This window comes from Acinonyx jubatus, chromosome X, assembly GCF_027475565.1.
Source record: "Acinonyx jubatus isolate Ajub_Pintada_27869175 chromosome X, VMU_Ajub_asm_v1.0, whole genome shotgun sequence".
NCBI classification, from domain to species: Eukaryota; Metazoa; Chordata; class Mammalia; order Carnivora; family Felidae; genus Acinonyx; species Acinonyx jubatus.
In genome coordinates, this window is record NC_069389.1 from 66,769,248 (window position 1) to 66,913,426 (window position 144,179).

The 144,179-nt window shown below is 35.3% G+C and overlaps 1 protein-coding gene and 1 pseudogene across 1 annotated transcript; one reads left to right on the top strand and one right to left on the bottom strand.

Moving 5' to 3' along the window:
* Positions 1-8,669: 8,669 nt before the first annotated feature.
* On the top strand, positions 8,670-86,195 carry CYLC1 (cylicin 1). Its single transcript, XM_053201419.1, has 6 exons — positions 8,670-8,712; positions 33,704-33,757; positions 40,406-40,446; positions 42,435-42,553; positions 44,038-45,651; positions 86,038-86,195. The coding sequence occupies exons 1-6, from the start codon at positions 8,696-8,698 to the stop codon at positions 86,068-86,070; spliced, it is 1,878 nt and encodes a 625-aa protein (XP_053057394.1). The 5' UTR covers positions 8,670-8,695; the 3' UTR covers positions 86,071-86,195.
* Positions 71,880-82,269, bottom strand: LOC106985617 (proteasome subunit beta type-6-like; annotated as a pseudogene).
* Positions 86,196-144,179: the final 57,984 nt, after the last annotated feature.

Below are 144,179 nucleotides of genomic sequence, written 5' to 3' on the forward strand. Positions count from 1 at the left end.
GCCTTTAATTATTTGAATGTAACTGTCCAACTTCAGAGAGAAAAAAATGTGGAAGATTCATATTTATCTCTAATTGACTTGAAGGTCGAAATCTAAAAAATAATTTCTAATTTAATTTTTTTTATTTAAGTAATCTCTACACCCAACATGGGGCTCAAACTCATGAGCATGAGAACAAGAGTTGCATGCTCTACTTTATTTCTGTTAACTTTTATAAAAGAATTAAGAGATATATTTTAGTTTCTACCAGACAGCCTATTTTCTTCTATTTTTATTTTTTCCAGCTTTATGTATGTATAAAGTATATATAAATATTTTTGAGATATAATTTGCATATAACATTGTATAGGTTTAAGGTCCCTGACAACAACTTTGTTATTCTCTGTTTACATGAATTTGGCCTTTTAAAATTTCACATAGAAGTGAGGTCATGCAGTATTTTACTTGTTCTGTCTGACAGTTCACATAGAATAATGCCCCCAAGATACATTAGTGTTGCTGCAACTGACAGGATTATCTTTTTATGGCTGTATAATAGTATAATATTCCATTGTGTGTATGTATGTGTGTGTGTGTGTGTGTGTGTGTGTGTGTATCTTCTTTATATATACCACCTCTTATTTATACATTTAACCATGGATGAACACTTAGGTTGTTTTCACGTCTAGTTCATTGCGAATAATGCTGCAGTGAACATGGCTGTGCAAATATCCCTTTGAGATAGTGATTCCATTTTTTCTGTATAAATGCCAGAAGTGAGACTGCTGGATTATATGGTAGTTATATCTTTACTTTTTTAAAACTTTGCGTATTGCTTTCTATACTGACTATACAAATTTACATTCCCACAAACATTGTACAGGGTTCCCTTTTCTCCACACTCTCACCATCACTTGTTATCTCTTGCCTTTCTGATAATAGGCATTCTAACAGTTGTTAGATAATACCTCACCCTGGTTTCGATTTACATTTCCATGATGATTAGTGATGTTGAGACTCTTTTCTTATATCTGTTGGCCATTTGGATAAATGTCTATTCAGGTCCTCTGCCCATTTTATTTATTTACTTATTATTATTATTATTGTTAATTATTTTACTATTGAGTTATATGAATTCCCTACATATTTTGGATGTTAAGCCATTATCTGATCTATGATTTGCAAATATTTTCTCTCATTTCATAGATTGCCTCTTCATTCCACATAATCTTTTTAGAGTGATGTAATCTCACTTGTTTATTTCTCATTTTGTTGCTTGTGTTTTTGGTGACATATCTGAAAAAAAATGTTGCCAAGGCCAATGTCAAAGGGATTTTTCCTTATGTTTTTTTTCTATAGACAGCCTGCTTGTTAATCATTGTTTTGACCTACTCTGCTTTAGTAAGTTGAATATTTTGTCTTTCAAGTGTTCTCTTTTATCCAACAACATTCTCAAATACACGTGTAAGGTTTATGAATTTGGAAATATTCAGGTGGCTTTTAAATTATTGGCCAAAAAAAACAGTAAAGTAACTAGAAATATTGGACAGTATTCATTACTAAATAGATTAAGCCAAAGTATAGACAATGACCTTGACCTTTGAATTAGCAAGAGAAATGGAAATGCTGAACATAAAAAAACCTCACCTGTCACAACACAATGGGTATATTATGAATATGTCTTAGTGAATGTAACCTTATAAATTAATTCTATGGTGGCTTGGATGAGCAGTCCAATTTTGATGTAAAAATGTCACATTGGTATTACTAAGATGCTTGAAAATGACAAATTTTGCATAAAGCTAATGCCAGTTGCCAGAGGGCTAGAAGAGTTTAAAAGGCACAAAAAGAAAATGGGGATAGAAAATCCATAAACATAAAAACATGATATAAGTCTTTACACATATATACATCATTCACAAAATATTAAATGGAATACAACATCTGTAGAAAGCTAGTTTAGAGGTTAAAGTTCAATACAAATAAGTCAAGGTCCACAAATATTTTCCACATAATTAGTCATCTTTGATGTCATGATAAAAAACAGTATCCCTAATATTGGACAGCTATATTTCAGACAATCACAAAGGGACATAGATGATTTTATTGAAACAACCTTGCCATTGCTATGGCAAAAAGTATATGCCATGGAGGCAACCACTAAGTACTAAGATCTTTGATCTACAAATATTTAGTAAGAATGATTTTTGTGGTCTATTTATGTTCTCTTGAATGGGCAATCTAGTTATTCTGAGACCAAGAGTTTTTAATTAATAAAACCAAAGGCCTTTTTCTCCAATTTGTTAATCATTTACAACCTTGTTCTTGCATTGTCTGTAAGACTGTTATTTGAGATGTTTTTGCCTGCAAGTATTAGAAAACTCTAACTCAAATAAACTTATGCAGCTAAAGCATTTAAGTTACATAGTGTTTAGAACTAGAGAAAATTTCAGTGTTGGTTAATTCAGCATATCACAAATGTGATCAAAACCTAATTTCTATATCTAAATACCTTAGTTGTTTGGCTTTGCCTGTTTTGTGTCTCTTCATATTTACAAGATGGTTGTTGCATTGGTTTCAAGCATTGCAACCAGATATGAGTATTTCTAGGAGATGAAAATGGACTGTTTTTTTTTCTAGTGACAACTACATAAGAGTGAAAAAACTTTCCTAGAAGCCTTCTCTCAGATATAATTGGCTAGAACTGGATGATATCCCCTAAATCAATCACTAGCAAAAAAAAAATACTGAACAATGGCTTAGGGCAACAATAATATATACTTATAGCTCTAGATAAAGTTTGCCTCATTTAAGTTATATGAGGAAAGTATGAACAATAAATTAAAATTGTGGTTTTGCTTATAAGGAAAAAATAGGGAAATGGATGTTGATATATAATTAATTATATATGCAATGGACTGTAAGCTCCAGAGTCATTTTTTAAACAATTACATCATTAGCTTCTAGTAAAATGTCTGTCATAAAGTCGGTTCTCAATAATTACTTTTTGAATTAATGACCAACTCTGCCTAGGAAGCAATTAACTCTGAATGATAAAGTCTTCACAGAGCAAATAATATTTGATCTGGTGCTTGATGAAAATTGGTATGGAAACAGATAGGGAGAATACCATTTTAGATGAGGGGAAAGACACTGGAAAAAGACACAGTCATAAACTGGCACAGAAAGTTGGATCAGTTATTATCGCTTTCTGAAAAAATGTAAGAGAAAACTAAATTAATAGCAGCTTAAACCATAAAGACATTACTGTTTTCTTAACAAGATTTTTAAAGTTTATTTATGTTGAGAGAGCACACACAGTGAGAGAGAGAGGTGGAGAGAGAATCCCAAGCAGGCTCCACACTGAGGCTGACATGTGGCTCAATCTCATGACATGGAGCTCAATCATGAGATCATGACCTGAGCCAAAATCAATAATTGGAGGCTTAACCAACTGAGACACCCAGACTCACCCTAGCATAATTTCAGAAAGATTTTTTTATATATAATTAAGTTAGAGGCTTAAAAATGTTATTACAGTCTTTCTGCTGAGTTATCTTTGGTGTTGTCAATATGTCCTCTCATGTTCACAAAATGGCTGCTGCACTTTCAAGCATCATGCCATTATATAACAATATATGAAGCAGGAATAAAATAGGGTTTTTATCATGATAGAAAATCCCAGACACTCCCTAGAAGTATTTTTATTATTTATAATTGGCCCAATCTAGGTTGGGGGACCAGTACTAGCTACAAGGAAGTCTTGGAAACTATGCAAATGGACTCCCTAACTTTTATGGTGATGGCAGATAAGAAATACAGAGGAAGGTAAAAATGTTGGGTAAGCAATCAATAGGTTCTATCACAATATCTTTCAGTGGACATGGGTATCAGGAATATGAGGGAAATGATAGAAAGAGGTTGGAGAAATAGATTGGGTGCACATGTTCACCTACTGAAGCATAGGGGTTACATGTGTAGTATTTATCTTTATATTAAAAGAAGGCAGTGCAAGGGTGTTGTCTATCTCTCTAATTCATTTGCCTTTTAAAAATGTATTCATTTGATCAATCAAAATAAATATCTAATGAACTCAGCCACGGATATTCTCAAAATATATCGCTATTTAGTCATTATGGGTCTTACATATAAATAAAAAATTTAGTAAAGTTCTCTCAAAAACTTTAGACAATTTCCTATTTTGTAAGACAAGTTCTTCTAATTCTGTGATTCACAATCATGCATGTACATGTGTTTATGGCACACATTTGAAAATGAAAATTTCTGAGCACATTTCAAATAAAAGATTCTAACTAAAGCTGTACTAAGCCACAATAATTGCAACACAATTACTAATAATAAATGTCACTAATGATCTATAAAAACATCCACTTTTGTACGATTTAAATTGTTGCATGTCACTCCTTTATCTCTACCTGTGTACAACTTTTTCCTGATCATACCTTTCTTACATATTTATGCATTAAACAAATATTTGTTGAACGCCTAGTTTGAAGAAGCACTCTGCTAATCATGGAGATGAAATTATTAACTACAACAACAGCAAAAACAAAACAAAACAAAAACAGAAATAGCCTTACTTTCATGTGGGGCTTGCATTGCTTGTTCCAGGAAAGATAAGATTGTTGACTCAAGTTTTGATATCCCAATTTGCCCCCTTTGAATTTGATGCAAGGTTTAGTCCCCTCAATATCAGAAGATTCACTCACTTCAATGTTCCTTTTGACAAGACTTGAAGTGTGCATCCTCACTTGCAACAATCATTTATATTATCTCTTGATCAAAGTTTGAGAGCATCCTTATAAATGATTAGAGTTTAAGAGTTAAGAACCATTATTCTAACTAGATGGAGATATCAGGCTCTTTTTAGTCTACTGGAGTTTCCTGAGTAATGGTGGGAATAGAGCAAAGGGGTAATTTCAGATTTTAGCTTTTAACTTAAATCCTGAATTCCATAGAGTTTTCATATTCACAATTATCTTCATTATATATCATTGCCAATTAAAATGCCTGATAAGTATGAAATAGTGGTGTTACCTTACTGGATCAATATATTACATGCAAAAGCACTCAGATTGTTTTACATAAAATATATTAATACAGAATGAAACCTATGTGAAATGTGGAATTTGGCTCTAGACCACTTGGTTACTACCCTCTTAGATCCTTAACAGTCTGTGTTACTCTAGGTTAACTAGCTATCTACTCCATCCCTATTACAGATTGAGACACCAAGGAAAGTTTAGTTGGCTTATCCAAAGCCATATGATTAGTGACAAAGCTGAAATTTTAACAGTGGTTTCCTGAGTTCTAATTTAGTATGTTTTTACTCCCAAGCATATCCCTTCAAAACACTTCCACCCTTACCACCAGAACCAGCAGGGGATCAGTACAAAATGAAACTGCAACATAGTCATAAATTTTAGATCAAAATTAATGGCCAATTTAGTCCTATTACTAGTAGGTAGCAGTATATTGATCATTTAAATCTTAGTTTTTCAGTGGCTACAGACATTAATGATGCTTTCTTAGTGAAAGAAAACACCTGAGATAGCCAATATTTCCTTCCATAATAATAAATTATAGATTTTATTCATTCAATAAAAATGTTTTAGTGTCACCTATTTGCCAGGAACTGGAGATACACCAGTAAATAAAACAAAAAAAAATCCCTGCAGCCATGGTCTGTATATTCTAGTGGTGGGTGATAAACAATAAACAAGTAAGTTATGTAGAATGCAATAAGTGCTATGGAAAAAAATAAATGAGATAGAGTGGAAGGGAGGCCCAGTGCAGGGGAGAAAGTGGTATGGGGGCTTCAGATTCAATTGAAGATGTGATGTCCTGCCAGTCTGTGTGTGAATATTGTTAAAGACTGAAACTGGTGACTGAAAATAAAATGTTATGTTTTTCTTCTTCAAAGCTCGAGGTCATGCTTGGAGAAGTCCAGGGCCCAAGCCAAATCTCGTTGTAGATATGAATATGCTTTCACTGTTCCCTGCTTTGTATCTCATTTTAAAAATCTGAGAAAGTTTTGAAATGGGGAATGGGGGGGAGGAAACAGGTGTGACAAAAGAGGAAGAGAGGAGGAGACAACCAGTCACCATTAGCCTCAGTATTGCCTTGGTGATGGGGTTGTACAGGGCATGTACTCTGCTTGAGCCCTAGATCTCAAGAACAAGGGCTCTAGAACCCTAGAACAAGGCTGTTCTCTGGTTCATTTTCCCTCTAATTTTCTTCCTTAAGATTAAAACTTCAAATCAATAGTATGTACAAATTTTTAAAAATAAAAACTTTAAGAATACTCTTCACATGAGTTAAAATAAGCCATTTACAGCTTTATATGTTCATAGATATTACTTAGTTAATTTTCCTTGACTGAATCTTAGAAATTTTGACAGAAATTTTGTATTCATTGAAGCTGCATTTATATCAATTTGACTATTTGAATTAACAGGTAAGTTAAAAAAATAAAGTAGTATTAGTCATGATTATTTTGCAGGGTACCTGGATGGCTCAGTCGGTTGAGCCTCCAACTTCAGCTCAGGTCATGATCTCCAGGTTTGTGAATTTGAGCCCCCACATTGGACTCTGTGCTGACAGCTCAGAGCCTGGAGTCTGTTTCAGATTCTGTGTCTCCCCTGTCTCTGCCCCCCCCCCCACTCACACTCTGACTCTCTCAAAAATAAATATACATTAAAAAAATTAATAAAATGATTATTTTGTTAATTGGCTTTATCTACACAACAGTCTTTCAAAAGTAATACTAATTTTCTTATCAGGCCAGATAATCCAAGAATATAAATGTTCCAAATATTATTTCTATCTGTATTTGCAATGCTTTATATATATTTTAGTATTATATTTTTTGCTTATCAATATATACATACTTTGTAGGAATTTTTAAGTACAAAACATCATATGCAGAAAACAAAATTATCCATAACCACACTTATACCATTATGATATATTTAACTTTATTTCTTTTTACAATAAATACTTCCACTTTACATGGTAGCTATCAAACTCTGTGTACAGTTCTACATATCTTTTTTTTTCACACAAATGTTAGGCATTGACAACCAAACAGACATGATTCCTGCCCTCATGGAATTATAATCTAGGGATTTACTAAAACCATTCCCTAATCTTGGACATTTAGAGTGTATCTAAATTTTAATATTTTATGTAAAATTATAATTAACATATTTGTGCTGAAATAGTTACTTAGGATGCATTCCTAGGAGTAGAATTACTCTGCCTGAGAGTAGGAACATTTTTCAAGGCACTTTACACATAGTGTTCCTTTTATTACTTTACTGATTGTGGTCTATTTTTGACTTACAAATTGAATGGCTTTATATTACTTTACTTCAGAAGGTAATACTTTTTGATAGTCTTTTAAGCTCAGTTTGGCCAATGGAAGGGCTCTGAGACTGTGTAACACTGCCCAAGTGAAAACTAACTTGGTGCTTGGATCACATTTTGCTTTTATTTTCTAAAAATGAAATAAGGTCAAGAGCGCCTGGGTGGTTCAGTCAGTTAAGCATTGAACTCTTGATTTTGGTGCAGGTCATGATCTCGTGGTTGTGAAATTGTCTGTGCTGACAGTACAGAGCCTGCTTGGTATTCTGTCTCTCCCTCTCTCTCTCTCTCTCTCTCTCTCTCTCTCTCTTTCTGCCCCTCCCCCACTCACTCGTGCTTTCTGTTTTTCTCAAAATTAATAAACAAACTAAAAAAATGAGATGAGCTTAGTATTACATAAGAAATATACACTTTCAAAAATAAATAAAAATTCAATGACAAAAAAGTAGCCAAAAATGAGAATAACTAATCAACTGCTTCTCTTCCTGGGACCAAAAAGATACTCACTTTTTGTTTTCTAGATCACATAAAAGACATCATTTTTCTGTATGTATCCTTACCTACCACATGACTTTCCTTTATATAATGTAAAGTTCATATTTTTCAAATTTCCTGCCAAGTGGCATTTGATAACTTGTTCTAACATAACTTTGTACATAACAACAATTGTTTTTAGATTTGGGCAGAAAAAAAGTGTTTCAGACTTCTTGGTACTATTTTAATAGACATTTCACCTTTGTGTAACTTACATATATAACATGAAACTATATTCAAGTTATTTTGAAGAAATATCACTGTGAATATAGATAGATAGATAGATAGATAGATAGATAATAGATAAATAGATAGATAGATGATAGATAGATAGATAATAGATAGATACTTTTATGGGGGAAAGTCTGAATGTGAAGGAAATGTACAGGATTAAAGTAGCTCTTTATAGAGGAATGTTTATATTATTTTATATTCCTTTTAATACATATAGCTCCTTCATATGCACATACACACGTGTATATAGGTCTGTGTGTACACATGTATGTTCAAAACTGGTGTTAAAATAGTCTAATAACAATTAGATGTTTAGCAAACAACCAAATAGATTTAATCAATGAAAACCTGATTCTTCCTGTTCAAGCTGTGAAACATTATGTGTAAACACAGGTACAATTTTAGAATAGATTTCAGAGGCATCTATGCACCATAAAATATAATTAACTCTGTCTTTTCCCTTCAACTTCCTGTTATTCACAGTGTCTTTATGATGTCATCACTCAACATTACCAGTTTTAAATTACAATCCTAAAGTCCTGGCAACATATAGGCAGGGGAAATGTCTCTTACAAGATTGTAAGTACTTTGTCTAATACTTTTTAGTATTTTTAATGACTAATATGCTCAACTTAGCAACATATTTATATTTTTAAATGTGAATAATGTTTATCTCATTGTAATTTTATTTATAGATTAATACTTTAAAGAGAGGTATGAAATTTTCAACAATATCTTGGGTTTTTTGCTTTGAGATTTAGCTACTTCAGGCTTTGTCACAAAACAGTTGCATGGCCTTAACCATTTTGTGTGTGTGTGTGTGTGTGTGTGTGTGTGTGTACTTACAATCACATCTTATTTTGAGAAAGGAACTAATTAATGTGTGTGAAGGCACTTAAAATGTGAAGCATGATATAATGTAGTAAGACTTTATTATACAACTTTGGTATACTTAATTTTCTGTAAAAAGAAAGTTAGATCATCCTTTTGCTCTGCTAAAAAGGAAGACTTAGTATTATTTCCAAGAAAAGAAAGTTTAGTGAGTTGACTTTTAAAAGGATTCATTAAATGGATGATGAAATATTAACATGGATTTAACAGTATTTCTGCAGGTTTTAGTTGGCCACATCTTTCAATGTTAGTCTTTATTTTAAAAGTTTACATCTCCACAAGAATATTGCTGAAATAATACAAAAATTAGGATAATATAGACCATATTGACTTGGAACTACCAGCTAATAGCGATGTGTATTATGTTGAATTATATGAGATTGTCAATATTCAACCATTTTTACCTACAAAAATGGGAATTTCTTAAGATACAATCATATAAAAAGCTCATAAAGCTCAATAAGAAAGATACAATTAAGGTGGAATAAAAATAGTTGAAGGCTATGAACAGATATTTTATAGAAAAAGAAATGTGAATGACCAGTAAACATATGAAAAAATGCACAACCTCATTTATAAAAAGAACATTTAGAAAATCTTTGACTCAGAAATTCAAACTCTAAAAAACTTAAAGAGATTTTCCCTTTTTAAATGACACATTTTTATGATGTTTGGATGTTTTTCAATGAGTATGTATTACTTTTAAAATGAGAAATTTCAATACAGTGTGAAAGAAAGGAAAAGAATGGTTTGATCTAGAAATTAAAATTGAGCTCCTAGTGATTTTGGAGAGGTATCTCTAGTTTTATCCTGCCTACATATGATCTTTCCTATTACATCACAAATGCTTCAGGATTATGTCACCATTGGGCATTATCTCTGAAACACACTGTCATCAGCAAAATCCTCTGTACCCTCCTCTGCCTCCTATCTGAATGATATCTCCACTTTATTGCTCTCCGAAACTCGGCTGTTTCTCAAATACATTGTTTTTCCTGGGGCCCTCTTGAATGGATATTTTCCTTCCCATGTCCCCTCCTGCCACTGGAACCAGAGATGCTATAGATGTATACTTGGTTCCTCAATGGCATTTCCAACTCATTCTACTTCTCTACTCCCTAAAAATAGCCAGGTTTGAATCTCATATCATCAGATTTATATCACCTGCTATGTTTCCTTGTTGTATTCATCAACTAACTCCCAGGTCATTCCCTTTATTTTGCCATGATTCTCTGGTCCACTGCCATTCCCTCTTTCTTTAATCCCTGGTGATTTTGATATGTAGATAATCATTCCCATATCCTAATATTTCATTTTTAACTTCATTTTCTCAAAGTATCTTGCCTTCCATCTTATTTCAGTTGCTCATTTATATTCATATCCCTCCAAAATCTCAATTTCAAACATTCTCCAACCACTACTTCAGGTACCTTTAATACCCACACTCCAACAATTCTCCTACCCCTATAAGACCTACTATTGATTTTACCAACTTTGAACTACTGCTCATTAATCCTTTCCCAATGGCTTTACTTATGTTCTTACTCATTATAGATTCTTACCTATCTTAGGTTCCTATAGGCTCATAGTGAACCAAAACAAATAATTTCATGCATAAATATTCAATTCCCTTTATCCATTTTCATTTTGATGTCTCTTAGACAAAACCCTAGTTATAGATATATCCAACTCCCCCATCACTTCTCAGTGGTACCTTTTTGCAAGCTGAATGTGGTTGAGGAAAATCATGTAACCATGATAATTGGCTTCAACTTAATTTATAATATCAAACTGCAAGTGGGCCATTAATGTTACCTGGCAATGGTATTAAACTTCTCTCATCTGTTCAAGTCTCTCCTTTAAGATGACTATTTCTTAAATTTTTTCTGTTAAATTTATAATAGATTTTTCCACTCCACTCTCACATAATAGAGATAAATAGGATAGATTTTCACCATAGCCACAACTAAATATACTAATCTATATGTATTTTACAACCTTTTCCCCCCTGACTTTTCTCCTATTATAGTAGATACTCTCTTCTTGCTCATATCTAAATATAACTTAATGTATATTAGTTTCCTAGGGCTGCTGAAGCAAATCACCACAGATTAGCTGGCTTAAAACATTAGAAGTTTATTTTCTCAAATTTCTGTGAGCTAAAAGTCCAAAATAAAAATGTCAGCAATGTGGTCTCCTTGCCAAGGCTCTGAGGAAGAATCTGTCCGATGACTCTCTTCTAGCTTCTGGCAGTTTCTAGCAATCATTGACATTCCTTGGATTGTAGATCCATCACCCCAGTCATTGTTTCCATCATAGCTCACATGGCACACTCTCCCTGTGTGTGTCTGTGTCTACATCTCCTTCTTCTCATAAGAACACCAGTCATTGTGTTCTAATCCAGTATGACCTCATCTAAACTTGATTACATCTACAGAGACCCTGTTTCCAAATGAGGTCAAGTTAACAAGTACCCAGTGATTGGACATGAATGTGTCTTTATGTGGGACACAATTCAACTCATAACACTGAGCATTGGATTTCCTTCACTACGTAAGAATATGGCTCCTATATTTAACTTACTTTCTGTAGCCTCGTTATTTTTATTTTTTCTGTAGATTTATTGAAACAATTGAAATATAACTGTGTATGTTTGAGATGTACAATGTTATTATTTGATGCTCAGGTGCATTGCAAAATTATGACTATGGTACGGTTATTTAACACCTCCATCAAGTAATGTAATTACCTTTATTTTGTGGTGAGAACATTTGAGGTCTACTCTCTTACGAGATTTCAAGTATATAACACAGCAGTGTTAACTATAGTCACCATATTATGCATTAGATCCTCACAACATATTCATCTTATAAATGGAAGTTTGTACCCTTTGACAACATCTGTTTCTGTGGAAAGAACATGTCTTCTTTGAAAAATGCCTATTCACATCCTTTTTCCATTTTTTAATCAGTTTACCAAATTATTATTTAGTTGTGTAAGTTACCTAAATATTTTGTATATTAACCCCTTGTCAGATAATTGCTTTTCAATATTGATTGTTCATTTGTTGTGCAGAAGCTAAGTTTTATATAGATTCCACATACTTACTTTTGTTTTTGTTGCCTGAACATTTGGTGGCATATCCAAGAAAATCAATGTCAAGGGCATATCAAAGATCTTTCTCCCTATGTTTTTCTCTAAGAGTTGAAAACTTTCAGTTCTTATGTTCAAGTTTTTAAACCATTGCAAGATAATTTTTGTGACTTGTGTGTGATAGGGTTCCACTTTTATTCTTTTGCATGTAGATATCCACTTTCCCCAGAATCATTTAGTGAAGAGATGATCCCTTACCTATTGTGTGTTCTTGGTGCCCTCATGAAGGTTAGTTGATCATATATACATGGGTTTACTTCTCTGTTCTTGGTTAAATTCCCTTGGTCTATGTTTCTGTTTGTATTCCAGTACTATACTGTTTTAATTACTATACCTTTTTACTATAGTTTGCAATCATAAAGTGTAATATCTCCAGCATTATTCCTTTCTCAGAACTGTTTTGCCTACTTATAGTCATTTGTGTTTCCACATGAATTTTAGGATTGTTCTCTTTCTGTGGAAAAATTCTCTTGGAATTTTGACCAGGATTGCACTTAATCTATATATGGATTTGGTGTTATTGGCATCTTAACAATATTATTCTACTGATCCATGAACTTGGGATACCTCTCCATTTATTTGTGTCTTCATTTCCTTTCCTCAATATCTGAAAATTTTCAGTGTAAAAATATTTAAATTCCTTGGCTAAAGATATTTGTAATCATTTTATTTTTAAAACGATTACAAATTAGATGGTTTACTTTTCCTTTTCTTTTTGTTAAGTTTTTATTTAAGTTTCTGTTATTTAGCATACAGTGTAATATTAGTTTCAGATAAAAAATGTGCCGATTCAACACTTACATACAACACCTGATGCTCATCACAGAAAGTGCCCTCCTTAATCCCTATCACCAATTTAACCCATCCTCTTCCCCACCTCTGCTCTGGTAACCATCAGCTTGTCTATAATTAAGACTATGTTTCAGGGCACCTGGGTGACTCAGTTGAGTAAGCTTCCAGCTTTAGCACAGGTCATGATCTTGCAGCTTGTGAGTTCGAGCCCCATGTCAGACTCTGTTCTGATAGCATAGAGCCTGGAGTCTACTTCAGATTCTGTGTCTCCTTCTCTCTCTGCCCTTCCCCGGCTCATGCTCTGTCTTTCTTTCAAAAATAAAAGTGAAACATTAAAAAAAGAATGTGTTTCTTGGTTTGATTCTATTTTCCTTTGCTCATTTGTTTTATTTCTTCAATTCCAAATATCAGTGAAAACATACAATATTTCTCTTTTTCTTATTTATTTTGATTAGCATAGTACTGGCTAACTCCACCCACATCATTGCAGTGGCAAGACATCATTCTTTTTGATGACTGAATAAGATTCTATTGTGTGTGTGTGTGTGTGTGTGTGTGTGCAAGTTTTCTACTTCTTACTGTTTCAATTTTGTTAGCTTATATGTTTCTTGGAATTTATCAACTTCTTTCAGGTTGTCTAATTTGTTGACATATAGTTTTTCATAATATTCTCTTACAATTGTTTTATTTCTGTAGTGTTGTCATTTCTCCTCCCTCCTTTGTGATTTTATTTATTTCAGTATTTCTTTTTTTAATGTTTATTTATTTTGAGAGACAGAGAGAGAGAGAGTATGAGCAGAGGAGGGGCAAAGAGAAGGGGAGACACAGAATCTGAAACAGGCTCCAGGCTCAGATGTCACAACAGAGCCAGACACGGGGCTTGAGCTCACAAGCCGTGAGAACATGACCTTAGCCAAAGTGGGATGCTCAACCACCTGAACCACCCAGGTGCCAAAATCTCTCTTTTTTTAAGTCTGGCTAGAGGTATAACAATTTTATTAATTTTTTCAAAGAACCAGTTTCTTGTTTCATTGGTATTTTCTATTGTTGTTGCTATTGTTTTTGTTGTTGTTTTAATTTCTATATAATTTATTTCTCCTCTAATCTTTATTATTTCCTTGATTCTGTTGGCATTAGGCTTTGTTTGTTTTTCTTTTATAACACCTTTAGGTTTAAGGTTAGGTTGTCTATTTGATCAATTTATTGCTTCTTGTGGTAGGTTGGTATTACTATATTTCCCTCTTAGAACCACTTTTGTTGCATCCCTAAAGTTTTGGACTATCATGTTCTCATTTTCATTTGTTTCCACGTATTTTTTTTAATCTTTTCTTTCATTTCCTGGTTGACCCATTCCTTATTTAGTAGCATGTTGTTTAACCTCTATATATTTGTGGCTGGTTTAGTGATCACAAATTCCTTTAGTACTTTTTTGTCTGGGAAATTCTTTATCTCTCTTTCTATTCTTAATGATAGCCTTGCTGTATGAATATTCTTGGCTTTAGATTTTTCCCATTTAGCTTTCAATTTTTTTGAATGTTTATTCATTTTTGGGGGAGAGAGAGAGAGAGAGAGAGAGAGAAAGCATGAGCAGGGGATGGGCAGAGAGCGAGGTAGACACAGAATCTGAAGAAGGCTCCAGACAATGAGCTGTCAGCACAGAGCCTGATGCGGGCTTGTATCCACAGAACACAAGATCATGACCTGAGCTGAAGTCGGACGCTCAATTGACTGAGCCACTGAGGCACTGCCCCCATTTAGTATTTTAAATATAACATGCCATTCCCTTCTGACTTGCCATGTCTCTGTTGAGAAATCTCCAGCTAGATTAATGGGTATTACCTTGTATGATAAGGACTTTTTTTAATCTTGATGTTTTATAATTTTTACCACTATCTTTTGCAAATTTAATTTCAATATGTCTTGGTGTTGGACTCCTTTTGTTGATTTTAATGGAGTTTTCTGTGCCTCCTGGATCTAGATGACTGTTTCCTTATCAAGATTAGGGACATTTTCAACTATGATTTCTTCAAATAAATTTTCTGCACTCTTTTCTCTCTGTGCTTCCTCTGAAACTCCCATAATACAAATGTTATTACACTTGATTGAGTTCCCTAAGTCTATTCTTGTGTTGCATAGTTGTTCTTTGTTTACTTTTTTCAGCTTCCGTATTTTCCATTATTTTGCCTTCTAGGTCACTAATTCATTCCTCTGCTTCTTCCATTCTGGTATTCATTGCATCAAGCCTGTTTCTGATCTCATTTATTTCATTCTTCATCTATGATTGATTCTTTTTTAACTCTTTTATATCTGTGGTAAAAAGTTTCCCTGATGTACTTTATTCTTTTCTAAAGCACAGTATCTCTATGATTGTTGCTTTTGGTTCTCCTTCAGACATGTTACTTATATCTGTTTCACTTAGATCTCTAGGTTATAGTGTTATGGTGTTCCTTCATTTGGGATAAATTCCTCTGTCTTTGAATTTTATGTCACTTCCTTTTTCCTGTGTTATAAAATCCAGTTATGTTTCCTGCTTCTGAAATAATGGCTTTATGATGAAGAGGTCATATAGTGTCCAGGGCTTGGTGCTTCAAGTAGTGTCTCTGGTGAGTGTTGTGTGTGCTCTTGCTACTGTATTTTGTCTGCTCTCTACTTCAGGCCAGGTTTCTGCAGAAGATTTACTTGCCTGCTGTGGGCAGTGTTTGGTCCTTGGACTAAATGTGGTAAGTTTTAACAATACCAGTGTTCTGGTCTGCTTGTGAAATGAGACCTGGTACTACTTTCACCAGAATTGAAGCCCTGAAGAACTCTGGTTGGGAGACATGGTATGTGTGGGGTTTTGTCCTAATCTTCGGGGGGAGGGGTCCATTGCACTGTAACTGAGGCTAGCTTAACTGAGATGGGCATTTCCAACAGAGTACAGGGGGTGGGCTGGTGTAAGCGAGTATCTAGCAGGTGTTGGTGCTGAGCCTTTTCCCATAGGTAGCTCTGTGCTCATGCTGAGGGGCAGGGGAGGGAAAGGCACCAGCTAGCTCCTTTATTCCTGGGGAGGCTTCCCCTGAATGTTGCCTATCACAGAAGGGCTCTGAGAAGAATGAATAATGGCCCTCCTGTGTGTGCCATGTGTCTTTCAAATCCTTGTTTCCATGTTGTCTGCCTCCAGGCTTTTTGCCTGCCTTCTCTCCAGGAACACCACAGTGCTCTCCATGCTCGATCCCAGCAAAGATTGCTGAATTTTCAAACTCCTAAGTTTAGAGACATGTTGTGAGCAGTGGCTTGTGCTACTAATCTTATTTTAATATGATATTTATTTATTTTTCTTCTCTTTTCTTTTTTTAATTTTCTTTTTTTTAAAATTTACATCCAAATTAGTTAGCATATAGTGCAACAATGATTTCGGGAGTAGATTCCTTAATACCCCTTACCCATTTAGCCCATCCCTCCTCCCAAAACCCCTCCCGTAATGCTCAGTTTGTTCTCCATATTTATGACTCTCTTCTGTTTTGTCCCCCTCCCTCTTTTTATATGATTTTTGTTTCCCTTCCCTTATGTTCATCTGCTTTGTCTCTTAAAGTCCTCATATGAGTGAAGTCATATGATTTCTGTCTTTCTCTGACTAATTTCACTTAGCTTAATACTTCCAGCTCCATCCACATAGTTGCAAATGACAAGACTTCATTCTTTTTAACTGCCGAGTAATACTTCATGTCTATATATACCACACTTTTTGATCCATTCATCCATCGATGGACATTTGCGCTCTTTCCATACTTTGGCTATTGTTGATAGTGCGGCTATAAACATGGAGGTGCATGTGCCCCTTAAAAACAGCACAACTGTAACCACTGGATAAATGCCTATTAGTGCAATTGCTGGGTAATAGGATAGTTCTATTTTTAGTTTTTTGAGGAACCTCCATACTGTTTCCCAGAGTGGCTGCACCAGCTTGCATTCCCACCAACAATGCAAAAGAGATCCTCTTTCTCCGCATCCTTGCCAACATCTGTTGTTGCTTGAGTTGTTCATGTTAGCCATTCTGACAGGTGTAAGGTGGTCTCTCACTGTGGTTTTGATTTGTATTTCCCTGATGATGAGTGGTGTTGAGCATTTTTTCATGCGTCGGTTGGACATCTGATGTCTTCTTTGGAGAAGTGTCTATTCATGCCTTTTGCCCATTTCTTCACTGGATTATTTGGTTTTGGGGGGATGAGTTTGATAAGCACTTTATAGATTTTGGATACTAACCATTTATCTGATATGCCATGTGCAAATATCTTCTCCCATTCTGTCTGTTGCCTTTTAGTTTTGATGATTGTTTCCTTTGTTGTGCAGAAGCTTTTATTTTGATGAGGTCCCAGTAGTTCATTTTTTATTTTGTTTCCCTTGCATCCAGAGACATGTTGAATAAGAATTTGCTGTAAGCAAGATCAAAGAGGTTTTTGCCTGCTTTCTCCTAGAGGATTTTTATGGCTTCCTGTCTTACATTGAGGTCTTTCATCCATTTTGAGTTTATTTTTGTGTATGGTGTAACACAGTGGTCCAGGTTCATTCTTCTGCATGTCGCTGTCCAGTTTTCCCAGCACCACTTGCTGAAAAGCCTGCCTTTATTCCATTGGATATTCTTTCCTGCTTTGTCAAAGAATAGTTGGCCATACGTTTGTGGGCCCATTTCTGGGTTCTCTATTCCATTCCATTGATCTGAGTGTCTGTTTTTGCACCAGTACCATATTGTCTTGAAGATTACAGCATTGTAGTATACCTTGAAGTCTGGGATTGTGATGCCTCCTGTTTTGGTTTTCTTTTTAAAGATTGCTTTGGTTATTCTGGGTCTTTTCTGGTCCCATACAAATTTTAGGATTATTTGTTCTAGCTCTGTGAAGAATTCTTGTTTTATTTAGATAGGGATTGCATTAAATATGTAGATTGCTTTGGATAGTGTTGACATTTTAACAATATTTGTTCTTCCTATTATGGAGCATGGAATCTTTTCCTTTTTTGTGTGTCTTCTTCAATTTGTTTCATTGTCTTTCTATAGTTTTCTCTGCATAGACTTTTCACCTCTTTGGTTAGATTTATTCCTAGGTATTTTATGTTTTTTTTAATACAACTGTAAATGGGATCAATTGCTTGATTTCACTTTCTGTCGCTTCAGTGTTGGTGTATAGGAATGGAACCGATTTCTGTGTTACTTTAATATCCTGCAACTTGCTGAATTTATGAATCAATTCTAGCAGTTTTTTGTGGAATCTTTTGGGTTTTCCACATAGAGTATCATGTCATCTGCAAAGAGTGAGAGTTTGACCTCCTGCTTGCTGATTTGGATGCCTTTTATTTCCTTGTATCCTCTGACTGCAGAGGCTAAGGCTTCCAATACTTTGTTGAATAACAGTGGCGAGAGTGGACATCCCTGTCTTGTTCCTGATATTAGGGGCAAAGCTCTCAGTTTTTCCCCATGGAGGATGATATTAGTGTTGAGACTTTCATGTATGGCTTTTGTCATCTCGAGGTATGCTCCTTCTATCCCTACTTTGTTGAGGGTTTGTATCAAGAAAGGATGCTGTATTTTGTCAAATGCTTTCTCTGCATGTATTGAGAGGATCATATGGTTCTTGTCCTTTCTTTTATTGATGTGATGAATCACGTTAATTGTTTTGCAGATATGAAACAACCTTGCAACCCAGGTATAAATCCCACTTGGTCGTGGTGAATAATTTGTTTAATATATTGTTGGAGCCAGTTGGCTAATATCTTGTTGAGGATTTTTGCATCCATGTTCATCAGGGAAATCAGTCTATGGTTCTCCTTTTTAGTAGGGTCTCTGTCTGGATTTTGAACCAAGGTAATGCTGACTTCATAGAAAGAGTATGGAAGTTTTCCTTCCATTTCTATTTTTTGGAAAACCTTCAAGAGAAAAGCGTTAATCCTTCCTTCAATGTTTGGTAGAATTCCCCTGGAAAGCAACCTGGCCCTGGACTCTTGTATTTTGGGAGATTTTTGATTACTAATTCAATTTCCTTACTGGTTATGCATCTGTTCAAATTTTCTATTTCTTCCTGTTTCAGTTTTGATAGTGTATATGTTTCTAGGAATTTGTCTATTTCTTTCAGATTGACCATTCCATTGTCATATAACTCCTCATAATATTCTCTTATTATTGTTTGTATCTCTGCTGTGTTGGTTGTGATCTCGCCTCTTTCATTCTTGATTTGGTTTATTTGGGTCCTTTCCTTATTCTTTTTGATCAAAGTGGCGAGTGGTTTATCAATTTTGTTAATCCTTTGAAAGAACCAGCTTCTGGTTTCATTATTCTGTTCTACTGTTTTCTTTTAGTTTCAATAGCATTAATTTCTGCTCTAACCTTTATTATTTCCTGTCTTCTTCTGGTTTTTGGTTTTATTTGCTGTTCTTTTTCTAGCTCTTTAAGGCGTAAGGTTAGGTTGTATATCTGAGATCTTTCTTCCTTCTTTAGGAAGGCCTGGATTGCTATATTCATTCCTCTTATGATGGCCTTTGCTGCATCCCAGAGGTTTTGGGTTGTGGTGTTCATTTTCATTGACTTCCATATACTCTTTAATTTCCTCTTTAACTGCTTGGTTAGCCCATTCATTCTTTAGTAGGATGTTCTTCAGTCTCCAAGTATTTGTTACCTTTCCAAATTTTGTCTTGTGGTTGATTTCGAGTTTCATAGTGTTGTGGTTTGAAAATATGCACAGTATGATCTTGACCTTTTTGTACTTACTTAGGGTTGATATGTGCCCCAGTATATGGTCTATTCTGGAGAGCGTTCCATGTGCACTGGAGAAGAAACTGTATTCTGCTGCTTTAGAATGAAATTTTCTAAATATATCTGTCAAATCCATCTGGTCCAGTGTGTCATTCAAAGCCATTGTTTCCTTGTTGATTTTTTTGATTAGATGATCTGTCCATTGTTGTGAGTGGGGTGTTGAAGTCTCCTACTATTATGGTATTACTATTGATGAAGTTCTTTATGTTTGAGATTAATTAATTTATATATTTGGGTGATGCCATATTTTTCACATAAATGTTTACAATTGTTTGGTCTTCTTGGTCGATAAACCCCTTAATGATAATATAATGCACTTCTGCATCTCTTGATATAGTCTTTATTTTAAGTTCTAGATTGTCTGATATAAGTATGGCTACTCTGGCTTTCTTTTGTTGACCATTACATCATAGATGGTTCTCCATCCCCTTACTATCAATCTGAAGGTGTCTTTAAGTCCAAAGTGGGTCTCATGTAAATAGCATATAGATGGATCTTGTTTTCCTATCCATTCTGTTACCCTATGTCTTTTGATTGGAACACTGAGTCCATTGATGTTTAGAATGAGTACTGAAATATATGAATTTATTGCCATTATGATGCCTGTAGAGTTGGAGTTTCTGGCGGTGTTCTCTGGTCCTTTCTAATCTATAACAAAAATCAGAAAGGACCAGAGAATGAATATATATACATATATACATATATATATATATATATATATATATATATATATATATTTCATCTTCTTGCCCCTCAGAGAGTCCCCCTTAAAATTTATCACAGTGCTGTTTTAGTGGTCATTAATTCCTTTAATTTTTGTTTCTCTGGGAAACTTTTTATCTCTCCTTCTATTTTGAATGACAGCCTTACTGGATAAAGAATTCTTGGCTGCATATTTTTCCTTATTCAGCACATTGAATATATCCTGCCATTCCTTTCTGGCCTGCCAAGTTTCTGTGGATAGGTCTGCTGCAAACCTGATCTGTCTTCCCTTGTATGTTTGGGACTTTTTTCCCTTGATGCTTTCATGATTTTCTCCTTGCCTATTTTGTGAATTTGACTATCATATGCCTTGTTGATGGTCAGTTTTTGTGAAATCTAATGTGGGTCCTCTGTGCTTCCTGGATTTTGATGTCTGTGTCTTTCCCCAGGTTAGGAAAGTTTTCCGTTATGATTTGTTCACATAACCCTTATACACCTATTTCTCTCTCTTCCTCTTCTGGGACCCCTATGATGCTGATGTTGTTCCTTTTTAATGAGTCACTTATTTCTCTTATTCTTAAATCGTGCTCTTTTGCCTTAATCTCCCTTTTTTTCTGCTTCATTATTCTCTATAATTTTGTCCTCTATATCGCCGATGCTCTGTTCTGCCTCAGCCTACCATGCTGCCACGGCATCCATCCATGATTGCAGCTCAGTTATAGCATTTTGTATTTCATCCTGACTGGCTTCTACTACTTTTATCTCCACAGAAAGGGATTCTAATCTATTTTTGACTCCAGCTAGTATTCTTATTATCATGATTCTTAATTCTATTTCAGGCATCTTGCTTGTATCTTTGTTGGTTAAATCCCTGGATGCCGTTTTTTGTGCTTTTTCTTTGGGATGAATTACTACTTTTTGTCAGTTTGAAGGGATTAAAGGAATTAATGAGGTAAAAAATTAAAAACAATTAAAATGAATAAAATATTAAAATTAAAAAGTTAAAACACACCCACACAAAAATCAAATAAATGATGCTAGATCCTAGGTGTGTTTTGGTCTGGATGTTGAAAGTGGTTTTATAGAGTAGAGCAAAAAAGGGGGAAAAAGGAAATCATTTGAGAATTTGAAAAAACATGAATACACAGAAATAGACTAAAATAAAATGATGGAGTTAAAATAGAATTCGAAAAAAATTACATAAAAGTAAAAAAATATAGTAAATTAAAAAAATATTTTAACAGAAATTGTAAGTAAAAATGAAAGTTTTCTCTTTCTGTATTCAAGAAAAGAAAAAAAAAACGAAAAAGAGAAAAAAGAAAAAGAAAAGAAAGGAAATCGTTTGAAAATTTGAAAAAATGAATACCCAGAAATAGACTAAAATAAAATGATGGAAGTAAAATAGAATTTGAAAAAAAATTTACACAAAAGTAAAAAAAATATAGTACAAAATTAAAGAAAAAATATTTAAAATAATTGAAAATAAAAATGATTTTTTTCTCTTTCTGTATTCAAGAAAAAGAGAAAAAAAAGAAAGAAAGGAAATTGAGTAGATGGACCCGCTAACAGATTCAAATAGGACTTAAATTACTTCGTTTTCCCCTAGAAGTCAGACTATGAAGTGTTTTATAGTCCATAAACTAAGCATGTGGTGAGTCTTCTGTTCTTGAAGAGAGAGGTTGGCCCAATTGGGCAGGGCTTAGTGCAATGGCTCCATTCTCCACCAGATGGTGCTGCTAGACTACGGGGGTGGAGTGTTGTGGTGCTTGTTAGTGCCTATGCCCAAGCACAGGAGCAGTGAAAATGGTGTCACCCAGCTACCTAGTGTCTAGTATTGGAACTGTGTTCTCCCCAATCAGCAATCATGCACCCATCCTCTGTCTTCAGCTTTCTCCCACTCCCCACTTTTTCACTGTCCGTGACCAAGCCCCAGGCAGTACCTCTCTCTGGAGTTTTGTCTGAGATGAGGCTGTTTTCCCGTCCCCTTACTTCTGACAGGCTGTGGCTTTGACCCATTCTGCCCCTTTACAGGAGTGTCTCACTGAGCAATGGCCAAATGTTGGCTGCACCCAGGATAGCTTGCTGGACCCTGCTGCTGGCCAGGTTCCAGCCTGCCCCAGAGAAAGTTCTCAACATAATGTATCAGCAGCTTTTCAGGGATTATGGAAAATCACAACACACATCTGGCACCAGGCTTCACTCTTGACCTTGTTCCAGCACCAGCGAATGTGGCTGTTCCCTGGGGTCTGCTGGGACCAAGTGGTTTCAACAGTCTCTACCAAATGTCCTTCCAGCAGTGGAACCGCTTTTCCCCATGTAGCCCATGAATCTCCTGGACCCCACTCTGCTCCTGGGGATTCACCCTTCCCAACAGAGCACTGCCAGTTATCGAGCTGTGGAGTTACAGACTCTGTGCTCCCTTTGTTTACAGTCTTAAACCCTCTCCTTTCTCCTTTCTCCCTTTTTGGTTTAGTCCCTGTGACTATTTCCAATTTTCCACTTTCTCTCCAGCTGCTTTTGGGGAGGGGTGCTTTTCCTGCATTCCCCATCTCCCGTCTCCATCCTCTCTCTGCCCGCCATGGCTTCTCGCTCCCCAAGTTCACCTCTCTGTATTGCGTACCTGCTGAATTTTGTGTTCAGGTTGTGCAGACTGTTGTGTTAATCCTCCAATCAGTTTTCTAAGTGTGCAGGATTGTTTAGTGTTGGCCTGGCTGTATTTCATGGACATGAGACACAAAAAACTTCCATGATGTTTCGCCATCTTGGCTCCTCTCCTCTCTACACTTGTGCCAGTTTTCTGTGGTAGGTGCCTGTTGCACTGGGATTGAGGCAAACTTGACTGAAAGGGACAGTCTCCTCAGAGCTCATGGTAGTAGGGCTTAGTATAAGCTGATTAAGTAGCCAGTGTCCCTTCTGTGTTGTTTCCCTCAGGTGTCTCTGTGTTTATGCTGGGGAGTTGGGGAGGGAAATGGCACCAGGCAGCTTCTTTGTTCCAGGAGAGGTGTCTCTGTGAAAGTTACCTCTCAAGGGTATGCTCTAAAAAGAGTGAATAATCTCTCCCCTGTGTACCTCAGGCTTAAGATCACTGTTTCCCCACCTTCTGCCCCTGAGTTGTTTGCCTGCTTCTCTCAAGAAGCAGGGCAACACTCTCAGGACTCTATCCCAGCCAAGCTTGCTGATCTTTATAACTCCAGGCTTTTAGCCCCATTGTTTGCAAGGACTCACAAAATTGAACCGCTCTCATTTTTCAAGCCAAAGTCTTTGTGGAACTGTTCTCCTTGTGCACTGTCCTGTGTGTTCTACTCTCTCTCTCTCTGTCTCTCTCATCCTCTGTTACCACAGTTCCTTCCCCTCAATGGCACCCATGATCCCTTTCTTCTCTAAGCCAAATATCGACACTTTCTACTTTCTTAGATGTGGCTTCTTCTCTCCCTTAGTTGTGGAGTTTGTTCTGTCAGATTTCTTGTTGATTTCGAGGGTATCTAGCAAGATTTGATAGTTGTCTAATTGTGTTCCTGGGATGAGATGTGTCTTGGGTCCTCCTACTCTAGGGCCATCTTCCCCTCCTTCTCCTAGATTGTTTTCATTATTTTTCAGATATTTTGTTTTTAGTGTATAGAATGAAACCCACTTCTGTATCTTGATTTTGTATCCTGCAACTTTACTGAATATAGTGATTAGCCTCAACAGTTTTTTTGTGGGATCTCTAGGATTTTTCTCTAAATAAGATCATATATATGCAAACAAATAATTTTACTTCTGGATTTGGATGTCATTTATTTGTTTATTTGTTTGTTTGTTTGCCTAATTGTTCTCACTAGGACTGCCAGTACTATGTTGGATAGGAGTGGCCAGAGTGGGCACACTTATTTTGTTCCTAATCGTAGAGGAAGACCTTTCAACATTTCGTCCAGTAGAACTTAAGATGTGGGTTTGTCATATATGGTTTTTATTACATTGAGCTACATTTCCTTAATAGTCAATGTGTTGAGAGTTTTTACATGAAAGGATTTTGTATTTTGTCAAATGCTTATTTCTGCATCTATTGATACGATTATATGATTTTTCTTTTATTCTATTTATTTGTTATATTTACCAATTTGATTTTATTTAACTGTCCTTCTATATATCATTTGTGTATCTACTGTCTGATTTTGCTTTGTGTTACTATTGGTCTTAAAAAAAACATCTTAAATATAATAGTTCATTGTAAGCTGATAAGTACTTAACTTCAATTAAGTAGTGGTCAATTTACTACTGTATCATTGTATTAAAATATTCTGAATTTGACTATATATGACTTTTACTAATGTGTTAAATATATTAGTATATTTTGTATTAATTAATGTCCTTTAATTTCAGCTTGAATAACTTTTTCAGCATTTCTTTAAAAAATAGTGATTATTTATTTACTCCCTCAGTTTTTATCTGGAAAATTGTTTTTCTCCCTTATTTCTGAAGGATAACTTTCCAGATAGAGTGTTTTTTGTTGGCAAGGCTTTGTTTGTTGTTTTTTGTTTTTTTTCTCTTTCAGATTTTTGAATTTATCGTCATACTCTCTCCTTGTTTGCAAGATTTCTGAACTTTGATAACCCTTAGATTCTTTCTTTTTGTTGTATTCCATAAATTGTTTCAGCCTTCTTCACTTTTTTCATTATTTTTTTGTTTCTTTTTCTGACTCAATAATTTAAAAGGTCTGTATTCTAATGCATATATTCTTTTTTCCTATTTGATCCATTCTATTTGATGTTTCTCTATTGCATTTTGCATTTCATTTGCTGTGTTTTTCAGATCGAGAATTTGTTTTTCCTTTTTTATGTTTTCTATCCTCTTTGTTAAACTATTCAATTTGCTTGTGTATTGTTTTTTTTGTTGTTGTTGAATATTCTTTTTGTGTTTTTGTAGTTCATTAAGCTTCCTTAAAATAGCTATTTTGAATTATTTATTGGGTAAATCACAAATCTCCATTGGGTTGTGGTTTGTTACTGAAAAATTACTGTAATCCTTTTTTGGTGTCATGTTTCCTTGATGCTTTATGTTCCTTGAAATCTTGCATTTTTGTTTTCATATTTGAAGTAGGTCACCTTGTCCATTCCTTACTGACTGACTTCAAAAGAGAACCACCTTCCATCTTCTCTGCTGGGGATCCTGAGGTTCTCTCAGACATTCTATGGATATACATGCTCCATGCTTCTTAGGCCTTTTTGTGGTAGAATTCTTAAGTTTTAATTCTTCTCTGGATCTTGCCAAGCAATAGGCCAACTGCTGACAGCTTCCAATTTACTTCCCTAGAGGCAACACTAAAGCTCAACATTGTATTTCCTGGCCCACAGATTCATGCTAGGTTTATGTACATTCTCACTAGCCATTTGCCAAAGCTCACACTCTTCACCATCAGGAGCATTCACAGGCAGCCAAACACAATGTGTGAGTCTGTGTGGGTGAGGCAGTGTCATGGGTGCCCATGGGTCAGTTTAGGGATCCATGTGCAAAGCATTCCCAGAAGCTCATGGGTAGGCTTCTTGATGGAGTCAACACAGTAGGATCCATATCCATTTAATGTCCTCTGAGAATTATATCTACTGCTCTCCCTGCCTCTTCATGCCCCTAGTCATGCTGCTCATGACTCAATACTCTGGATGTGATGAGATAGAAATTGACTTTTTTTTGTCATTTTCCCACACAGCTAAGGAAACTGGACATTCACACTTTCACTCTCCTCCATGGGAGAAATCAGAAGCTACACTTTTACTCACTTTTGGCAGTGAGCTGTGCTGCTTTTGGGGATGGGTGATGCTTATAAAGTCAACTCCTCCAATTGTCTCTCTTACTCTCTCTAAGCAGCTTTCTTTCTTTCTTTCTTTCTTTCTTTCTTTCTTTCTTATTTATTTATTTTAATGGTGTGCTATAACTTCACTTGAAACCAGGGCTTCTGCAAAGGCTTATATGTGAGTGACTGTTTAAGACAGTGTTGTCCAGGATATTTTGGACCACAGTTGAGAGGGGCTAATGGTGGCTCATGGGCTACTGCAGTGTTCACAGGTGGTACCAAGGACTATCGCCACATACAAAGGTGGGCAAGACTCTTCCTGGATCCCTTAGTATATGGTACCAAATAAAAATTGGTGCAGCCATGGTGGAAAACATTATCGAGGTTCATCAAAAAAATAAAAATTGAATTACCATATGATTCAGTAATTCCATTCCTGGATATTTTCCCAAAGAATATGAAAAGACTAGTTTGAAAAAGCATATGCACCCCTATGTTTACTGCAGCACTATTTATAATTGTCCTAAGGACCTTAAGGACATTTGGGTTGTTTCCATATCTTGATGAAATACAAAAATAAATAAATAAATAACAAGTGTTGGGGAAGATGTGGAGAGAAAAGAACGCTCATTAACTGTTTTATTTCTTGTATTTTTTATTTTACCTATCCTGACAGGTGTGAAGTAAAATCTCATTGTGGTTTTAATTTTCATATCCCTCATGATTAATGATGTTAAGCTACTTTTCATACTGCTGTTGGTCATCTATATGTCTTTTTCAGAAAAAAAAAATGTCTATTCATGCCCTCTGCCCATTTTTAATTGTACTATTTTTTGGTATTGAGTTGTATAAGTTCTTTATATGTTTTGGATACTAACCCTTTATCAGATATATTATCTGCAAATATTTTCTCCCATGTAGTAGATTATCTTTTAGTATTATTAATTTCTTCCTTTGCTGTGCAAAAGCATTTATTTTGGTATAGTCCCAATAGATTAATTTTGGTTTTCTTTCCTTTGCTAGAAGAGACATATCTAGAAAAATTTCTTTACAACTGATGTCAGAGAAATTCTGTTTTCTTCTAAGTGTTTTATTGTTTCAGGTCTCGCATTTTGCTCCTTAATTCACTTTTTTATTTGTGTGTGTGGAGTAAAAAAGTAGCCCTGTTTCAGTCTTTTGCATGTAGCTGTCCAGTTTTTCCAACACCACTTATTAAAAAGATCTATGTTTCTATATTTGTGCCAGGACCTTACTGTTTTGATAACTGTACCTTTGTAGTATACCTTGAAATCTGGAATCACAATACCTGCAGCTTTGTTTGTTTGTTTTGCTTTTTTCCTCAAGGTTACTTTGGCTATTTGGGGTGTTTTGTAGTTCCACACAAATTTTAGTATTATCTGTTCTAGTACTGTGAAAAATGTTGTTGATATTTTGATAGGGATTTCATTAAATCTGTAGATTGCTTTGGTTATTATGGGCATTTTAACAATACTGGTTCTTCTAATCCATGAGCGTAAAATATCTTTCCATTTGTTTGTGTCATCTTCAGTATCATTCACCGATATTTTGTAGTTTACAGAGTAGTTTTTCACCACATTAGTTACATTTATTATTTTATCATTTTTGTGCAATTGTAAATGGGATTGCTTTCTTAACTTTCCTTGTTGTTACTTCATTATTAGTGTACATAAAGGCAACAGGTTTCTGCATATTATGTATCCTGTGACTTTACAAAATTTATTTATCAGTTCTGGTAGTTTTTGGTGGAGCCTTTAAGGTTTTCTGTATATAATATCATCTTCAAATAGGGAAAGTTTTACTTCTTCCTTACCAATTTGGATGTCTTTATTTGTTTTTCTTTTCTGTTTGCTTTGTCTAGGACTTCTAGTACTATATTCAATAAATGTAGTGTAAGTTGACATCCATGTTTTGTTCCTGACCTTAGAGGAAAAACACTCTAGTTTTTCACCACTGAGTATGATGTTAGCTGTGGGATTTTTATATATGGTCTTTCTTATGTTGAGGCATATTCCTCCTAAAACAGATTTTTTTGAGACTTATTATGAATAAATATTGCACTTTGTCAATTTTTTTCTGAATCTACTGAAGTGATCATATGGTTTTTACTCTTTTGTTAAGGTGACACATCACTTTGATTGATTTATGAATATTAAAATACCCTTGAAACCCGGGAATAAAGCACACTTGATACTGTATTGTTGGCTTTAGTTTGCTAATATTTCATTGAGGGTTTTTGCATCTATGGTCATCAGAGATATTGGCATGTAGTTTTCTTTTTTTGTGGTGTCTTTATCTGCTTTGTTTGTTTTTTGTATCAGGGTAATGCTGGCCTTATAGAATATTTTTTTCTTTCCCCTTCTATTTTTTCAAATAGTTTGAGGAGTATTGGTATTAATTCTTTTTTGAGTGTTTGGTAGAATTTACTGTGAATACATCAGTTCTGCACTTGTTTTACAGGAGTTTTCTTTTTTTTTTAATGATTCAATTTAATTGCTAGTAATCAGTCTATTTAAATTTTCTATTTCTTTCTGATGCACTTTTGGAAAGTTTTATGTTTCTAGGAATTTATCCATTTCCTTTAGGTTGTCCAATTTGATACCATATAATGTTCCATATTTTTCTTTTATAATCCTTCATATTTTTCTGGTGTTAGTTCTTATTTCTCCTACTTCATTTCTTATTATATTCATTTGAGTCCTCCCTCATTTTTTCTTGTTGAGTCTAGCTAAAGGTTTGTCAATTTTGTTGATACACTTTGTTTCAAAGAAATAGTTCTTGTTTAATTTATCTGTTCTATTTTTTTAGTCTCTATTGCATTTATTTCTGCTCTAATTATTATTTTTTCCTTTATTCTAATGGTTTTGGACTTTGCTCTTCTAGTTCTTCTAGGTTTAAGGTTAGGTTGTTTATTTTAGACTTTTCTTGCTACTTGAGGTAGGCCTGTATTGCCATAACCTCCCTCTTAGAACGGCTGTTGCTTCATCCCTCAATTTTTGTTTTTACTATTTTGTTTGCATCTTCATTTGTCTCCATGTATTTTTTTTATTTCCTCTTTGATCTCTTGGTTGACCCATTCATTGTTTAGTACCATGTTATTTAGCCTTCATGTATTTGTGTTCTTTCCAAATTTTTTCTTTGTGATTGATTTCTAGTTTCATAACAATGTGGTCAGAAAAGATGCATATGATTTCAGTCTTTTTTAACTTATTGAGAGTTGTTTTGTGGTATAACATCTGATTTATTTGGAAGAATGTTTCATGTGCCCTTGAAAAGAATGTGCATTCCACACGTTGGATAGAATGTTCTGAATCTGTTAGGTCTATCTAGTCCAATGTGCCATTCAAAGCTCCTGTTTCCTTGTTGATTTTCTGCCTGGATGATATATTTACTCCTGTAAAGGTGTGTTAGAGTCCCATACTATTATCGTATTATTGTCAGCTTCTTCCTTTATGTCTGCTAATAATTGCTTTATGTATATAGGTGCACCTATTTTTGCTGCATAAATATTTCAAATTGTTATATCTGTTTGTTGGATTTTTGGCTGTAACACTATGTTGTGTCCTTCTTTGTGTCTTGTTACAGTGTTTGTTTTAAAGTCTATTTTTTTCTATACAAGTATTGCTACCCAGTTTTCTTTTTATTTCCATTTGCATAGTAAGGGTTTTTCCATTCTTTCACTTTCAATATGTATGTGTCTTTAAGTATGAAGTAGGTCTCTTCTGGGTACCATATAGAGAACCAAAAGTGGTTCTTGCATTTTTATCCTTTCATTCAGCATGTGTCTCTTGTTTGGAGCATTTAGGCCATTTAGAATCAAAGGGATTACCAATAAATGTGTAATTATTTCAATTTTGTTGTTTCATATTTTTTTTTGTATTTTTCTCTGTTCCTTTCTTCTCTTTTATTTTCTCTTGTTTGGTGGTTTTCTTTAATAATATGTTTGGATTATTTTTTTTTCTTTTTTTTCATCTCTATACAGATTTTTCATTTGTGGTTACAATTAGCTCATATATAACTTCTCATGCATATAACTGTCTATATTAAATTGATGGTTACCTAAATGGAACCCATTCTGAAAGCACTAAATTTTTATTTCCCCCATGCACACATATGATATCATACTTTTCATCCTTCTATTTTGTGAATTTTGTGACTGGGTTGTATATATATGTAACCGTTTTACTGCTTTGGAGCTTTAACTTCCTTCCTGTTTTTTTTTTTTAAGTTTGTTTCTTTTGAGAAAGCATGAGCAGGAGATAGAAAAAGAGGCAGAGAGAGAATACCAAGCAGGGTCTGTGCTGTCAGCTCAGATAAGGTTCCATCTCATGAACCATGAGATAATGACCTGAGCTGAGATCAAGAGTCAGATGCTAAACTGAGTGAGCCATTCAGGCACCCTAAAGTTCATAGTTCAACCAAAATTCTATTTGTGACTACATAGGTATTCTCTAAGATGATGTTACATTTTCTCTGTTGTGCTCTCCACTTCCTTCTGAACCCTCATCAACACTTTTAATGTCCGTATTTTACCAATAGTTTGTTTATTACGTATTCTTTAAGATGATATAGGCTTTTTCTATCATGCTCCTAACTTCCTCCAGAGTCCATCAGAGGAGTCTTTAACACTCATATGTCTACTAACAGTTTTTCCAAGGCAATATAAATCCCTTTAGCCTTTGCCCATATCCCAAATCTAAATTTACTTCCACATTTTTAGGTATTTGTTACAGCAGCACCCACACCCACTACTGGTACCACGATTTGTATTAATTATTATTTCTGTGAGAGAATGCCACAAATTCAGTGGGATAAATAATACAAACACATTTGCTTACATTTCTGGAGGTTATAGGTCTGAAATCAGTTTTACTTAGGCTAAAATCAAGGTGTCAGCAAGGTTGCTTTCTTCTAAAGTCTTTGAAGAGGAAACCAATTTTCTTGCATAGTTTTAGCTTCTAGTGACCACCTGAGTTCTTTGGCTTGTGTCTCCTTTCCCCTTCTTCAAAGGGAATCATTCCAATCTCTGTTTTCATCATCAGATTGCCTTATCGCCCTCTGGTTTTCTTGTTTTCCTCTTATAAGAACTCTGTTGAATACATTAAGTGTCTTGCTGGATAATACAGAATAATTTCCTGATTTCAAGGTTCTTAATCACATATGTACAATCCCTTTAGTCATATAAGATGACATTCACAAGTTCCAGTGCTTCAGATATGGACATTTTGTGAAGTTATTTACCAGCCTTCCACAGTACTCAATATTTATTAGTTGAATGAATACACGAATGAAAATAACATCATAATTTCTTATTCAAATTTGAAGAATTGACTTATTCAATTATCAAGGAATAGAATTTCAAGAAAAATAATGAATTAAATAAAAGTAGAGAAAAACAGTTAGCAGTTATGTTTATAAAAAGAAGATTTGAAGAAAAGGACATATAAATGGAGAAGGAAAAATAATTTTGAGAGCAGGATTTCATTCCAGAACAAATAAAACAAATTAAAATAGCTTATTATATTAAAAGGTATACTATACTTGAAAGTGCATTTTAAGCACTCTAAAACACTATAAAAGCACAATAAACATACTAGTTATTATTGTTATTAATATTGTTATGACTACCATTTCTTTAAAAATATTTTATTATGATGTTCAAAGAAGAAATATGTCTTTTATCTACTTTTTTCTTTACATTTCCTTTTTTTTTTGGAAAAAGGAAGAGTGGTACAGTTAATCCTCATTGGATAACAGAAGGCTTACATGTCATTCTATTCCATTAGGATTATAGATTTTTGTGTCCTGTTTAAGAAACACTCCACTGCTATTAAAATATTCTCCTATGTTACCTCTGGAAACATTTTGTTTTACTTTTCAGCTTTATGTCTATAATACATCTAGTACTAATTTTGTTGTTTAAAGTGAGAGAAGGACCAATACTCACATCTTGTCCCTTTGACGATATCAAATTGACTGGTACCATTTGTTGAAAATACTCTTTCCCCAGTGCATAACAATTTTAGGATAATTCATGTGACCATATCTTTATAGACATCTTTTTATATTTCCTATTGTCTCAATGGTTATTTGTTTTTGTGCCAATACTACATTGTCTTAACTGTTGCCATTTTATCATAAATTGATATATTGATATTTGGCAATGTATAATTTTCCATTTTTTTTCAAATTTTCTTGAATATTCTTGGCTCTTTCATTTCCATGTAAAATTTAGAATCAACTATCAGTTATAAAAAATGTCAAAAAATTTTATTGAGATTATATTCAATCAATATATCAATGTGGGAGGGTGTGTTATACATACAATATGGAATCTTTCAATTCCTGAAGATGGTATATATGTCAATTTATTTATGTTTTATTTAATTTATCTTAATATTGGTTTACACCCTTCATTATAGACATTTGGAAGATATATTTTTAGATTTATTCCTAAGTGTTTGGTACTCATGATGTTATCATATAAATGGTATATTTTCTAATTATATTGTTGTGTATAGAAATATAACTTATTTTCACAGTTAATCTTAGTATATAGCAATGTCACTAAATTCATTTATTAATTCTGATTGTGTGTCTGAACATCTTACATTTTCCATGTAGACAGTTGTGCTGGCTGCAAATAACAATTTTATTTCTCCTTTTACTATTTTTAGGCTTTTAACTTATTTTTTCTTGCTTTATTGCATAGGCTAGGACCTCTATTACAATGTCAGATCGAAGTTTACTAGTGGACACCCTTTTTATTCATCAGTTTAAGAGGAGCACTTCTACTTCACCATTGAATATTACATTTATTCTGGTTTCCTATAGATTCTTTTTACCAGGCTAAAGAAATTTCTATTTCTTATTTGCCAAAAGATTTCCATAAATGAATTTTAGATATTCTTTTTTGTAAGTTTATTTATTTATTTATAATTTATTTTGAAAGAGAGTGACAGTGTGAGCAGGGGAGGGGCAGAGATGGAGAGAGAAAATTCCAAGCAGGCTCCACACCACCATTGCAGAGCCCAATGTGGGGTTCAAACTTATGAACCATGAGATCATGACCTAAGCCTAAATCAAGAGTCAGACGCTTAACCGACTAAGCCACCCAGGCTCCCCAAATGTTAGGTATTCTTAAAGACTTTTTCTGTATACTGAAATGATCACGTGACTTTCCCTCCTTTATTCTAATATGTTAATGTGGTGAATTTCAAATGTTGAACTGACTTAAAATAAGACTCATTTGGTTGTGATATAATATGCTTTCTATGTGTTGAATTTGATAAAATGTTTAAGCATTTTAGAATCTATATTTATAAAAGATATAAGACTAATTTTATTTTCTATTAATGACTTTTTCAGATGTTGTTATTAAGTCTATTCTCTTCTCATAGAACAAGTTGATAAATGTTCCCTTTTTCAGAAGAGTTTGTGAATAATTGTTATGTATTCTTCAGATTTTTGGGAGAATTTATCAATGAAGACATCCATACCTCAAATTCTTTATGTCGGTAAGTTTTTAATTATCAAGCTAACATCTTTAGTATACATACAATAATTTATATTTTTCTATTTCAGCTTTAATATGTGTTCTTTTTAAAGGAATTTTCCTATTTCACCTAAATTTTCAAATTCGCATGCGTAATTTTTTTTGTTTTCTTTTCACCTCTGTTATCTTTATTTTTTAATGTTTATTCATGTATTTTGTAAGAGAGAAAGAGGGAAAAGGGTGGAGAAAGAGGAGACAGAGAATCACAAGCAGACTCCACACTGTTAGAAAAATGCTCAACACAGAGCTCAATCTCATGAACCATAAGATCATGACCTGAGCTGAAACCAAGAGTCAAATGTTTAATTGACTAAGCCACCCAGGTGCCCATGTTATCTTTATTTTTTTTTCTTCCTACATATATTGGCTTCAATGAGCTGTTCTGTTTCTAGTTTCTTGAGATGGATATGTAAAACATTTGTTTTCAGCTTCTTTTATTTTCTGATATATGAATAAAGCTATAAAATTCTTAGTAATTCTTTGCATCCATTCATATTTAGCAATCACATTTTTCTTCATGATATACAAAATATATTTCAAAATATTTTCTAATTTTAATTGTTATTTACTCTTTAACACATATATATTATACTGTTAATTTCCAAATATTCAGATTTTTCAAAATTTTCCTTTTGTTATTGATTTCTAGCCTTATGCAACTGTGGTCAGCAAATATATACCATACAATTTCAGTACTTTGATATTTGTTGAAACAATTTATGGTACAGTCTATAGTCACTTTGGTTAAATATTCCATGTGAACTTGAAAAGGATGTGTACTTTGCAGTTGTTTGGTGTAGTGTCTTCATATGTCATTTTGTTAATAATGTTATTCAAATTGTCTATATCTCTACTTATATATTTTATATAATTGATCCTTTAGTTACTAAAATACACATACTAAATGTTCCAGCTGTAATTGTAAGTTTGCATATTGCTTTTAGTTGTATAACTTTTTGCTTGTGTATTTTAGTTATGCAAGTGAGTACATGCAAATTTAGACTTGTATTTTCCTATAGGATTGACCCAATTAGCATGGTAAAATGTTGCATTTATCTTTATTTATGTTAAAATTAACTTTGTTTGACATTAGTATTGCTTTATGAGCTTACTATCCTTTAGTGTGTACACAGTACACTATCTCCACTAAAACATTAATCTTTATGAGTTCTTTTATTTTGGTATATCTTCTATAATCCACTGAAAAAGTTTTGTCTCTTATTTTAATTTATCATTTTAAGATTTATAATCATGTAATTTTATTTATTTTAAATATTTATTTTTTATTTTAATTCCAGTATAGTTAATATACAATGTGATATTAGTATCAAGTGTACAATATAGTGATTCAATAATTCTATACATTAACAGTGCTCATCATGATAGGTATATTATGAATCCCCCTTAACCTATTTCATGCATTCCCCAAGCCACCTCCCCTTTGGTAACCATCAGTTTCTTCTCTGATGTCTTCTCCCAGCCTACTTCTTGAGTCACTGTTGGATTTGCATGTGTAGTTATCTTCCCCTCTCCACAGGCCAGGAATCACTTTGGAGTGGTGCTGGCTCCTAGTGAGGCTGTTTTTTGGCATTTCTTTCAATGGGCTGTAGACAAGGGTATATTGGAGGCGTAAGGTCCACAGGAGAACATGGGGTCTGGAAGCACAGTGCCAGAAAGTTCTGCACACTTCTGCTGCTAAAGGGGGCTGCAGCTACCTGGAAAAACTACTGCTGAAGCTTGGATGTCAGGGATGTTTCTGCAGGAGCACACAGGGTTGGGGAACACTACAAGCAAATGAAGTGGAAAGTATGCACTGTGCTAATTTCTGCTGTTGCCCTTGAATCTAGGTTAGGGTGTGGGGGAAGGAAATGGTACCTGCCAGCTCTTTTTTTCCTGGAGAAGTTCCCCAAAGATCCCTGCCCATCCAGGGCATTCTCTGAGATTAGTAAATAAATTTCCTTCCTGCACACTCCAAGTGTTTTCAAAACTGCTGCTTCTAAACGACATCTCAACAGGGCTGTTTGTTGTGCTGTATCTTTAGTGGAAGAGACTCTGCCCTCCTAGCTCTCCCAGAACTGAGCTCTCCCTGGCTTTTTGTTTGTTTGTTTCATGTTTTTATTAAAATTCTAGTTAGCCAATATGCACTGTAATATTAATTTCAGGAGCAGAATTTAGTGACTCATCATTTACATACAATAATACCCACTGTTCATCACTTTGAGTGCCTTCTATAATACCCATCACCCATTTAGTCCATCCCCCGCACACCTCCCCTCCAGCAACCCTTTTTATTCTCTATAGTTAAGAGAACCTCGGTCTTTTATTATTATTATTATTACTATTGGTCCCTGGATTTTTAAAGTTCCAGTATTCAGTCCCCCTGATTGTTAGGCTTCTCTGGTTTTCAAAGCCAAATATTATGGTAATTTGTTTTCCCTGTGTGGGTCCCTCCATGCTTGAGGTGCCTAGGGTGGATTCTGGTCTTCAGTTATCCTCCCAAGATGTTTTTGTGTGTAGAGACCTAGGTGACTTCACTTGTACCCACTTCAGTTTCAGCTGTTCTGCTATGGCACCCTCTGCATGGAGAGCTCAGGGACCTCCTGACTGCACATTACATCAGCTCCAGCCACCCTGCCAGGCACCTCCTGCACAGAGTGCTCCAGAACACCATGGTTTACACCCATTTCAGCTTTATCTTACTAGGGTGGCCTCAGTGTGTAGAATGCTGAGAAAACCCTGCTTGCATACACTTTACTTTTAGTTGTCCTGACAGGATGCCCACTACTTGGAAAGCCCCAAGACACTCAGTCCATGCCAACCATAGCTCTAGCCAGCCAGGAAAAGTCACCAACAACATAGTCTACATAGAGGATAACCATACACAAGACCATTCCTTCAGTTTAGAAAATGTCAGTGATCTTCCTAATCCATAGAAACAAACACAGAAAGTCAAGCAAAATGGAGACACAGAAGAATGTTCTCTGAAAGAAAGAAAGAAAGAAAGAGAAAAGAAAGAAATAAAAGAAAGAGGAAAAAAAAGAAAGAAAAAAAACTTCATAAAAACAACTAAATGAAATAGGTTTAAGCAATATGACTTATAAAGAAATTATTTTTTTACTTTTTGATTGTTTTTGTTTCTTTTTTTAATATGAAATTTATTGTCAAATTGGTTTCCCTACAACACCCAGTGATCATAACAACAGGCGCCCTTCTCAATACCCATCACCCACCCTCCCTTCCCTCCCACCCCCATCAACCCTCAGTTTGTTCTCGGTTTTTAAGAGCCTCTTATGCTTTGGCTCCCTCCCTCTCTAACCTCTTTTTTTCTTCTTTTTTTTTTCTTTTTTTCCCTTCACGCCTTATAAAGAATTTAAAGTAATATAAAGAATTTAAAGAATTATAAAGATACCAGGCTGTAGAAATGAGTGGAAGGACTCACTGAGATTCTCAATAAAGAAACACAACATATATAATATACCATAGGCAAAAGGCCATCTCTTCAATAAGTAGTGCTGGGAGAACTGGACAGCTACATGTAAAAGAATGAAACTGGATCACCTTTTAATAGCAAACCTAAAAATAACTCAAAAGGGATTAAAGACCTAAAATCATCACAATCCTAGAAGATAATACAGGCAAAAAATTACTCTTATAATACAGGCAATAATTACTCTCATAATAAAGGCAATAATTACTCATACATCAATCATAGCAATATTTTTTCTGGATATGTTTCCTAAGGCAAGAGGAGCAAAACCAAGAGTAAACTATTGGGGCTTCATCAAAAAAAAAAAAGATTTTCCACCACAAAGGAAACTATCAGCAAAACAAAAGGGCAGCCTAGTGAATGGAAGAAGACATTTGCAAATGATATACCTGATAAAGGGTTAATATTCAAAATATATTTAAAATGTATACAGCTCCACAGAAAAAAAATCAAGCAATCTGATTGAAAAATGTGCAGGGAATGAGAATAGCCATTTTTTTAATTTAAATTCAAGTTAGTTAACATACAGTATTGTCATGGCTTCCGGAGTAGTACCCAGTGATTCATCTCTTACATATGACATCCGGTGTTTATCCCAAAAAGTGCCCTCCATAATACCCATCACCCATTTAACCCATCCCTCCAACCACTTCCCCTCCAGTAACATTCAGTGTTTTCTTTGCATATGAGTCTCTTATGGTTTGCTTCCCTCTGTGTTTTTATCTTATTTCTCCTTCCCTTAGCGGATGCTCCAAAGAAGACATTCAGATGGCCAACAGACACATGAAAAGATGCTCAACATCAATAATAATCACTGAAATGCAAATCAAAACCACAATTAGATATCACTTTATAACTTTTAAAATGGTTAAAAGACATGAAGTAACAATTAGTTTTGACAAGAGAGAATGTGGAGAAAAAAGGAACCCTTTCTTGTACCTTCTTGGTAGGAATGTAAATTGGTATGGCCACTGTGGAAAACAGTATGGAGGTTCTTTGAAACAATTAAAAATTAAAATACCACATGATCAAATAATTTCACTGATGGGTATTTACACAAATAAAACAAAAATAATAATTCACAAAGATATATGCACCCTTATGTTATTTGAAGCCTTATTTACAAGAGCCAAGATATGGAAACCACTAACTTTCCCATGAATAGATCAATGGATAAGGAGGTTGTGTGTACACATGCAGTGGAATATTATGCAACCACAAGAAAAATGAGATTTTATTTTATTTTTTAAACAATTTTTAATGTTTATTTTTGAGAGAGAGAGAGAGAGAAAGTATGAGCAGGAGAGGAGCAGAGAGAAAGGGAGACACAGAATCTGAAGCAGGCTACAGAGTCTGAGCTGTCAGCACAGAGCCCAACATGAGGCTTGAACTCACAAATCATGAGATCATGGCCTGAGCTGAAGTTGGATGCTTCAGCGACTGAACCACCCAGGTGTCCCCAAAAGGAAGAGATTTTAGACAGCATGGATGGACTTTAAGGGTGTTATGCTAAGTGAAATAAATCAGGCTGAGAAAGTCAAATACCATATAATTTCACTCATAAGTGGAATATCAAAAAAATAAATTAATAAAAACAGAATCATACCTATAAATGCAGAAAACTGATAGTTGACATTTATGGGAATAAAAGGCATAGCATAAGAAATATAGTTAGTTATATTGTAACAACAATGTATTGGGATGGATAAGGCTACGCTTGTGAACATAACAATATATAAACTTGTTGAATCACTATTTTGTACAACTGAAACTAATGTAACATTGTGACAACTATATTCAAATGAAAAAAATCCTCAAAGTGTTACTATTTAAGGATTATTAATAATAGTATTTATAATAATCATTATCCATAGTATAAATTTAATTGAAGTATTTTAGTATATGTTTATTGATGTTAATAATGCAAACTGTGTTTGTTTATTACAATATTGAATAATACATAAGAAGTACATAGTATTTTAACATGTTTTAAAATTGATGTTACTTTAAAAAAATGTTTATTTCTTTAGAGAGAGAGAGTGCACACAATTGGGGAGGGGCAGAGATAGAGAGGGAAAGAGAGAATCTCAAGTAGGCTCCAAACTCAGTGAGGAGCCTGATGTGGGGCTTGATCTCACAAATGTTATATCATGACCTGAGCTGAAATTGAGATTTGGACTATCAACAGACTGAGCCATGCAGGCACCCCAAAATTTATGTTACATTTTATTGAAGTATAGTTGACATGCAATATTATATTAGTTTCATGTGTAGAACATAGTGATTCAACAATTCGGTACATTATAGAGTGCTCACCATAATAAGTGCAGTTACCATTTGCATTATACTACATTGTTAAAATATTATTGCTTATATTCTTTGTGCTATACATTTCATCCCTGTTATTTATTTTATAATGGAAAGTTTGTACCTCTTAATACTCTTCACCTATTTTGTTCATCCTATCATCCTCTTTCCCTTTGGCAACCAGCAGCTTGTTCTCTGTACTTATGTGTCTGTTTCTATTTTTGTTTATGTGTTCATTGTTTGTTTTCTTTTTTTGATTCCACATAATAAGCAAAACCATATAGTATTTTTTATTTCTGTATCTGATTTATTTCACTTCACATAATACCCTCTAGGTCCATTCATGTTGCTGCAAAAGGAAAGATGTAATTATTTTTTTAGTTGATATATACACACACTACATCTTTAGCCATTCATCTATGCATGGACAGTTAGATTGTTTCCATATCTTAGCTATTGAAAATAAAGCTGCGCTAAACATAGTGGTTCATATATCTTTTTGAATTAATGTTTTTGCTTTCCTCGAGTAAATACCCAAAAGTGGAATTACTGTATGATATGGTACTTCTATTTTTAGGTTTTAGAGGAAACTCTACACTGTTTTCCACAGTGGTTGCACCAGTTTATATTCCTACCAACAGTGTGCAAGTGTTTACTTTTCTCCCCATCCTCACAGACACTTATTATTTTTGTCTTTTTGATACCAGGCATTCTCACTGGTGTATTGTATTGTATTATATTATATTTATTGATGTATGACTACTATTAGTTATTATTAACTATAGCACAAATTTAATTGAAGCTTTTTTTTAACAGGCAAGAAGTAAACATCAGAATGTATGTTAATTCCATATCAAGTAAGAATTGAGTCTTTGAAATTCAATATTACTTAGATCATATTCAAAGTTATTTTGGGGACAAATAACTTTTGTTTTTTTGGAACAAATAACCATTCTAAGTAGTAAAGCATAAAGTGCCCTATATCTCTTAAAATTTAAAAGAACCTATATGCGTGTGTATGTGTATATGTGTGCATTGAAATATATGTGTGTTTAAAGTATTTCTGATCTTAATGTGGGTTTGTAGTAGCTATTTTAAAATAAAATATTGGGACGCTTGGATGGCTCAGTCAGTTAAGTATCTGACTCTTGATTTCAGCTTAGGTCATTGTCTCATCGTTCATGGGATCAAGCCCCATGCCGTTCTCTGTGCTGACATAACAGAGCCCGCTTGGGATTCTCTCTCTCTCTCTCTCTCTCTCTCTCTCTCTCTCTCAAAATACATACATAAGTGAGTAAATAAATAAATAAACTGAAAAATGAAATATTTAGTTTGTTCTTCCTCATTATAACAACAAATCTTAATTACATAAGTTTCCTTTTATTTAAAAATCACAATTACAGGGGCGCCTGGGTGGCGCAGTCGGTTAAGCGTCTGACTTCAGCCAGGTCACGATCTCGCGGTCCGTGAGTTCGAGCCCCGCGTCAGGCTCTGGGCTGATGGCTCCGAGCCTGGAGCCTGTTTCTGATTCTGTGTCTCCCTCTCTCTCTGCCCCTCCCCGTTCATGCTCTGTCTCTCTCTGTCCCAAAAATAAATTTAAAAAAACGTTGAAAAAAAATAAATAAAATAAAATAAAAATCACAATTACAAAGCCCAAAGTAGAGATAAATCACAATAACAAAACCCAAAGTAGAGAAGAAATACAGTCAAAATGACGAAAGTGGACATACAATTTTGTTGAAAAGCTACAACTTAAATAAATTTTTCCTTATATATTGAGCTGATATCTTCCTGCACTGATACAACTTTTACCCACTGGAACTAGTTCTCCCCTCAGGAAATACATAAAGTCTCTAACATTGTGACCAAGACCACGGACTCTGAGCCAAATTACCTGTTTGAATCTTAGCTCTTCCCCATTATGAGTTTCAGCAAGCAGTTTAACCTCTCTCAGTGCTTCATTTTTGTATATCTATAAAATTGAAGCAATTATAAATTTTATTATCTAACTCAGTGTTGTGTGAATTAAACTTGCTTAAAACAGTCTGACACATAGTAAACACTATATGTGTTAGTAGTTGTGGTTATACTGTTACTATTACTATTATACTTTCATATAACAGTTATTTAAATATTTGAATATAGGGATCACATCCTTCATTAATCTCCTTATATCCAGGAGAACTATACTGAATTACCTCACAATTTCTTCTTTTGATGTTAGAACACCCAGATGGTTTGATCACTTTATTCTGGATGTGCTCAAGGGTGTATATACCAATCTTTAAATAGGTTTCCCTGAAATAAATTCAGTATTTGGGTTTGTGGCCCTAATTTTTTGTGGCTTGGATGTCATTGAGGTCAGAGGTGTGCTAAAATATATGATCAGATTTAATCAATAGAGACTTTATGGACTACTTTATGCTCTGCATTGTGATATTATGGAGACTATAGAAGTCACATTGTCTGCAAGATAACCAAAATGACAAAATAAATCAAAATATGTAAGATGATGTTTGAAAAGAAACAGCAAATTTTTCTCCATTTTACATTCCTACTTATTGTATTATGTTAACTATTATGATTTAAGTAAAAATTGTGAAAACAAGTTTAATTTAAAAAAAAGTTACAAATGTAATTTTATATACAATTTAGTGCTAAATGAGGAAATTAGCTTTTATTTTCCCTAATTGAGATGCAAATATACTAAAGAATCCAGGGAAGGAAGCTATATTTTGAGTTATAACTTAGTTTAATTTAAGCAATATATTTCTTAAGAATATTTCAGTGCTGATGGAAGTCTGGCTATTAACTGCAACTTGTGCATTTTTTTCACTCATTATAGTCAGTGAATCAAACAGAAAATTATGGAATCAAGATTACTTTACTTTGACATTTCCCAAACCACTCCAGCCAGGTAGAGAAAAGAGATCAAGATCTTCAGAATTACAAATCTCAGTTCCTGTAAGTATTGAAAATGTCATTTTTAACTAAATCTAAGACTATACAATATATTAATTTAAATAAAAAATATATAATTTGAATTTTAATTCCTTTTGGAAGCAGATATTTTAAATTTATAATTACCTGTACAACAGACTACCTCCATCTGTTTCAGATATACTTGTATTTATACATAATTCTCATTTTCAAAGGCATTATATAGTAATAGGCTATTGAAGCTACAGAACCTAATGATGAAACTGGTGAGATCTCTCAGGAAATGTTTACCAGCTGCAAAAACATCTAAAATTTGAACCTTAGAACATGGGCCAATGTTGATGAGGTTTCATTTACCCTCTCCATTTTCTTTAATCTGGCATTCAGGATACTAGATACAGGGACATTCAAGATTTTACCTCTTTTATATAAAGTGTAAATATGTTATTAATTAGTAAAAGGAAAAACTAGCTTACAGAGGTCACCCATGGTGATATCAAAGTATGTTTTAAAAGCATAACCCAAGTCAGAGTAAGTCAATGCATTTATTTTAGTGCCATTTCCACATCTTTAGTGATCCAAGTTTCATGCTTCTCTTTATGGTCCTCCTTTAATTCTATATGACCATTTCATTGGTGAAGTCCCTACTGAATAGTTAAAAGAATATAAGAGCTAAATGCAAAATTAGTGTATGAGATCACTATGAAAACCAGATTTGACAGATTTGAGATTAAGAATTTTAAAAAATTACAGTACCTTTACACAAATTAATGGCATCATTTTTTTTTCATTTTATGTCCTTGTTCTGGGAAATAATTCACACCAGGGCTCTAAGTCTCTTGATTTGATCAGAGACCTTAAAAGCAGGAGTACAAAGTGAGGCTAAGGCTTGAAGCTTATAGTTATCATAAAAATTGTCATGACAATCTTCATGGGCATTCAGCTTATTTCTGAGCTAACTTGGGGATGAAAGGTGCACAAAATGTTTCAAATGATCTCTCCTATACAGGGGTTGAAAAGGAACCCACTATCAATTGTGAGGATGAGCCCTTAAATGTCATGGATCATTACGGGCCTGCTCTAATCCCTATAAAAGTCATTGAGAAAATACCAAGATTTCTTCTAAAGTCATTTTATTTCTAATATGGAGTTATCTCACAGACATAACCCACACAGAATGTTGATTTTTTTTCCCATTTGAACTAGATGGTTAATGAAAAGCTAGCCTATTTTCATGTTTCAATATTAAAAAGACATAACTCATTTGGGGCACCTGGGTTACTCAGTCAGTTAAAAGTCTGACTGATTGATTTTGGCTCAGGTCATGATCTCATCGTTGTGTGACTGAGCCCTGTATTGGGCTCTGTGCTTGGCATGGAGCCTGCTTGAGATTCTTTCTCTCCTTCTTCCTCTGCGCCAGCCCCACTTGGTCTCTTTCTCTCTCTAAAAATATATACATATTAATAAAACTTATTCAAAAATGATTAAAATTATTCTAATCTTTTCAGAGACATGACAAAAGAAAATTAAAGGAAGTTGAGAAGCCAGATCATATAAGGATAAAGCATTCTTTTAAAAAAAATTCCCAAAGGCCATCTGTTTACTTAACTGTCAGGAGACAGGCTCTATTCAGAAATCCTTATACTCCTAAAACCCATCCTGAAAATGGAGAATCTGAAAAGTCCAAATATGACAAAAAAGGAAGAACTTTACAAAGAAATCCCAAAAAAAACAAAGGCCAACATGAAACAACTCCAGAATCCAAAACATTAAATGATGAGGAACCTGAAGGAGGAAAGAAATCAGATAAAACTCAATCAAAATTATCACATAAAAGTGAACTATTCGAGAAGCCAAAGTTTAAATTGGAAACAAATCCAGAATCCAGAGATTTTAAGACAGTCTCAATGGATCCAAAAAAAGATAAGAGAGATTCAAAGAAGTCCAAGGACGCAGATAATGAGTTCCTATGTGCAAAGAAGGATTCTAAGGGCTCAAAGAACAATTCTGATGTCAAATCACAGACTTGCTCAAAAAATAGTTCAAATATGGATTTCATATTGTATATAGAGGAGTCTGGTGCTGAATCTATGAAATTGGATATATGGTTAAAGAATTATTCTCACAATAATTCAAAGAAGCCTTCAAAGAAAGACATAAAAAAGGATGCAAAGAGCTCTGATGCTGAATCTGTAGATTCAAAAGATGCAAAGAAAAATGCAAATAAAGATAAGAAAAGTACAAAGAAAGACAGCAAGAAGAAAGATGCAAAGAAAGATGCAGAGTCTACTGATGCAGAATCTGTAGACTCAAAGGATGCAAAGAAAGATTCAAAGAAGGCTAAGAAAGATTCAAAGAAAAATGACAAGAAAAAAGATACAAAGAAAGATGTAGTGTCTACTGATGCTGAATCTGAGTCTGAACTGGAGGCAAAAAATTGGAAGAAAGGTGAAAAGCAGATCAAGAAAGACTCAAAAAAAGATGACAAGAAAAAGTCCGCCAAGAAGGATGCAGTGTCTACTGATGCTGATTCTGAATCTGAATGGGATTCAAAAAAGGGTAAAAAAGATGAAAAAAATTATAAGAGGAATTCAAAGAAAGATGACAGAAGTAAGTCTGTAATGAAGTCTGAAGAGTCTACTGAAACTGAATCTGATTGGGAGTCAAAGAAGGATAAGTATGATTCAAAGAAGGCTAACAAAGATTCAAAAAAAGATGCCAAGAAACAGGATGCAAGGAAGAGTACAGAGTCTACTGATGCTGAATCTGATGAGTCTTCCAGGAAAGACTCAAAGAAGACTAAGACAGTTAAAATTTCAGATGCTGAATCTGAAGACTCCTTATATAAACTGGAGGCTAAAAAGAAAGGAGTTGACGAATCAGATGCCACATCTACAGCTTCAAAGAAGGAAGCACTGGAACTGAAGAAAGAATTCAAAATTTCATCCAAAAAGACTACATTCAAAGAAAAAGGGAAAAAAATAGGTACAGGCAGAGTCCCCCCATCAAGAGAAAGACCACCACTACCTCCTTGTGAGCCTATACTACCATCACCCAAGGTCAAACGTCTCTGTCAGTGCAAGATGCCTCCTCCACCTCTAAAGCCAAGATATACGCCTTTGGTATGTTTACTGTGCTTTATTTTTAGAAAAAAATGACTATAATGAAAAACATTTTAAAGGTTTGAATTTATATTTTCCTTAAGAATAGTTCAGTTTTATTGGAATATTGACAAGTTAGGGACTAACACATAAGAGAGTACTTCAAAAGAATTCAAAAGAGTTGAAAAACAAGTGTCAAAAAGTTAATAATATTTAGACTGGAACAGAGAACTGGCTTGTAACTTAAGGAAACATTTAAAAGTATTTGTAAAGAGAACACTACAAGAGTGGTTAAGTGTCCTATTCTTAAGAAGGAATAAAAAATTAAAATTGACTAAAACTTCTACAGTGGCAAATTTTAATGAGGTATGAAGACATTTCCTAGGAAGTTGCTAAATATCAACCAAAATCCAGAGATAGGAGGGTAAAAATGTAACATACAAGGATTCAAATATGCAATTAAATTATTTAATCTATATCTGAAATAAATTTATTTATAATTCATCATTCTTACTATTAATCAGAAAAAAAGTTAACTTGCTAGAAGTAACTAGATCCCTCTGGTTTATAACAGTCTCTTTCAGGTTAATTCCCTCTTTAGGGGAGTAAATGCCCTGTAAATTTAATTTCTTTTCTCTCCTCCAGGAGATCTCCTCTTCCATTCCCCTGCCTCCAAAATCTTGCTGTAAAGGGAAGCTTAATTAGACATCTCAGTTTGAATGTAGGGTCTCCTGTTCCCCATGTTGTCCACTATGCTGGCTCTCTCTAATCTTTGGTTGGGGTGTAATTTATTTGCATGGTTTCTGGGCATCAATCTGTGTGCTCTGCTTCCACATAATGTTTATTGTCAATTCTCTTCATGATAGGGCTTATGTTCTCTGTCCTGCTAAATTCAGAACACCTGTAGATATTGCTGAGTCTTAACCTTGAGCTTCTTGTGTTAATTAAATTCTTGCATTAATTAAAATTTCCCTTCCTCCTCTTCCTCCCTGTTTTCCTATTCTTATTTCGTCTCAAATATTCCTCCTCTAATCTTGTGGGGATTTCCCTTTACATTTCATTCCAAGTTTTTTCTATCCTTGGTTTCTAATAAAATTTTATGTATAGATCTCCATTTTTATCTTCCTATATTTTCCTATTTTTATTTAGAAATCTTAAAAAAAAAACTTCTGTCAAAAATCCTGGACTTTAAGTCCATTTTTTTTCCAAGCAGACTCAAAAAGTCAGCTTTGAGACTTGAAACTAATTCACGACTTCTTTGTTAAAGGATAAGTCTTGGAGGTTGAATCAATGGATGAGTGGCCACTAGCGCAACAAGATTTACAAGAAATAAGAATGTATTGGTGTATAAATTTTAATGTAAATGAAAAAAAAAAGACCTTCAAATAGCTGGATTATTTTCCATTAGATTTTTTTTAATGAAAAATAAGTAAAATACAAGAAATCTAGTTGGGGACATGGATTGATTTTAATTGTAGAAGAAAACCTTTCAGGGTGTGTTATGGGCGTGTATACATTCAGACTGTCGCTTTAATAAACTTCCATGTGCATAGCTACCATTTAATTAGTCTCTTCCATCTCTATCACTTTACTGAAACTGCTCTTTCCAAGATTGCCATATATATGCTTGTGGCCACATCCACTGGTTTCTCCTCTCTCATCTTACCAACAGCATTTAAAATAGCCTCTCTCTCTTCCTAAAAAAAAAAATGCATTTTACTTCTAGGACTCAACTGTCATGTTTTCTTTCTACTTGTAGTTTTTGCCACCCTTATTGTAACCCCCTCTTCATCATCTTTGATGTTGCAATGACCTAAGACTTGGTTCCTGACCTTTTATATCTACAACCTTTCTTTGGTAAACTCATCTAATCCAATGGCTTTGAATATCATCTATGTTTTAATTACTTCAAAATTAATACGTCTAGCTTGATCTTTCCATTGAGGAACCAATTCTTATATCTGAGCACCTACCTGAAATTTTTAGCATGAATTCTACTAGGAACCTCAAATTTAACATATCTTAACAACTCTCAACCCATTCCAAAACCTATACCTCCTCAGCCTTCTCCATCTTAGTAATGGTGCTGCCATCCACTCATTTGCTCTTTTAAAATCTGTATATCATCTATGATTCATCCATTTCCTCACTCACACATGTGATCAATCAATAAAATTTCTGAACTTTAGCTCCAAAATATATCCTGAATCAGTCCACTTCTCTGCATCTCAATTACTACTACTTCAATAGTTTCCATCATCATCTTTCTTGAAATTCTACAAAGGTTTCTAAGTAGTCTTGGTATCTCTATTCTCTACTGCTTCAAACATTTACCCTGGTTTTCAATGCCTACATTATCTAGACCCTACCTATTTTCCACCCTCATTTTGTATCATGTTTCCCCTTTTATTATATAATTTAGCCAAGCTAGCATGTGTTGTTTGATTCTTATACACACCAAGATTGTTTTCTTGCCAGGGATTTATGTATTTATGTATTTATTTAATGTTATTATAGAGAGATATGGGTTTAGAGTCATTGTGATGTCTGTAGGTTTCATGCTTGTAGTGATGTCTCTGGTACTTTATCTCACAGGATCCCCCTTAGGATCTCTTGTAGGGCTGGTTTAGTGGTGACGAATTCCTTCAGTTTTTGCTTGTTTGGGAAGACCTTTATCTCTCCTTTTATTCTAAATGACAGACTTGCTCGATAACGGATTCTCGGCTGCATATTTTTTTTGTTCATCGCATGGAAGATCTCCTGCCATTCCTTTCTGGCCTGCCAAGTTTCAGTAGAGAGATCAGTCACGAGTCTTATAGGTCTCCCTTTATATGTTAGAGCACGTTTATCTCTAGCTGCTTTCAGAATTTTCTCTTTATCCTTGTATTTTGCCAGTTTCACTGTGATATGTCATGCAGAAGATCGATTCAAGTTACGTCTGAAGGGAGTTCTCTGTGCCTCTTGGATTTCAATGCCTTTTTCCTTCCCCAGTTCAGGGAAGTTCTCAGCTATTATTTCTTCAAGTACCCCTTCAGCACCTTTCTCTTTCTCTTCCTCCTCTGGAATACCAATTATGCGTAGATTATTTGTCTTTAGTGCGTCACTTAGTTCTCTAATTTTCCCCTCATACTCCTGGATTTTTTTATCTCTCTTTTTCTCATCTTCTTCTTTTTCCATAATTTTATCTTCTAGTTCACTTATTCTATCCTCTCCCTCTTGAATCCGAGCCATAGCTGTCTCCATTTTATTTTGCAGCTCATTGATAGCATTTTTTATCTCCTCCTAGCTGTTCCTTAGTCCCTTGATCTCTGTATCAAGAGATTCTCTGCTGTCCTTTATACTGTTTCAAGCCCAGCGATTAATTTTATGACTATTATACTAAATTCACTTTCTGTTATATCATTTAAATCCTTTTTGATCAGTTCATTAGCTGTTGTTATTTCCTGGATGTTTTTCTGAGGGGAATTCTTCTGTTTCGTCATTTTGGATAGTCCCTGGAGTGGAACGGGACTGTGGGGCACTTCCCCTGTTCTGTCTTGAATAACTTGCGTTGGTGGGCGGGGCCGCAGTCAGACCTGATGTCTTCCCCCAGCCCACCGCTGGGGCCACAGTCAGACTAGTGTGTGACTTCTCTTCCCCTCTCCTAGGGGCAGGATTCACTGTGGGGTGGCATGGCCCATCTGGGCTACTTGCACACTGCCAGGCTTGTGGTGCTGGGGATCTGGTGTATTAGCTGGGGTGGATCAGCAAGATGCACAGGGGTGGGAGGGGCAGGCTCAGCTCGCTTTTCTTTTGGAGATCCGCTTCAGTAGGGGCCCTGCAGCACCGGGAGGGAGTCAGACCCGCCAGAGTGATGGATCCGTAGAAGCACAGCATTGGGTGTTTGCTCGGAGCAAGCAAGTTCCCCGGCAGGAACTGGTTCCCTTTGGGATTTTGGCTGGGGGAGGGGTGAGGGAGATAGCGCTGGTGAGCGCCTTTGTTCCCCGCCAAGCTGAGCTCTGTTGTCCGGGGCTCAACAACTCTCCCTCCCGTTGTCCTCCAGCCCTCCCACTCTCAGAGCAGAGCTGTTAGCTTATAACCTTCCAGATGTCAAGTCCCGCTTGCTGTCAGAACACACTCCATCCGGCCCCTCCGCTTTTGCCAGCCAGACTCTGGGGCTCTGCTTGGCTGGCGGGCCGCCCCTCCGCACCAGCTCCCTCCTGCCAGTCCCTGGAGCGCGCACTACCTCTCTGCTCTTCCTACCCTCTTCAGTGGGCCTCTCGTCTGCGCTTGGCTCTGGAGACTCCATTCTGATAGTCTTTTGGCCGTTTTCTGGGTTATTTAGGCAGGCGTAGATGGAATCTAAATGATCAGCAGGATGCGTGGTGAGGCCAGCGTCCTCCTACGCCACCATCTTCCCCAAGAACTGTATCCACCATTCCAAAAGCAGCATGTGAGATATATTTTGTTGGTTAAGAACATGGTTTCTCTAAAGAGCTGCAGACCATATGACGCTAATGGACTTTCTGACATCTGTTTTTCCAAGCATTTCTACTCACACAAAATGAACAAATAATAAGACATATTTTTTTAAAAGAGTGTGGGGAGTCACAAAAGGGAATTGTGCATTCTAAGTGGAAGTCACAAAAGGATACATATATATTTTTTTCTCATTTTTATCCAGGGAATTTATAAACAAACTGTTAATAAGCCTTAGGTCTGTTTTAGTATGGGCTCAATGAATTATACTACTGTTCATAATTATCATAATGGACATAATAAGGGCTAAAGCCATGTTTCAAGATCACCTCTGTTTATATTCCTGTATTAAAATAATTGACATTTGAAATTATGTTAGTAAAACATGTCATGATTCATAAACTGGAATAAAAAAAATAATTCAACTTAATATACAATGTTATATTAGTTTCAGGTATATAATATACTTTTTAAATCCTATATCTTTCTCAGTGCTCATCAAGATAAGTGTACTTTTAATCCCCTTTACTCATTTCACCGCCTCCCCTCTGAAAACTACAAGTTTATTCTCTCTATATATGGGTGTGTCTTGTTTGTCGCTTTTATTCTATGTATTTGTTTTGTATCTGAAATTCCACAGAGTGAAACACGGTATTTGTCTTTCTCTGATTGACTTATTTAATTTAGCGTTATACCTTCTAATCCATCCATGTTACAAATGGGAAGATTTCATTCCTTTTCATGGCTAAGTATTATTCCATTGTGTAGATGTACCAGTTCTTTTTTATTCTTTCATCTATCAAAGCACACTTAAGATGCTACTGTATCTTGAATATTGTAAATAATGCTGCAATAAACATTGTGGTGCATATATTATTTAAATTAGTTTTCTTGTTTTCTTTGGGTAAATACCAAGAAGTGGAATTACTGAAGATATGGTAATTATATTTTTAATTTTTAAAGGAATATCCTTATTGTTTTCTGCAGTGAATATAGCAATTTGCATACCCACACAGTGTGCACGAAGATTTCTTTTTCTCTACAACTTCACCAAAATTTGTTATTTATTTATTTATTTTAGCCATTCTGACAGGTGTGAGGCAACATCTTACTGTTGTTTTGATTTGCATTTCCCTGGTGGTTAGTGATGTTGAGCATCTTTATATATATATATATATATATTTTTTTTTTTCACCCTCTGTATGTCTTCTTTGGAAAATGTCTATACATGTCTTTGGCCCATTTTTAATTGGATTATTTTATGTTGAATTGTAAAAATTGTTTATATATTTTGGATATTAACCCTTTATCAGATGCAAATATATCTTTTGCAAATATCCTCCCTCATTCAGTTGGGTATAGTTTTGTTTTGTTGCTATTCCCCTTCACTATGCAGAAGTTACACATTTTGGTATAGTCCCAATAATTTAAATTCATTCTAGGTTCCATTGCCAAAGGAGACATATCTAGAAAAATTGTTTTGATGACTGATGTCAAAGAGATTATTGCTTATATTTTATTCTAGGAATTTTATACTTTCAGGTTTCACATGTATGTCTAATCTTTTTTAAGTTTTTTTTGTATGTATGGTGTAAGAAAGTGGTACAGTTTTATTTTATTTATTTATTTATTTATTTATTTATTTATTTATTTATTTGCATGTAGCTGTTTAATTTTCTCAACACCATTTTTTGAGGAGACTGTTTTTTCCTCATGGTATATTCTTGCTTCCTTTGTTGAAGATTAATAGACCATATAATCCTACGTTTATTTCTGGGCAATCTATTCTCTCCCATTGATTTATGTGTATCTTCTTCTGCCAGAATTATATTGTTCTGTTTACTACAGCTTTGTAGTATATCTTTAAATATGAGATAGTGATAACTCCAGCTTTGTTCCCTTTCTCACGATTGCTCTGGCCATTTAGAGTCTGTTGTGATTCCACACATTTTGGGATTCTTTGTTGTACTTTTGTGAAAAATGCTGTTGGTATTTTGATAGGGATTGCATTAAATATGTAGATTGCTTTTGGTAGTGTGGACATATAAACAATACGTGTTCTTCTGATTCATGAACATGGACTATCCTTCCATTTGTTTGTGTCATCTTCAATTTCTTTCATTAATGTTTAACATTTTTTTGGAGTACACGTCATTTACCACTTTGGTTAAGTGTATTCCTAGAAATTTAATTCCTTTTGGTGCAATATAAATGGGATTCTTTTTAAAAAATTTTTATTCATATTCTAGTTAATTAACATACAGTGCAGTATTGGTTTCAGAAGTGAAATTTAGTGAGTCATCACTTATATATAACACCCAGTGCTCATCACAAATGTGCCCTCCTTAATATCCATCACCCATCTAGTCCATCTCCCACCAACCTCCATCTGTCAACCATCAGTTTGCTATCTTTAAGAGTCTCTCGTGGTTGTTTTCCTCTCTCTTTTTTCACCCTTTCACTTTTTGTCATCTGTTTTGTTTCTTAAATTCCACATATGAGTGAAATCATATAGTATTTGTTCTATTCTGAACTGACTTATTTCATGTTGCATGATACACTGTAACTCCATGCATGTTATCATAGATAGCAAGATTTCATTCTTTGTGATGGCTGAATACACACACACACACACACACGCACGCACGCACGCACACGCACATCTTCTTTAACCATTCAACAGTCAATGGACATTTGGGCTATTTCCATAGTTTGGCTATTTTTGATAATGCTGCTATAAACATCGGGTGCATGTATCCCTTTGAATCTGTATTTTTGTATCCCTTGGGTAAATACCTAATAGTGCAATTGCTGGATAGTAGGGCAGTTCTATTTTTAGTTTTTCAAAGAGCCTCCAGACTGTTCTCCGGAATGGCTGCAGCAGTTTGCATTCCTACCAACAATGCAAGAGGGTTCACCTTTCTCCACATCCTAGCTAATACCTGTTGTTTCTTGTGCTGTTCCTTTAACAATTCTGACAGAGGTGACGTGGTATCTTACCATGGTGTTTATTTGTATTTCCCTGAAGATGAGTGATGTTGAGCGTCTTATCATGTGTTTGTTACCCTTCTGGATGTGTTCTTTGGAAAAGTGTCTATTCAACTTTTCTGCCCTTTTTTTTAACTGAATTATTTGGCTTTTTTTTTGAGGGGGGTGAGTTGTATAAGTTCGTTATATATTTTGGATACTTACCCTTTACTGATATGTAATTTGCAAACACCTTCTCCCATTCTGTGGGTTGCCTTTTAATTTTGTTGACTGTTTCCTTCTCTACAGAGAAGGTTTTGTCTTGGTGAAGTCCCAATAGTTCATTTTTGCTTTTGTTTCCCATGCCTCTAGTGTCTTGTTTAATAAGAAGTTGCTACATTCGAGGTCAAAGAACTTGCTGCCTGTGTTCTTCTCTAGGATTTGGATAGTTTCTTGTCTCACATTTAGGTCTTTTAACCATTTTTGAATTTATTTTTGTATACAGTGTAAGAAAGTGGTTCGGTTTCCTTTTTCTGTATGTTGTTGTCTGTATGTTGGTGAAGATACTGTCTTTTTCTCATTGTTGTCCAGTTTTCCCAACACAATTTGGTGAAGATACTGTCTTTTTTTCATTGGATATTCCTTCCTGCTTTATCAAAGATTAGTTGACCATATATTCATAATTGAATTTCTGGGTTTTCTCTTCTGCTCCATTGATCTGTATGTCTTTTTTGGTGACATACCATACTGTCTTTATGACTACAAGTTGTAATAAGCTTGCAACCAAGAATTGTGATGCCTCCAGTTTTGTTCTTCTTGTTCAGAATTGCTTTGGCTATTCAGGGTCTTTTGTGGTTCATACAAATTTTAGGATCATTTGTTCTATGTCTGAAAAATGCTGGTGGAATTTTGGTAAATATTGCATTAAATGTGTAGATTGATTTAGGTAATATAGATATTTTAGCAGTGTTTGTTCTTCCAATCCTTGAGCATGGAATGTGTTTCTGTTTCTTTGTGTCCTCTTCAATTTCTTTCATAAGTGCTCTATAGTTTTCAGAGTACAGATCTTTTACCTCCTTGGTTAGGTTTATTCCTATTTATCTTATGGTTTTGGTGCAGTTGCAAATGGGATCAATTCCTTGATTTCTTTTTATGCTGCTTCATTATTGGTTTACTGAAATGCAGCAGATTTCTGTACATTGATTTTATATCCTGGGACTGTACTGAATTCATGTATTAGTTCTAGCAACACTTTTTTAGCAGTCTTTCAGGTTTTCTACATAGAGTATCATGTCATCTGCAAATAGTGAAAGTTTGAGGTCTTCATTGCTGATTTGAATGTCTTTTATTTATTTTTTTTTCTGATTGCTGAGACTGACATCCAGTACTATGTTAAATACTTATAGTATAAGTGGATATCTTTGTCTTGTTCCTTACCATAGGGGAAAGGCTCTCAGTTGTTCCCCATTGCAGATGATATTAGTTAGGGGTCTTTAGTATATGGCCTTTATGATGTTGAAGTATGTTCCATCTACACTTACTTTGTTGATATTTTTTAATCAAGAATGGATGCTGTATTTTGCCTAACGCTTTTCCTGAATTTATTGAGAGGATCATATGGTTCTTATCCTTTATTTTCTTAATGTGGTGTATCACATTGATTGCCTTGCAAATATTGAACCAGCCCTGCAGCCCAGGAGTAAATCCCACTTGATCATGGTGAATAATCTTTTAATGTATTTTTGAATTCGATTTGCTAGTATCTTGTGGAAAATTTTTGCTTCCATGTTCATCAGGGCTAGTGTCCTATAATTCTTTTTAGTGGGGTCTTTGGATTTGGAAACAAGGTAATGCTCATGGAATGAGTTGGGAAGTTTTCCTTCCATTTCTACTTTTTGGACAAGTTTGAGGAAAAATAGGTATTAACTCTTCTTTAAATGACTGGTAATATTCCCCTGGGAAGCCATCTGGCCCTGGACTTTTGTATGTTGGAAGATTTTTGTTTGCTGATTCAATTTCCTTGCTGGTTATGGGTCTGTTCAAATTTTCTATTTCTTCTTGCTTCAGTTTTGGTATTTTGTGAGATTCTAAGAATTTGTCCGTTTTTCCAGATTACTCAGTTCGTTGGGACAATTTTTTTAAAAATAATATTCTCTTATACTTGATTATATTTCAGTGATGTTGGCTGTGATTTCTCCTAATTCATTAATGATTTTATCTATTTGGGTTCTGTATATTTGTTTTTGAAAAGGCTGGGGGTTATTAATTTCATTAATTTTTTTCTAACAGCTCTTATTTTTGTTGATCTTTTCTTGTGTGTGTGTGTGTGTGTGTGTGTGTGTGTGTGTGTGTGTTTTCTTTTTGTTCCTGTATCATTTGTTTCTGTTCTAATCTTTACTATTTCCCTTCTTCTGCTGGCTTTAGGCTTTATTTGCTGTTCCTTTTCTTGCTCCTCTAGGTATTAAGTTTAGCTTGTGTATTTGATCCTTTTCTTGCTTCTTGATGTAGGCTTGTATTACAATATACTTCCCTCTTAGGACTGCCTTTGCTGCATCCCAAAGGTTTTGGACTGTTGTGTTTTTATTTTTCTTTCATCCCATGTACTTTTAAATTTCTTCTTTACTTTCCTGGTTATGCTATTCATTCCTTGGTAGGATGTTCTTTAACCTCCATTTTGTTGTGGTCTTTCCAATTTTTTTCTTGTAGTGATTTCAAGTCTCATAGTGTTGTAGTTTGAAAAGATGCATGATATGATTTCAATGGTTTTGAATTTGCTGAGACTTGTTTTATGGCCTAAATATGATCTATTCTGGACAGTGTTCCATGTGTACTTGGTAAGAATGTGTATTCCCATGTTTTTAGATGGTGTTCTCTGAATATATATGTTAGATGCAATGTGTCATTCAAAGCTACTGTTTCCTTATTGATTTTCTGTCTGGATGATCTATCCATTGATGTAAGTGGGATGTTGAAGTCCCCTACTATTATTGCATTACCATCATTTTCTTCTTTGTATCTCTTAATAGTTGCTTATGTATTTGGGTAGTTCCAGGTTGGAAGCATAGATATTTACAATTGTTATACTTTTTGTTGGATTCATAGTTTTATCATTGTGTAGTGCCCTTCTTTATCTCTTGTTATAGACTTTGTTTTAAAGCCTATTTTTTCAATATAAATATTGTTAACCTAGCTTTCTTTTACCCTTTTACTCTAGCTTTTCTTTCATTGGCACTATAAATACTTTTTTAACCTCTCACTTTCACTGAAGTAAATCTCTTGTAGGGGGCATATGGATTGATCTTGCTTTTCCATCCATTCAGTCATCCTAAGTGTTTTTATTGGAGCACTTAATCTATGTATATTCAGATTAATTATTGATAAGTATGTATTTATTGCCATTTTGTTATTTCTTTCATGACTGTTTTTGTAGTTCTCTGTTCCTTTCTGCTCTTTCTTCTCATGCGGTTTTCTGGTTTTCCTTAGTGATATGCTTGGATTCTTTTATCTTTATTTATTGTATACCTATTGCATGTTTTTAATTTGTGGTTACTATTAGGTTGATATATAAGAGCCAATGAATACAGCAGTCTATATTAAGTTGATGAAAATTTGAACCTATCCTAAACACTAAATCTTTACTTCCTGTCATGTTTTATGTATATATGATACTTTACCTTCTTTTATTTTATTAATCCTATCACTAATTTCATACATATAATTGATTTTACTGCTTTGTGCTTTAACCTCCATATTGGTTTTATAAGTGACTAATCTACTACCCTTATTATGTTTGTATTTATCTATGATTTTTTCTCTTTTCTAATGTTCTTACTCATGATATAGCCTTTCCTTTCCACTCAAGGATTCCCCTTAACATTTCTTATAAGACTCATTTAGTGGAATTTATTTAACTTTTGTTTGTTTGCAAAACTACTCTTTATCTCTTCTTCTATTTTGAATGATAGCTCTGTTGAATGGAGTATTCTTGCCTGTAGGTTGTCTTCGGTCAGCACTTTGAATCTATTATGCCACTTGCAAGCCTTGCAAAATTTCTGCTAGACAGTTTTGATCCCTGTCCTATTAAGGACCAGGGCTGGGGCTGCCTTTGGCTTAAAATTGGCTCAGACACTATACTTGCTGTCAGCCCATTTGCCAGGCAGGGCTGTGGTCACACTGAACTGCAGAATGCTCTTCCTGAATTTTCCCCTAGGAGGCTTTTGTTGGAGGGTAGGGTTACAATCAGGCCAGATTTTGCCCCTAATTTGTCTGTGGGGGTTTCAGTGACTTTGAACTACAGGACTCTCTCCTTGAGCTGCCCCCATGATGTTTTCTTGGTGGCCAGAGCTAGCAATCAGATCAGATGTCTGCCTCAGCCCACTGTGGGGGCTGCAGTGTGTGGTTATCTTCCCCTATCCCTAAGGTAAGAGTCATTTTGGAGTGGTGATGGTCACTGTTGGGGCTTCTTGCAGAATGAAACACAACAAGCACGACTTTAAAGGGACTCCTGCCAAATGGAATGGGTTGGATGGGGTGAGTCTGCAGAAGAGTGCTGGGGCAGGAGGTGTGATATTGGCAAGGTAGATGCCCTTCCCTACTGTGGATTCTTGAAGTATAATACCTGGCTAGAGCCAAGCACCTTTCAAAATGCTGCTCCTATGCTGTATCTCAGTGGATTTGTTTGTTATGCTGTTTCTTTACAGGCAGCAACCCAGTTTCCTATTGCCTTTGGCTCTCTCAGAGCTGAGCTAGTTTATTTTTCAAGTACCCAGGGTTAAGCCCCACTGATTGTAAAAACTTGAGAAGTTAAGCCCCACTGGTTTGCAACGCCAAATGTTATGGAAATATATCTTCCAAGTTCAGGTTTTCTATGTCTTGGGTGCCTGATGTGGGATCTGTTCCTCTCCCCTTTTTATATTTGTAGTGTCCCTCCCATTTGTGGTCAGACTCACTAGGAGTTTTGTTTTTGACTGGGTCTCTGCCTCTGTTAGCATTTTCTACGTGGCCTCCTCTGTCTGATTAATGGTGGAGAGTCTCTTTTGCCAGTCTTCAGGTAATTTGCTGGGTTAGTTGCACTGATGTTGCTATTATCTAGGTGTATCAGGTGGGATAAAGTTAGCTTAGGATCCTCCTATTCTGCCATACTCCCAGGTTTCCCTGGAAAAGTTGTTTATACTTCACTTACTAAGGTAGAAAACTAGTGTTATGCTTAAAGTTCTTTGTTTCCTATTCTTTTTTTTTCTTTTTATTTAGGTGTAATTGACATGTAACATTATATTAGTTTCAGATGTACAACATAAAAATTTAGTATTTATATATATTCAGAAATGAGCATCACAATAAATTTAGTTAACATCCATCACCATTAATAATACAAAATTTTTTTCTTGAGATGAAAACTTTTAAAATATACTCTTTCAGTGCTATCAAATATACTATACAGCATAATGAACTATAGTCACCATGATGTGTATTACATACCCATGACTTCTTTGTTTTTATAACTTGATGCTTGTAATTTTTAACTGCTTTCACCCACTTCATCCATTCCCCAGCCTCCACACATATGACAACTACAAATGTGTTCCCTGTATCCACTCTCCCATTTTTTTTAAATTTCCACATATAAGTGAAATCATACAGTGTTTGTCTCTATCTGACTTACTACACTTAGCATAATTCCTTCAAGTTTCATACATAGTACAAGATTTTCTTCTTTTTAAGGCTGAATAACATTCCATTGTGTGTATGTGTGTGTGCGTGTGTGTGTGTGTGTGTGTTATTTTTTTATTTGAATATAGTTAACACAATGCTACATTAGGTGTACCACATTCAGGTACACTCAGGCATACAACATAGTATTTGAAAATTGTATACATTATGCTATGTTTGCCACTAGTGTAGCTACCATCGGTCCCCCACATCACTATAGCAATATAAATGACTAAATTTTTTATGCTGTGCTTTTTATTACTGTGACTTATTATTCCATAACTTTTGGAATCAAATCCAAAATGCCATCAACATGATTAATGTCAAGGAGTTTATTGCTTATATATTCTTCTAAGAGTTTTATGGTTCTGAGTTTACATTTAAATCTTTAATCCGTTTTTGAGTTAATTTTTATGTATGGTGTAAGACAATGGTTCAGTTTCACTCTTTTTCATGTGGCTGTCAAGGTTTCCCAAACCACTTATTGAAGACACTGTCATTTCCCCCATTGAATATTCGTGGCCCCTTTGTCATAACCAAATTGACTTTATGTGTATGGGTTTATTTCTTATCTCTCTATCTTGCTCCATTGAACTCTTTGTTTTTGTACCAGTACCATATTATTATGACTACTATAGCTTTGCAGTATAGTCTGAAATCAGGTAGCATGACACTTCCAGTTTTCTTGTTTTTTCTCAACATTACTTTGATTTTTCAAGGTCTTTTATCATTTTTATACAGATTTTAATATTGTTATATCTATTTCTGTGAAAAGTATCATTGGAATTTTTTTAAGGATTGTATTAAATCTGTAGAGTGTTTTTGGTAGCATAGATATGTTAACAATATTAATTCTTCAGATCCATTATCATAGAATACTTTTCTATTTTTTTGTGTCTTCCATTTTTTTCTTCAATGTCTTATAGTTTTCAGAGTCCAGGTGTTTCAACTCCTTGGTTAAATTTATATCTGGATATTTTTTGGATGCAATTGTAAGTGTAAGTGTTTTCTTCATTTTTGTTTCTGCTAGTTCATTATTATTGTGTAGAAAAACAACAGGATTTTGTGTATTAATTTTCTATTCTGCAACTTTGTTGAATGCTTTTATTAGTTCTTACAGATTTTGGTGGTTAGTGTTTATAATGTATAATATGTTATCTGCAAATGGAGACAGTTTTACTTTTTCCTTTCTGATTTGGTCGACTTGTTAATTGAAGTATAATTAACATACAATGTTATATTATTTTCAAATGTATGTACAGCATACTGCTTTTACAATTCTATACATTATGATAAGTGTACTGACCATCTATCACCAAACATTATTACTATCTTATTGACTATATTCCCTATGGTGCTCTTTTCATCTCTGTGATTTATTTTGTAATTGGAAGTTTGTATGTCTTAACGCTCTTTAACTTTTTCTGGTATGAATGATGTTAATTTCTTGTTTGTACCTAAATGTTCTGGCTAGGACTTTCAATGCTATGTTGAATAAAAATGATGAGAATGATAATTCTTGTGTCTAATCTTAGGGGGAAAATGTCCAGTTTTAACCATTAAATATGATGTTAGCTGTGGATTTTGTCTCATATAAGCTTTCTTAGGTTGAAGCACATTCCGTCTATACCCAGTGTATTGAGTTATCATAAAGGAATGTTGAATTTTTTCATACATGTTTTCTGCATCTATTAAAATGAGTTTTGTTAACATGGTATATAACATTGATGTGCAGATGTTGAACCATCCTTGCATCCCTGGAATTTATCCTATTTGTTCATGTTGTATGATTCTTTTAATGTATTGTTGATTTCAGTTTTGCTAGTATTTGCTTAAGGATTTTTTCTATCTCTATTCATCAGGGATATTGGCCTCTACTTTGCTTGTGGTATCCTTGAGTGGTTTTAGGATATGGATAAATAAAATGAGTTCAGCAATGTTACTTCCTCTTTTATATTTTTAGAAGAGTTTGAGAAGGATTGGTATTAGTTCTTCTTTAAATATTTGATAAAATTTTGCAGGGAAACCCTCTGATTCTCAACTTTTGTTGGGAGGTGTTTGATTACTTATTCAACCTCCTTGCTAGTAATCAGTCTGTTCAGATATTGTATTTCTTTTGATTCCATCTTGCAATGTTGTATGTTGCTAGGATTTATCAAATTCTTCATTGTAGTCTCTTATGATCCTTTGTATTTCTGTTGTAACAAAATCTGTAATGTATTTTTTTTCTTTTCTGATTTTATTTATTTGATATTTTTCTTGGTGAGGCTAGGTAAAGGTTTATCAATTTTGTTTATCTTTCCAAAACACGATCTCTTAGTTTCATTGATCTTTTTTTCTATTATCTTCTTAGTCTCTTTTTCATTTATTTCTGCTTTGACCTTTGTTAATTCCTTCATTCTACTAATTTTCGGTTTTGCTTAATCTTTTTTTTTAATTTCTTGAGTTGTAGAGCTAGTTTTATTATTTGAGAACTGTCTGTCTCTTTTTTATGTATTATTATTATTATTTTTTGAATCAGATATTTCTCAGTATGAATTTTTCTTAGAATTGCTTTTTCTTCTACCCATAAGTTTAGGTAAGTTGTATTTACATTTTAATTTCTCAAGTTATATTTTTTAAGTTTATTTATTTTTAGGGGAAGGAGAGGCAGAGAGAGAGGTAGAGAGAGTATCCTAAGCAGGCTATGCCATCAGTTCAGAGCCTGATTCAGGGCTTGATCTCATGACCCATGAGAGCATGACCTGAGCTGAAATCAAGAGTTAGACACAACTAATTTAGCCACCCAGGTGCCCTGGCAAGTTACATTTTAATTCCTCTTTTGATTTCTTCTTTGACACATTGATTATTTAGTAGCATGTTTTTAACTTTCCACGTAATATAAATTTTCTACGCTTCTTTATGTAATTTATAATTATGTTCAGAAAAGATGCTTGATATTATTTAAATCTCCTTAATATTTTATTAAAAATTTTTGTTTAATATTTATTTATTCCTGAGACAGAGAGAGACAGAGCATGAGTGGGGGAGGGGCAGAGTGAGAGGGAGACACAGAATCCGAAGCAGGCTACAGGCTCCAAGCTGTCAGCACAGAGACCAACACGGGGCTTGAACCAACGAACTGTGAGATCATGACCTGAGCCGAAGTCGGTCGCTCAACCGACTAAGCCACCCAGGCGCCCCTCTCCTTAATTTTTTAAGACTGGTTTCATGGCTTAACATATTATTGATCCTGGAGCATTTTTCACCTGCACTTGAGAATAATATATATTTTACCGATTTTATTTGGAATAGTTTGTATATATCTGTTAAGTTTATTTTGTATAATGTATTGTTTAAAACTGAATTTTCCTTATTGATTTTCTGTCTTATGGTCAAATTTAAATATTTTCTTACTAACAAAAGTAATACAAATTTTTTATAACAACTAAAATACAAAATATGTAAAAAGTTACTAAATCCTTATGCTCACTCCTGTACTTCTAAGTTCCTTAGCATATATCCTCTTGAGATAACCAGTATTACCAGCCTGGTGTTCATTTTTCTTTTGCACCAACACCTTGTACATACAAGTGTATGTAAGCAGAAGCAGATAGAGAGATAAATAATTTGTTTTGACTAAACTAAAATCATACATATGCTGTACTTTACAATTTAATTTTTTACCTGACGATATCCTAATTATCTCTACAAACCAGGAGATATGTATCTAATGCTATTGCTTTAAGTTCCATCTTATTTATGAAAATACACACATAATTTAATTCTCCAAGATGCCATACATTCTGGATTTGCTAACATCAGTTTTTTTAGTTTTTATTTTGGCTTGTTTTGCCACTGCCCATTTCTACCCTTATCCATTTCCACTTATTTTCTTCGGATAACAATCAACAACCTCTTACTATGTAGTATTCGTTACTTTTATTAAAGATTCACTTCACCATATCAAACCTTGAAACACACACACACACACACACACACACACACACACACGACAATGGGAAATGTGCAGAAAGCAGAAGAGAGGGCGATGTTTTGTTAGTTTTATTTAAAGGCAAAAAAATAAACATACATCTCTGCATCCAAGTTAGCAATATATGTTACAGCTCTTCCTCTAACCATTCTAATGGATGCATAATAATTCACTGATACCTTAACTTGCATGTCCCTATTAGTGACCTTGAAAATATTTTGAATGTATTTTGGTCACTTTCATTTGATAATTTGAGAATCATGGCTTTGTATCCTTTGTCCATTTTTCTCATTGGATATTTAGAGATTATTGTCAATTTATAAAAGACTTTATTTATTATAGATATAAGTCTCTGTTGTTCTTCTTTGTTGTAATTTTCCCTACTCTCATATATCTATTGTTTTTATGTTTTTTTTATTATATTTTTTAAAATTTACATCCAAATTTGTAAGCATACAGTGCAACTATGATTTCAGGAGTAGACTCCTTAGTGCCCCTTACCCGTTTCGCTCATCCCCCCTCCCACATCCCCTAATGTAACCCTCTGTTTGTTCTCCATATTTATGAGTCTCTTCTGTTTTGTCCCCCTTCCTGTTTTTATATTATTTTTGTTTCCCTTCCCTTATGTTCATCTATTTTGTCTCTCAAAGCCCTAATTATCAGTGAAGTCATATGATTTTTGTCTTTCTCTGATTAATTCCACTTAGTATAATACCCTCCAGTTCCATCCATGTAGTTGCAAATGGCAAGATTTCATTCTTTTTGGTTGCTGAGTAATAATATATATAAATTATATATTAATTAATTAATATATTAATGTATATTAATATATATATTATTATATATCTTCTTTATCCATTCATCCATCGATAGACGTTTGGACTCTTTCCATACTTTGGCTATTGTTGATAGTGCGGCTATAAACATGGAGGTGCATGTGCCCCTTCGAAACAGCATACCTGTATACCGTGGATAAATGCCTAGTAGTGCAATTGCTGGGTCATAGGGTAGTTCTATTTTTAGTTTTTTGAGGAACCTCCATACTGTTTCCCAGAGTGGCTGCACCAGCTTGCATTCCGACCAACAATGCAAAAGAGATCCTCTTTCTCCACATCCTCTCCAACATCTGTTGTTGCCTGAATTGTTCATGTTAGCCATTCTGACAGGTATAAGGTGGTCTCTCATTGTGGTTTTGATTTGTATTTCCCTGATGATGAGTGATGTTGAGCATTTTTTCATGCGTTGGTTGGCCATCTGGATGTCTTCTTTGGAGAAGTGTCTATTTATGTCTTTGCCCATTTCTTCACTGGATTCTTTGTTTTTAGGGGGTGGAGTTTGATCAATTCTTTATAGATTTTGGATACTAACCCTTTATCAGATATGTCACTTGCAAATATCTTTTCCCATGTTGTCAGTTGCCTTTTAGTTTTGCTGATTATTTCCTTCACTGTGCAGAAGCTTTTTATTTTGATGAGGTCCCAGTAGTTCATTTTTGCTTGTTTCCCTTGCCTCCAGAGACTTGTTGAGTAAGAAGTTGCTGCGGCAAACATCTAAGAGGTTTTTGCCTGCTTTCTCCTCGAGGATTCTGATGACTTCCTATCTTACATTTAGGTCTCTCATTTATTTTAAGTTTATTTTTGTTTATGGTGTAACACAGTGGTCCAGGTTCATTTTTCTGCATGTCGCCGTCCAGTTTTCCCAGCATCACTTGCTGAAGAGACTCTCTTTATTCCATTGGATATTCTTTCCTGCTTTGTCAAAGATTAGTAGGCCATACGTTTGTGGGTCCATTTATGGGTTCTCTATTCTGTTCCATTGATCTGAGTGTCTGTTCTTATGCCAGTACCATACTGTCTTGAAGATTACAGCTTTGTAGTATAGCTTGAAGTCTGGGATTGTGATGCCTCTTGATTTGGTTTTCTTTTTCAAGATTGCTTTGGATATTTGGGGTCTTTTCTGGTTCCATACAAATTTTAGGATTATTTCTTCTAGCTTCGAGAAGAATGCTGGTGCAATTTTGATTAGGATTGCATTGAATATGTAGATTGATTTGGGTAGTATCGACATTTTAACAATATTTGTTCTTCCTATCCAGGAGCATGGAATATTTTTCTATTTTGTGTGTGTGTGTGTGTGTGTGTGTGTGTGTCTTCTTCAAATTCTTTGTTAAACTTTGTGTATTTTCAGTGTATAGATTTTTCATCTCTTTGGTTAGATGTATCCCTAGGTACTTTATGGGGTTTGGTGCAACTGTAAATGGGATGGATTCCTTGATTTCTCTTTCTGCCGCTTCATTGTTGGTGTATAAGAATGCAACCGATTTCTGTGTGTTGATTTTATATCCTGCAACTTTGCTGAATTCATGAATCAATTCTAGCAGTTTTTTGGAGGAATCTTCTGGTTTTTCTATATAGAGTATCATGTCATCTGCGAGGAGTAAAAGTTTGACCCCCTCCTGGCCGATTTGCATGCTTTCTTATTTCTTTGTGTTGTCTGATTGCAGAGGCTAAGACTTCCAATACTATGTAGAATAACAGTGGCAAGAGTGGACATCCCTGTCTTGTTCGTGACCTTAGGGGGAAAGCTCTCAGTTTTTCTCCATGGAGGATGATATTAGCGTTGGGTTATGTTTTTTTTGTTGTTGTTGTTTTGGTTTTTTTTTGGTTTTTTTTTGTTGTTGTTGGTTTTGCTATGCAAAAATTTATAAACCTTTATATAGCCAAATATATTATAATTCTTTTTATTTATTCTTGGCTTTCTATATTGGTGAAAATAATCTTCGCCATAACCTAGTTTTCAACAGGGAATTTAAAAATAAAAAGCTAGTCCTGGGGCACCTGAGTGGCTCAGTTGGTTGGGCAGCTGACTTTGGTTCAGATCATGATCTTGCGGTTCTTGGGTATGAATCCAGCGTTGGGCTCTGTGCTGGCAGCTTGCAGCCTGGACCCCGCTTCATATTCTGTGTCACCCCCTGTCTACTCCTACCCCACTTGTCCTCTGTCTCTTGTTCTGTCTCAAAAATAAACATTTTTTTAAAAATTTTTAAAAAGCTTGTCCTAAGGAAATAATAAGCGGTCATCTAGTCCCAAACTGTGAACATTGTGATAGTCAAGGTTCTAGTATCTTAAAATGTGTCAGCAAAGATTTTCTAACCTTCCTCAAAATACCTAAATAATTTGAAAACAGAAAGTATCATGAATGTTGCATAATCTAGTTGCTACTTCCTACAGTTTTGGAGTCAGAAAGCTTTGATTTTAATTGCTACACTACCAGTTACTTGCAGAATTCCTTTGAAGAACTTTTTTTAATCATTTGGAATATCATTTTCCTCAAGTGTAAAATGGGACATGAATACCACATTCTTTATAGGAAAGTAAAGCATGTAAATTGCTTAGTAATGTATCTAAGGTTGTATTAAACATATTCATAGACCCATATTCCTATCAAGATTTCTCGAATACTGATGTGTGTAAATTTTAATTTGCATTTGGGCAATATGAACATAAGGTAAAAGAAACCAGTTCAGTACAAAATGTTCAAGTCAAAAAATACATCAATATGTTAATTGTCACCTTCTTACCAAGAGAAACAGTCATTGATAGCTTATTTTATTTTCCAGCAGGTATTTTCATTTACTGAGCACCCAGAAATTAGGTGGTATTATACACAATCCTAAGCATTTGATTAAATAGCTTATACTGTCAGTTCCTATGGTTAATTAGAGTCAAATGAAGGCAAATCAAATAACGAGAAAAAAAACAAGGAAGGAGGATGAAAAATTATTTCTATTCAAGGAAAGATATTGTTTGTAAACTGGAGTCCACCTTAGAGTACTTACTGTATACGGAATTAGCTATACTTACTCTATGTGATTTTTTTAAATATGAAATTTATTGTCAAACTGGTTTCCATACAACACCCAGTGCTCATCCCAAAAGGTGCCCTCCTCAATACACATCACCCAGTCTCCCCTCCCTCCTACCCCCCATCAATCCTCAGTTTGTTCTCAGTTTTTAAGACCCTCTTATGCTTTGGCTCTCTCCCTCTCTAACCTCTTTTTTTTTTTCCTTCCCCCCCCCCATAGACTTCTGTTAAGTTTCTCAGGATCCACATAAGAGTGAAAATATATGATATCTGTCTTTCTATGTATGACTTATTTCACTTAACATAACACTATCCAGTTCCATCCACGTTGCTACAAAGGGCCATATTTCATTCTTTCTCATTGCCACGTAGTATTGCATTGTGTAAATAAACCACAATTTCTTTATCCACTAGTCAGTTGATGGATATTTAGGCTTTTTCCATAATTTGGCTATTGTTGAAAGTGCTGCTATAAACACTAGGGTATAAGTGCCCCTATGCATCAGTACTCCTGTATCCCTTGGGTAAATTCCTAACAGTGGTATTGCTGGGTTATAAGGTAGGTCTATTTTTATTTTTTTGAGGAACTTACACAGTGTCTTCCAGAGTGGCTGCACCAGTTTGCATTCCGACCAACAGTGCAAGAGGGTTCCCATTTCTCCACATCCTCTCTAGCATCAAATCTAGCAGTCTCCTGATTTGTTCATTTTAGCCACTCTGACTGACTTACCTGATCTAGCATTGAGAAGAATGCTGGTACAATTTTGATTGGGATTGCATTGAATGTGTACATAGCTTTGAGTAGTATTGACATTTTAACAATACTTATTCTTCCAATACATGAGCATGGAATGTTTTTCCATTTCTTTTATATCTTCTTCAATTTCCTTCATAAGCTTTCTATAGTTTTCAACATACAGATCTTTTACATCTTTGGTTAGGTTTATTCCTAGGTATTTTATGCTTCTTGGTGCAATTGTGAATGGTTTCAGTTTCTTTGTCTTTCTGTTGCTTCATTATTAGTACATAAGAATGCAACTGATTTCTGTACCTTGATTTCGTATCCTGCGACTTTGCTGAATTCATGGATCAGTTCTAGGAGACTTTTGGTGGAGTCTATCGGGTTTTCCATGTATAATATCATGTCATCTGCAAAAAGTGAAAGCTTAACTTCATCTTTGCCAATTTTGAAGCCTTTGATTTCCTTTTGTTGTCTGATTGCTGATGCTATAACTTCCAACACTGTGTTAAACAACAGCGGTGAGAGTGGACATCCCTGTCATGTTCCTGATCTGAGGGAGAAAGCTCTCAGTTTTTCCCCATTGAGGATGATATTAGCTGTGGGCTTTGCATAAATGGCTTTTATGATGTTTAAGTATGTTCCTTCTATCCCGACTTTCTCAAGGGTTTTTATTAAGAAACGGTGCTGAATTTTGTCAAATGCTTTTTCTGCATCAATTGACAGGATCATATGGTTCTTATCTTTTCTTTTATTAATGTGATGTACCACATTGATTGATTTGCGAATGTTGAACCAGTCCTTCAGCTCAGGAATGAGTCCCACTTGATCATGGTGAATAACTCTTTTTATATGCTGTTGAATTCGATTTGCTAGTATCTTATTGAGAATTTTTGCATCCATATTCATCAGGGATATTGGCCTGTAGTTCTCTTTTTTTACTGGGTCTCTGTCTGGTTTAGGAATCAAAATAATGTTGGCTTCATAGAATGAGTCTGGAAGTCTGGAAGTTTTCCTTCCTTTTTTTTTTTCTTCTTATTTTTTTTTTTTTTTGAATAGCTTGAGAAATAGGTATTATTTCTGCTTTAAATGTCTGGTAGAATTCCCCTGGGAAGCCATCTCGTCCTGGACTCTTATTTGTTGGGAGATGTTTGATAACTGAATCAATTTCTTCATGGTTATGGGTCTGCTCAAGCTTTCTCTTTCTTTCTGTTTGAGTTTTGGGAGTGTGTGGGTGTTTAAGAATTTGTCCTTTTCTTCCAGGTTGTCCAGTTTGTTGGCATATATTTTTTCATAGTATTCCCTGATAATTGCTTGTATTTCTGAGGGATTGGTTGTAATACTTCCATTTTCATTCATGATTTTATCTATTTGGTCCCTCTGTCTTTTCTTTTTGAGGCGCCTGGCTAGAGGTTTATCAATTTTGTTTATTTTTTCAAAAAACCAACTCTTGGTTTCATTGATCTGTTGTACAGTTTTTTTTAGATTCTATATTGTTTATTTCTCTGATCTTTATTATTTCTCTTCTTCTGCTGGGTTTGGGGTGTCTTTGGTGTTCTGCTTCTATTTCCTGTATGTGTGCTGTTAGATTTTGTATTTGGGATTTTTCTTGTTTCTTGAGATAGTCCTGGATTGCAATGTATTTTCCTCTCAGGACTGCCTTTGTTGCATCCCAAAGCGTTTGGATTGTTGCCTTTTCATTTTCATTTGTTTCCATATGTTTCTTGATTTCTTCTCTAATTGCCTGGTTGACCCATTCATTCTTTAGTAGAGTGTTCTTTAACCTTCATGCTTTTGGAGGTTTTCCAGACTTTTTCCTGTGGTTGATTTGAAATTTCGTCACATTGTGGTCTGAAAGTATGCATGGTATGATCTCAATGCTTGTATACTTATGAAGGGCTGTTTTGTGATGCAGTGTGTGATCTATCTTGGAGAATGTTCCATGTGTACTCGAGAAGAAAGTATATTCTGTTGCTTTGGGATGCAGAGTTCTAAATATATGTGTCAAGTCCATCTGATCCAATGTATCATTCAGGGCACTTATTTCTTTATTGATCCTGTGTCTAGATGATCTATCCATTGTTGTAAGTGGAGTATTAAAGTCTCCTCCAACTACCACCTTCTTATCAGTCAGGTTGCTTATGTTTGTGATTAATTGTTTTATATATTTGGGGGCTCCCATATTCGGCACACTGACATTTATAATTGTTAGCTTTTCCTGATGGATAGACCCTGCGATTATTATATAATGCCCTTCTTCATCTCTTGTTGAGGCCTTTAATTGAAACTCTAGTTTTTCTGATATAACTATGGCTACCCCAGCTTTCTTTTGACTTCCAGTAGCATGATAGATAGTTCTCCATCCTGTCACTTTCAATCTGAAGGTGTCCTCAGGTCTAAAATGAGTGTCTTGTAGACAGCAAATAGATGAGTCTTGGTTGTTTATCCATTCTGATACCCTATGTCTTTTGGTTGGAGCATTTAGTCCATTTACATTCAGTGTTATTATAGAAAGATATGGGTTTAGAGTCATTGTGATGTCTGTAGTTTCCATGCTTGTAGTGATGTCTCTGGTACCCTGTCTCACAGGTCCCCCTTAGGATCTCTTGTGTGGCTGGTTTAGTGGTGACAAATGTCTTTAGTTTTTGTTTGTTTGTGAAGACTGTATCTCTTCTATTCTAAATGACAGACTTCCAGGATAACAGATTCTCAGCTGCATAATTTTTGTTTATCACATTGAAGATTTCCTGCCATTCCTTTCTGGCCTGACAAGTTTCAGTGGAGAGATCCATCACTAGTCTTATCGGTCTCCCTTTATGTGTTAGAGCATGTTTATCCCTAGCTCTTTCCGAATTTTCTCTTTATCCTTGTATTTTGCCAGTTTCACTATGATATGTCATGCAGAAGATGGATTCAAGATACATCTTAAGGGAGTTCTCTGTGCCTCTTGGATTTCAATGCCTTTTTTCTTCCCCAGATCAGGGAAGTTCTCAGCTATTATTTCTTCAAGTACACCGTCAACACCTTTCTCTCTCTCTTCCTCCCCTGGAATCCCAATTATGCATATGGTATTACGTTTAATTGTTACTTAGTTTTCTAATTTTCCCCTCTTACTCCTGTATTTTTTTATCTCTCTTTTTCTCAGCTTCCTCTTTTTCCATAGTTTTATCTTCTAATTCACCTATTTTCTCCTCTGCCTCTTCAATCCAAGCTGTGGTCATCCCTATTTTATTTTGCAGCTCATTTATAGCATTTTTAACTCCTCCTGGGTGTTTCTTAGTCCCTTGATCTCTGTAGTTGTAGATTCTCTGCTGTCCTTTATGCTTTTTTTCAAGCCCAGAGATTAATTTTATGACTATTACTTTAAATTCATTTTCTGTTACATTGCTTAGATCGTTTTTGGTCAGTTGTCTAGCTGTCTCTACTTCCTGATGTTTCTTTTGAGGAGAATTCTTCCATGTTGTCATTTTGGATAGACCCTGGAATAGAGTGGAGCTGCAGGGCTCTTCCTCTGTGCTGTCTGGAGTAACTTACGTTGGTGGTCAGACCTGATGTCTGCCCCCAGCCCACCGCTGGAGCCACAGTCAGACTTGTCTGTACCTTATCTTCCCCTCTCCTAGGGGCAGGACTCAATGTGGAGTGGTGTGGCCTCTGTCTGGACTACTTACACACTGCCAGACTTGTGGTGCTGCTTCTATGGGATCTGGCATATTAGCTGGGGTGGATCAGCAGGGTGCCAGGGGCAGGAGGGGCAGAATCAGCTTGCTTTGCCTTAGGTGGTCCACTTCGGGAGGAGCCCTGCAGCACCAGGAGGGAGGCCAACCCTTCGGAGGGATGGATCCACAGAAGCACAGCATTGGGTGTTTGCACGGTGCAAGCAAGTTCCGTGATGGGAACTGGTTCCCTTTGGGATTTTGGCTGGGGGATGGGCAAGGGAGATGGCGCTGGCCAGCGCCTTTGTTCCCTGCCAAGCTGAGCTCTGTCCTTTGGAGCTCAACAACTCTCCCTCCCATTTTCCTCTAGCCATCCCACTCTCCGAGCAGAGGTGTTGACTTATAACATTCCAGATGTTAAGTTCTGCTGGCTGTGAGAACACACTCCATCCAGCCCCTCCGCTTTTGCAAGCCAGACTCAGGGGCTCTGCCTCCTGGGAAGGCTGGATGCCCCTCCACCTCCCCCACTCCCTCCTGCCAGTCCATGTAATGTTCACTGCCTCTCAGCCCTTTCTACCCTCTTCCGTGGGCCTCTCGTGTACGCTTTGCTCTGGAGAGTCCGTTTTGCTAGTCTTCTGGTGGGTTTTCTGGGTTATTTAGGCAGATGTGTTTGGAATCTAAGTGATCAGCAGGACGCGGTGAACCCAGCGTCCTCCTACGCCACCATCTTCCTCCAAAATCTCTCTACTCTGTGTGATTTTTTTGTGAATTCACAAATTGAATAAAGACACAGGAACTATAGAACTGTGCACACTCTTTAAATTTGTACTTTTTACCCTAAAACACACATCGTTTTATGACAAAATAAAACGAGTAAATCCTCTTCCTATTCTGGGCCTATTTCTTTGTCTTCAAAATGAAGAATTAAGTTAAATGAGCTATAAATTGAAACCGGAGTGAACAGTACAGTGAAAGTGTTTGGTGTTTTAATGGAGTCTGAAAGATGTAAGCCATATGCCTGCACATAACTGGGATAGATCAGGAATGGAATACCCCTAATGATGTAACATAGGTGGCTGAACTACTAGATCACAAGAAATAATAGTGACATGAAATGAAAATTATCTAATGAAATTTTTCCAAGGAAAAGGTATGGGAATTCTTAGATACTACACTGATTTCCAGAGTGTAAAAAAATAATAATTTAAGAATTGTATTTAAAATATGTACTTATGACATAAGGACTCATTTTTCTAACACTGTCATTACTTGGTTTGGTCTGTTTTCAAAAGACACAATTTCTTTAATTTGAAGCATTATCATTGTATTTGAAGATAAGATATTCAAGTACCAGTAAAATTAGTTGTATAGGCAAACCGAAGGACATAGGTACATATAAATGTGATTCTGTATTTATTTTGTTTGTTGGCTACTTCCATATCTCTAAATAATATATTTTATGGTTACTTTTCAATTTTATACATTTTCTCAAAATGGTCTTCCATAATGGGTGAAGATTTTGTTTATATACACCATTTCCTCTCCTCTTTTCCTAATATGGTTCTATCTTTATTTTTAGTTCCTTCATTAATTGTCTTTGTAACTTTAAGTATTTTATTTGAAAAATTTACCTACTCTTATTCCTCTTCAGTTCTTTCCTGTCTCTTTTCTCTAGCCCTTCTCTTATTTTATATTTTTATTGAAATATGATTGAAATACAACATATAGTAGTTACAAATGTACCTCATAGTGATTTGATAATTTTATACATTAATACATGATCACCACCAGAAGTCTAGTTTCCATTTGTCACCATACAGACTTATTACAATATTATTAACTATATTCCCTATGATGGACATCCCCATGACTTAATCATTTTATTTTATTTTTTAAAGTTTATTTATTTTGAGAGAGAGAAAGTGGGGGAAATAAAGAGGGAGAGGGAGAATCCCAAGCAGGCTCTGTGCACAGCACAGACATGGGGCTCAAACCCACAAACTGTGAGATCATGTCCTGAGCCAAAATCTAGAGTCAGATGCTTAAATGAGCTACCCAGGTGCTCCTGACTTAATCATTTAAACTGGAAGTTTGTATGTCCCCTTTTCCTATTTCACCCATTTCTCCATCCCCTCTCTTCTGGCAACTATCAGTTTGCTGTCTGTACCTATAAGCCTACTTCTGTCTTGCTTTATTGACTTATTTTTAGATTCCACATATAAGTAAAAATCATGTCATTTGCCTTTCTCTGACTTATTTCACTTAGCATAATATCCTCTACGTGATTGCATGTTGTTGGATTTGGCAGGATTTCATTCTTTTGTATGGCTGAATAATATTCCAGTGTGTTTGTCATACATTCTGTATCCATTTATTATTAATGGATACTTAGGTTGCTTCCATATCTTGATTATTGTATATAAAGCTATAATAAACAAAGGAATACATCTATCTTTTAGAATTAGTGTTTTTAGATTCCTTGGATAAATAATGAGAAGTGTAATTGTAATTGCTGGATCACATGGTAATTGAATCTTTTTTTTTTTTTTTAAGAAACTCCATACTGTTTTTCATAGTGGCTGCATCAATTTATATTTTGACCAACAGTGCACAAAGATTCCCATTCCTCCACACCCTTCCCAACACTTGTTATTTCTTGCTTTTTGTTTGTTTGATAATTACCATTCTGGCAGGCATGAGTTGGTGTGTCCTTAAAGTTTTTATCTGCATTTCCCTGATGATTAGTGATATTGAGCATGTTTTGATCTTCCTGTTGGCCCTGTTGTTGCCTGTTGACTTCTTTGGAAGAGTGTCTATTCAGGTTGCATGCCAATTTTTAATTAGCCTTTTTTTCTTTTACTATTGAGCTGTACAAGATCATTATATCTTTTGGATATCAACCCCAGGTGTCTTCTCCTGTTTAATAGATTGTCTATTTATTTTGTTGTTGGTTTCCTTCACTGTGCAAGAGATTTTAGTTTGCTGTAGTTTCATTTATTCATTTTTGCTTTAATTGTCCTTGTCTGAGGAAATACATCCACTAAAATATTGGTAAGATCAATGCAAAAAAACTTACTGTTTGTATTTTCATCCAGGAACTTTTTGGTTTCAGGTCTTACATTTAAGTATTTAATTCACTTCTAGTTTATTTTTGTATTCACTGTAAGAATGTGGTTTAGTTTTGCGCACAATTTATTAAAAATTCTGGTTTCTTTCCCCCACTATATGTTCTTGACTCCTCTGTTGTAGATAAATTGATCACAGAAAATGAGTTTATTTTTTGGGTATCTATTCTGTTCCATTAACTTACGTGCCTCTTTTGGTTCCAGTACCATATACTTTTGATTATTATAGTTTTGTAGTGTAGTTCAGAATCTGTAGCATTTAATATTTCCAGATTTATTCTTTTTCAAGATTTCTTTGGCTATTAAGTATCCATTGTAGTTTACTTCAAATATCAGGATTATTTACTGTAATTCTGTAAAAATGTCATTAGTATTTTGTAGGGATTGTATTGGATCTTTGGATTGCTTTGGGTAGTATAGATATTTTAATGATATTAACTCTTTGGGTAGTATAGATATCTTAAAGATATTAATTCTTCCTGTCCATGAGTACAAAATATATTTTCACTTATTTGTGTTGTCTTTAATCACTTTTACAATGTCATAGTTTTCTGAATATAAGAGTTTCACCTCCTTGGTTAAATCTATTCCTGAGTATTTTATTATTTTGATGTTATTGTAAAAGGGATTGTTTTCTTAATTTTTCTTTCTGATAGTTCATTTTAGTGTATAGATATATATCTCTGTATATTAATTCTGTATCCTGTAATGTTACTGAATTCATTTTCATGTCATCTTCAAATAGTGACAATTTTACTTCTTCTTTTTCAATTTGGATACCTTTTACTTCTTTTTTTTCCTAATCACTGCAACTAGGACTTTAATACTATGTTGAATAAAAGTGCTGATAGCAGGCCTCCTTTTCTTGTTTCTGATTTAGAGGAAAAGCTTTCAGCTTTTCACTGCTGAGTATCTTAGCTGTGGGTTTATTATATGTGGCTTTTATATGTTGAAGTACATTCCTTCTATAAACACTTTGTTGTGAATTTTTATCATAAATTGACGTTGAATTTTGTCAAATGCTTTTTCTGCATCTATAGAAATGATCATACTTTTTTTCTTTTTTGATGAAATTTTTAGTGAATTTTCCATCACAATGGTGTGTCTTTTATTGTATCCTAGAATTCTAGGAATTGTGGATGTGGTAATGGTGAGTTTGGGAATCTAGGCTCCCAAAAGTACCTTCTGTTCTACCCTTCATTCTGCAATGGCTTCCGGGCAAATCACCCCTCCACTGGAACCACCCATTCCATGACCAAATTAATATCATTGGCAGTGAATTCCAGACACTCTTCCTTGGTCATGCTTTCCAATAGCCGTAGGTATATGAGCTCCCAGAACCCCCAGTGGCAAAGGACTACCTTACCATCATACCTACAATGGGCACTGAGTACAACTGGCCTCCTTCTTGGGGTTACCAGCCTGCAATGATGATTCCTGCCATCAGGTCTTCTAGATACCATTAACACATCTCCTAAAAGAGGCTGGTTGCTGTGTGTACCATAAGAGGCTCATTCAGCTCGGTGCTGTGGAAATCAAACTGATAACTGACAGCATCACCTACTGCCTGCATATAAGCTGCTGAGCCTTAGTGGCAGCAAAAAATACAGTCATGAATAGGGGTCAGCCTATCAGTCACTAAACTGGTGATGTAGGACCCAGTGGTTGTTATGGAGTGGGCTCCCAAAATCACGACTCCATCAAATTGCTCAGCCATTAGAGTAGTCCCTGTGGAGATTTCCTGGGTTTCCCAGTTGGGGATAATGGCCTCTGGACCACAGATCAACGTTGCCTGCTCCTCCAGAGGCTACTATAGTGGCTTCCAACTTCCTTCTCCAGTACTGTCACTAATCATGTACTTTTTAATCCTTCATTTTTTAATGTGGAATATCATGTTGATTGATTTTCGTATGTTCAACCATCATTGAATCCCCGAAAAGAATCTAATTTGACCATGTATTATTCTTTTAATATATTGTTTAATTCAATTTGCTAATAGGTTTTTGAGAATTTTTAAATCTAAGTTCTTTAGAAATATTGGCCCGATTGTTTGTTTGTGTCTTTCTTACTCTCTCTCTCTCCTTTTGGTATCAGAATAATACTTGCCTCTTAAAATAAGTTTGGCACTGCTACTTTTTATTCCATTTTTGGGATAATTTGGGAATAGTAAGTATGGAATTTTCTTTATTTCTTTGCATTGTCTGACTGCAGAGGCTAAGACTTCCAATACTTTGTTGAATAACAGTGGCGAGAGTGGACATCCTTGTCTTGTTCCTGATATTAGGGGCAAAGCTCTCAGTTTTTCCCCATGGGAGATGATATTAGTGTTGAGTCTTTCATGTATGGCTTTTGTGATCTTGAGGTATGCTCCTTCTATCCCTACTTTGTTGAGGGTTTGTATCAAGAAAGAATGCTGTATTTTGTCAAATGCTTTCTCTGCGTGTATTGAGAGGATCATATGGTTCTTGTCCTTTCTTTTATTGATGTGATGAATCACGTTAATTGTTTTGCAGATATGAAACAGCCTTGCAACCCAGGTATAAATCCCACTTGGTCGTGGTGAATAATTTGTTTACTGTATTGTTGGAGCCAGTTGGCTAATATCCTGTTGAGGATTTTTGCATCTATGTTCATCAGGGAAATCAGTCTATGGTTCTCCTTTTTAGTGAAGTCTTTGTCTGGATTTCGAACCAAGGTAATGCTGGCTTCATAGAAAGAGTATGGAAGTTTTCCTTCCATTTCTATTTTTTGGAACACCTTCAAGAGAAAAGTGTTAACTCTTCCTTAAATGTTTGGTAGAATTCCCCTGGAAAGCCGCCTGGCCCTGGACTCTTGTATTTTGGGAGATTTTTGATTACTAATTCAATTTCCTTACTGGTTATGCATCTGTTCAAATTTTCTATTTCTTCCTGTTTCAGTTTTGGTAGTGTATATGTTTCTAGGAATTTGTCTATTTCCTTCAGATTGACCATTTCATTGTCATATAACTCCTCATAATATTCTCTTATTGTTGTTTGTATCTCTGCTGTGTTGGTTGTGATCTCTCCTCTTTCATTCTTGATTTTATTTATTTGGGTCCTTTCTCTTTTCTTTTTGATCAAAGTGGCGAGTGGTTTATCAATTTTGTTAATCCTTTGAAAGAACCAGCTTCTGGTTTCATTATTCTGTTCTACTGTTTTCTTTTAGTTTCAATAGCATTAATTTCTGCTCTAACCTTTATTATTTCCTGTCTTCTTCTGGATTTTGGTTTTATTTGCTGCTTTTTCCAGCTTCTTAAGGCATAAGGTTAGGTTGTGTATCTGAGATCTTTCTTCCTTCTTTAGGAAGGCCTGGATTGCTATATTCATTCTTCTTATGATGACCTTTGCTGCGTTCCAGAGGTTTTGGATTGTGTTATCATTTTCATTGACTTCCATATACTTTTTAATTTCCTCTTTAACTGCTTGGTTAGCCCATTCATTCTTTAGTAGGATGTTCTTCAGTCTCCAAGTATTTGTTACCTTTCCAAATTTTGTCTTGTGGTTGATTTCGAGTTTCATAGTGTTGTGGTCTAAAAATATGCACAGTATGATCTCAACCTTTTTGTACTTAGGGTTGATTTGTGTCCCAGTATATGATCTATTCTGGAGAGCATTCCATGTGCACTGGAGAAGAAACTGTATTCTGCTGCTTTAGAATGAAATTTTCTGAATATATCTGTCAAATCCATCTGGTCTAGTGTATCATTCAAAGCCATTGTTTCTTCTTGATTTTTTGATTAGATGATCTGTCCATTGTAGTGATTGGGGTGTTGAAGTCTCCTACTATTATGGTATTACCATTGATGAGTTTCTTTGTGTTTGAGATTAATTGATTTATATAGTTGGGTGCTTCCACATTTGGAGCATAAATGTTTACCATTGTTAGGTCTTCTTGGTGGATAGACCCCTTAATGATGATATAATGCCCTTCTGCATCTCTTGATATAGTCTTTATTTTAAAGTCTAGATTGTCTGATATAAGTATGGCTACTCTGGCTTTCTTTTGTTGACCATTACATCATAGATGGTTCTCCATCCCCTTACTTTCAATCTGAAGGTATCTTTAGGTCTAAAGTGGTTCTCTTGTAATCAGCATATAGATGGATCTTGTTTTCTTATCCATTCTGTTACCCTATGTCTTTTGATTGGAGCATTGAGCCCAATGACGTTTAGAGTGAGTACTGAAAGATATCAATTTATTGCCATTATGATGCTTGCAGAGTTGGAGTTTCTGGTGGTGTTCTCTGGTCCTCTCTAATCTCTGTTGTTTTTGGTATATATAATATATTATATTTAATATATTAGTATATATATTATATTATATAATTATATTGTAATATATTAATATATGTTATATTATTATATAATATAATATAATAGCATATAATATATAATATTATAATTATAATATAATTATATTAATATATTATATAAAAATATAATTAATATATAATTATATATTTGTTATATAATATATTATATTTATATATATTATATATATGGATATATATTATATATATATATATTATACATATGTATACATCTTTTCTCCCTTCAGAAATTCCCCCTTAAAATCTCTTGCAGGGCTGGTTTAGTGGTCACAAATTCCTTTAATTTTTGTTTCTCTAGGAAACTTTTTATCTCTACTTCTATTTTGAATGACAGCTTTGCTGGATAAAGAATTCTTGGCTGCATATTTTCCTGATTCAGCACATTGAATATACCCTGCCACTCCTTTCTGGTCTGCCAAGTTTCTGTGGAAATTTCTGCTGCAAACCTGATCTGTCTTCCCTTGTAAGTTAGGGACTTTTTTTTCCCTTGATGCTTTCATGATTCTCTCCTTGCCTAAGTATTTTGAGAATTTGTGTATGATATGCTCACATAACCCTTCTACCCTGATTTTTCTCTCTATCTCTTCTGGGACCCCTTTGATTCTGATGTTGTTCCTTTTTAATGAGTCACTGATTTCTCTAAGTCTTAAATTGTGCATTTTTGCCTTAATCTCCCTCTTTTTTTCTGCTTCATTATTTTCTGTAAGTTTGTCCTCTATATCACTAATTCTCTGTTCTAGCTACCCAGTCTCTAGTATTGGAACTGTGTTCTCCCCGATCAGTAATCGTGCACCCGTCCTCTGTCTTCAGCTTTCATCCACTCTCCGCTTCTTCACTATGAACAAGCCCCAGGCAGTACCTCTCCCAAGTTTTGTCTGAGATGCGTTTTTTTTCCTCCGGCCCCTTACTTCTGAAGGACCACTGCTTTTAGCCATTCCGCCCCTCTGCAAGAGGGTCTCATCGAGCAATGGCCAAATGAGCAAAGGCCAAATGTTGACTGCACCCAGGATCGCTTGCTAGACCCTGCTGCTGCTGGTGGCCTGTGACTGAGGCCAGGTGCCAGCCCACCCCAGAAAAAGTTATTGAGATAGTGTAGCAGGAACTTTTCAGGGATTATGGAAAATCACAACACATATCTGGCACCAGGCTTCACCCTTAATGACCTTGTTCCAGCACCAGCGAATGTAGCCATTTTCTGGGGTGTGCTGGGTCTAGGTGGCTTCAACAGTCTCTACCAAATGTCCTCCCAGCAGTGGAACCGCTTTTCCCCATGTGGCCTGAGATCCCCCCAGACCCCACTCTGTTCCTGGGGATTCACCCTTCCCACCAGAGCACAGTCAGTTATCAAGCTGCAGAGTTGCAGACTTTGCGCTCCCCTTGTTTACAGTCTTAATATAATATAATTTAAACCCTCTCCTTTCTCCTTTCTCCCTTTTTATTTTAGACCCTGTGACTGTTTCCAATTTTCCACTTTCTCTCCAGCTGTTTTTGGGGAGGGGTGCTTTTCCTGTATTCTCCCCACCCCCACGTCTCCATCCTCTCTCTGACTGCAAAAGCGGCTCTCTGCCTGCCGCCAGCTTCTCTCTCCCCAAGTTCACCTCTCTGTGCCACATACCTGCTGAATTCTGTGTTTCAGGTTGTGCAGATTGTTGGGTTAAACCTCCAGTTTTCTAGGTGTGTTGGATGGTTTAGTGTTGGTCTGGCTGTATTTCATGGATGCGAGACACACAAAAACCTTCCATGCTGTTCCGCCATCTTGGCTCCTCCTCCTCTTTAGTATTATGTTTAGATCCTTTTCTCATTGTCTTTCTTGTATTCACTAGAAGCTTTTTTCATTGTTGTTGCTGTTTGTAGTACTGTTTCATATAAAATAAAATATCTTAGGTATATTGTAGTCTTTTTAAAATTTATTTATTTAAATTTAAGTTAGTTAACATACAGTATAGTATTGGTTTCAGGAGTAAAACCCAGTGATTCATCACTGACATATAGCACTTAGTCTTCATCACAACAAATGCCCTCCTTAATGCCCATCACCCATTTGGCCCATCCCCTCATCCACCTCCCCTCGAGAAACCCTCACTTTGTTCTATTTGTTATACTCTATTTTAAGTTGATATTAATTTTGTATTCATTCCAAATATTTACTCATATCACTCAAAAATATTTTGAAAACACACTTTATATAATTTTATTTTTTATATCCCTTAATTAATTATTGTATTTTTAATTTTACTACTTTTATTTTACCCATCATACTTAACTTTATATGTGGTTGAACATTTATTTATTTATCCTTTCCAGTGAGGTTTTTGCTTTTCTGTGTTTTCTTATTACTCACTAATGCCTGTCCATTTTAGCTCAGAGAAATGTCTTTAACATCTCTTTTAAAGCTGATTTAATGGTGATAATTTCCTTTAGTTCTTGCTTATCTGGAAAACAATTTGTAAGTCTTAATTTTGAATAATAAACTTGCTAGGCAGAGGATTCTTGGTTTGCAGTTTTCCTCTTTCAGCACTTCAGAATATGTCATGCTACTCCTTTCTGGCCTATAATGTTTCGGCTGAAAAATCTGCCGATAGCTTTATGGGATTTCCCTTGTATGTAGTAAGTTGCTTTACTCTTGGTGCTTTTAAAATTCTTTTTGTCCTTAACTTTTACCATTTTGAAATGTGTCCCAGTGTGTTTCTCTTTGGTTTCATATTATTTGGAACTCTTGGGGCTTTGTGAACCTGTAGGTATGTTTTACTGTCCCAGATTAGAGACATCTTAGCACTTATTTCTTGAGATATTTTCTGTGTCCCTTTCTCTTTCCCTTCTCCCATTCTGCTTGATGTTATCCAGATGTCTTTTTTTTCTCTCCCCTTTTGGTGCTCTGGGTGTTTGCCATTGCTCTATATTCCAGCCCACAAATTCATACTTCTATTTTGTTCATTGTGTTGTTGAACCTCTCTAATGTATTTTTCAGTACAGTTATAATTTGTTTGGCACTTTATTATATTTTCTATTACATTGTTGAAGTTCTCACTATGTTCATCCATTCTTCTCCCAAGATCAATGAGCATCTTTATGACCATTACTTTGAATGCTTTATCAGTTAGATTGCTTATTTCCATTTCATTAAGTTTAATATGGAAATTTGCCTTATTCTTTGATTTGGAACATTTTCCTGTTTCCTCATTTTGCCTATCTGTGTTTGTATTGTATTAGGCAAAATGGCCACCTCCCCCACTCTTGAAGGAGAAGTATTGTGTAGAAGCTGAAACGTGTGGTCCAGAAATGCAATCTTCCTTGGCTACCAGAGCCAGGTACTCTATTGTTGTACTTCTTGTGGGTTGCACATACCCATGGGTTGTGATAAGGCTACAGCTGCTGTACAGAGATGGTGAAGCATGAGGCCTTTTTTTGAACTGTTTGTAACTCAACCCCTGCACAAGGAGAGTATAATTTTAGCCACTTGCTCATCTCATTGTTTCTTGGTCTCTGTGTGGGGTAGGCAAGGTCTTTGGGCACTCATTTGTTCGGTTTGTGGCTAGTATGTTGCACAGGGAATGTGAATCCAAGGGCATTTTCCCAAACTGTGGCTCAAATCTCTGAATGGTTTGGGTGAGGCTCAAGGTACTAACTAACCCAGTTGTGGCATTTCCACTACATAGGGATGGCAGGATGTGAGGCCCTTTCTCAACTTAGCTTTGGCTTGGTTTCTGTGTGGGTAGTGCAGGGCCTAGGGTGCTTACCCACCCTTGTTGTGCCTTGGTCTCTGCATGGGTTGGGGTGCTTGGGCACTCACCTGGCCCCATTATGGCTTGGGTGTCCTGCACGTTAGGTGGGGCAAACCAAGTAACAGACTCTGAACTATAGAGAACAAAGTGATGGTAACCAGAAGGGAGATGGGTGAGTGTATGGTTAAATAGATGATTGAGATTAAGGAGTGCACTTGTGATGAGCACTAGGTGTTGTATGGAATTGTTGAATTACTATACTGTATACCAGAAACTAATATTAAACTGTATGTTAACTAAATAGACTTTAAATAAAAACTAAAAAAAAAAAGAATAGAGAATTGTCTTCTTTTGATAATAGCTATCTATAAAAAACTGATAGAAAATGTCATACTTTCCCATTAAGTCAAGACAAATTAAGATCAAAAATTAAGATCAAGAATAAGGTTAGGATATACCAAACACATCTCGATTTTTCTTTTTCTTTTACAATCCTTGTTAGATCTGGTTTACTCAAAAAATATCTAAAATATGACCACCTTTCATCAACTACACTGCTACCTCCCTGGTCCCAGCCACTGTTAACTCTCTTCTGTAGAAAACATACATCACATCATGTTAAAACACATCACATCTGCTTAAAACTTTCAATCAAGGGATAGATAGCATCTTTTGGGAGTGATTGAAATGTTTGGGAGTGATTGTGGCAGTAGTTTGACAAATATGAATATGTATATATATATACACATTATATATAATATGTATATTATATATAATGTAATATATAATATATAATGTATTATACATATAATGTATAATATAATATATAATGTAATTGCTGTGAGCGCAAAGCTCTTTGTTTTGTTTACTAATATATCCCAAATTCCCAAGAAAGTGGCTGGCACTTGATATTTATTGAACAAGAAAATTAGTGTGACATTTATTTAAAAAATAGGAAGAAATGAATAAAATAATTGCTGGGCAGTTTTAAAAATCCAGATGGTACTAAATAGTATAATTTTTAGTGTGCCCAGTTCATAAATACATTCATTGATTCATTGATTCATGCATTCATTCATCCATTCATTCATTAAAAAAGGGTAAAAAAAAAGCTGTCAAATAACTATTAAGGTGATATTTGACCTGGATCATGAAAGATAAGAAACATTTTGAAAGGCAAAGACAGTGGGGAAATTTGTATCCAAGTACACTCAACTAGTTAATAGGAGAACCAGGCTATGAAATTTTATCATTAGATACAAGATAAGAGTATGATATTGAAAGGTGATATTAACTGAAGTGAAACATAGAATTTTCAGGAAGAATCCAAAGTGAGTGATGGTAGAGACACAAGGTTGGCAACTCACATAGTAAACATAATTAAAGCCTAAGGGGCATAAAAGCCACAATAGATTATTGTGATGCCTCTACACAGGTTTTCTTTTTGATATTAAACTATAAATTAAATGGAAATAAGGTGAACAAAGGCCTATGATTTTTAATAGTGTAGTTTCAAAAGATTTTTTTTCCTTTATTGCATAACTGTGTTGATATGCTGTTGCTTTGCTGTGCTTCAAAAATGCAACTAGTCTACCTATTTCCCCTCAGTCGCCATTAGTTTTGATTTCTTCTTGTTGACATTTGGCTGTAAAGAACAAACTTTAATTCCAAGATCTCCCTTCTTTAGACAATGTTTCATCTTATGGAAAGTCCCAGAAACTCAAAAATCTTTCTCATATGGAAAAAATTCTGCCACTTATTATTCCCTGAATTGTCAAAATAATTTCATACTATCTTAGCTCAGGCTGCTATGACAAATACCATAGAGTGGGTGACTTAACACATATTTCTCACAATTTGATAGTCTAGAAGTCCATGATTGGGATATAAGCATGGCTGAGTTCTGATAAAAGACCTCTTCTTGGCTTATAGACACCACTTTCTTGATATATCATTGCATGGCATAGAAAGAGATCTGGTATATTCATTCTCTTATAATGGGACCAATCCCATCATGAGGACTCCACCCTTAGGACCTCATCTAAACCTAATTACCCCCTAAAATTCTCTACCTTCAAATGTCATCATATTGGGCATTAAGGTTTCAGAATATGAATTTTAGGGACACACATACATTCAGTCCATAGTAGTAACCCTTAAAGTATTAACTATGGTTTAATAGAAGCATTTAAAACTCTTAAAGCCAAAATATAAATGAATGAATGTCAAATATTTGGACTTGAGGTAATGTGAAATGCTTTAGAAAGTGGCATTTCCAGTAATTCTCTTAAACCACTATATGTAGATGAAAGTTATCCTATCTGTATTTTAGGCTACACACAGTCAACACTTCATCCTAATTATTTGAGAAGTATGATGTAGAAAAAAATACTGAACTATAAATCAAGAGTGTGAGTAATAAGACACATTTCTTATAGTAAAATAAAGGTACCTATAATAAATGGCCAAGAAATAGAAACATAATTTATACAGGAGGAAATAAATAAATATAAGAAATAAAATTATTAAAAAATATTGACTATGGGGTGCCTGGGTGGCTCAGTCAGTTAAGCATCTGACTTCAACTCAAGTCATGATCTCATGGTTCGTGAGTTCAGGCCCCATGTCAGGCTCTATGCTGGCAGCTTGGAGCCTGGAGCCTGCTTTGGATTCTGTGTCTCCCTCTCTCTCTGCCCCTCCTCCACTCGTGCTCTGTCCCTCTCTCAAAAATAAATAATAATAAAACATTTAAAAATTTAAAAAAATATATTGACCATGGTTAGTAATGAAAACAATCCTATGAGATCATTTCTCATATAATAATGAAGTAAAGATATAATAATACATACCTAAATTATATAAATATAACAAATTTTATATGTATTATGTGTTTAAGATATCTTATATATCTCACAGAGTTCTTGAGGCTTTAAGGATGGTGGTACTTTTATTCACTGCTGACGCAAAAGAACAGTGTAAACTGGTTTAACCTTCCTCTAAAATTATATGGAACTATGAAGGAAGAGTCATAAATGTGGTAATACTATTTGACTCAGTAATCCCATTACTTGAAATGTATTGTAATAAAAATATCAGCAGATGGATAAACAAACTCTAGGAATAAAGACAATGATTACAATACAGTCTGTAAAGGAAAAACTTTGGAATTAAACTAAAGGTATCAAATTAGGAGAATGGTTAGTAAAATATATATAATCATATGCATTCATTGAAATAATTATAAAACCTTGATAATTAAAGGAAAAAGTTCATATTATACTTTTAAGAGATAAAAACGGGAAAAAAATACTATGGGATCACAACTAAGCAAAAATCTGCATGTTTCTGAACAAAGATAGTAATATGCAAATATGAATATATTTATATTAGTAGGGTGGAATTTGAAGTGAATTTCCATTATTGTTAACTATTTTTTGTGTTTTTATATTATATTATCAATTTCAAAAGTTCTGGTCTATTAAAATAGTTGTGAGATCTTAGATACATAATGTACTTTGAAGGAACTTGGTTCCTACACAAATCCTTATTGTTGGATGAGTATTCAGTACTTCTCACCTTTTGGTGAACATTAGGAGCACCCAGGGAAGTTGTTGAACATGCAAATTTCTGACTCCATCTCAGACTTCGACTTGATAAGTCTGGGGTGGAGTCCAGGGACCTGCATTTTTAATAAGAAATAATAAAAATGATATCCAAGTTCTTTTCACTTGTGACATTATGTGTTTTGGTGTGGTCTCTAAAAAACCAGGAACTCTCCATAATTAATAGATAAATAATATTTTACTTTTTATTTTCTTTTTTTCCTTTATTTACTTTATTCCTCAGCCTGAAGCAAAGTGGATTCATAAGCTGCTTTAAAGAAAAAGAAAAAGAAAAAGAAAAAAAAAAACTGAGCACTTGGTTTCACAGAATGGCCTTACCACAGTAAACACTGGCTACTCCCAAATGATCATTTCTACTTGTGTGGAACTGTAATAAATAAAAACAAGTCTTCCATGAATCCCAGTGTTGCACCCACATGACTCCTGAAACAGAATGCTACAGGCATCAGTGACAGTCACAACAAAGTTTATTGCAATAAGACGCAAGGCCGACAGATCAGGATGACACTCTTGATCAGAGTGTGGCTTTGAACAGCGGGGGGTACAGAGTTTTTATAGCCTACCACATCGTCTTATCACCACCTGGGAACAGAACAAAGAAATAGTTCCCAGATGGGGTGGAAACAGTTCAGACATGCCCTTGCCCCAATCCAATCAAACACTAATCCAGTTGATTTTCCTTGAACACTTGTTCCCTTGATTGATAGGACAAGGCTGTTATCTCTTAACCTACAGTATCCAAACAAAGCTGTTATTTCTCAAGGCTACAGGTTAGCCCTACACTACAATTTAACACTTACACCAGGAGCTGATTTTTTTGTGTATAATTTATAGAGGTAATTTTAGTGGTACATGCTTTATTAAATGCTTGAACTATTCAAGCCAAAATGCTGTAGCATTTTACTCCATGTTCTGAAACTTTAATTAGAAACCATTTGTAAATTTAGGTTAAAACTTTACAATCTCCCTTTGAATACATTTATCATGTTTTGTTTTATCTACCTTTTCTTAGCGTTAAGAAAAAGTAAACAGATAATGGAAGGAAAGAATCATATCTTTTACACCCTTAAAAGAAATAAAGAGATATATGTAGAGAGTAACCCCCACTTCCTACATACATAAAGACCTCTAAATGTAATCATTTACCTTTAGACACTTTTTCTTTAGTTTATTACTTTATTTAATGATAATCTGCAAGTTACCCTGAAAGAAAAACACATATTTGTCAATTATTTTACATATTTCCATGAATATGCTTGTAATGTTTATTCCTGAAAGCTGTAAAGGGGTGTGGAAAGAAAGACAGTCTAATCCGAAGTCGGATTAGATTAGAGTAATCGTCTTTGTCTGTCTTAGCTGCTATAACAAAAATACCATAAATTGGGTAGCTCATAAACAAATTTATTTCTCACAATTCTAGAGGCTGGGTAGTCCAAGATCAAGGAACCAGAAAATTCAGGGTCTTGTGAGAGCCTACCTTCTGGTTCATAGACCTCCCTTATCACTGTGTCCTCACATAGTGGAAGGGGACTAGGGAGGTCTGGGTTCTCTTTTATAAAAACACTAATTCCTTTCTTGAGGGCTCTGCTCCCCCAAAGCACTTCTCAAAGGCTCTACCTTTGGGGTTTTAAGCCCCACTCTAATGCCACCACATTGGGGATTAAGATTTTAATATATGAATTTTGAGAGAACACAAATATCCTATCTATTGAAACAACAAATATATAGATAGAGCTATAGACAGATATAAATATGGAGAACTCCTTCATTCCATACAGTTTGATTTCTGCCTTTTGTTATAATCTTGTCCTCCATTTACTCAGAAATTACTACATTTCAGATCCAATTCTTAAAGAGGTGTCCTTTTTCTAACCCATGTGATAACTTTACACATTCCCTAAATGACACAAAAAAGTTTTTTATTGCAACATTGTAAATATGAAAAGTTTAAAAACAGTGCATTTATCTGTCATTAAATGATTATTTGAATATATAACAGTATTTCATTGTAATGGAATGCCACATGAATCTGAAAAGGAATAAAGAAGCTCTCTATGTAGTGAGATGGAAAGATCTTTTACTTAAGTTTTAGTGAAAAAAATCAAGGTGAATAAGAGACTATATGCTATAGAAGCTATAGTATTTTTTAAAAGAGAGAAGAGAGAATGCATGTGTGTGTCTGTGTGTGTGTGTGTACCTGTATTTCCTAAAAGAAGCTCTTGAATGATATAAAATAAAATAATAAAAGCAATTACCTATAAATAATAAGTGATGTTGAAGAAATAAATGAGAAACAGGGATGAAATTTAGACCCAATACCAATATTCAGCCAGTACACAAGGATAGATAAAATACTTCCAAAACAGTTGGCAAATGGCAGCTAGAGAATTTATCCTCCACCTGAAATGTCTCTCTGGACTTCTACCCTAGAGCACCAGCGATCCTCCAGGAATTACAAGCTAAGGGATAATGAAAAATATAAATGACTTACTAAGGGAAACAGTGGTGAAAGGTAAAGGAGAAAAGGAGAAAGAGTAGGTAGGGAGAATCTTCAGATTACCATGCAGTTGTGACCCATGTTAAAAGAGAAAGAAAAAGGAAAGCTGGAAGGAAGAGCCTGAGACTGTGATGCAGCTCAGAGAGTCTCAACCAGGCCAGTGAAAAGCCATGAGTAAATACTGCTCTTTAGAAGAGTTTGTGTTGGTAAGGAATATCCTGACCTTTGTACCCCCATGGTGCTAAATCATTAGCTGGAAGCAATCCAGTGAAAGAGTGGCCCTGGCTTGCACACTGGTGGATCTCAAATTTTCAGTAGCTTTAGGCTATCAGTATCTACACTCCTCATAGCACAATCTTTCTTTCTTTTTTTTTTTTTAAAGAAGGGATTATCTTGATATGCAGGTTTTTAATGTTTATTTATTTCTGAGACAGAGAGACAGCATTAGTCGGGAAGGGGCAGAGAGAGAGAGAGAGGGAGACACAGAATCAGAAGCAGACTCCAGGCTCTGAGCTGTCAGCACAGAGCCCGATGCAGGGCTGGAACTCACAGACCACGAGATCATGACCTGAGCCGAAGTCGGAGGCTCAACCGACTGAGCCACCCAGGCGCCCCAATCTTTCTTGAAGTGAGATCTGAGCAGCAAACTCAGTCACTACACAGATTAATTTCTCTATCCATACTCATCCCTCCAACGCTCCTGTGGACTTCTTCTTAGGGAGAAAAGTGGAAAAACAATAGCCTTCATCACTGTTGTTGATGTTAGGGCCACAATTGGCTGACTTCCTATGCTGTCCATTCTTTCTCTTCATCCTCAGGTATTGCTTCTATAGATCTTGCTGCCTTACCTGGTGGTGCAACCTGCAATTTCATTCCAGAAGGGTCTGAGACCCTAGTAATCATACCCTCTTCAAACTCCATTCATAGTAAAAAATGGAAGTATCAAGTACCACAGTACCAAGAGATCATGTGCCTTTCACAGATATTCTTTCTCTCTTATATTGTAAAAAGGAACTCTATCTCCTCTTGCTGATCAGGTTAAATTACCCTGTCAAGGTGGTGATTTTTCTTCACAATAGCTGGCCTCTAAACATAAGGAGTACAAAGTTCCCTGTCAATAGACATAACTTGCACTTCACTGGGACTATTGCTATTTCCCCTGGCAAGAATATGTTCCTTTTAGGAGGATTAGGACTTATAACACTACATTGGCCAGAACTGATGTAACAAGAAGAACTCAAGCTCTAGTGAGCCATTGAGAGGGATAGTAAGTGAGGCCACTCCTTAGTATATCACTTCATTTCTAAGCACATATGCTCTCCCTATTCAAGGCACACCATTACATAGAAGTTGCTGTTTTCATGCATGCATTGCATCTTAAAGAATGTCACTCAATTTTGAAGAGTATTGCACCCAAGTTAATATTTTATTATGCCTTAAATAGGTCATTCAGGCTCTCTCTGAAGACAGTTGATTCTGGATAGTGCAATATGTATTACCAGTGAATCTCTTGGCTAGTTTACTCCCACTTCTCCTTTACTGTGAAGTGAATCCTCTGGTTAGATACTATACTCCTTTAAGGCCATCCCTGAGTGTGGCTGTAATGTAGGTACCATATATTTTTAGCTTGAACCCACAAACTAAACCAACCTATTTATGAATGAAATTCAGGCTTTCTCTCCTTATTCAAATATTCACAGGTGTAAGCAGAGGGAGGGTGCTAGTGCAAGTATGTTGGATGACATAGGGGTCTGTGTAACCTGTTCATAAAATTTATTTATAACTTCTGGTCCTGCTTAGACTTGATCCCAGAATGACCATGTCCATTTTATGATGGATAGCTGCTGGGCCTTCATGACTTTTTGATTAGGAAAAATTCTTCAACAGAATCTGGATTATGATTGGCAGTTCTGGATTCATAATCATTTGGTATCCTATTGTAAAACATTTTGTCTCTATTATAGTCCAGGACCATGCCAAGAGTTGTCTGTTAAAGGGCATATAATTCTTGGATATAGACACCAACGCTTTGCTCCAGAAACCCAGGGGCTTTAATTGAGATTCTCACACTGGCACCTGTCAGAAACACCACATTGCACCTTTCCCTTTCACTTACACCTCCAAAACCAGAGAATTTTCTTCATTCTGTGCCACAAGCAGCAGGGATACTGACACCACAACTTGGGCTTATTATCAAGCCCTTTTCTGTTTCAAGGCCCCATTGAAATCTGTCAGCCTTTAGTGTCACCCAGTAAGTCAAATGGAACAGTATTCTTTTGTGTGAACTGTGTTACTCCAGAATCCAAAGAAGACCACCAGACAATGTATTTCTTTCTGCTTAGTAATAAATGCCAGACACAACTTTTTTTTTTTCTGTAGAGGGGCAGTGTCTCAGCATGTCTTTGACCACTGGACTAAAAGTTTTAGTAAAATTGCAAGTTCCTGAATATTTCTATTATTTGTCCTCCATTCTCTGAAATAAATGTCCCTTAATAAAGCCTTCCAGCATATTTTTCAATTTTTTTATTATCATGCCTAATCAGCATAATTCCACTGCTGTAATATTCTATAGGGTATACAGATGTTTCAGAATAGTTTAGACTATATTATGAGAAAGAATGGGAGATTTAACATAGATCTCAGCAAACTGTAAATGCATATCATTGCCTCATATGATTGTGAACTGTTTTCTGTTTCCCTTTTCTGAATAAATAGAAAATAATTTCCCAAATCAGTGTATGTGAGGTCTTTCCAAGCTGATCTAGCAACAGCACCATGTCTAGCAGAGCAGCTACAGTTGGGAATACCACCTGGATGAACTTGTAGTAGTTTATAGTCATTCTCCATGATTCATCCAGTTTTCTCAGTAGGCAAACTCACAAATTAAGCAGAGCTATGAGTGGGAATGTTATTATTGTATACTTTTTCTCCTTAAAAGTAATATAAATCATTCCCAAGTGGACCTAGGGATGTTATATATACTTGTATGTTTTTCCTAAAGGGTGGAGAGGAAGTTTCTAAGGTTTCCACTTGATTTCATTACTATAATAGCTACTACTCCACAGTCCATGGACCACATAGAGGGTTACTCCAACTGCCATGTATACAGCTAAATGATACACTTAGAAGTTGAGGAAATGACCAGTGGTTGTGTTTGCAACATCCATTAGACCAATCATAACCAAGACTCTACTTATTACCTGTTTATATGTACTTGTTTTCTAGGGTAGCCTACCAAAGTGGCAGGTACTTAAGCTGCCACAAACTGAATGGCTTGAGCCATATAAATTTATTCTCTCACAATTTTGTAGGCTATAACAACATAATCAAGGTGTTGACAAAGTTGGTTCCTTCTGAGGACTGTGAGGGAAGGACTCTCCTTGGCTTGTAGATGGATGCATTCATATGCACATGGTATTCTTCCTCTACATATGTCTCTGTGTCCAAATTTCCATTTTTTATAAGGAGACATATCACATTAGATTGGGATCTATCCCAATGACCTCATTTAAACATTTATCTCTGTAAAGACTCTCCCTCAAAGGTCATGTTCTGAAGTATTGAAGGTTAGGATATCAGCAGAGAAATTTGAGGGACACAATTCAACCCATAACCCATCTCTAAGGCCTTACTAAGGGTACCGTGATGGTGATGCTTCAGTTCTCTGGATATCAATGTCAAGTCAGATACTGTGTCCAATATTCCTCAAAGTAACTGTATATTCTCCTTTCCCTAGTGTATAGGCACTCAAGTAAATGATTCTAGGTCTTATTAAGTACTTATTAAGATATTATTGACTAAATTCCCAATGCTATTCTTTTCATCTGTGTGACTTATAACACAGGTGTGTAAATTTTTGCACCTTAAACTTCTACAACTATTTTACCTGTCAACTGAAGTATTGTCACAAATTTAGCAAAGTCTCAGGATATGAAATCAATGTACAGAAACTGGTTGTATTTCTATATGCCAATAATGAAGCAGCCAAAAAAGAAGTCAAGGAATCGATCTTGCTTGCAATTGCACCAAAAAATTAGGAATCTAAGAATAAACCTAACAAAAGTGGTAAAAGATCTATACTCTTAAAACTATAGAACACTTATGAAAGAAATTGAAGATGACACAAAGAAATGGAAAATCATTCCACGCTCACGTATTGGAAGAACAAACATTGTTAAAATGTCTATACTACCTAAAGAAATCTACACATTTAATGCAATCCCCATCAAAATACAAACAGCATTTTTTACAAAGCTGGAGCAAACATCCTAAAATTTGTATGGAACAAAAAAAGATTCCAAATAGCCAAAGCAAACCTGAAAAAGAAAACCAAAGGTGAGGGCATCACAATACCAGATTTAAAGCTATATTACAAAGTTTTAGTCATCAAGACCGTATGGTATTAGCACAAAAACAGACACACAGATCAATGGAACAGAACAGAAAGCCCAGAAACGAACCCACAACTATATGGTTAATTAATCTTCAACAAAGCAGGAAAGAATATTCAATGGGGAAAACAATAGTGTTTTCAACAAATGATATTGGGAAAACTGGAAAGCAACATGCAGAAGAATGAAACTGGACCACTTTCTTACACCATATACAAAAGTAAATTCAAAATGGTTGAAAGTCCTAAATGTGAGACAGAAACCATTAAAACCTTACAGTAGAAGGCAGCAAGCTTTTTGACACTAACCATTGCAATTTCTTAGTAGAAACATCTCCAGAGGCAAGGAAACAAAAGCAGAAATTAACTATTGGGATGTTATCAAGATAAAAAGCTTCTCCAGAGAGAAGGAAACAGTCAGAAAACGAAAACACAAGCAATTGAATGGGAGAAGATATTTGCAGTTGACATCTGATAAAGGGTTAGTATCCAAATTATGCTAAGTGAAATAAGGCAGAGAAAGACAGATACCATATGTTTTCACTCATACGTGGACCTTGAGAAACTTAACAGAAGACCATGGGGGGGGAGGGGAAAAAAAGTTGCAGAGGAGAGAGCCAAACCATAAGAGACACTTAAGGACTGGGAACAAACTGAGGGTTGATAGGGGGTGGGGGAGAGGGGAAAGTGGGTGATGGGCATGGAGGAGGACACTTGTTGGGATGAGCACTGGGTGTTGTATGGAAACTAATTTGACAATAAATTATATATATATATATATATATATGTACATATATATATATATATATATATATATATCAACATCCCCCCAAATATTAATAATCCAGTTAAGAAATGGGCAGAAGACATGAATAGACACTTTTCTAAAGAAGACATCCAGATGGTCAACAGAAGTATGAAAAGATGCTCAACATCATTCATTATCAGGGAAATGCAAATCAAAACCATGATGAGATACCAACTCATATCTGTGAAAATAGCTAAAATTAACAGCACAGTATACAACAGATGTTGGCAAGGATGCAGGGAAAGGGGAACCCTCTGGCACTGTTGGTGTGAATGCAAACTGGTGCAGGCAGGCATTCAGGAAAACAGTATGGAGGTTCCTCAAAAAGTTAAAAGTAGAGCTACCTTAAGACCCAGCAATTACACTACTAGGTATTTATCCAAAAGGACAAAAAATACAGGTTTGAAGGGGTACATGCACCCCAATGTTTATAGCAGCATTACCAACAATAGCCAAGCTATGTAAAGAGCACAAATGTCCATGGACTGATGAATGGATCAAGAAGATGTATATCTGAAGGCTATTACTCAGCCTTCAGAAAGAATGAAATCTTGCCGTTTGCAATATGTTTGGAGCTAGAGTGTATTATGCAAAGCAAAATAAGTCAGAGAAAGAAAAATACCATATGATTTCACTTATATACAAAATTTAAGAAACAAAATAGATGAACATATGGGAGTGGGGAAAAAAGAGAAAGGGAAACTAACCATGAGAGACACTTAAATATATGGAACAAAATGTGGATTGATGGAAGGAGGTGGGTGGGGAATGGGCTAGATGGATAATGGGTATTAAGGAGGGCACTTGTTATGATGAGCATTGGGTATTGTATGTAAGCGATGAATCACTGAATTCTACTCCTGAAATTAATAATGCACTATATGTTAATTAACTAGAATTTATATAAAAATTTGGAAAAAGAAAAAATATTTTCTTTTGAACTACATTTTAATATTCTTTTATTTCAAAAAATAAAACTATTATATAGTCCATATTTATAAATAATTTTTTAATAATGGTTAAATCCTTATTTTCAATTTGTTTTTATTGTTTACATTTAAAAAGTTTTGACTATGATTGACAAAACGTTACATTAGTTTCAGGGGAACAACACAGTGATTCAGTAAGTTTATATATTATGCTATGCTCTCCACAAATGTAGCTACCATCTGTCACCACACAATGCTATTACAATATCATTGATTATATTCCTTATGCTGTACTTTTATTACTATGACTTATTTTTTTCCATAACTGGAAGGCTGTATCTCCCAATACCCTTTACACATTTTGCCCATCCTCCTTTTTCCGCCCCTCTGGCAATCATAATTCTTTTCTGTATATTTATAGATCCGATTCTGCTTTTTCTTTGTTACTCATTTGTTGTTTAGATCCCACATATGAGTGAAATCATATGGTATCTGTCTTTCTCTGGTTGACTTATTTCACTTAGTATAATATCTGTTAGTTCTACACATTATCACAAATGGCAAGATCTCATCCTTTTTTATGGCTATGTAACATTTTTTTCTATATGTACATGTGTATACCATATGTATATATGTATATGTGTATATGTATATGTATATGTATATACATCTTCCTTGTCCAATCAACTATCCATGAACAGTTAGCTTCCTTCCATATCTTGGCTAATATACATAATGCTTTAATATACTTAAGGATGAACATATATTTTTGATTTAGTGTTTTTGTTTTCTTTTCACAAAAATTAAGTAGTAGAATTAATTAGTCATATGGTAATTGTATTTTTAGATAACTTCCATATTGTTCTCCACAGTAGCTCTATCAATTTCTATTTCCACCAGCAGTGTACAATAATAGCTTTTTGTCCAAGTTCTTGACAACACTTGTTATTGCTTGTCTTTTTTTTATTATTTAAATTCAATTTAGTTAACATACAGTGTATTCTTGCCTTCAGGAGTAGAACCCAATGATTCATCTCTTACATAGGACACCTAGTGCTCATCCACAAAAGTGCTCTCCTTAATGCCCATCACCCATTTAACCCATCCCCCCATCTACGTCCCCTCCAGCAACCCTCAGTTTGTTCTCTGTATTTAAGACCCTCTTATGGTTTGCCTCCCTCTCTGTTTTTATTTTATTTTCCCTTCTCTTTCCATATGTTCATCTGTTGTGTTTCTCAAATTCCACATGTGAGTAAAATCGTATGATACCTATGTGTAGGACTTCCAGTCATACTATGTTGAATAAAAATGGTGACTTTGGATATCCCTGTCTTTTTCCTAATCTTAAAATAGAACCTCTCAAGTTTTCACCATCGAATATAATGTTAACTATGGGTTTTTCATATATGTCTCTTATTATGTTGAGGCATGATCACCCTAAAGCCACTTTGTTGAGAGTTTTATCATAAATGGATACTGTACTTTGTCAAATGGTATTTTTACATTTATTGAGGTAATCATATGCTTTTAATCCTTTGTTTTGTTAATATCATATATTATATTGATTGATTTGCAATAATGGAACAATCTTTGTGTACCCAGAATAAATCCCACATGATTGTAATGTGTAATTCCTTTAATGTATTGTTGAATATGGTTTGCTAATATTTTTTTAGTAGTATTTCATCTATGTTCATCAGAGATATTGGCCTATTGTGTGCGTGTGTGTGTGTGTGTGTGTGTGTGTGTTTATTGTGTCTTTATCTGGTTTTAGTACAGGGTAACGCTGGCCACATAAAATGTATTTAGAAGCTCTTCTTTTTTTTTTTTTGGTTCTTTTTTCTTTTTGGAATAGATTGAGGTGAATAGGTATTAACTCTTCTTTTAATGTTTGGTAGAATTCATCTGTGAATCCAGATGGTCCTGGAAATTTTTTGGTAGTATTTTTTTAATCAGTATCATTGATTTAATTTCATTACTATTAATTCTTCTATTGAAATGTTCTATTTCTTTTTTTTTCTTTTCTATTTCTTGATTCAGTGTTGAAAGGTTATATGTTTCTATAAATACATTCATTACTTCCAGATTGTGCAATTTGTTCATATATAATTTTTTTAGTATTCTTTTATAACCCTTTGTATTTCTGTGGTTTCAATTGTCACTTCTCTCTCATTTCTGATTTCATTTTTTGGGCCTTTTCACTTTTTTTCTTGAGTCTGGCTAAAGATTTTTAATTTTGTTTACCTTTTCAAAGAAGCAGCTCTTGGCAGGATTGACTTTTTCCTTTTCTTGTCTTTACATTTTTTAGACTTTATGCTACTTATATCTGCCTTGATCTTTGTGTTTTTTTTTTCCTTTTTATTACTCACCTTGGGTTTTGTTTGTCCCTTTTTCCCATCATTTATGTGTAAGATCAGATTAACTATTTGAACATTTTCTTGTTTCTTTTTTTGTTTTTAATAATTTAATGTCAAGTTAGCTAACATACGGTGTGTACAGTGTAGTCTTGGCTTCGGGATTAGATTCCCATGATTCATCCTAACAAGTGCTTTCCTCAATGCCCATCACCCATTTCCCCCACCTCCCAACTCCCCATTCTCATCAACCATAAGTTTGTTCTCTGTATTTAAGAGTATTTATGGTTTGCCTCCCTCTCTGTAACTTATTTTTCCTTCCCTTCCCCTATAGTCTTCTATTAAGTTTCTCAAATTACACATATGAGTGAAAGCATATGATGTCTTTTTCTGACTTATTACACTTAGTATAATACCTTCCAGTTACATCCACATTGTTGCAAATGGCAAGATTTCATTTTTTTCATCACCGAGTAGTATTCTATTGTATATACATACCACATCTTCTATATCCATTCAGTAGCTGATGGACATTTGGGCTTTTTCCATAATTTGGCTATTGTTGATAGTGCTGCCATAAATATTGGCATACCTGTGCTCCTACAAATAAGACTCATGTATCCTTTGGATAAATTCCTAGAAGTGCTATTGCTGAGTCATAGGGTAATTCTATTTTTAATTTTTGAGGAACCTCCACACTGTTTTCCAGGGAAGCTGCACCAGTTTGCATTCCCACCAACAGAGCAAGAGTGTTCCCTTCTCCACATCCTTGCCAACATCTGTTGTTTCCTGAGTTGTTAATTTTAGACACTCTGACCAGTGTGAGGGGCTAGCAGACACATGAAAAGATGCTCAACATCTTGTTTCTTGAGGTAACCCTTTACCGCTATCAATTTCCCTTATAGAACTGATTTTGCTGCATCCAAATGATTTTGGATCATTGTGTTTTCATTTTCGTTTACCTTCTTGTATGTTTTTTATTATTTCTTTGATTGCTTCATGAGTCATTGGTTGCTTACTATTTTTTAGTCTCAGCGTTTTTGGTTTTTTTTCCCAATTTTTTCTTGTAATTGACTTATTGTTTCATACTATTGGAGTCAAAAACAAGGTATGATATGATGCCAATCTTAGATTTATTGAGACTTGTTTTGTGGCCTAACATGTGATCTATCTTGTATAATTTTCCATGTGCACTTGAAAGTATATTGGTTACTGGTAATTTGTTTCAAATTTTTATTTAAATTCTAGTTAGTTAACATATAGTATAATGTTGGTTTCAGGAGTAGAATTTAGTGATTCATCACATATATAACACTCAGGTTTCATCGCAAGCGTCCTCCTTAATACCCATCACCCGTTTAATTTAGCCCATCCCCACCCACCTCACCTCCAGCAACACTGTTTATTCTCTATAGATAAGAGTCTATGGTTAAGAAGGAAGTATAATGTCCTTTCTTTATTTTCCTTCCCCTGTGTTCATCTGTTTTGTTTCTTAAATTCCATATATGACAGAAATCATATGGTGTTTCTCTTTCTCTGGCTGATTTATTTTGTTTTACATAATATACTCTAGCTCTGTCCACATCATGAAAATGGCAAGATTTCATTATTTTTTATACCTGAGTAGTAGTGTGTGTGAGTGTATCACATCATTTTGAGAGAGAGAGAGAGAGAGAGAGAGAGAGAGAGAGAGAGAGAGCATGGGCCAGGGAGAGGGGCAGAGGGAGAAAGAATCCCAAGCAGAGCTCGATCCCATGATCCTGGGATCATGACCTGAGCTGAAATCAAGAGTCATACGCCCAACCAACTCAGCCTCCCAGGTGCCTCTATTTCACATTTTCTTTGTCTAATTATCAGCTGATGGACATTTGGATTCTTTCCACAATTTGGTTATTGTTGATAAAGCTGCTATAACATCTGGGTTCATGTCCCTTTGAATTAGAATTTTTGTATCATTTGTGTAAATACCTAGTATTGTAATTGCTGGATTATAGGGCAGTTCTATTTTTAACTTTTTGAGGAAACTCCATGTTGTTTTCCAGAGTGGCTGCACCAGTTTGCATTCCCAACAATGCCAGAGGGTTCCCTTTTCCCTGATTCCCTGCCAACATCTGTTGTTTCCTGTGTTGTTAATTTTAGCTATTTTGAGATATATGAGGTGGTATCTTATTGTGGTTTGAATTTGCATTTCTCTCATAATGAGTGATGTTGAACTTCTTTTCATGTGTCCGTTAGCCATCTGAACATCCTCTCTGGAAAAATGTTTATTCAGGTCTTCTGCCCATTTCTGAACTGCATTATTTTGTTTTTCTGGGTGTTGAGTTTGATAAATTCTTTACAGATTTTGGATACTTTATCATATATATCACTTGTAAATATCTTCTCCCATTCCATGGGCTTATTTTAGTTTTGTTGATTGTTTTCCTTCTCTACAGAGAAGGTTTTGTTGTTGTTGTTGTTGTTGTTGTTTTGTTTTGTTTTGTTTTTTTGTTTTTAATCTTGATGAAGTCCCAATAGTTCATTTTTGCTTTTGTTTCCTTGCTTCTGGAGATGTGTCTAGTAAGAAGTTGCTATGGTCAATGTCAAAAAGGTTGCTGCCTGTGTTCTCCTGTAGGGTTTTGATGGTTTCCTGTCTCACATTTAGGTCTTTCAACCATTTTGAATTTATTTTTGTATATGGTGTAAGAAGTGGTCCAGTTTCATTCTTATGCATTTTGCTGTCCAGTTTTCCCAACACCATTTTTTAAGGACACTGTTTCCCCCTCCCCCCACCTTGGATATTCTTTCTTGCTTTGTGTGTCTGTTTTTGTGTCAATACCATACTGTCTTGATGACTATGGCTTTGTAATATAGCTTGAAGCCCAGAATTGTGATGCCTCCAGCTATGCTTTTCTTTTTCAAGATTGCTTTGGCTATTTGGGGTATATCATAGTTCCATACAAATTTTAGGATTGTTTGTTCTAGCTCTGTGAAAAACGCTGGTAGTACTTCAATAGGGATTGCATTAATTGTGTAGATTGCTTTAGGTAGTATAGACATTTTAACAGTATTTGTTCTTCCAATCCATGACCATGGAATGGTTTTCCATTTCTTTGTGACCTCTTCAATTTCATTCATAAGCATTGTATATTTTTCAGAGTATAGATCTTTTGCCTATTTGGTCGGGTTTATTCCTAGATGTAGTATGGTTTTTGGTGAAGCATTCTACTGGTTTTGGATGGAATGTTCTGTACATATTTGTTTTGTTCATCTGGTGAAATGTGAAATTCAGACAAGGTTTTCTTATTAATTTTCTGACTGGATGATCTATACATTGATGTAAGTGGGGCATTAAAGTGCCCCCTATTATTGTATTACCATCAGTGTCTTTTCTTATGTCCATTAATATTTTCTATATGCATTTATTGTGTCATTACTGTGTGTAAAGATTTTTGAAGATTTTATATTTCCTTGTTTGATCTCTATCACGATGTAATTCTTTTCTTTATCTCTTGCAACAGGCTTTGTTTTAATGTCTATTTTGTTTGATATAAGTATTGCTACCTTAGCTTTTTCTTCACTTCAATTTTCGATGGCATATGTTTTTCCATAACTTCACTTTTAGTCTGTATGTGTCTTTGGATCTGTGGTGAGTGTCTTATAGGCCACGTATACATTGGTCTTGTTGTTTTATCCATTTTGATAACCTATGTCTTGGGATTGAAGCATTTAGGACACTTATTTAAAATAATTATTGATAAGTATGTATTTAATGCCATTTTGTTAATTGTTTTCTGGTTATTTTTGCAGTTGTTCTCTGTTCCTTTTTTCTTCTCTTGTTCTTTGTGATTGAGGAGTTTCTGTAGTGTTATGTTTGGCATTATTTCTCCTTATTGTTTTTTTTTGTGTGTGTGCATCTATTATATTTTTTGGATTTGTAGTTACAATGGGATTGATATATAACATCCTAAGTATACAGCAGTCTATATTAAGTTGGTTGTCATTTAAGTACAAACACATTCCAAAGAAACTTCCTTTTTTTACTCCCTCCCTCACATTTATGTATATGCTATCATATTTATAACTTTTTGTTCCTAATTTTCTCACGTCTAATTATGGCCATTTATTTTCCACTTTGATAAGTCCCTTTACCATCCTTTGTAAGGCTGGTTTAGTGGTGATAAACACTTTTAATTTGTGTTTTTCTGGGAAACTTTTTATCTCTCCTTCAAATCTGAATAATAAGATTGCCAGGTAGAGTATTCCTGATTGTAGACTGTAGATTTTTTTTTCCTTTAAGCACTTTGAATATACATTGCCAGTCCCTTCTAGCTTGAATATTTTCTGCTGGAAAACCAGCTGATATTATTAAGGATTTACCTTGCAGGTAATGTTTTGCTTCTCTCATGCGGCTTCTAAAATTATTTATCTTTAAACTTTGATATTTTAATTATTTGAATCCCCCCTCTCCCTCCCTCTCTCTCTCTCTCTCTCTCACCCTCTCTATTTTGGTGAGTCTGGTTAATTTTTTAAAAATGTTTATTTATTTATTTTGAGAGAGAGAGAGAGAGAGAGAGAGAGAGCAGGGGATGGCCAGAGATAGAGGGAGAGAGGGAATCCCAAGCAGGTTCTGCGATTGTAGTGCAGAGCCTGACACAGGCTCAATTCCATGAACCATAGGATCATGACCTGAGTTAAAATCAAGAGTTGGATACTTAACCAACTGAGCCACCCAAATGCCCCTAGCTAAACATTTTTCAATTTTGTTGATCTTTTCCACGAATCAGGTCCTGGTTTCATTTATCTGCTTTTTGTTTTGTTTTCTGTTTTTATTTTTGTTTAGTTTTTATTTTGTTTATGTTTGAATGGTTATTATTTATTTTCTTCTACTGTTTTTGGATATTGTTTATTCTTCATTTTCTAACTCCTTTAGGTGTAAGGTTAGACTGAGATTTTTCTTGCATCCTGAGTTAAGCCTGTATTACTACAAATTTCCCTCTTAGAATCACTTTTGCTATGTACCAAACATTTTGGACCATTGTGTTTTTATTTTCATGTGTTTTCATTTTGTTTCCATGTGATCTTTGGTTTCTTCTTTGATTTCTTGGTTGATCCATTCATTGTTTAGTAGCATGTTATTTAATGTGCATGTATTTATCACCTTTCCAGATTTTTTCTTGTGGTTGATTTCTAGTTTCACAGTGTTGGGGTCAGAAAAGTTACATGGTATGACTGCAATTCTTTTGAATTTGTTGAGACATTTTTGTGGCCGAATATGTGACCTATTTTAAAGAATGTTCCATGTGCACTTGAGAAGGATGTGTATTCTACTGTTTTAGGATGGAATGTTCTGAATATATCTGTTAAATATACTTGGTCCAGTGTGTTTAAAGCCATTGTCTCCTTGTTAATTTTCTGCTTAGATGATCTGTCTGTCGATGCAAATGTAGTGTTAAAGGTCCCTACTATTACTATATTATTATCAACGACTTCCTTTATGTTTGTTATTAACTGTTTTATGTATTTGGGTGCACTCATCTTGGTGCATAAATATTTGCAATTGTTATATCTTCTTGTTGGATTTCCCCCTTTATTATCATATATGTCATTATATTATCATATAGTGTCCTTCCTTGTTTCTTTTTAGAGACTTTGGATTAAAGTTTATTTTGTCTGATATAAATATTTCCCCAGGTTTCTTTTGAGATACATTTGCATGGTAAATATTTCTCCACCTGTCACTTTCAACCTGAAGGTGTTTTTAGGTTTTAAATAAGTATCTTGTAGGCAGCATATATATGGGTCTTGTTTTTTTAACCATTCTGTCACCCTAATTCTTTTGATTGGATTGTTTAGTTCATTTACAGTCAAAGTAATTATTGTTATGTATGTATCCATTGCCACTTTATTACTTATTTTGTTGTTTCTATAGTTTTTCTATAAGCCTTTCTTCTTTTTCTCTTTTCATGCCTTGCTGGTTTCCTTCAGTGATACAGTTGGGTTATTCTCTTTTTATTTATTGCATATCTATTAGTGGTTTTTGATTTGTAATTATCATTAGGTTTCTATTAACATTTCCTACACATAGCAGTAGATAAGTTGATAGTCACTTCAATTTGAACCCAACTTTACTCCTACCCCCACCATGTTTTAGGTATATGGTGTCATATTTTACATCCTTTTACTTTGTGAATTCCTTTATTAATTTATGCAGAGGTACTTAGGTTTCATAGTCTCATTTATGGTCTTTCCTTTCCTCTCAAAGTATCCCCTTTAATATTTCTTGCCAGGCTGGTTCAGTAGTCAGGAACTTGTTTAGTGTTTTTGTTTTGTATTATTTGTGTTTAACTCAGAGACTCTATCTCTCCTTCTATTCTGAATGGTAGTGTTGCTAGACAGAGTATTTTTGACTGCAGATTTTTCATTTTCAGCATTAGGAATATATCATGCCATTCCCTTCTGGCCTGCAAAGTTTCTGTTGAAAAACCCACTGATAGACTTATGGGGTTACACTTGAATATAACTACCTTCTTTTTTATTGCTGCTTTAAATTTTTTATCACTTCATTTCTCACTTTAATTACTATGCTACTTGTTGTGGACCTCCTTAAGTTGATTTTTTTGGGTGCTTTCTGTGCCTCCTTGATCTGAGTATTATTTTCCTTAGCCATATTAATGAAGTTTTCTGTTATTATTTCTTCAAATAAAATTTCTGCCCCTTCTTCACTCTTCTTCTTCTGGGATTCTTATAATGCAAATGTCATTACAGTTGATGGAGTTATTGAGTTTCGTATGTTCACTCTCATTTTTCATAATTCTTTTTTCTGTCCTTTCTCAACATGATTAATTTCCATTGCTCTGTCTTCCAGATCATTAATTCCTTCCTCTGCTTCCTCTAGCCCCCTATTTATTCCATCAGGTGTATTTTTAATTTTATTTGTTGTGTTCCTCACCTCTGATTTGTTCCTTTTTTTCCATCTCTTTTTCCAGAGTCTCACTGATGTCCTCCACTCATTTCTCAAGTCTGGTGACTGTCTTTATGATCATTACTTTAAGTTCTCTATCAGACCTTACTTATGTCTGTTTCACTTAGGTCTCTTGCTGAGTTTTTGTCCTGTTGTTACATTTTGGACATATTCTTCTGTCTCCTCTTTTTCTCTCACTCTCTGTGTCTATTTCCTTATTTTAGGAAAGATAACTACATTCCTGTACTAGAAATAATGGCCTAATGAGGAGGAGGTTCTGTAGTGCCCTGTTATGTAGTATCCTCTGTTCATGAGAACTGGTGCTTCAGGGCTGTCTCTTGTGTGTCATGTGTTTGCCCTGCTGTTGCATCTCAGCCACTTTTTCTTTCAATCCAGTTGATTGCAAGGCCTGTCTTTGCTTTGTGCAGTGTTTGGTCTCTGTTAGCAGGCCAGTCTTGGGATGACTTGCACCTGAATTGATTCAGACCAGACTTTTGCCAGAGACACTGTAGCACCAAACTGCAGGGTGCTTTCCCTGTGTTGTCCCCTGAGAAGCTTTCATTGGTGGGTGGGACCTGTCATCAGACCAGTTGTTTCCCTCCAGTCCACTGCTTGGGCAGCAGCCTGGCTGACATGTCTGGTTACTTTTCCCACTCTTGAGGGGAGGAGTCACTTTGGAGTGGTGCTTGTCACTGTAGAGGCTGTTTCTACACTGTCAGGCCTGCACCATCATCCTGGCCAAGAGCATATAGGTGAGGACCGGTCCTCCAAAGCACAATGCAGGAGCAGTGCATTGGGGTGGCTGTGCTTTCGGGTGCTGGTTCAAGAAAGCTCTGTGCTGTCAGGGGAGGGGTCTTGCAGCAAAAAGACTGAATATATCTTTTGGATCTGCAGAAGCACATTTCAGGGGGAATTACAGCATGGAGGCAGTGCTAGCAAGCTTTGAGTACCATTTGAGGGGTCTTGCAACACTGGGACAGAGGTAATGTCCAGAGTGGTAGTTTGGCAGATGCACAGCATATGGTGGCAGGGAAGCTATGCTAGCAAGTTCAGTAGCCAGGCCCTTAGGTTCTCTTGTGTTTATGTAGGGGTGTGGAGGAGGAAAATGATGTCTTCCAGTTCTTTTATTCCTTGAGGAAGAGCTCCCTAACTCTTTAGGAAGAGTTCTGTTCATCTGGGACAGGCTCTAAGATGAATAAATAACACTCCTCTCATTATGCCTCAGGCACCTTTCAAATTGCTGCTTATATGCTGTGTCTCTATGGGCTGTTTGTTATATTCCTTCTTTGTGGGAAGGGACAGTTTCCTCTTGCCCTCTTAGCTCTCCCAGAGCCAAGCCATTGATTGCTTTAAATTTTAGGTTTTAAGTCCCTTGGCTTAAAAAAATTCAGAAAAATTGGCCCCTCTGACTTTCAAAGCTAAATGTTATGTGGATTCATCTTGCCCTTGCAGGTATCCCAGTTTGGAACTCTGTTTCTCTCTCTTTTCTGTGCCCATGGCATTCCTTTCTCCACAAACAGTATTGCCAATACATTTAGCTCCTGACTACATCTCTTCCCTTCCTACACTTTTTGATGTGGCCTCTTCTCTACATTTACATGTGGAGTTTATTCTACCAGTATTGTGGCAATTTTCTGGGTTACTTAAACCGCTATGGGTATTATTTAGTTGTAATCATGGGATGAGGTGAGCCTAGGGTCCTCCTACTCCACCTTCTTCCCCAAGTTCTACCATTTGTTTTTTTTTCAGAAATGTAAATCTACCACCATTGATTTTTAAATGTAGATTTGGTATCTTACAAGTTTTCTGTATTTATTGATTAAATATAAAAATTGGTGGAGTCTTTGAGATTATTCTATATGTAAAATCATGTGATCTGCAAATAGAGACAATTTTACTTTCTCCAATCTAATTCTTATGTGATTTATTTCTTTTTATTGTCTAATTGATCTGCCTAGGACTTCCAGTACTGTACTGAACAGGAGTGGTGACAGTGGACTTGCTTGTCTTGTTCCTGATCTTATAGGAAACATTTCAAACTTTTTTGATTGAGTATGATGTCGGTTGTGTGTTGTCACTGTGTCATTTATTGCATTGAAGTATGTTCCTTCTAGACATAATTTTTTGAGAGTTTTTAAAATGTAAGGGGGTGGTACTTTTCAAATGTTTTTTTTTCTTCTGCATCTATTGAGATGATTATATGTCATTTTAACTTCTATTTTATTAAAGTAGTATAACACACATTTTTATTTTAATGCTTTGAACCATTCTTGCATCCCAGGAATAAATTCCACTTGGTCACGGTAAATACTCCTTTAAAGTGTTGTTGAATTCAGTTTTGTAATGTTTTGTTGAAAAATATTGCATCTATATTCACCAGGGATATTGGCATATAGTGTTTGTGTCTTCTAGTCTTTTTTATTTGGCATTGGTATAAGGGTAATGCAGAGATGGTAAAGTAAACTTGGATGTTTTCCTTCCTCTTAAATTTTGTGGAAGAGTTTGATAAGGATAGGTGTTAATTCAGCTATATATATTTTGCATAATTTAGCAGTAAACTTAACTGGTATTTGTACAGCAGGTAGGGCCAGGGCTTTATTGGGTTCGGAGATATTTTATTACTGACTCATTCTTCTTACTCATTATTTGGTGTTTATATTTCTATTTTTCCTGATTAAGTCTTGGTAATTTTTATGTTTCTAGAAATTTACCCCTTTCTTATAATTTGTTCAGTTTGTTGGAGTATGTCTGTTAAAGTATTACCATATATATATATATTTTTATCATGTCTCTGGTATTAGTTGTAATGTCTCCTCTTTCATTTGTAGTTTTATCGATTTGGGTCTTCTCTTCATTTTTTCTTCATTTATCTAGCTAATGGCTTCACAATTTTGTTTATCTTTCCAAAGGACCATATCATAGCTTTATTAATCTTTTCTATTTTTCTCTTCTTTATTTAATTCGTTTCCACCCTAATTTTCATTATTTCCTTCCTTTTTTTAACTTTGGCTAGTTTGTTCTTTTTCTAGTTGCTTGATGTAGAAAGTGAGGTTGTCTATTTGAGATATTTTTATTTTCTTAACGTATGCAACTCTAGGTATAAAATTCTTTCTTATAACTGCTTATGATGTACCCATTAAGGTTTGATAATTTGTGCCAAGATACATTTTTATAACCTTTGAATTAGTTCTTTGATCATTGTCCCAGAATCGGGTTGTTTAGTTTCCATGAATTTATGAATTTTCCAGTTTTCCTCATATTTGTAATATATAGTTTTATACCATTTTAGGTAGAAAATGTACTTGACAGCACAACCCTTCTTGGTTAAGTTTACCTCAGTCCCAACACAGTGGTTCCCTTCCCCAGAAGAACAGCAGAAATATCTGACTACATCATATTTCCTACTGAGAGAATTCTGCAGGGCTTCAATTCTAGTGGAAATAGTATCAAGTCTCATTTCACAAGCAGACCAGAGAACACATGTAGGTAAAACTTGCCACATTCTGGTAAAAGATCAAACACTGCCCACTACATACAAGAAGAACATCTGCAGAAGACTGGCCTAAAAAAGAAATAGTCAAAACACAACAGCAGAATACACACAGCATACAATAGAGACATAACCTAGAGTAAGAGGCCTGGGACAGTATATGACCCCTTCTTCCTAAATCCATTACTCTTGGAAGCATGAAACATAATGGTATTTTCTAACACAGAGAAGAAGAAAGAGACTTAGACAAAATGCCAAGATGGAGGAATCCATCCCAAATGAAAAAATAAGAAGGTCATGGCCACAAATCTAAGTGAAACAGATATAAGTAACATACCTGATGAGGAATTTCAAGCAACAATCATAAGAATTCTCTCTGGGATTGAGAAAAGAATGGGAGGCTTCAGGAAGCCCCTTACTGCAGAGATAAAAGGGTTAAAAAGGAATCATTCAGAAATAAAAAAATACAGTAACTGAGATTTGAAGCAGTCTTGATGCAATGAACAAAAATATAGGAAAAGCAAAGAAACAAGGGATTTAAAAGATAAAATAATGGAAAATAAAGAAGCTGAAAAAAAGAAAGACAAATGATAGTCATGATAATAGACTCATGTAAATCAGTAAATCCATAAAATGCAAGAACATTCATATTATAGGAGTCCCAGAAGAAGAAAGGAGAGAAAATATGGCAGAAAATTTATTTGAGGAAGTAATGGCTAAAAAATCCCTAATCTTGAGAAGGAAGCATACATCTAGATCCAGGAGGCACAGAGAACTCCCATCAAAATCAACAAAAGCAGGCCAACACCAAGACATATTGTAATTAAATTTGCAAAATATACTATTAAGGAAAACATCTTATTTGTCTTTAACTTACAAGGCAAGACACATAAAGCTAGCTACAGATTTCCCAACAGGACCCTGGCAAGACAAAAGGGAGTGGCATGACATATTCAATGTGCTGAATGGGATAAGAAAAAAAACTGTAGCCAAAAATACTCTATCCAACAAGGTTGTCATTCATAACAGAAGGAGTTCTAAAGAGTTTCCCAGACAAATAAAAACTAAAGAGGCTTTTGAAAACTAAACCAACCCAGAAAGAAATATTAAAGGGGACTCTGAGTGGAAAGGAAGGACCAATAATGACAAAGACAAAAAAGTAACAGAACAAATCTCCAGAAACAATGACAAAACAAGTAGTAAAACGGCACTAAATACATATTTCTCAATAATTACTCTGAATGTAAATCAACTTAACACTCCAATCAAATGACATAGGGTATCATAATGGATGAGAAAACAAGACCCATGTATATTCTGCCTACAAAAAACTCTTTTAAGACCTAAAGACATGTGAAGATTAGGGGTACCTAGGTGGCTCAGTTGGTTAAGCATCCGACTTTGGCTTAAATGGGAAGTTCCAGCCCTGCATCAGGCTCTGTGCTGACAGCTCAGAGCCTGGATCCTGCTTCATATTCCTTGTCTCCCCCTCTCTCTGCCCCTCTGCCACCCACATTCTGTCTCTCACTCTCAAAAATAAAAAAAAATTAAAAACAAAAACATGTGCAGATTAAAAGTGAGGGCTTGGAAAAACATTTATCATGCAAATGGTCATCAAAAAAAGCCTGAGTAGCAATGTGATTATAGGATAAACTGGACTTTAAATCAACAACTGTAACAATAGATGAAGGGAACTATTTTATAATAAAGGTGAATGTGCAACAAGAAGATCTGACAATTGTACATATTTATGAACTGAACATGGGAGCATCCAAATACATAAAACATATAAAAATATATGTTAATAACAAACATAAAGGAATTAATCCATAATGCAATAACACTAGAGGATTTTTAACACCCCATTTATATCAAGGAACAGAGCATCTAAACAGAAAATCATTAATAAACAATGGCTTTGAATGATACACTGAACTAGATGGACTTAACAGATATATTCAGAACATTGCATCCTAAAACAGCAGAATAAACATTCTTTTCAAGTGCAAATGAGTCATTATCCAAGATAGATCACATACAGGTCACAAATCTGTCCTCAACAAGTACAAAAAGATTGAAATCATACCATGCATACTTTCTGACCATAGAGTTACCAAACTTAAGGTCAAGGACAAGAAAAAATTTGGAAAGGCCACAAATACATGGAAGGTAAACAAAATGCTACTAAACAATGAATGAGACAACCAAGAAAACAAAAATGAAATTGAAAAAAAAATACATGGAAACAAAATGAAAACACGACAGCCCCAAATTTTTGGGATGCAGAAAAAGTGCTCCTAGCGAATTACAGAACAAGAGAGTTGTATCTTAAGAAGCAAGAAAAATCTCAAATAAACAACCTAACATTACAGCTTAAAGAACTAGAAAAACAACAACAAACAAAGCATAAAGCCACCAAAAGAAGGGAAATAATAAAGATTAGAGCATAAATAAAAGATGTGGAAACAAAAAGAAAAAAAATCAATGAAACTATCATTGGTTCTTTAAAAAAAAATTAACAAAATCAACAAAACCCTAGCTAGGCTTATCAAAAAGAAAAGAGAAAGAGCCCCCCCCCCAAAATAAAATCACAAATAATAGAGAAGAAGTAACAACCAACACCACAGAAATACAAACAATTATAACAGAATATTGTGAAAAAATATATGTCAACAAATTGGACACCCAGGAGAAATGATTAAATCCCTAGAAACATATAAACTACCAAAACTGAAACAGGAAGAAATAGAAAACTTGAACAGACTGATAATGAGCAAAAAAGTTGAATCAACAATCAAAAATCTCCAAACAAACAAAAGTACAGGGCCAGATAGCTTCACAGGGGAATTCTACCAAACATTTAACGAAAAGTTAATATCTATTCTTCTGAAACTATTTCAAAAAATAGAAATGGAAGGAAAACTTCTAATTCATTTTGTGAGGCCAGCATTACCCTGATACCAAAACCAGATAAAGACTCCATTAAAATAGAACTACAGGCCAATGTCTCTGATGAACACAGATGCAAAAATTCTCAACGAGGTACTAGCAAATCAAATTCAATAGTATCTTAAAAGAATCATTCACCACAAACAAGTGGGATTTATTCTTGAGCTGAAAGGTGGTTCAATATTCACAAATCAATCTATGTGATACACCACATTAATAAATGGAAGGATACTAAATATATCATAATTTCAATTGATGCAGTAAAAGCATTTGCAAAGTACAATATCCATTCATGGTAAAAACCTTCAACAAAGTAGGTCTAGAGGGAACATACCTCCACATAATAAAGTCTATGTACAACAATCCACAGGTAATATCCACATAAGTCCATATAAAAAACCCACAGGTAAAATAATATCAACGGAGGAAAACATGACATCTTTCCCTCTAAAGTGAGGAACAAGGCAGGGATGTCCACTCTCACCACTGTTATTTAATATAGTACTGTAAGTCCTAGCCACAGCAGTCTGACAAAGGAATAAGAGGCTTCCAAATCAGCAAAGAAGAAGTCAAACATTCCCTATTTCAAGATGACATGATACTTTATATAGAAAACCTGAAAGACTCCACCAAAAATTGCTAGAACTGATACACAAATTCAATAAAGTCCAAGGATACAAAATGAAAATTCAGAAATCTGTTGCATTTCCATACACCAATAATGAAGCAGCAGAAAGTGAAATTAAAGAGTCAATCCCATTTACAATTGTACCAAAAAACACAAGGTACTTAAGAATAAACCTAACCCAAATGATGAAAAACATGTATCTGAAACTATAAAACACTGATGAAAGAAATTGAAGATGACACAAAGTAATGGCAAGGCATTTCATGCTCATGGGCCACAAAAATGAATATTGTTACAATGTGTATGCAACCCAAAATGATCTACATATTTAATGTAATACATATCAAAATACCATCAGCATTTTTCACAGAAGTAGAAAAACTCCTACACTTTGTATGGAACCACAGAAGACCCCAAATAGCAAAGCAACCTTGAAAAAGAAAAGCAAAACTACAGCTATCACAATTCTGGACTTCAAGTTATATTACAAAGTGGTAGTGATCAAGACAGTATGGTACTGGCACAAAAATAGACATATAGATCAGAAGAAAAGAATAGGAAATCCAGGAATGAGTCCACAACTATATGGCCAATTACCTTTAACGAAGTAGGAAAGAATATCCAATGGAAAAAAAAAAAAAGACAGTCTCTTCAACACTGTTGGGAAAACTGAACAGGAACATGTAAAAAAATGAAACTGGACCACTTTCAAGGTACCTGGGTGGCTCAGTCAGTTGAGCATCTGACTTAGACTCAGGTCATGATTTCACAACTTGTGGGCTTGAGCCCTGAATCGCATTGGGCTCTGGGCTGACAGCTCAGAACCTGGAGCCTCCTTTGGATTCTGTATCTCCCTCTCTCTCTCCCCCTCCCCTGCTTGCGTTTTATCTCTGTCTCTCAAAAATGACTAAACGTTAAAAACTTTTTAAAGAAACTGGACCACTTTCCTACACCATACTCAAAAATAAATTCAAAATGGTTTAAATATCTAAATGTGAGACAGGAAAACATTAAAATCTAGAGAACAGAGGCAGCAACTTTGACAATGTCTAGTGAATTTTTAGATATGCCTCCTGAGGAAAGAGAAACAAAAGTAAAAATAAACTATTGGGACTTCATCAAAATAAAAACCTCTGACCAGCAAAGGAAACAGTCAACAAAACTAAAAAGCAACTGACAGAATGGAAGAAGATATTTGCAAATGAAATATCAGATAAACGGTTAGTATCCAAAATATATAAGGAACTTATAAATATCAACACCCAAAAAATGAATAATCCAGTTAAAAAAATGGGCAAAAGACCAGAATAGACATTTTTCCAAAGAAGACATCCAGATGGCCAAGACATTAAAAGATGCTCAGCATTACTGATGATCAAGGAAATACCAAATCTACAATAAGACATCACCTCACACCAGTCACAATGGCTAAAATTAGCAATGCAAGAAACAACAGGTATGGGTGAGGATGTGGAGAAAGGGGAACCCTCTTGCACTCTTAGTGGGAATGCAAACTGATGCAGGCACTCTGGAAAACATTATGAGTTTCTTTAAAGAGTCAAAAATAGAACTACCTTACATTTCAACAATTGCACTAGTAGGTATTCACCAAAAGGATACAAGAGTACTAATTCAAAGGGTTACATACACCTTGCTGTTTTTTTTAAAAAATGCTTATTTATTTTAGAGAGAGACAGAGTGCAAGCAGGGGAGGGGCAAAGAGAGGGAGACACAGAATCCAAGGCAGTCTCAAGGCTCTGAGCTGTCAGCATGGAGCTTGATGTGAGGCTCAAACCCATGAACCACGAGATCATGGCCTGAGCTGCAGTTGGCTGCTTAACCGACTGAGCCACCCAGGCGCCCCTGCACCTTGCTGTTTATAGCAGTATTATAATATATGGGAACAACCCATGTTCATCGACTGATGAAAGTATAAAGAAAATGTGGTATATATACACAGTGGAATATTACCTAGCCATAAAAAAGAATGAAGTGTTGCCATTTGCAAGGACATGGATAGAGTTAGTGAATAATATGCTAGGTGAAATAAGCCAGTCAGACAAATACCATATGATTTCACTCATATGTGGAATATAATAAACATAACAAATGATCATAGAGGTAAAAAGAGAGAGAGAGAGAGAGAGAGAGAGAGAGAGAGGAAAACTAAGAAAGAGACTCATCTATAGAGAACAAACTAATGATTACCAGAGGGGAGGTGAATGGGGGGATGGGTTAAATATCTAATGGGATTAAGTACTGCACTTGTTGTGATGAGCAAAGTGCAACGTATGTAGTTGTTGAATCACTAAATTGTACACCTGAAAGTAATATTACACTGTACGTTAACTCACTGGAATGTAAATACAAACACAAAAAGAAAATGTACTTGATATTTCAATTCTGTTAAATTTTCTCTGACTTGTTTCATAGCTTAATATATGAGTTATCCTATAAAACATCCCATGTGCTATTCTGCTGGAGTTGTACTGAATATTTTCTCTCTGTCAGCCCTAATTAGCCTATACTGTTCTTTGAATCTTCAAATCTGGATAATCTATCCATTGTTACAGTTGTGTTTTAATGTCCTTAACTATTATGGTATTGCTATTTATTTCTCCATTTATTTCTATTAGTGTTTGCATCATATATTTATGTGTTCTATGTTGTGTGCATAAATATTTACAGTTGTTATATTTTCTGAATGGATTAGTCCATTTATCATTATACAATAATCTTTATTTTGAGCAGTTTTAGCATAAAGTTTATTTATTCTAATTTTTATGGTCCTTTATTCTTTACACTGGTAACTGTGAATTTGAGTAAGCAATATACTCTTTCATACTTTACAAATGTGTTGGCAGAGACAGTTTTTCACCAGTCTGGAGGGATCAGCTAATAGCATTCATGGGGAATTGCAGCTTTCCCTCAGGGTCTGTTTTTGTGTGAGTCCAGTGCCTGACTACTGAAGTTGGGAAGGGCAGGTGCTGCAATTTGGGAACAGTTGGATTAGAGTACTGGCTTAATTTCCTGAATAAACACAACTGTAGGGTGGGCTCTGCACTTGCCTGGATCCTCTGGTCAGGTCTTCCTTGGAATGGAGGACAAGGTATTATACTCAGCAGTAAGCAGGGCCATTAATTAACTTCACTGCCCAGGTAGGGCAGCAAAATGGGTCCCAAGACCAATATGTCTCCTTGTTTAAGATCTGAATCTGGCAGTACTGCACACTGCACACTGAGATCCCTGCTCAGTCATGGCCACTGACATTTTTCTGCAGACAGACATAGCTGCTGGCTGGGCTTTCTGTTCACATACTAATGCAGGATGGACTACAGTTTTCCAATGCTCTGGTTAGGTTTCCTGGCTAGCATAGTCATAGTCTGTTTTCAAAATAGTCAAGGCTATAAATAAACTTCCTTATATGGGCAGGGCTATAGAATACTCTCCAAGGATGTCTAGACTTCTCATTTAGAGATAAAATTGCACACCAAGAACACCAAATTGTGCAAGGAAAATTGCACACCAAGAACACTGATCAGTTGGGGCTGCTAGCTCAGCTCTGCAGATGGACAGAGCCCTTAGTAGAGTTCTCTGACCAATTGCTGTTGGGCTAAGCAGCTTCCTAGGTGCTCCAGACAGGCTTCCTGATCAGGCAGGGCAGAGGTCAGAATTCTTGAATAAAGAGGGCTATGAATTAGATTCCCTGCTTGGATAGGGTGGCAGAACAGTCTCTAAAGCCAGTAAGCCTTATTGTTTGGGATCTTGAATCAGGCAGAACATTGTCTCCAGTTCTCTGACCAGACTAAGCCACTGGCTTGGCTCTGCAGAAGGGCAGAGCCTCTGGCCAGGCTATGCTGGACCACACAGCTTTCCAGGTGCTCCAGCCAGTCTTCCTGATTAGACAGGGTTGGGGTGGGGGGTATCATAAGAAATAGCAAAGCTATAAATTAACTTCTCTACCCAGGAAAAGTGGCAAAGCAAGAATTGTTTGAAATCTCATAATCAGCCAGAACTGCAAACTAAGTTCCCTGGCCCAATGGGACCATCATCTTGACTCTACAGACAGGGAGAGCTGCTCCTTTGCTCCATGTTTAAGTCCTGTTGGACTACAAAGATTTGCAAGGGCTTTGGCCAGGTTTCCTGGTTTCAGGGGCTGAGGATGGCACTCAGCAGTAAGCAGAACTTAAAAATTAGCTTCCTTTATCTGACATATCATATAAAGGTTTAGTAGCCCAAATCTATAAAGAACGGATCAAACTCAACACCAAAAAAACAAATAATCCAGTGAAGAAATGGGCTAAAGACATGAATAGACATTTCTCCAAGGAAGACATCCAGATGGCCAAACGACACATGAAAAAATGCTCAGCATCACTCATCATCAGGGAAATACAAATCAAAACCACAATGAGAGACCACCTTACACCTGTCAGAATGGCTAACATGAACAACTCAAGCAACAACAGATGTTGGCAAGGATGCAGAGAAAGAGGATCTCTTTTGCATTGCTGATGGGAATGAACCGTCAATATTTTCAATGATGGCTGGTGCAGCCACTCTGGAAAACAGTATGCAGGTTCCTTAAAAACTAAAAATAGAACTACCCTATGACCCAGCAATTGTACTACTAGGCATTTATCCACGGGATACAGGTGTGCTGTTTCGAAGGGACACATGCACCCCCAAGTTTATAGCAGCACTATCAACAATAGCCGAAGTATGGAAAAAGCCCAAATGTCCTTCGATGGATGAATGGATAAAGAAGATTTGGTGTGTGTACACACACACACACACACACACACACACACACACACACAATGGAGTATTACTCAGTAATCAAAAAGAATGAAATCTTGCCATTTGCAACTACATGGATGGAACTGGAGGGTATTATGCTAAGTGAAATTAGTCAGAGAAAGACAAAAATCATATGACCACTCATATGAGGACTTTAAGAGACAAAACAGATAAACATAAGGGAAGGGAAACAAAAATAATATGAAAACAGGGATGGGGACAAAACAGAAAACACTCATAAATATGGAGAACAAACTGAGGGTTATGGGAGGGGTTGTGGGAGGGGGGATAGGCTAAATGGGTAAGGGACACGAAGGAATCTACTCTTGAAATTATTGTTGCACTATATGCTAATTTTGATACAAATTTTTAAAAAATAAAAAATACAATTAAATATCAAACAAACAAAACTTAGCTTCCTTTCCTCTCAAGGCAACAAAACAGGCCCCAAGCCAGAAAGACTCATTGTTTGGAGTCTCAAATCAGACGGAACTTTCCACCAAGCTCTCTGACCAAATGGAGCATTGGCTTGGCTCTGCAGAAGAGCAGGGTACTGGCTGGGCTGTCTCAAGTGCTGTTGAGCTACACAGCTTTTCATATTATCAGGCCAGGATTCCTTGTTAGGAAAGAACAGGGAGACATTCTCAGTAGTATGTGGGGCTATGAATTAGTGTCCTTGGCCAGGGGACTGGTCAGGATAGGCTCCAAAGCCAACACAACTCACTCTTTAGGGTCCCAGTTAATGCAGAATTACATATCAAATTCCCTGATCAGACATGGCCATCCTCTTGGCTCTGCAGATGGACAAAACCACTTGGATGCCAGTGTGAATAGGAAGTCCGTTTGCCAAGATCCAAGCACTGGTTGTTATAATTTCTGCCCGCCGTCTTCTCCATCACAATCTGATCTCCAGTAGTCAAGTCCTGTATGTTACCCCTGAAATTCTTGTGAAAAGAGATCCAAGCAAGCCCCCTGAGAAGTGACTCACAATGCTAAGGGAGCTGGATACCCACCTTGGGAACTCTTTTTACACTGGGGAAACTGTAGGCCAAGGGAGGACCTCTCTGTGTGGCATTGAGCCAGCCTGAGGTAGGGGACATATGGTCAGGGTGAAGCTGCTCCACTTACCCTTCTAATGCAGTGTTTCTTATCCTTTGTGGTTGCAGAAGTGCTTCAGCCTCTCCTGCTGAGTTCTAAAATTTTCACAGTGGTGTCTTGTCTGACTAGTTGCTAGTTGATCATCTTGGGAAGCACACTATAGTTAGAAGTGACTTGTATCACCATCTTGATGATGTCACATATCAATAATTAATATTGTTAACATGTCCATACTACCCAAAACCGTCAATATTTTCAATACGATCTCCATAAAATCTCAATAGCATTTTTCACAGAAGCAGAAAAAAAATAGTCCTAAAATTCATTTGCAACCGCAAAAGATCCTGAATATCCAAGGTGATCTGGATAAAGAAAAAAATGGAGCCATTATACTTTATAATTTCAAACTTTATTACAAATCCATAGTAATCAAAACAGTATAACAATGGGATATAAACAGACACATTGACCACTCAGAACCATCTACAGATTCAGTATTATCCCTATCAAGATTCCAATGTCATTTTTGTACAGAAATAGAAAATAAAGCAATCCCAAAATCCGTATGGAAATACAAAAGACCCCAAATAGTCAAAATAATCCTAAAGAAAATAAGAAAACTAGAGGCACCACTGTCCCTGATTTACAACTCTATTATAAAGTTATAGTAATCAAAACTGTGTGGTAGTGACATAAAAACAGACGCCACACATAGACCAGTGGAACATAATACAGAGCCCAGAAATAAACCCACATACACAGTCAACTGATGTTTGACAGGGCACCAAAAATACACAAGGGAAAAAATATTGTCTCTTCAATACATGATGTTTGGGAAACTGGATACTTGCATGGAAAAAGTACAACTGTACCCCAATCTGACACCATCCAAAAAATTAATTCAAAATGGACTAAAGACTTAAGTGTAAAAGTGAAAGCATAAAACTCCCAGAAAACAGTGAGGAAAAACTTCTTTGACACTGGTCTTAGTAATGAAGTTTTAAAAATGCTATTAAAAGGACAGTCAACAAAAGCAAACAAACAAAAAATTGAGGCTATATTAAATTAAAAAGCTTCTGTACAGCAAAAGAAATAATCAACAAAATGAAAAGGCAATCTATGGAATGGTAAAAAATATTGCAAACCATATATCTGATATGGGATTAATATCCAAAATATATAAGAAACTCATACAACTCAGGAAAAAATATAATCATATTATTATTTTTACTATTTTATTAAAAATGGGAAGAGTATCTAATAGACATTTTCCCAAAGGAGACATACAAATGGTCAAGAAGTTAATCAAAAGATGCTTAATATCACTAATCATTAGGGAAATGCAAATCAAAAACACAATGACAATCACCTCACAATTGTTAGGATGACTATTAAAAAGTCAAAAGATAACAAGTGATGGTGAGGATGTGGAGAAAATGGAATCTTTATATACTGTAAGTGCGAATGTAAATCGGCTCAGTCATTGTGAAAACCAGTAAAGAGGAACCTAAAAAAAATAGAACTATTATATGATCCAGCAATCCCTCTTACGGTTATTTATACAAAGTGCAATCAGAATCTTGAAGTGATATCTACACTACCATTTTTATTGTAGTATTATGATATTCAAGATATCCAGAAAACCTGGGTATCCATTGACAGATAATTGAATTTAAAAATGTGCTGTATACATACAATTCACTATTATTCAGCCGTAAAAGGAAGGAACTTCTTTCATTTGCAAGAACATGAATAAACTGGAAAACCTCATGCAAAGTGCAGTAAGTATGTTTGCAAATATCTTCTCCCATGCCCTGTGCTGCATTTTAGTTTCTTTTTCATTTTTTTCTTTATTCTCTTCAAAATGTTTACATTGCTTATGCATTAGTTTTATCATAATAAAAATATTTTTTGACTAATTTAAAATATCTTTTATTTTTTATTTTTTTTAATATGAAATTTATTGTCAAATTGGTTTCCATACAACACCCGATGCTCATCCCAACAGGTGCCCTTCTCAATACCCATCATCCACCCTCTTTTCCCTCCCACCCCTCATCAACCCTCAGATTGTTCTCAGTTTTTAAGATTCTCTTACGGTTTGGCTCCCTCCCTGCCTCTTTCTTTCTTTCTTTCTTTCTTTTTTTAAGAGGAGAGAGGGAAACAAACCATGAGACTCCTAACAATTGAGAATAAACTGAGGATTGATGGAGGGAGGTTGATGGGAGATAGACTAGATGGGTGATGGGTATTGAGGACACTTATGATGAGCACTGGGTGTTGTATGTAAGTGATGAATCACTGAATTTTACACCTGAAACAAATATCACAGAGTATGTTAGCTAAGTAAAATTTAAATTAAAAAAAGTGAAATGAACCTTTAAAAAAGTCAAATATACAGAAACAGTAAATAGAATGGTGGTTTCTTGGGTCTGGGAAGTGAGGAAAATGGGCAGATGTTGGTCAAAGTGTACAAATTTTCATTTATAAGATGAATGAGTACTGAGGAACTAACACATATTGTAGCAACTATAGTTAATTCTGCATTGTATATTTAAAATTTTCTAAGATAATCTTTTTTCCCTTTTTAAAAGTTTTCATTTAAATTCCATTTAGTGTAATACAGTGTAATATTAGTTTCAGGTGTACAATATGGTGATGAAACACTTGCATATAACACCCGATGCTCATCATACAAGTGCACTTCTTAATCCCCATCATCTATTTAACTCATCCACCCACGCACCTGCCTTCTGGTAACAATCACTTTATTCTTGTTCTCTATAGTTAAGAGTCTGTTTCTTGGTTTTCCTCTCTCTATCCCTCCCTATCTCTCCCCCACCATTAGCTCATTTGTTTTGTTTTTTCAATACCATATATTAGTGAAATTGAATGGTATTTGTCTTTTTCTGACTTATTTCACTTAGGAAAATACTCTCTAGCTCGATTCATGTCATTGCAAATGGTAAGGTTTCATTTTTTTTTTTTATGAATGGGTAATATGCCATTCTTGATATATACCACATCTTCTTTATCCATTCATCAGTTGATGAACACTTAGGATGTTTCAATTATTTGGCTATTGTAGATAATGCTGCTATAAATATCAGGATGCACATACGTCTCTGAATTAGTATTTTTTTTTATCATTTGGGTAAATACCAAGTAGTATAATTGGTGAATCATAGGGTAGTTCTATTTTTAAATTTCTGAGGAACCTCCATACTGGTTTTACACAGTGACTGCACCAGTTTGCATTCCCACCAAAAGTGCAAGAGGGTTCCCCTTTCTCCACATCCTTGCCAACACCTGTTCTTTCCTGTGTTGTTAAATTTTAGCCACTCTGACAAGAATGAGGTGGTATCGCATTGTACTTTTCATTTGCATTTTCCTTGTTATGAGTTATGTTAAGCATCTTTTCATGTGTCAGTTGGCCATCTGGGTGTCTTCTTCAGAAAATATGTCTACTCATGTCTTCTGCCCATTTTCTAACAGCAGTATTTGGTTTTGGGTGTTGAAATTTATAGGCTCCTTATATATTTTGGAAACTAACCATTTATCAGATATGTCATTTGCAAATATATTCTCCCATTTCCTAGGTTACCTTTTAGTTTCATTGAATGTTTCCTTCATGGTGCAGAGATTTTTTACTTTGATGAAGTCCCAATCATTTATTTTTGCTTTTCTTTCTGTTACCTCAGGAGACAGATCTAGAAAGAAGTTACTAAGGCTGATCTCAGAGAGGTTACTGCCTCAGTTTTCCTCTAGGATTTTTATGGTTTCCTGTCTCTCATTTAGGTCTTTAATCCATTTTTTTTGGTCTTTAATCCATTTAGAATTTGTATTTGTGTATGGTGTAAGAAAGTGATCCAGTTTCATTCTTTAGCATGTTGCTGTCCAAGATTCCCAACACCATTTGTTGAAAAGACTGTTTTCCATTGGATATTATTTACTTCTTTGTTGAAGATTCGTGGACCATAGAGTTATGGGTTCATTCCTGAGTTTCCTATTCTGTTCCATTGATCTATATGACTGTTTTTGTTCCAGTACCATACTGTCTTGATTACTACAGCTTGGTAATATAATTTGAAGCCCAGAATTTTGATACCTCCGACTTTACCTTTCTTTTTAAAGATCGCTTTTGGTTCAAGGTCTGAATAGCAAATTTTGTTATTAAAATAAATTTTTAATGTGGTTCCATATAAATTTTAGTATTGTTGGTTCAAGCTCTGTGAAAAATGCTGACAATATTTTGATAGGGATTGCATTAAAGGTGTAGATTACTTTGAGTGATACTGACATTTTAGCAATATTTCTTCTTCTGATCCATGAAAATTGAATGTCTTTCCATTTCTTTGTGTCATCTTCAAATTCTTTTATCAGTGTTTTACAGTTTTCATATAAAGGTTTTTCACCTCTTAGATTAGGTTTATTCCTAGGTATCTTATTTATTTATTTTTTTGTGTGCAATTGTAAAGGGGATTGATTGTTTCATTTCACTTTCTACAACTTCATTATTGGTGTGTAGAAATGCAACAAGTGTCTGTACTTTGATTTTTGTATCCTGGGACTTTACTGAATTCATGCATAAATTCCAGCAGTTTTTTGATCAAGTGTTCCAAGCTTTCTATGTGTAGTATCATGTCTTCTGCAAATAGTGAAAGTTTTACTTTTTATGTGCCAATTTGGATGTCTTGTATTTAATTTTATTGTGTGATTGCTGTGGCTAGAACTTCCAGTACTATGTTAAATAACAGTGGTGAGAGTAAACATCCCTGTCTTGTTCCTGATCATAGAGGAAATCTCCTAATTTCCCCCCTTTTATGATGATATTACCTGTTGGTTTTTCACATATGGCCTTTATTACATGGACGTATTTTCCCTGTAGACCTACTTTGTTGAGGGCTTTTATCAGGAATGGATGTTTTACTTTGTCAAATGCTTTTTGACAAATGATCGTATGTTTCTTATCATTTCGTTTATTCATGTGGTGCATCACTGTGACTTACTTGTGAATATTGAACTACACTTGCAACTTAGGAATAAATCCCACTTGATCGTGTTGAATATATATTTTTTAATGTACTGTTGGAATTAGTACGCTACTATTTTATTAAGAATTTTTGCATTGGTGCTCCTCAGGGATACAGGCTTATAATTCTCAGTTTTACTGGTGTCTTTATCTGGATTTGGAATCATGGTATTTTTGTCCTCATAGAATTAATTTGGAAAATTTCCCTGTTTTTCTATTTTTTAGAATACTTTCAGATAAATAAATAGAAATTCTTAAATGTTTGGTAGAATTCCTTGCGAAACCATCTGGTCTTAGCCTTCTGTTTGGGGAGTTTCTTGATTACTGAAACAATTTCTTTGCTGACAATTGATCTGTTAATGTTTTCTATTTCTTCCTCTTTCAGTTTTGGTAGTTATATGTTTTTAGGAATTTACCCATTTTTTTCCAGCTTGTCCAATTCGTTGGTATATAGTTTTTGATAATATTATCTTATAATTGTTTATATTTCTGTGTTGTTGGTTATTATTTCTTCTCTCTCATTTGTAATTTTTTTTCATTCCTTCTCTTTTTCATGTGTATGGCTAGAGGTTTATCAATTTTATTTTTTTTTAAAGAACCAGTTACTGGTTTCATTTACCTATTCTATAATTTTTTAATATCTATTTTATTTATTTCTGCTCTAATCTTTATTATTTCCTTCATTCTACTGGCTTTAGTTGTTCCTTTTCTAGCTTCATTTGGTGTAAGGGTTCCTTTAAAAGCCCTTTTACTGCATCCCAAAGGTATTGGACTGTTGTGTTTTCATTTTCATTTGTTTCATGTATTTTTAAATTTTTTTTTTCTTTAATATCCTGGTTGACTATTCATTATATATGTAGTATTTCCAGATTTTTTTTTCTTGTTCTTGACTTCTAGTTTCCTCACATTGTGGTGAGGAAAGTTGCATGGTATGACTTCAATCTTTTTGTATTCATTGAGGTCTGTTCTGTGAACTAATATGTGATCTTTTCTGTTTTAAAATAGTATCTTCTTAATATGTCTCTTAAGATGATCTGTTCCGGTGTCATTCAAAGTCATTGTTTCCTTGTTGATTTTCTGTTTAGATAATCTGTCCATTGATGTATGTGGGGTGTTAAAGTCCCTCACTCCTACTGTATTATTGTCAATCAGCTCTTTTATGTGTGTTATAAATTGTTTTATATACTTGGGCACTTCCATGTTGCATGTATATTTACAATTTTTGGGTTTTTTTTTTCTTATTGGATTGTCCCTTTTATTATGATATAATGTGCTTCTATGTCTCTTCTCACAGTCTTTGTTTTAAAGTCTAGTTTGTCCCCTATATGTATTGCTACTTCGGTTTTCTTTTGACATCCATTTTCGTGAAAAAAATGTTTCTCCATTCACTGTCAATCTCCAGTGTCTTTAGGTCTAAAATGAGTCTTTTGTAGGCAGCATAGGTGAGTCCTTTTTTTTTTTTAATCTATTCGCCCACCCTCTGTCTCTTGATTGAAACATTTAGCTCATTTACTTTCAAAGTAAGTATTGACAGATATGTATTTATCACCATTTTATTTCTTGTTTTGCCACTGTGTCTGGAGATTTTCTCTGATCCTTTTTGGTCTTTGCCACTTTTGATCTCACCTTTGCTCTCAAAGAATCCTCTTTACCATTTCTTAGAAGGCTGGTTTAGTAGTCATGAACTCCTTTACTTTTTTTTTTTTTTTTGGTCTGGGAAACTATTTCTCCTTTATTTTGAGTGATAGTCTTGCTGGATAGAGTATTCTTGGCTGCATTCAGCTTTCCATTCAGCCCGTTGAATATATCATACCACTCTCTTCTGGCTTGTCAAGTTTCTGTTAAGAGATATCCTGCTAGCCTGTTGGGTCTTCCCATTAAGGACTTCTTTTGTCTTGCTGCTCTTAAGGTTTTCTTCTTTGTCTTTATTTTTTATTTTGTAAATGTAATTATAATACATCTTGGTGTTGGTTTGCTTTTGTTGATTTTTATGATAGTTCTCAGTGTGTCCTGTATCTGAATGTCTGTTTCTTTCCCCAAATTTGGGAAGTTTTAAGCTGTTATTTCTTCAAATAAATTCCTGCGTACCTTTTTTCCCCTCTATTCTTCTGTAATTCTTATAATAAAAATGTTTTACATTAATGGAGTCACTGGGTTCCTTATTTCTGTTTTTGTGTTGCATAATTCTTTGTTCTCTCTTTTGTTAAGCTTCATTACTTTCCATTATTTTGTCTTCTGAATCTTAATTTGTTCCTCTGTTTATTCCAGCCTGCCTTGTATCAAGCCTGCTTCCAGTTTTGTTTATTGCACTCTTAATCGTCATCAATACTTTTTAAACCCTTTTATCTCTGTGTTAAGGGTCTCACTGATGTCTTCTATTCTTTTCTAAAGCCCAATGAGTATCCTTATGATTGTTTCTTTAAACTCTTCATTAGGCATATTACTTTTATCTGTTTTGTTTAAATATCTGGCCATGGTCTTATCTTGTTCTTTCATTTGGGATAAATTCCTCTGTCTTCTCATTTTGTCTCTATCTCTGCCTTCTCCGTGTTAAAAAAGACACTATATCCACTGCTCCTTCTTTGACATGGCATCTTCTCTCCCTTTAGCTGTAAAGTTTGTTCTGTCAGTCTTCAAGTCAACTTCTGGGGCATTTAGGGTGATTTGACAGTTATTAAGCTGGGTTCTTGGAATGAGGTGAGTCTATTGTCCTCCTACTCCACTGACATCTCCATAGGCTCCCTTCTTTTTTTAAAGCTAAATAATTGTATGTTTATACAGGAACACACTGGATGGTCTCTAGGTTCTTACTTGAATCTGTGGAATGAGTTTCAGAGCATGTGATGTCCAAGATCCCTTACACCCACAGTCTTGCTCACTGTGTCACTCCAGCACCAATCATATGACCTGGAGAGCCACAGCTCACTGGTAGTTCTGTGGAACATATCCAAGCCTGGCCACCAAGCACATGTGTGTGGAAGGACAGAGCTGGGTGCGGGCTCCACATGCCACTGCCCTTCCTGCTGACTCCTGGCCCAAGGGCATGGGGACCTAAGATACTAGATCTTAAACATTGTCACCACACACACAATAAAAGTACTATGGAGGAGGCTAGGGAAGATGGCGGCGTAGGAGGACGCTGGTTTCACCGCACTTCCTGCTGATCACTTAGATTCCACCTACACCTGCCTAAATAACCAAGAAAACCGCCAGAAGACTAGCAGAATGGAGTCTCCAGAGCCAAGATCAGAGGAGAGGCCCACAGAAGAGGGTAGGAAGGGTGGAGAGGCAGTGTGCACTACACAGACTGGCAGGAGGGAGCCGGGATGGAGAGGCAGCCTGCCAGCCAAGCAGAGCCCCCGAGAATGGCTTGCAAAAGCAGAGGGGCCGGACAGAGTGTGTTCGGACTGCAAGCGGGACTTAGCATCTGGGAGGTTATAAGTTAACATCTTTGCTCGGAGAACAGAAAGGCTGGAGGAAAATGGGAGGGAGAGTTGCTGAGCCCCGGGACTACAAAGCTCAGTGTGGTGGGGAACAAAGGCACTCCCCAGCGCCATCTCTCTCGCCCATCCCCCAACCAAAATCCCAAAGGGAACCAGTTCCTGCCAGGGAACGTGCTTCCACCATGCAAACACCCAATGCAGTGCTCCTGCAGATGCATCCCTCCGGCAGATCTGAGTCACTCCTGGTGCTGCAGGGCCCCTCCCAAAGTGGATCTCTGAAGGAATAGCGAGCTGAGCCTGCCCCTCCTGCCCCTTTACACCTTGCCTACCCACCCCAGCTAATACGCCAGATCCCCAGCACCACAAGCCTGGCAGTGTGCAAGTAGCCCAGACGGGCCACGCCACCCCACAGTGAATCCCGTCCCTAGGAGAGGGGAAGAGAAGGCCACAGTCTGACTGTGGCCCCAGCGGTGGGCTGGGGGCAGACATCAGGTCTGACAGTGGCCACGCCCACCAAATCCAGTTATATGAGACGAAGCACAGGGGAAGTGCCCTGCAGGTCTGCACCACTCCAGGGACTATCCAAAATGACCAAACGGAAGAAGTGCCCTCAAAAGAATCTCCAGGAAATAACGACAGGTAATGAACTGATCAAAAGGATTTAAATAATATAACGGAAAGTGAATTTAGAATAATAGTCATAAAAAAATCGCTGAGCTTGAAAACAGTATAAAGGACAGCAGAGAACCTATTGCTACAGAGATCAAGGGACTAAGGAATAGTCAGGAGGAGCTAAAAAAAAAACGCTATAAACAAGATGCAAAATAAAACTGAAAAGGCCACGGCTCAGATTGAAGAGGCAGAGGAGAGAAGAGGTGAACTAGAAGATAAAATTATGGAAAAAGAGGAAGCTGAGAAAAAGAGAGATAAAAAAATCCAGGAGTATGAGGGGAAAATTAGAGAACTAAGTGATGCACTAAAGAGAAATAATATACGCATAATTGGTATTCCAGAGGAGGAAGAGAGAGGGAAAGGTGCTGAAGCTGTACTTGAAGAAATCATAGCTGAGAACTTCCCAGATCTGGGGAAGGAAAAAGGCATTGACATCCAAGAGGCACAGAGAACTCCCTTCAGACGTAACTTGAATCGATCTTCTGCACGACATATCATAGTGAAACTGGCAAAATACAAGCATAAAGAGAAAATTCTGAAAGCAACAAGGCATAAGCAGCCCTAATATATAAAGGGAGACCTATAAGACTCGTGACTGATCTCTCTTCTGAAACTTGCAGGCCAGAAAGGAATGGCAGGAGATCTTCAATGTGATGAACAGAAAAAATATGCAGCCGAGAATCCTTTATCCAGCAAGTCTGTCATTTAGACTAGAAGGAGAGATAAAGGTCTTCCCAAACAAACAAAACCTGAAGGAATTCGTCACCACTAAACCAGCCCTACAAGACATCCTAAGGGGGATCCTGTGAAACAAAGTACCAGAGACATCACTAGAAGCATAAAACATACAGATATCACAATGACTCTGAACCCATATCTTTCTATAATAAAACTGAATGTAAATGGAATAAATGCACCAACCAAAAGACATAGGGTATCAGAATGGATAAAAAAAACAAGACCCATCTATTTGCTGTCTACAAGAGACTCATTTTAGACCTGAGGACACCTTCAGATTGAGAGTGAGGGGATGGAGAACTATTTATCATGCTACTGGAAGCCAAAAGCAACCTGGAGTAGCCATACTTATATCAGACAAACTAGACTTTAAATTAAAGGCTGGAACAAGAGATGAAGAAGGGCATTATATAATAATCACAGGGTCTATCCATCAGGATGAGCTAACAATTATAAATGTCTATGCACTGAATACAGGAGCCCCCAAATATATAATTACTGACAAACATAAGCAACCTTATTGATAAGAATGTGGTAATTGCAGGGGACTTTAACACTCCACTTACAGAAATGGATAGATCATCTAGACACACGGTCAATAAGGAAACAAGGGCTCTGAATGATACATTGAATCAGATGGACTTGACAGACATATTTACAACTCTGCATCCCAAAGCAACAGAATATACTTTCTTCTCGAGTGCACATGGAACATTCTCCAAGATAGATCATATACTGGGTCACAAAACAGTCCTTCATAAGTATACAAGAATTGAGATCATACCATGCATACTTTCAGACCACAATGCTATGAAGCTTGAAATCAACCACAGGAAAAAGTCTGGAAAACCTCCAAAAGCATAGAGGCTAAAGAACATCCTACTAAAGAATGAGTGGGTCAACCAAGCAATTAGGGAAGAAATTAAGAAATATATGGAAACAAACGAAAATGAAAATACAACAATCCAAACGCTTTGGGATGCAGAGAAGGCAGTCCTGAGAGAAAAATACATTGCAATCCAGGCCTATCTCAAGAAACAAGAAAAATCCCAAATACAAAATCTAACAGCACACCTAAAGGAAATAGAAGCAGAACAGCAAAGATAGCCTAAATCCAGCAGAAGAAGAGAAATAAAAAGGATCAGAGCAGAAATAAACAATATAGAATCTAAAAAAACTGTAGAGCAGATCAATGAAACCAAGAGTTGGTTTTTTGAAAAAATAAACAAAATTGATAAACCTCAAGCCAGGCTTTTCAAAAAGAAAAGGGAGATGACCCAAATAGACAAAATCATGAATGAAAATGGAATGATTACACCCAATCCCTCAGAGATACAAGCAATTATCAGGGAATACTATGAAAATTATATGCAAACACACTGGACAACCTGGAAGAAATGGACAAATTTCTAAACACCCACAGGCTTCCAAACTCAATCAGGAGGAAACAGAAAGCTTAAACAGACCCATAACCAACGAAGAAATTGAATTGGTCATCAAAAATCTCCCAACAAATAAGAGTCTAGGATGAGATGGCTTCCCAGGGGAGTTCTACCAGACGTTTAAAGCAGAGATAATACCTATCCTTCTCAAGCTATTCCAAGAAATAGAAGGGGAAGGAAAACTTCCAGACTCATTCTATGAAGCCAGTATTACTTTGATTCCTAAACCAGACAGAGATCCAGTAAAAAAAGAGAACTACAGGACAATATCCCTCATCAATATGGATGCAAAAATTCTCAATATGATGCTAGCAAATCGAATTCAACAGCATATAAAAAGAATTATTCACCATGATCAAGTGGGATTCATTCCTGGGATGCAGGGCTGGTTCAACATTCGCAAATCAATCAATGTCATACATCACATTAATAAAAGAAAAGAACCATATCGTCCTGTCAATCGATGCAGAAAAAGCATTTGACAAAATTCAGCATCCTTTCTTAATAGAAACCCTCGTGAAAGTTGGGATAGAAGTAACATACTTAAACCTCATAAAAGCCATTTATGAAAAGCCCACAGCTAACATCATCCTCAACGGGGAAAAACTGACAGCTTTTTCCCTGAGATCAGGAAGACGACAGGGATGTCCACTCTCACCGCTGTTGTTTAACATAGTGTTGAAAGTTCTAGCATCAGCAATCAGACAACAAAAGGAAATCAAATGCATCAAAATTGGCAAAGATGAAGTCAAGCGTTCACTTTTTGCAGATGACATGATACTATAAATGGAAAATCTGATAGACTCCAACAAAAGTCTGCTAGAACTGATCCATGAATTCAGCAAAGTCGCAGGAGACAAAATCAATGTACAAAAATCAGTTGCATTCTTATGCACTAATAATGAAGCTACAGAAAGACAAATAAAGAAACTGATCCCATTCACAATTGCACCAAGAAGCATAAAATACCTAGGAATAAACCTAACCAAAGATGTAAAAGATCTGTATGCTGAAAATTATAGAAAGCTTATGAAGGAAATTGAAGAAGATTTAAAGAAATGGAAAGACATTCCCTGCTCATGGATTGGAAGAATAAATATTGTCAAAATGTCAATACTACCCAAAGCTATCTACACATTCAATGCAGTCCCAATCAAAATTGCACCAACATTCTTCTTGAAATGACAACAAGCAATCCTAAAATTCATATGGCATCACAAAAGGTCCCGAATAGCCAAAGTAATTTTGAAGAAGAATACAAAAGCAGGAGGTATCCCAATCACAGACATTAGCCTCTACTACAAAGCTGTAATCATCAAAACAGCATGGTATTGGCACAAAAACAGACACATAGACCAATGGAATAGAATAGAAACCCCAGAACTAGACCCACAAAAGTATGGCCAACCAATCTTTGACAAAACACAAAAGAGCATCCAATGGAAAAAAGACAGTCTCTTTAACAAATGGTGCTGGGAGAATTGGACACCAACATGCAGAAGGTTGAAACTAGACCACTTTCTCACACCATTCACAAAAATAAACTCAAAATAGATAAAGGACCTGAATGTGAGACAGGAAACCATCAAAACACTAGAGGAGAAAGCAGGAAAAGACCTCTCTGACCTCAGCCGTAGCAATCTCTTCCTCGACACATCCCCAAAGGCAAGGGAATTAAAAGCATAAATTAATTACTAGGACCATATGAAGATAAAAAGCTTTTGCACAGCAAAGGAAACAACCAACAAAACTAAAAAGCAACCAACGGAATGGGAAAAGATATTTGCAAATGACATATCGGACAAACGGCTAGTATCCACAATCTGTAACGAGCTCACCAAACTCCATACCCGAAAAACAAAGAACCCAGTGAAGAAATGGGCAGAAAACATGAATAGACACTTCTCTAAAGAAGGCATCGGGATGGCCAACAGGCACATGAAAAGATGCTCAACGTCACTCCTTATCAGGGAAATACATATCAAAACCACACTCAGATATCACCTCACGCCAGTCAGAGTTGCCAAAATGAACAAATCAGGAGACTATAGATACTGTTGAGCATGTGGAGAAACAGGAAACCTCTTGCACTGTTGGTGGGAATGCAAATTGGTGCAGCCACTCTGGAAAACAGCGTGGAGGTTCCTCAGAAAATTGAAAATAGACCTACCCTATGACCCAGCAATAGCACTGCTAGGAATTTACCCAAGGGATACAGGAGTGCTGATGCATAGGGGCACTTGCACCCCAATGTTTATAGCAGCACTCTCAACAATAGCCAAATTATGGAAAGAGCCTAAGTGTCCATCAACTGATGAATGGATAAAGAAATTGTGGATTATATACACAATGGAGTACTATGAGGCAATGAGAAAGCATGAAATATGGCCCCTTGTAGCAACGTGGATGGAAGTGGAGAGTGTGATGCTAAGTGAAATTAGCCATACAGAGAAAGACAGATACCATATGGTTTCACTCTTATGTGTATCCTGAGAAACTTAACAGGAACCCATGGGGGAAGAGAAGGAAAAAAAAAGAGGTTAGAGTGGAAGAGAGTCAAAGCATAAGAGACTGTTAAAAACTGAGAACAAACTGAGGGTTGATGGGGGGTGGGAGGGAGGGGAGGGTGGGTGATGGGTATTGAGGAGGGCACCTTTTGGGATGAGCACTGGGTGTTATATGGAAACCAATTTGAGAATAAATTGCATATATTGAAAAAAAATTTTGACCACAGAGGGTCAGATCCACAGGAAAAAAAAAAAAATGACAGTACTGAAAAAAAAAGTACTATATGTAGTGAAGGATGTGTTAATTAACTTAATTGTGGCAGTTAATTCACAATGTATACATATATAAAATCATCACATTTTCATTTTTTAAATATTTGAATACTTATTTATTTTTGAGAGAGAGAGACAGAGCACGAGCAGGGGAGAGGCAGAGAGAGAGGCAGACCCAGAATCCTAAGCAGTTTCCAGGCTCTGGGCTGTCAGCACAGAGCATGATGTGGGGCTTGAACTCAGGGACTGCGAGATCATGATCCGAGCCAAAGTCAGACGCCCACTGACTGAGCCACCCAGGTGCCCCATCACATTTTTCACTTTAAATATACACAACTTTAGGGGCACCTGGGTGGCTCAGTCAGTTAAGCATCCAATGATAACTCAATAAAACTGTAAAAAATGTAGAAAAAGAAGAAAGTAAAATGACAACCTACAATAGAAGAGAATATGAAGAAATTGTATCTCGACTAGATAACACTTAGTACTATCTACTATAAATAAAAAAAATAAATAAGCTAAAGATTTATGTAGAAATTTCTCCCAAGATGATGTACAAATTGTCAATACGCACATTCTCTCTCTCTCTCTCTCTCTCTCTCTCTCTCTCTCTCTCTCTCACACACACACACACACACACACACACAAATGCTTGATAGTCATTGGGGAGATTATCCCAAAAACCCAATTATATCCCATTCACAACATCTGATTGCCTGTAATAAAAATAACAGAAAAAAATAAGTTTTGATAAGGACATAGAGAAATCAGAACCTTCATAATCTATTGATGCCAATATAAAATGATTCAGCTGCTTTCTAAAAGATCATGGAAATTCCTCAAAGAGAAATACAATAAATTATACATATTACTTGGCAATTACATTCCAAGATATACACCCAAACGAATTTTAAATACATAACCACATAAAATGTTGTATATGAATGATCATAGCAGCATTATTCATAGTAATCAAAATTGGAAACAACCCAAATACCCATCAAGTTATGTATGCAGAAATAAATGTGTTATACCCATACAGTGGAATGTTACTATGCCACAGAGAAAATTAAATAGTGTATCATGGTACTGTATGGAAGAACTTAAAAACATTACGTTAAGTCAATGAAGCCAGATGTATAAAGCCCCATATTATATGATTCCATTTATATGGAAGTGTAGAAAAAGGAAATACATAGAGGCAAAACATAGATTAGTGGTTAAAGAGGTTATGGCAAAAGGCTTTGAGGTTACAACTAATAAATAAATTTTTTTTCAAAGGAGAGATGGAGTTTTCTGGGATTAGTTTAGGAGTTATATTTCTAAATCTTTCAAATATACAAAAAACACACTAAACCATACACTTTTAAAGGTGATTTTTATGGCATATGAATTATATCCCATTTAAAGAATAGGGCCTATCATTATATCCCATTTAAAGAATAGGGCCTATCCTTAGATAATTCTATTGAGATGATCTCCTGAATGAGTGTTCCCAGGAATAAAGATGGTGTTCCCAAGAATAAACACTACTGAATGAGTGTTCCCAAGAATAAAGTCCACCATTACTACCTCTATATCTAATAATGTAGGACAAGTGTTAAGCAAATCTATTCTTGACTAATTTGCCCAATTACTCAGAATTCCCCTTGAATACCAGTACATTTTGATGGTTGAAGTGAGAACATTTCTTGGTTCTACTGGAAGTCAGTCTTATCTAGCTTCATATTTGTGCTTTCAATGATGAGAAATTCACATAACAAGTGACTTGTTATACAACATCATTATTTTATCATCCATCCATCCAACAATTATGGAGTACCATTTACTGAGGATATAATAAAGAAAACAATGGTCTCTGTACTTTGGATTTTATAACCACAAATTTTAAATGTAGTTAGTCCATGCAACTTTTTTGAGATTTCATTTTAGAATTAATTTTTTTCTACTAAATTCTACACCTGGAACTAATATCACACTGTGTGTTAACTGACTGGAATTTGAAACTAAAAAAGAAAAAAAAAGAATTAAAGGTTTTCAGCAGACTGGCACCAATTTCTGGTAAAGTATCAGCATAGCTGTGATTAGTTCATGCTGTTCACTTAGATATGTCTATTTAAAATGTTTCAAAAAACACCCATAAGCTATGCGGTGAAATTAGAAATTAGTAGATACAAAGTATTGTTTAAAAGACAGAAATGAAAAAATAATAATTAAAAGGATGTGACAATTAAGGAGAAGTAAAAGTCAAGTATGATGCTGAGATTTTTCTTTGGTCAACAGCATGCATTGGTGTTACCACTCCTGGGTTGAACTTAACTCCATGAAGTCTCTGATACTCTATTTTTTTTCATTCTTACAATTTATGTCCTAGTACAAATCTTCAGGTTCTCTTTCATGGATTTTTGCAACAGTTTCATGCCTCTATTTTTGTTTCAATACAGTTCATACTCTATACTGCTGCTATAATATGGAGTATATAAAATGTAAACCAAGCCACGTTAATCTTTTGATCAGAAACTCTCCAACACCTATTAACAATGGTAACAGGGAAACATAATAGCCTGTCTAGCAGTACTGAGTTGCTTGAGAGGAGGTGATTATAATTTCCCTCAACTTGACAATGAAATGTTACCTTCTCAGGCTACATGGCAACTGAAAGACTGATTGTCTTTGAAGAACTGCAGTTACAATTATGCAAGTTTTTTTTTTTTAATTTACCTTTAAGCTTCTCATGAGTAGTGAAGAGTAGAGCAAGGCACACTTCTAAATGAGTGATGAATTCCACCATTATTTGTGGTAACTTGGGAGAAACACGTATCTCTATTTAATAGTTTAGGTTCTTCTTTCACCTCTATTTATCAGATGGGTTCCAAGAAGCAAGGGTTTATTTACTAAAGTGCTTAACTCTTCATTTTATAGAGTGCTATGGCTGGCATGACCAAGGTACTAGTTAAGTGAGAGGATAAATATTGATATTCTGAGAAATATGATCAGATTGGGGCTCCAATTACCAAAGGAAATTCAGAATGCCAAAAAACAAGAGAGATGAAGCAAGCCAGTATCATTGGGGTAAAACAGAGTCAAACACAAAGGAGACAAACTACAAACACAAGTCAAAATCTTCCAAGACAAGATTAGTTCTGAAATGTACACTTGCATATTTAACAAACTAGGAATATATATTTCTGCATATTTTTCTCATGTTGCAATGTTCAGCTCAAAATAGGAATTAAATTATTTTTGGATTCAAAAGCAAAACTGCAATTTGTAAAGTCATACACTGCATATATAGACTTATAATAATGATATATACACATAATAGGGTATGTGATTTTAATCTTGTAATGAGCAAAGAAAATCAACATATACAGGGTTTTTTACCCAGAATATGTACCAAATTATTAATAGTGAATAACTCTGGGGTGTGGGATTTGAGGAAAAGAGATTTGCATTTTGTCCTTTACACATTTTCATGGTTTATTATTTTCTCTCATAAGCAAGCATTTTTATTATGTAACCATTATAATAAAAATCTTGTTAATTTCTAAAATAAAATAAATTGTTATTGAATTAAGAGTGGATAATCAAATACCAGATGATTAACAGACAAATTTTATCTATGGTATTTTATGTCTCTCTTGGAAAAAAAACAATTTAATAACTGTGTTAAATGACCTCATTGTTACCAACATATGTATGAAAAGTTTCATTAACTTCTGTCATTCCAATCTTAAAACTAGTGATTAATTCATTTTGGATTATTGATCATACAAAACACCTACAGCAAATCACTAGTTGAGCTTATATATCACCAAAAAGGCCTGAAATCCTAAAATAAACAGGTTTAATTATATCTAGGAGGGAATAATTCATCAGGATAAAATTATTCTCTCCCACTAGAAGTATAATGTTAGGTGAAATAAGACAGTCACAGAAAGACAAATATGATCTCACTCATGTAATTCGAGAAACAAAACAAATTAGCAAAGGGAATAAAAGAGAGAAACAAACCAAGAAACAGACATTTAATGATATAGACCTAACTGATGGTTACCAGAAGGGAGGGGGGTTGGAGGATGGGGAAAACAGATGAGAATTAAAGAGTACATTTATCATGATGAAAAACAATTATAATAAAATAAATTAAAAAAATAAAATAAAATAATATTGTTTTAGAAATGAATGTCTCCCTCAAGGAGAAACCTAAACTTGACTTACAATTTTAGTGAGAATTGTGACTTTTTTCAGAAAGTCTCCTAGTCTAAGGAGATACTAAGCATCTGGACCTTTCTGATTTAACAAAAACAAACAAACAAAAAAGCAAATAAGAAACTTGAGCAATCAGTTGCAGAACCTAATTTCCTCCCCAATTTAACTGTAGAAGACAATGCATCAGTGCAACTACACTGAAATACATTAGGCAATACTAACATCTTATGGCCAGCAGTGAAAAGTCCACCAAAAAGAATGGGCTCAAAAACAGGCCAGATAGGAGGAAGGATGATTAAATTAAAAACAAGGGGATATAAGGTGTAAATGTCATCAGATCAAACTTCAATGTACCAATTTGGTAAGTTTCAAGGGCAAGTGAAGTGGTATTGTTTTTAAAAGAATGATTACATTTCTCATAGTATTCCCTGATAATTGTTTGTATCTCTGAAGGATTGGGTGTAATAATTCCATTTTCATTCATGATTTTATCTATTTGGGTCATCTCCATTTCTTTTTGTGAAGCCTGGCTAGAGGTTTGTCAATTTTGTTTATTTTTTCAAAAAAACAACTCTTCGTTGATCTGCTCTGCAGTTTTTTTAGATTCTACATTGTTTATTTCTGCTCTGCTCTTTATTATTTCTCTTCTTCTGCTGGGTTTAGGCTGCCTTTGCTGTTCTGCTTCTATTTCCTTTAGCTGTGCTTTTAGATTTTGGATTTTGGATTTTTCTTATTTCTTGAGATATGCCTGGATTGCAATGTATTTTCCTCTCAGGACTGCCTTGGCTGCATCCCAAAGCGTTTGGATTGTTGTATTTTCATTTTCGTTTGTTTCCATATATTTTTTGATTTCTTCTCTAATTGCCTGGTTGACCCACTCATTCGTTAGTAGGGTGTTCTTTAACCTCTATGCTTTTGGAGGTTTTCCAGACTTTTTCCTGTGGTTGATTTCAAGCTTCATAGCATTGTGGTCTGAAAGTATGCATGGTATAATTTCAATTCTTGTGTACTTATGAAGGGCTGTTTTGTGACCCAGTATATGATCTATCTTGGAGAATGTTCCATGTGCACTCGAGAAGAAAGTATATTCTGTTGCTTTGGGACGCATAGTTCTTAATACATCTGTCAAGTCCATCTGATCCAATATGTCATTCAGGGCCCTTGTTTCTTTATTGACCGTGTGTCTAGATGATCTAACCATTGTTGTCAGTGGGGTGTTAAAGTCCCCTGCAGTTATTACATTCTTATAAATCAGGTTGCTTATGTTTGTGAGTAATTGTTTTATACATTTGGGGGCTCCCATATTTGGCGCATAGTCATTTATAATTGTTAGCTCTTCCTGACGGATAGGCCCTGTAACTTTATATAATGCCCTTCTTCATCTCTTGTTCCAGACTTTAATTTAAAGTCTAGTTTGTCTGATATAAGTATGGCTACTCCAGCTTTCTCTTGTAGACAGCAAATAGACGGGTCTTGTTTTTTTATTCATTCTGATACCCTATGTCTTTTGGTTGGCACATTTACTCCATTTACATTTAATGTTATTATAGAGAGATATGGGTTTAGAGTCATTGTGATGTCTGTAGGTTTCATGCTTGTAGCGATGTCTCTGGTACTTTTGTCTCACAGGATCCCCCTTAAAATCTCTTGTAGGGCTGGTTTAGCGGTGACGAATTCTTTCAGTTTTTGTTTGTTTGGGAAGACCTTTATCTCTCCTTCTATTCTAAATGACAGACTTGCTGGATAAAGGATTCTCGGCTGCATATTTTATCTGTTCATCACATTGAAGATCTCCTGCCATTCCTTTCTGGACTGCCAAATTTCAGTAGAGAGATCAGTCATGAGTCTTAGAGGTCTCCCTTTATATGTTAGGACACGTTTATCCCTCTCCACCCTTCCTACCCTCTTCCGTGGGTCTCTCATCTGCACTTGGCTCTGGAGATTCCATTCTGCTAGTCTTCTGGTGGTTTTCTGGGTTATTTAGGCAGGTGTAGGTGGAATCTAAGTGATCAGCAGGACATGCAGTGAGCCCAGCGTCCTCCTATGCCACGATCTTCTGCCGGTCCCCTCCTTATTTTTATTTAACTAATCGATTCTTAACAGTTTAGATTACTTACGAAAGTGTCATGAGACACTAATATAAGTAGCCATCATGCAAATTTTTTAACAGAAATAACATGAGCTTATTTGACCAATAAATGCAGGTAGAATAAAAATTGTATGTTTGTATTATGTTTAATGCTGATTACTCTGAAGCCATTTTAACTAAACCAACAAACTTAACTATCTTTTATTTATTCAATGTTATCCCACGTGATGTGAACTTGGAAAGTATTGGGTTAGTTTCTTGTATATTTCTTAGGGTTTAAAAATATTTAATTTGATAAGCACTTATTTTTCTTAAGCCAATTAAATAATATTTTTTATAAATTAATTTTGGCAATACCATTCATAGGTATAAAAAATCACATATAAACAACATTCACCCATAGACATACGTAAATGCACAGACACAGAGACCTTATAGCTTCTATTCCAAAAATTTTGCCATGAATCAGATATAATACAAAACTAACTAGTTTATAAAACAATAGTTGAATCTACTTTGTGTCTCTCGCAGATAGAACAAGTTAGTTACCTGCTCCAATGACTAATTATTTTTACCAGTATTTGTGGAGGAGATTTCTAAGATTTGTATTTATCATTGACAATCTTAAGAAGGCTGTGGACTAGAGTTTGGGCAAAAAAGCTATTATAACACTTCTATTTTTAAAGTTTATTTATTTATTTTGAGAGATGGGGGGGTTGAAAGAGAGGGAGAGAGAGAGAGAAAATCTGTCAGTGCAGAGCCTGATGAGGGGCTCAAATCCATGAACCAGGAGATCATGACCTGAGCCAAAATCAAGAGTAAGATACTCAACTGACTGTGTCACCCAGATATTTCTTATAGCAGTTCTATTTTAAAAGGCCTCCCACCCCACAATATTTTTCCTTCAGTTTCAGGTAATTATAGGTAGTGTTTTAGTTACTTCCTGGGGTATTTATGTAAGGCATGGCAAGACTTAAATCATAAAGAAACATATAAATAAAGTATGTTTTCTCCTATGGATTTTAGTGCCTTTTGGATGGTTTAAGCAGTCCCAATAAAATGTAGTCCTGCTCTGTAACCAGAAAAAACATTCTATAAAAAGAAAATCCTAACAACTCCACCAAAATAAATACTAGAAAAAGTAAATGATTTCAGTAAAGTGGCAGGATACAAAATACAGACATAGAAATCAGTAGCATTTCTATACACCAACAACAAAGTCACAGAAAGAAAAATGTAAAAATCCCACCATTTGCAACTGCACCAAAAATAATAAAATATTTAAGAATAAACTTAATCAAAACAAGTGAAAGGCCAGTACTCTGAGGTCTATAAAATATTGATAAAAGAAATTGAAGATGACACAACAAATAGATATTCCACACTCATGGATTGGAAGATGTAATATTGTTAAAATGTCCATATTATACAAAGAAATCTAAATACTGAATTCATTCTCTATCAAAATACCAGCAGTGGTGCATCTGGGTGGCTCAGTCAGTTAAGTGTGCGACTTTGGCTCAGGTCATGATCTCACAGTCCATGAGTCTGAGCCCCATGTCTGGCTCTGTGCTGACAGCTCAGAGCCTGGATCCTGCTTCAGATTCTGTGTCCTCCTCTCTCTCTCTGCCCCACCCCTGCTTGCATTCTGTCTCTGTCTTTCAAAAATGAATAAATGTTAAAAATTTTATTAGAACAATACTGGCAGCATTTTTCACAGAATTAGAACAAATTTTAATACTAAAATTTGTGTGGAACCACAGTAGACCCCAAGTAGCCAAAGAAATCTTGAAGAAGAACAAAGCTGAAGGTATCACAATTCAATATTTTAAGATAAACTGCAAACCTGTAGTAATTAAAACAGTATGGTACTTGCACAAAAACAAAAACATGAATCAGTGGAACAGAATACAGACCTTAGAAATAAACTCACAGTTATATGATAAATTTATCTATGAGAAAGGAAGCAAGAATATACTATGGGAATAAACAGTCTATTCAAAAAATGGTGCTGGGAAATCTGGACATCTACATGTAAAATAATGAAATTGGACCACTTTCTAACATCACACACAAAAATAAACTCAAAATGGATTAAGGACCTACATGTGAGACTCAAAACCATAAAAATCCTAGAAAAGAATACAAACAGTGATTTCTCTGACTTTAACCTAGTAACATTTTTCTAGATGGGGCTCTTCAGGCAAGGGAAACAGAAGCAAAAATAAACTACTGGAACTATATCAAAAGAAAACACTATTATACAGCAAAGGAAACAATCAGAAAAAAAAAGGTGACCTAGTGAATGGGAGAAGATATTTGCAAATGATATATCTAAAAAGGGGCTAATATCCAAATATATAAAGTACTCATGCACCTCAACACCAAAAAGTCAACCTGAATAAAGAATGGACAGAAGACCTGAACATTTTTTTCCAAAGAAAACACACAGATGGCCAATAGACACATGGAAAGATGTTCAGCATCACTAATTGTGAGGGAAATGTAAATCAAGACCATAATGTGATATCACCTCACATCTGTTAGAATGGTTAAAATCAAGAAGAAAAGAAATAAGTGTTGGTGAGGATGCGGGAAAAAAAGGAAGCTTCATGCACTGTTGGTGAGAATGTAAAATGGTGCAGCCACTGTGGAAAACACAATAGTTTCTACAAAAATTAAAAATATTAATAACATATGATCAAATAATTCCACAAATAGATATTTACCTAGGGAAAATAAAAACACTAACTCAGAAAAATATATGCACCCCTGTTTATTGAAGCATTTTTTACAATAACAAAGACATGGAAGCAGTCTAAGTGTCCATTAATAAACAAATGTATAAGGAAAATGTGGTGATACATACAATGGAATATTACACAACCATAAAAAGATGAGATCATACCATTTGAGACAACATAGATGGACCCAGAGGGTATTATGCTAAATGCAATAAGTTCGACTGAGAAAAACAAATACTATATGACTAAACTCCTAAATGGAATCTAAAAAAATGAATAAACATGCAAAAAGCAGAATCAAAGCTATAAATACAGAGAACAAATTGATGATTGACAGAGGGGATGGGATTAAGGGGAGTGGGAAAAATGGGTGAAGGGAAGATGGACATATAGGCCTACAGTTATGCAATGAGTAAGTCACAGGAATATAAAAAAAACAGAGCATAAGTAATATAATCAATAATACTATTGTAGTGATATCATGGGACAGATGGTATCTATATTTGTGGCGAACATAGCATAATTTACAGACTTGTCAAATCACTAAGTTGTACATCTGACACTAATGTAAAGTTGTGTGTCAACTATACTCAAACTAATTTTAAAGCAAGTATTCTCTGGACTCAGGATGAAATAAGGCCTCTTCAGGATTGGAAAAAGAGAGGGTCATTTGGGTCACTATGGTCATGGAAAATGATAAACCCATTGGACCATGCCAATTTTGTTCATCAGGAGATGGGCCTTACCTAATGGTTTCATTACCTGTGAGCCTTAGCAGTGATCGCTGTGATGAAAAGATGGGCATGGTTCCAGGCAATATATATCCAAGTGGGGAGACGGAGGGGCCTGGTACAAATATCAGTGGCTCTAGGGGCTTTTGCCTTCCCTTTTCCTGATTTCTCCTCACTAGAGGCCTCAAAAACCCCGCCAGCTTTTCTTTTGGTGGCAAGGATGCTTTGTAACGTGTGCTTCTTAGTTCTGCCCCATTTTGTGGAAAACCAAGGGGGCTCTAAATCTACAATATCTCAAAAGAAGTGAACACCTAGCCCAGATGGATCTTTAAGAATGATATGGATTTTAGGGTCTTTAGACCCTGTCTGGCGACAGTAGATGAATTTAGGCAGCTGTAACAATTTAGAGCCTTCTCTAAAACAAAACAAAACACACCTGCAATAGCTAATTAGCTCCCCTCTCTCCTTATTGCTGCATAAAATCCTTAAGGAAGGTTTAAATTTCAATTATGGTATAATTTCTGATCTCAGTTTCTACTTCTTGCTTTTCTCCTATTATCTTAAACTTAGGTGTTGTTACTAGAAAACTTGAGATGATGTCACTGTGACCCCTTATCCTAGATGGCTGCTTTCCTTTTCAGGGCGTCCCAATTGTCCTTTCTGGGATTGGGGTGTACCTCTAACCAGTGAAATACACAAAGGGTACTTAGGAAAAGCCTAGACCTCTGGAATATAGTAACAGAGATTTGGCATGTTAGTATGCATGGCACTGAACAACACTCAGAATACTTCCATGAGGTGTTTTTGTTCCTCCAAGTTTTTATTTACATTCCAATTAGTTAACATACACTGTAATAGTAGTTTCAGATGCAGAATTTAGTGATTCATCACTTACATGCAACACCCAGTCTCATCACAAATGCCCTCCTTAATTCCCATCCCCCCCTGCCCACCTCCCCTCCAGTAACCCTCAGTTTGTTCTCTAGAGTTAAGAGTTTGTTTCCTGGTTTCCCTCTTTTTTGCCCCATGTTCATTTGTTTTGTTTCTTAAATTCTACATATAAGTGAAATAAAACGGTATTTGTTTTTCTCTGACTGACTTATTTCATTACTTGGCATAATACTCTTCTAACTTCATCCATATCATTGCAAATTTCAATATTTCATTCTTTTTATGGCTGAGTTATATTCCATTGTGTGTGTGTGTGTGTGTGTGTGTGTGTGTATTACATCTTCTATGAGGTTTTTCATTTATCAAGGAGCTGGTTACCTCCTCAGTATTTTAGGAGGTACTGTCATCAGATATTCAGAACACTGATATTTTTCCATTAATTTTTTAGCAGCATTGTGCCTGGAAATGGGTCCACATTATCCCATTAGGTCAGGGGATGAAGAGCAACCAAAGGGACTGAAGTGGACCTCTGTTGTATTTTCCCTCTAGTAATGCCATTGATTTCTTGTTGCAAAGCTATTTCACTCTATAGGTTGACATATAGTCCAGGAATGACCCACTGAGTAGTTGCAGATGGAGTGAGAATTTCTGTTTTCTTTACCTATAGGATTTTCTTGTGCTTTTATACCAGAACTTCTCCTTGGTAGTGACAATAGTTTTAAGATCTACTCGACCTTTTTTTAGTACTCTTTGGCCTCAAGGCATGAGGGACATTCATGAACATTAATAGTAAATTAAGGCCTTTAAAATTAATAGTTTTATTTTCTTGTTAGAATATATGGCCACGATCATACTGCTCTGGGGAGATCATTGGATTAATATGGCAACCATGATTTTTGGGTTGGATACAGCAAATGACACATGACAGAGGCAATATGTGAAAGCCATAGCAATGTGACATAGCCCCAGTAAATGGTGCTTCTTTCCAACATGGTGTTATCCACCTGAGTTAGGTGGTGAGTAAGCAAGTTGCAGCTAAAGGGCATTTTCCTTGTTTAACTGTAAGGGCATTCAAGCAACTGTGTCTGCTATACCAATTTGTGCTAGTCTCAGCCCATTGATAACCAATGTTGTGGTTGGACTACCCCTTTGTGGTCTTATTATGATTACAAGATGTCCTCAGCAATAACCATAAGGAAACTTTAAGGAAAAAAAACACAGTTTATGACTTATGAGTTCTTGAAATTACACAGCACACCTGGGGCCACACAGTGATGCTGTGAGTAGAGAGAGAGAGCACAGGCATGGGCTTCTGCTTTCATTAGGGTCAATTGTGTGGGCGTATAGTTTCACCAGATCACTCTTATTGGTGAATTTAAAATATAAGATCAGGAATTTAAAGCCTGTGAAGAGAAAAAAAAAAGTTGCCCAAATAGTCAGTTATAAAAGTTAACCAAGATCTCTAAATTAAAAAAAGTAGCCTGAGGAGGGAGGTGGGGAATGGGCTGTGGCCTGGCTCTTTATTTAATCACAGGGCTGCAGTGTGTTTGTTCAAATAGCCATCTTTGAAGTAGGTGCCGCTTTGAAGTGGATGCCTAAGCAATCATAGTGTAAGTCAGACACTTTCATTATAAAAACAAATCAAAAACAAAATTGTCAGACCTTCTATGGGTCATTAATGAAAAGTAGATAGCATTCAAGAATACATGGACAATTTAAGCATAAATATGGAAATCTTTAAAAAATGCTAGAGATAAAAAATAGTAACTGAAATAAAAATGCCTTTGATTAATAGTAGACTGGACATGGAAAAGGAAGGAATCTCTGAGCAACAGAATATGTCAATAGAATCCAAAACTCAAAGAAAAGAAAGACTATTAAAAAAAATCACAGAATATCCAAGGGCTATGGCAAAACTATAAATGTATAACATACATGTAATGGGAAAACCAGGAGAAGAAAGAAAGAAAATAAATATTTGAAAAAAATGACAGAAAATTTCCTCTATTTATATCAGATACCAAATCAAAAATCTGGGAACCTCAAAGAATACTAAGCAGGATAAAAAAAAATTCACATAGGCAGACAAGTGTTACAATTCAATTTGTATTTTAGAAATCATGCAAACAAAAAGAGACAGGAGAAAAATATTTAAAATGTTGAGAGAAAAAACCCATACACCAAGAATTATGTACCCTGAGAAATTATTTTTCAGAAGTAGAGAAATTAACTCTTTCTCAGACAAACAAAAATTGAAGAAGTTTCTTGACAGTAGACATGTAAGGGAGAGTATAAAAGAAGGATTCAGTGCAGGTAAAATAAAAACTTTTATTACTCTTATTTTCAATTGATCTAAGAGATAGCAGTTCATTCAAAATAATTATAACTACATTGTATTTAATTATGTATGTTTACTAACTCATTCTATGAGGCCAGCATTATCCTAATATCAAAACCAAACAAAACCATTATAAGAGAAAACATTACAGATCAATATCTTTCATGAATATAGATGAAAAATACTTAAGAAAATATTAGCAAGTTGAATTTAAAATGTACAAAATGAAATATACACCATGACCAAGTGGATTTATTCCAGTGTGCAAGGCCATATCAACATTTAAAAATCAATCAATGTAATCCATCACCTCAACAGACTGAAAGAAAATCATATGATCATATCAATAGCTGCAGGAGAAGCAGTT

Excerpts from the sequence above, each read along its gene's own strand:
- CYLC1 (XM_053201419.1), top strand. Across the intron at positions 33,758-40,405 it reads ACCTCAAATTCTTTATGTCG|GCAAGAAGTAAACATCAGAA; the intron begins GTAAGTTTTTAA and ends TTTTTTTAACAG. Across the intron at positions 42,554-44,037 it reads AATTACAAATCTCAGTTCCT|AGACATGACAAAAGAAAATT; the intron begins GTAAGTATTGAA and ends TAATCTTTTCAG.